We start from the raw sequence: 144,179 nt of genomic DNA on the forward strand, positions 1-144,179 counted from the left end.
CCTTCATCATCAGCAAAGCCTTGGGAAACGACTCCTACTACCTCATCGACGCGCAGAAGCCTAGGGCACGCAAGAGGGACGATTCCGACAAGGAAACAGAGCGCCCATGGAATGCAAACCTCCTTCAAAGATTTTACAGTTAATGCAGTATGTACCACGCTACCTTTTGTATTAAGAGCAAAGACATTGAGTCCCTCGAGGAGCACCCGAGGGCTACCCTTTTTATCTATATGATAAGTTTATGCCTATGAATGTGTTATTTCATTCCTTGGCCCGACACCGGATCTGACCAGTCGGCCCGGGGGCTCACCGCCTTGTCCTATACTGATGCTACCTGCAGTTGGACAAGTAGTGTGCCGACATCTAAGCCCTCTCTTGCCTTAAGCCGCAGCTCGTAGAGCGACTGTCCGGCTGGCAAGAGCTAAAGGCAGAAAACGGTGTCCACATGAAAAATGACTAAGGAAAAAAATATCAGCATAGGCCAAGCCGGCTCCTCGCCTCACCGTCCGGCTATTGAGCAGCCGGCCGGCCGGCTTCTCACTTGACTTGCTATGTTCTAAACGGCCAAAGTACTTGTCTTCCTAAAAACGACCAAGTACCCGACCCAACCACAGACCGCAGAGCGGCTGTCCGGCTGGCAGGGCGGCAACCAAAGGAAGACGGCAAAGGAAAAAGCCAAAAAGAGGAGAAAAGCAAGACAAAGTAGAACCCGACAGAGCATAGACTTATGCGAACAAATTAATTTACATAGCAATAGATCACAACCAGAATTCAACAGAGTTTGAATATACACCCCCAGCGGGTGGAATTGCGTGAATTTAACTTGTTCAAAAGGTTACAAGAATAGGAAAGATAAGATAAAGTGGCCGTCTAGGCTAAGGGAGTAGCAGGCGAATCCGACAGGTTGGCGGAGGCAGCGGCGCCGGATGGTGGAGCGATCGACTGAGGGGTCTCGGCCTGGTCGGCCCCGGCAGCAGTCGGCGCGGTAGCACGCGGTTAGCTGGTCGAGGCTTGGTCGGGCTGACGCCGGCTGTCCGCTCCGTCGTCCGATGCGTCCTCTCCGCCATCCTCGTCCTCTTAGCCCTCATCGCTGGAAGCGATCTCTTCCGCCGAGTCCTCCTCGTCCTCCGAGTTCAGCCCGAACTAGTTGGGCGGCACCTCAGCGCCCTCCTCATCCAACTTGGGGATGCAGACGGTGGTGTTGGCGTACTCCGCGATTGCTGCCGCGCATTGAGTGAGCGCAGGAGCCACTGCCGCCAGCTCCGGACCGGCCTCCTACCGGAAGGTGGCCAACTGGGCTAGATCCAGGCTTGGATACCAAGCCTTGGCGAACTCCAAGGCCGTCCGTGCACCCACCCGAGCCGCGGCGCCATTCCAGGCCTCGAAGCGTCCGACTGCTACCTCCAGCCAGTCGGCAGTCCGATTGGGGTGCGCAGAACCTGGGCGTCCGGCCAAAGGGCGGCCAGCACCTGAGACCCGGCGCGCTGCAAGCGGCAGATCATCCGATGAGCCGGCTGCAGGCGCGTCTTGACGGCCAGGAGCTGCTTGCCGAGATTCCGGGGCGCATCGAGCGCGATGTCCGCGCCCAACCTCCTTCGCTGGTCACACCACACCTTGATGGCCTGGCTGACGGCGATGGAGTAACTTGGGAAGTATTCTGTGCAAGAAGAAGACCAAGAGATTAGAAGACAGAAGCCGGCTCCTGCAGCAGTCGGCAGCCATTCGAAAGAAGAAGAAACTTACCGTTGATCATATCCTCGATTTCACCATAGCCGTCAGACAGGAACTCCTTCTCGGCCCAGTTCGAGTGTTGAGCCTCGAACTCGGCCTTGAGGGAGTCCTCGCTCTCCTTCAGCTTCTGGAGCTCCGCCTTGTGCCGCTCCACCTGGTCCGCCAACTCCTTGGCTAGGCGGTCACGCTCCTGAGCCGCCCGGCTGCGCTCCTCCTCGGTGCGAAGGTCGGTTTGGACCTCGCCCAGGCGCTGCTGCAATTCGGCGGCTGCCCCTGCAAAGACAAGAAAGAAAAGACATCAACATCAACATCAACAAAAAAGACTAGTAGTTGCCGGGATATCCGGCCCGACTGCTCAGCAGTCGGCCTGAATCTCGGGGGCTACACCCAGCGGGTGCACTGACGTGCCCCCGTGAGAGAGAAGACATAGAGCTTACTCCGACTCTAGTTCAGGTCGGTGGTCCGCTTGGTCAGCTCCTAGACCTGGGAATTGTAGGCGGCTGCACGGATGTTGTGGTAGTCCTGCAATGAAGGCAACAGAGGAAGAAACAAGTTAGCACTCGGAACTCATCCTGAAGTTCTGAGCTGCCTGCTCAACAGCCAGCCCAGAACTCGGGGGCTACACCCAGTGGGTGCGCTGGCGCGCCCCCACGGAAGATTACAAGAAACGAAAACAAAAAGTAAGAAACGTACCCAGACGTCCGTCCGCGTCGCCAGGAACTCCTGCGTGTATTGCTGGAGAGCGGCGCCTTGGGCGTTGAATCGGGCCATGACTTCCTGCGAAGCCGCGTTCAAAACACCTGTGCCGCCCCCAGATGTCTAGTCCGGGGTGGGAGCGGCGCTGGTGGCCTCGGTGTCGAGGGCCGACGAGCTAACGACCCTGATCCGCAACGGCCGTGGCGCTGAGGCAGCCCTCTTCGCACGCCGGCGCACCAGAGTACGGATCGCAGGAGTTGGACCCACCACCAACTCGGTGCCAGATGGCGGCACCGGTGGCGCCTCAGGCCGGCTTCCCCGCGCATCGGCAGTCGGCGTGTGCGGGGGCACCTCCGCCCCCAAGACAATGGGTTCGCCCCCTCCCCTCTCCAAGGCCCGCCGATCAGTGTCGGCCTCTCCTGTCGGCGCCTGGCCCGCCGGCACCGCCGGATCCACGTGCTGTGGGCCGGTGAACTTCGGAGCCCAGCTGCGGGATGCCTCCTCCGCTTGCGCCTTGGCGGCCACGTCCGCCTGCTCCTTGGCCGCCGCGTCGGCTTGGGCCTTGGCCGCGGCGTCGGTCTCCACTTGTGCTGCCTTGGCCACCTCCGCCTTCTCCCGGGCCGCGGCCTCCCGCTCTTCTAGCACCTCCCGCACGTTCTTCTCCATCGCCTCCTAGAGGTCGGCGAGGGGATCCACGCAGCGGGGGCCCGCGGAGCCGTCTGCCGCCCCGATCATCAAGCCGGACGAAGCTCACGACAAGGAAAGTGGGGCGCTGCGCACCAAAGGAAGAAGGAAATAAGAAGGAAAGCAAACGCAAAGTAGAAACGCAAGAAAAATCGAAGCACTTACGCGGACACCAGCGGGAGCCGCTTCTGGGCCTTCTGGAAGAGGGCCGCCTTTGCGGCGGCCGAGGTCTTGACTTTTTTTGGCCGGGTACCGAACAACCTGGTGCGCCGCTTGCAGCAGTCGGCATGGCCGAGGAGCCGGTGCCCATCCTGTCAGCAGTGTAGGCGCGACGCGGCTCGTCGTCGTCCTCGTCATCACCCGGCCATTCCCCGAGGCTGCCTCCTGAGGAGCCACCTGCTACCTCACCACCGCCTGTGGCGTCGTCCTCCTCTACGGCGGCCGCCCCAGCTCGGGGTCATCCACGTCACTCTCTGACCCGTCTGCCAGGTACCGATGACCTGGGGCCAGCGCGCCGTCTGCCGTCTGGCCCGGGAAGCGCTGCTTCACAGCCGAGTGGTCAGGCGGCAAGAAGAAATTTGAATTAATGAAGACAAAAGATCTAGATGACTCACCGCAGGCGGCGGGGTTGCACGGCTGTACGGCTCCTTGCCGAACCGCCACTCCGTCTCCGACAGCTTGCAGTTGGAGAAGTTCACTAGTCGGACCACCTCCACGTCTGGCAGCACCTTGGTGCACATCTGGCATGGGTGCCGGTGCCCGCTCATGTTGCTGATGATGTGAGGCTGGGCTTGGAGGGGTAGCACCTGGCACGCCACGAAGGTGGCCAACAGATCTAAGGCCTTAAGGCCCTCCAATTCCGTCATCTCCTGGAGCCAGACGAGAGCGGCGGAGGAGGCGGACGACATGTTCTTCGGCCGAAACTGCCAGTTGGTGCGGGGCTGGGCAAGTGGGCCCGCTATGTAAGGCGGCAGGTTGACGTAGTCCATTGTCGAGTGGATGTTCTTAACGTTGAAGTACGACTTCTGCCACAGCTTGGCCGACTGCAGCAAGGCGAGGGCCAGGAAGCGGACCCCGGAACCCAAACGCCGCACCGCGACGCAGGCCCCGCACTGGGACGCCTCGTCCTTGGCGGTGGTGCCGAGTTTGAGGTAGAAGAGCTCCCCCCAGAGCTCGAGGGTGGGGAGTGAGGGAGTGCTGGATTAGGGGGTCCTCGGATAGCCGGACTATATCCTTTGGCCGGACTGTTGGACTATGAAGATACAAGATTGAAGACTTCGACCCGTGTCCGGATGGGACTCTCCTTGGCGTGGAAGGCAAGCTTGGCAATACGGATATGTAGATCTCCTCCCTTGTAACCGACTCTGTGTAACCCTAGCCCCCTCCGGTGTCTATATAAACCGGAGGGTTTAGTCCGTAGGAGAACAACAATCATACCATAGGCTAGCTTCTAGTGTTTAGCCTCTACGATCTCGTGGTAGATCAACTCTTGTAATACTCATATCATCAAGATCATTCAAGCAGGAAGTAGGGTATTACCTCCATCGAGAGGGCCCGAACCTGGGTAAACATCGTGTCCCCCGCCTCCTGTTACCATCCGCCTTAGACGCACAGTTCGGGACCCCCTACCCGGGATCCGCCGGTTTTGACACCGACATTGGTGCTCTCATTGAGAGTTCCACTGTGTCGTCATCATAAGGCTAGATGGCTCGTCTCGTTGTCAAGGACAACATTACCTCTGGGGGAGCCTGGCTGTAGGCCAAACCCTCCGACTAGGCGGCTTCGTCATGACCGCCCGTTCGGCCGCTGCGCCGACGATGACTTCTCGGGTCATCAAAAACAGTCTCCACGTCGGCTCGGAATTTGCCGAGCAGATGGATCCAATGGAGCTCTCTTCTTTGAACGAGCTCTTGGATCGCATCGCCGCCTTGGGAGTCGCTATGGACTATGATCGGATCGGGCTTAAACCCGACCAAAGGGAGATTAACTCTCCGCCGGTCACCCATCAGATAGCGGTGGTGGAGGAGCAACGCAGCGATTCTTCCTCTATCTTGAGGACAAGCTATGTCCGGATTCCCGAGCTCTCTAAGCCGGATACCCGACTACGGGGGGACATGGCCCAAGCTCTGAACCTAGAATCAGACAGCGGGCCAGACCTATTGGGCAACAAACCGGAGCCCGAACTTTCAAGATCGGAAACTCCGCCGCTCCTGGGTCTCAGATCGGGTCAGGGTTCGGACCTAAATCTACCCACCCACCCAGATATAAGTGATCTTTCCCACATTAGACAAGAGCCCCAAGAGACAGTACATCACTATTGGGTCAGATTCTTCCTTGTAATGAGCAAGGTCAAGGACTATCGCGAGGAAGACGCAATTTCATTCTTTTGCAAAAATTGCACGGACAAGGGAATCCTCAACGCCATAAGTCACCGTGACATAGCACACTTCGCTGACTTGGCGGCCAGAGTACAGAAGTACTGTGCGATGGAAAGCGCCTGGAAAACCCCAAACAAAATTCTGGGATCCTCCGGCTCTCACTAAACCCCCTGTCCGAATTAAAAGGGTGTACCCTCATAAGTCACCCGATCCAATTACAAAGAAACAAAAGCCCACTACAGGGCGTGGAACCGTATTGGAGGGATGGCTCAATGGTCCATGCAAAATTCACAGTACAGCGGATACCATACCAATACATAGCCTTAGAGCATGCTGGGTACTCCGGCAGGTGGCCAAGAGCCGTGAGGATATCCTCATTAACAATACAGCAGAGCACCATCCCGTGGAAAACAACAATATAGTATTGACAGTCTTCGAGACCTTCGCCTCAAATAATAGGCGTAAGCGAGCACTCCGCAGCCTTGCCGAAGTCTGCCACGTAGCAGCAATAAATCCATGGAGCGATACGGCTATCACCTTCAATGCCAGTGACGAACCTAAATTCCGAACAGCCCGAGCACCAGCTGCCTTGGTCCTTAGTCCGATTGTGGACGGCTTCCGGCTTACTAAAGTGCTCATGGACGGCGGCAGCGGATTAAACCTCATCTATGAGGAGACCCTTCGAAAAATGGAAATAGACAGAAGCCGCATTGAGCAAAGCAGCACGACCTTTAGAGGAATCGTCCCTAGTCGGGAGGCATGATGTGCTGGCAAAATCACACTAGATGTGGTATTCGGCACGCCGGAGAATTATAGGTCCGAAGAAATCACATTCCAAGTGGCCCCGTTCAATAGCGGATACCACGCCCTTCTAGGGTGCGAGGCATTCATGATCTTCCAAGCTATACCCCATTACGGGTACATGAAGCTCAAAATGCCCGGGCCCAATGGAATCATCACTCTAGCTAGTGATCCGGACATAGCACTCCACGCCAAAAATAAAACAGCCGCACTGGCCCTCGAGGCGTTATCCGAAGCCCTCGCGGCCGAGGAATTAACTGCGCTGCGCTCCACAGTGGACAGGGACGACGTGATACTTGACAAAAGATCCAAGTCCACCTCTTTTAAACCAGCGGATGAAATAGTCAAATTCCAAGTCCATCCAATGGACCCTACAAAAACAGCATCCATCGGGGCACAGTTAAACCCCACAGTAGACACCGCAATACGGGAGTTCTTGCGCGAAAATTGGGACATCTTCACCTGGCATCCTTCAGACATGCCAGGAATCCCACGCAGGCTGGCCGAGCATAGCCTTAACATTCTAAAGGGGTTCAAGCCGGTCAAGCAGACTCTTCGGCGTTTCTCTGAACCTAAGCGGCAAGCCATGGGAGAAGAGCTAGCCAAGTTACTAGAGGCCGGATTCATCCGAGAAATAAAACATCCGGATTGGCTAGCAAACCTGGTGATGGTACCAAAGAAGGACAAATCCTGGCGCCTATGTGTCGACTTCAAGGACCTTAACAAGGCTTGCCCCAAGGATCCCTTCCCCCTCCCTCGCATCGATCAAATTATCGATGCTACGGTAGGACAAGACTCATTGTGTTTCCTCGACGCATACTCCGGATACCATCAAATTAAGATGGCGGAGCCCGATCAAGCCGCAACGGCATTTATCACTCCATACGGCCCCTTCTATTTTAACACCATGCCTTTCGGGCTCAAAAACGCCGGTGCAACCTATCAACGCATGATTCAAACATGCTTGGAGACACAGATTGGAAAAACAGTGGAGGCATACGTAGACGATGTGGTCATTAAAACCAGACACGTCGAATCCTTAATAGACGATTTGAGGCTCACGTTCGACAATCTCCGAACATACGACATTAAGCTCAATCCGGGAAAATGCGTCTTCGGCGTGCCCGCCGGAAAGCTCTTAGGCTTCATCGTCTCCAACAGAGGAATCGAAGCAAATCCGGCTAAAATCCGAGCTCTGTCACAGTTGGCCATCCCAACAGACCTCAAGCAAATCCAGAAACTAACTGGATGCGTGGCTGCCTTAAGACGCTTCATCTCCCGATTAGGAGAAAAGGCACTGCCTCTTTATCGCCTCCTTCGACGCACCGAACACTTCGAGTGGACGGATGCAGCCACGGCCTGATTAGAAGAAATAAAAGTCATTTTGGCCACAAACCCAATCTTGGCCGCACCTAACGTCGGCGAACCAATGCTGCTATATATAGCGGCAACACACCAAGTTGTAAGCGCAGTGCTCGTCGTCGAACGAGAGATGGATGGACATAAGTTCCCGCTTCAAAAGCCGGTATACTATGTATCCACTATCCTCACTCCATGCAAATCAAGGTACCCACATTATCAAAAGATAGCATGCGCGGTCTTCATGGCATCCCGGAAACTACGACACTACTTTCAAGAGCGTTCAATCACGGTGGCCTCTGAAGTACCACTCAACGACATAATAAACAACCGCGAGGCCACGGGCCGGATTGCTAAATGGGCTATTGAGCTCCTCCCGTTCGACATAATATACAAACCACGGCGAGCCATTAAGTCACAAGTACTGGCTGATTTCGTCGCCGAATGGACAGAAGCCAAACTCCCTAAAGAGTACGACGCGTACTCCAATTGGATTATGCACTTTGACGGCTCTAAAATGTTGGCTGGTCTGGGGGCTGGCGTCGTCCTGACATCCCCCACCAGAGATACAGTCCAATACGTACTCCAAATACTATACACAGACTCCAACAACGCAGCAGAATATGAGGCCCTGTTACATGGTCTCCGGATGGCAGTCTCCATGGGCATTCAACGCCTGGAGGTGCGTGGGGACTCGAACCTCGCAATATCTCAAATAAACGGAGACTTCGACGCCAAGGATCCAAAAATGGCGGCTTATCGCAACGCCGTCGTCAAAATGTCAGCTCGGTTCGAGGGGCTTGAATTCCACCATGTGGCCCGGGAAAACAATCAGGCGGCGGATATCCTCGCCCGCATCGGCGCTAAGCGCGACCCTGTCCCACCTAATATCTTCTTGGAAAGGCTGTTTAAGCCATCCGTGGTATGTGAAGGAGAGACCGGTAACAATAGTCCGGACCCGGCCACAACACCAGATACCGAACACGCTGACATAATCGGAGGCTCTGCCACCGAAATAACACATTCCGCCCATGTGATAATGGCTGTCATCGCCCCGTGGACAGAACCATTCCTGGCCTACCTAACTCGGCAGGAACTACCTATCGGGGATATACCCTGCGGCGTAAACCGGCCGGAGGTATAACCCGGCCGGACTTGGCGGTTTACTTCAGACCCGGCTGAGGCTTAACGATTCACTGGCGACCCGTTTGGACCTGGCGGTTTACGATTCATTGGTAATCCGTCAGGCGGGTCAGAGGAGCGACAAGACCCGGTGGCCCAACGGGCGGTTCATGAAGGCCGGTTCATACTATGGTGGGCCGGTTTAAGAGGAAAGGCATGAGGAATATTTACCTTACAAGGAGTTAAGACCAGGACTTGTATCCGGTTTGTATTAGAGATAGACTAGTCCTAATCCTAGTAGGACTCCACATGTAACCCGCCCCTTCAACTTATATAGGGAGGGGCAGGGCTCCCCAAAGAGGGACAAGAGACAAGCAACAAGAAACAATCTTAGGGCTAGACACAAAGAGCCGGTTTACCGGCGACTCCCTCGTGATCATAATGAGACCTAGCCTCAAACAGCATGTAGGGTTGTTACCGGATGATGTTTCCCGGGGCCCGAAGCTGTCTAAATCCTTGTCTTGTGTTGCGTTTCTCGATTCCGCTCAACCCCTCTCAAGCTACTACATAGATGCGTTGGCCTCACGACTAAGTCCTCACGCTAAGGACATCTGCCGTGACAAATTCACGACAGTTTTCGCCCACCGTGGGGCCTGCGCACGGTGGTGTTAAGTTCTTGGAGGGATCTTTTCCAGGGTTCGAGAAGATCGTAATTGGTCTGATGACAGAGAACAGGCGTGGAAGAAATCACATCAACTATGAGTTTCATCAGTCAAAGATTGAAGAAGGTTTCCGCAGCAGTAGATACAAGATTGAGATCGAGAAAGATTTAGGGTTGCATCTATGCATCGCCATGTCCAACAGCCGGTCGAAAGTTGGCAGGAGATGTTTTTGGTTGTGCACCGTCCGCACCGTCGAACCGCTGAAGACCGGCAAGGAATCAGTTTCGCCAAGATAAACCGCCACTTTATGGTAATCTGCAAGTCGCCGTGGCTACTTCAAATATAAACCGGATTCGAGTTGATTGGAGACAGCGATCACGTGTCACGCACAGCGGCGGTTTACGGCCTCACGCGGTCTCCCGAATCGATCAACCTAGCAAACGTGTATGATGAATCAAGTGTCCTTAGTGCTGATCGGGGTCACGCACGTATAAATTAAATATCCATAGCGCCTGATGGATGCCCATCCACGTGAAGATCCCATGTGCAACCGCAGTACTTGCGTGGGTTCCAGGAAGAGATTTATAAAAAAAGGAGAGAAGGAGAAGCCAAGATCTGGAGGGTATGGGCATGGACTTGGGGGTCAACCGCCCTAGTTCGTTTTCGCCAAGTCGATGGAGAGTCACCCCCGGCCTCGATTCAGACGCCTCTGCCGTGGCCTCGCGCTGAGCCGTCGCCTCTGTCAGCACGAACTCGTGCCTTGACCCGCCCTGGGCCGTCTGCGTCCATCATTCGGCCGTCATGGCCACGGCCTCGCTCCGCCGAAAGCCGCCACGCCGGTCCGAGTCGCTATGCCACCGTTCTGCCTGGAGCCGCCGTGCCGCTTCTAAACCGCCCGGGCTCGCGACCCTGAGTCGTCTCGCCCGTCTCCATGGTCGGACCGCCGGCGCCCCTGCCCCGTCACCGTAAACCGGCGCCGCCTGTCACCTCCCGCTGCTCCCGCATCGCAGAGCCACCGTGGGCGCCTCTGCCCTGGCCGCGAGGCCGCCCTCTATGAATTGCCCTGTCGTCGAGAGTCGCCGGTGTCCGCCATGGTTCTTCTTGCTGCTGATTCACCAGTTTGTCTCGCTGTACGGGCTCGTGGCGTGCTAAACCGCCTTGCCTGAACCGCCGCGGTGCCCTGCCGTTTCAAATCGCCATCAGGTCGAGCAACCCGCTCTCGTTCTGCCTGTGCTTCAAACCGCCACCGCCGAGTTGCCACTGGCGCCAGAGTTGACCTGCCTCACCTCGCGCTTCTAAGCACTGAGACTCAAGAAGTGTGAGCGAGTCTTCTTACTGCTATATAGGGAGGTACTGTTAGTACTGTCTCTTTACGACAGGAAAGCAAACAAAAGGGATCAAGTCCCTAGGCTAATAAGGGCTAAAGGGAACGCACATCATCAGATCAGCTGAGCATCTGCTATCTTTTTCATCCGACAAAAAAATTCCAGGTGATACCCATTTCAGTCTATTTTATTAGCGCATATTGTTTTCTTCAAAGAACAATTACTCTGTCCTGTAATATTTTTACACAGGACAATTTTTATGCCATTCACGGACACGCGTATCATGGGCCGGTTTACATCAACGCGACGGCCGACTCGCCCGTCCGCACCACCTTACAACACCATGGACGACTCGCCCATCCGCCCTGGCCGCCGGTTCATGCGTCCGAGCTGCCTCTGATGCACAGGCCGCCTGTAGCCCCCAATTGCCGCGGCCGACTCATCTGTCTGAGCCGCCTCTGATGCTGCGGTCGTCTTTGTTGTCTGTTTCTCGCGGCCTGGTCTACATCAACATACCGGGCCGCACCTATCTGCATGAGCTGTTTATTGAATATAAAGCAAGTCACAGCTTGGGTAGCCCGGTTTTCTTTCAAATTGGAGGCAAAGTATCATCAACCGCCGTCTGCACTGGATGGATAATGGGCAGGCACGCAAGTCGCCGCCACTACAGTTTGGTTAATTTCAAATAGCCAGTTGGAAGGAACCATTGGCCGAGTTGTTGACACGGCTTATACAGATCATTCATAACCCGCCGCAGTCACCTCAACCTTCTGTGGATTCACATCGTGTATCAACACCAATGATATACAACTTATGCCGGTTTATACCACGGTCAAATATGGAGTCTCAAGCCAACTCCTCGAGTCACCTTGAGACTCGGGGGCTACGATGACATGACTCAGCAAATCTTGCCAGTTTCAGCAAATTTAAGAATCCCAGGACGATGGAGGGAAAGATAACCAGGTCTCGGAGGCTACTGTTATTTGAAGGCCGTCGGAAAATTTCCGGCTTAGAAAGTATATGACAGTTACAAAATCCTGGCTCAATGAAGAAGTTATGGATCATCAGAAAGGATTCCGGTTTAAAATCCGGCTCAAGGGAAGTCAGTCTCACTGAAGCTCTCAAATATCCAGTTTACAATCCGGTTCAAGGGAAATTTGTTCTCCCACAAAGCTCTGAAGCTCTCAAATCCGGTTTGAAAATGTCCGGTTCAAAAAGGAATTAACTTCTCGCAAATTCGAGTTTAAAGGCCGTCAGAAAATTTCCGGCTGAAAATGAAGATTCCGGTTTAATGTCCGGTTCAAGGGAAAGATATCGCCCACAAAGCTTTGAAGCTCTCAATATCCAGTTCAAAATCCCGGTTCAAGAAGGATTTATCTCTTGCAAAAAGTTAAAGGGTGCCAAAGAGGACCTGCTGCCATGATGCGCGGTTCAAACATGGGTATCATGCCTTATTGGCTTATCATATTATTGATCACTTGGGGGCTTGGTCGTATCCGAACCATAGCTACACCTCTTGATCGGTGCAATGCCACAGCATCACTTGGGGGCTTGGTCGAACCCGAACCATAGCTACACCTCTTGATCGGCGCAATGCCACAGCATCACTTGGGGGCTTGGTCGTATCCAAACCACAGTCACACCTCTTGATCGGCGTAATGCCACAGCATCACTTGGGAGCTTGGTCGAACCCGAACCATAGCTACGCCTCTTGATCGGCGTAATGCCACATCATCACTTTGGGGCTTGGTCAAACCCGAACCATAGCAACACCTCTTGATCAGCGTAATGCCACAGCATCACTTGGGGTCTTGGTCGAACCCGAACCATAGCAACACCTCTTGATCGGCATAATACCACAGCATCACTTGGGGGCTTGGTCGAACTCGACCATAGCAACACCTCTTGATCAAGTTTGGGGCCTGGCAGCCCGTGAAAAGCCTCGACTACAACGGTTTTATTTGCCTTTTGTTAAGTTTCTTTTTATTTTGATAAGATTTGTGATGTTTTTAAACCGGTGTTCATTAGCCCGGCTTGATTTTCAATTACAAGTTGAAAATACATGATCAATTATAATCCGGTGTTATTAACCCGGTCTGGTTTCAACTACAAGTCGCTAGCATCGAATATGGATAATCCGGTGTTTATGACAACCCGTACGGTTTTATCATAAACCGGCACAATATGGAAGGAGTAATCAGTACTCAAGATTGGGGTTATCACCCTTACTACAAAAAGTTGGTAAACCAACGATGTGATTCAATGTCACAGGTATGATATATTTCATATTTGATTATTCTTAAGAGCAGGCTTGGTTATAAACCCGGGTTATATGTTGGGCATTATGACCCGTCCGGCGGTAAACCGCCAGGACACTTTAAACTTGTTGTATGCAGAAACAGGTTGAATAAAGCATGATGATAAATTATCCGGTGTTTATTAAACCGGCCTGGCATTAAGACAATAAGTCACCAGTATATGATGAGATATTATCCGGTGTTTATTAAACCGGCCTGGCTATGGACTATAAGTCGCCAGTATACATTTGGATTGCGCCATTAGAATTATGCGCTTATAAATCATTGGGTTATATTATTCAAATAGCCAAACTTGGCTGAATTTTCATTATGATATTGAATGAATAAGGTTTTCATACCGGATTATATTATCTTGAATAGCCAACATGGCTGGATTTTATTATGGTTATTAATAACCGGTATTATTGAGGTTTTCAAAGTCGCTTTAGCGCAATGGCTATTATTTTATCAAAGGATATGATTTACTCTACAATGGAAGGAATAGTCCCGAGTCGCTGCAGGCTTACGACCCGGCACTTGGGGGCTACATTATTCAAATTGAGATTACATGCAAGTCTCATGTCGCTGCAAGCATGCACCATGACACTTGGGGGCTAATGCAAAGTAAGTTTTTATTGGCCTTATTGAAGACCTGACTCATCACATCATAATGAGCCGGCCCTTGGGGGCTACCAATTGCTCCTGTCAACAATTCAAGGTACACAAGTCATAAAACCATTATATTGAAAGGTCCATTTCTCAGTTGGTAAAGCACAAAGCTCTTAACCTTGTGGACATGGGTTCAAGCCCCATGGTGGGGGTTACATTATATGATGTTCTTTTCAAAGAAGTATATATAAATTACCAGCTCAATATTATCTTACTGAGCCGGCCCTTGGGGGCTACACCTTATTGTTCAAATCTACATGATCATATTTATAAAGTCCTGCTCATTATTGCATAATGACCCGGCACTTGGGGGCTACATATATGGAGTATTCAGTTTTTAATAGTGGCTGAGATGAACAACATGGATTTCTTCAAAGTGGCAGTAATTATATGGAAACAAGTCTTAAGCCATCATTTTGTTCTTCTCAATACTTGGGGGATACATGTGATATGGATATAAGGGAGAAAAATCTTCAAATTCTCAGTTCTGAGCAAACAAATTTGACCCGGTGTCTGCAATAATTATGACCCGGCGTCGGTAACAATTATGACTCGGTGCCATCCATATTTACAAACCGGTAATTTTGGTAATATTAAACTGGCAAGTTTTACATCTTCAAACCGGCTGAATATCAGATGAGTATTTCAAGACCCATATTTCTTAAACCGGCGCTTTGGAAGCCGACTCAAGTGGATTATTCTTCACAATATTTCTCTGTGAGAAACCAATGTCAGCAAATTGAGTATGAAGCTGGCTTGTTGACCCAGATTTTCTAGAAGGAGGAAATGACAAGGACTTAAGGATGATCAGATGCCGGTTTACAAGAATTCTTAACCCGGAACATAATCTGTCAAATTTGTTCTTGTGTTTGTTTTACAGGATCAGTTTAACATGGATAAATCCAAATTAAACTGGGGGCTAATGTCGGGGATATACCCCGCGGCGTAAACCGGCCAGAGGTATAACCCGGCCGGACTTGGCGGTTTACTTCAGACCCGGCTGAGACTTGACGATTCACTAGCGACCCGTTTGGACCTGGCGGTTTACGATTCATTGGTAATCCGGCAGGCGGGTCAGAGGAGCGACAAGACCCGGTGGCCCAACGGGCGGTTCATGAAGGCCGGTTCATACTATGGTGGGCCGGTTTACGAGGACAGGCATGAGGAATATTTGCCTTACAAGGAGTTAAGACCAGGACTTGTATCCGGTTTGTATTAGAGATAAACTAGTCCTAATCCTAGTTGGACTCCACATGTAACCCGCCCCTTCAACTTATATAGGGAGGGGCAGGGCTCCTCAAAGAGGGACAAGAGACAAGCAACAAGAAACAATCTTAGGGCTAGACACAAAGAGCCGGTTTACCGGCGACTCCCTCGTGATCATAATGAGACCTAGCCTCAAACAGCATGCAGGGTTGTTACCGGATGATGTTTCCCGGGGCCCGAAGCTGTCTAAATCCTCGTCTTGTGTTGCGTCTCTCGATTCCGCTCAACCCCTCTCAAGCTACTACATAGATGCGTTGGCCTCACGACTAAGTCCTCACCCTAAGGACATCTGCCGTGACAAATTCACAACCGAGGACCCAAACGAGGCGTGCTGCATTGTGCGGCAGTCTAAAGCCTACAAGGTCCACGAGGGAGAGCTTTATAAGAAAAACGCTATCGGAGTCCTTCAAAGGTGCATCTCCGAAGAGGAAGGACGACAACTTTTGGCAGAAATTCATGCTGGACTTGGCGGCGACCACGCCGCAGCTCGGGCCCTTGTAAGAAAGGCCTTCCGTACAGGTTTCTACTGGCCGACGGCCCGAGCAGACGCATAGGACCTCGTCCAACGTTGCGTCGGTTGCCAGCTTTTTGCAAACCAAAGCCATATGCCGCCTACCGCTCTCCAAACAATCCCCATTACTTGGCCCTTTGCGGTCTGGGGGCTTGATATGGTCGGACCCCTCAAAGGGGGAAGCCATAAGAAAAAATACGTATTGGTCATGGTGGATAAATTCACCAAATGGATAGAAGCCAAACCAGTTAAAATGGCCGAATCCGGACCAGTGATAAACTTCATATCCGGGGTTTTACACCGTTATGGCATCCCCCACAGCATCATCACCGATAACGGCTCAAACTTTATAGCCGACGAGGTAAAACTTTGGTGCAGCAACATGGGCATCAAGCTCGATTATGCTTCCGTCTATCACCCGCAAACTAACGGTCAAGTCGAGCGAGCAAATGGTCTTATCATGAGCGGCATTAAACCCAGATTACTGCGATCCTTGAAGGAATCCGATACGCACTGGGTAGAGGAGCTGGACTCCGTACTATGGGGGCCGCAGACCACGCCGAATCGCACTACCGGATACACACCGTTTTTATGGTGTACGGCGCAGAGGTGGTACTGCCCTGCGACATAATTCATGACTCACCTCGAGTGCGCATGTATGAAGAGAAAGAAGCCGAGCTTGATCAGCAGGACAGTTTGGACGCCCTGGAGGAGGAGTGTGACGTGGCAAAATCCCGTTCCGCATTCTATCAGCAACAGGCTCGAAGGTCTCAAAGCAGAGATGTACGGGCCAAAACTTATAACGTTGGCGAACTCGTTCTACGCCTACCGGAGAAGAAAAAGAACAAGCTCAAGCCCAAATGGGAAGGTCCCTTCGTTATTGACCAAGTTCTGACCGGTGGAGCGTACTGTCTGTGGGATGCATCGGACAATCGACTCGAGCCAAACCCATGGAACGCAGCCAGACTCCGAAGGTTCTACGCCTAGTGCCGGACTCTATGTTCGTCTCCTTACCTCCGTCAATTTTTTATATATCCATTATCTATCTTTTATTTCTTTCTTTTTTCCCTTTTTCTTCAAGGCCTTGAAAGGCTAAAATGTGTCTTGACTACACAATCTGGACGCGCTAACCGCGCACATTATACCTGGGGGCTTCTTATACAGAAGCTTAATATAACTATTTTCCGGGCTCTATGCCCCACACATGTGTTATCCTTCCACATGTACCTTTTTCGCCATTATATGCATCGATATGACTTAAGTTTTGGCCAAGCTGGGTTGCCTGGCTCTTGTGTTTATGCCCTACGTTCCCGTTAATTCGGCTAGGGCATAAGGGGAGCACCTCTGCGATTGTTACTGCCGGGTCAGCCGGATGTGTACCTCAGACTGGGTGAAGCCGAAAGCTAGCGTTCTTAAGGGAATACTCGGTCGGTGAACAAAAGATGACTTTTATTTATTGTAATACATGCCCCCAGATGTTTATATCCTGCGTCTCTTTTCACAGTTCGTACATGCACATTAACGCATGCGTACCCGGGGAAAGGAACCCTTAACGGAACTATTCTCCACGGAAGATGTTTCTTACTAACCATGTAATATAACATAGCCAGTTGGGTACTTGTCTGTTCAAGCACTTATGACCCCTACGCCTGGTTTCCGTGCGTACCCCGGTTTTTACATAACTGAGCAGGTATTCGGATGCACTCCGGACTGTCGGGTCCGGAGGTCGAAGCGAAAAGGTCCGCCATGACAAATGATTTACAATCCGGCTAGGGACAATACATGTCACTTGAAGTACACAGTCACTTAGACTGACTAAATTCTTCTTCTATACCATCCAACAGGCTGTCTAGCCTACAATCCTATTGGGAATACTTTGTGGCTAATTCTACCTGGTCATACACCAAACTGACGGGGATCTCTTTCCCATCAGACCCACAGGTCCGACCTCGGCCATGTGGTTCGGGTCAGCCTTGGTATATCGCGTCTTCACCATGGCCTAGGCTTCCCTTGCACCTTGTCGGCAGGCTGATATCTTCCATAATCGGAAGCGCCGCCGGGCACCCTTGAGCTTCTCTACAAGCTCCCCCATGCCTCCTGGCAGGGAGGCGGATGGCCACAAGGCTTGGGCAATGCCCTGCATCACCTGCCGAACTTGTTCGTGCAGTTGTGAGAGCTCTGGCAGAAGATCACCTGCAGACCCGGGCATTTCCTCTACGGGATGACCAGTCAGCATACCTACAGATATAACTCTGTTAGCCGGTTTATTCCCTGAACTCAATAAAAAGTTCGTTCAAGCACTTACTAAAAATGCCACGTCGAAGCCTCTTATTCTCCTTTACGGAGTCAGCAAGTTGGGCCCGAACATCTTTCAGTTCAACACTCAGCCGGATATTGGCATCTTGGAGATCGTTTTTCTCCCGCCTAACCTACTTAAGCATGCGCTCGCTACCCTTTAACTGTTGTTGAGCATGTTGCTCATCCCCTTGCACTATCTCCGGATTAACCCCGGGATCATCTGCAGAATCTATTGTTAGATTTGCATGCATGTCGCATACTAATCGGTACATGTCATTCTTTTTGATAGAGAAAAGTGTTACCAGAGGGGGCCTTCTCGGACTCCTTCATTGCGGCAACTGCGGCCCGTAGCTAGGCTTTGCACTCTTCTAGCTCTTGAGACAATTGGGTATTCTTCTCCGTAAGAACCTGCACAAATAATGATCCTTAAATCAGTTGTGTCAACTGTTTCAAGTCTCACGGGCTACTGATATACATAATTATCAGATTTTCTTACCCGTATATCCTTCACATACTGGTCCGTGGCTCTGGCAAGACCATTTTGAGCAGCTCGGATGTACGCGTCTCCTAAGTTGAAGGCATCGAACGCCTCTTGGGAGAAACAAGTGTCGCGGAGTATGGCCCGGCGACGCCAGTGATTCATGGCACTCTCCACTTGGGAATTCGTAGCGGATAGCCTATCCGCATCCTCTGTGGGAGGAACATCCGGCGTTCGCCCCATGTTAGCATCCGCCTCTATGTCCGGCTCTGGTGCCCGACTGGTGGAGGCGTGACCGGCAAACTCTCCAGATATAGTCCCGCGAGCGTTTTTCCTACTAGGAAACATGGACGTTATTATATTTTAAAAGACGGCAACCACGGAGCGGGGTTCTGTTTCATACCTCTGCGACGGCGTCTCAGTCTTGACCGCCTTCCTTTTAAGCCTACCCAGCTTCGGTACCCCTTGTTGGTGAGTTACTGCGGGTTCGGCATGGCGTCCCGAGGGCCTTCCCTGTAAGACACCATATCTGTGCGGTAGGTGAAGTGCAGAAAAAGGGATCCTTCTCGGAAGTTGGGACTCCGGTTTTACTTACATGCGATGCAGGGAGTAGTCCAGGATAATCGACTATGATGGCCACCATGGCGTCGTCGCAGCTCAATTGATAGAACATCCTGTCAATCAGCTCCACAAATGTGTCCGGATCCTCTTCGAGTCCGGGGTCGAGGGCCCGGTCAGGGTCCTCTGGTTGTGGAGGCGGGCTGTGGACCTCCCTCACAGCTTTTCGCAGCTCCTGCTATGAAATAGCAAGGTAAATATTTATGACAAAGAATGCGGGAAGGTTCGAAGTAAAAGTAGCAGCTCACCCAGTTTGGGGGGTTTTACATGGAGAATCCATCCCGTGGCTTGATACGGATGAACTCCTCTTCCTCTCCTTTGTATAAATCGGACAGCATTTTCGCTAGAGTAGCGACGGAGTCCGGGCCCTTACGACTGCAGCGGGTGGCATCGTCTTCTCCATTGAAGTGCCACATGGGTTGTCCCCGATTTTGAAGTGGCTGCACGCCCCGCATTATACATATTGACATAACCTCGATTATTGTCAATCCTGATTGGGCCAGCGTCCTTATCCGGCCCATCAGGTAAAGGACTTCTTTGTTATCTTCCTCCTGGGGGCTCCGAGGGCGCCAGCTGCGGCGTTTCTTCAAGGGAGCGTTGTCGAACTCAGGAAGGCCCATCCGAATAGGTTCCGGAAGGGGGACGTCCTCCATATAAAACCACTCCGAAGGCCAGTCTTTGGATGTCTTCTTCGGAGTACCGGGCAGGTATCCTTTCCCGGCGATGCGCCATATCTCGGCTCCGCCCACTTGATATATTGACCCCTCCTGTGTACGGGGAACGAGGCAGAATAGCCTCTTCCATAGCTCGAAATGAGCTTCGCAGCCCAGAAACAGCTCGCAAAGGGCAACATAGCCAGCGATGTGTAATATGGAGGCGGGAGTGAAATTATGCAGCTGGAGGCCGTAGAACTCCAGGAGCCCGCGGAGGAACGGATGAATTGGAAATCCAATCCCTCTTAATAAGTAAGGGACAAGGCATACCCGCTCCCCCATGGATGGGTTGGGAAAGCTCTCCGCTTTCTCCCCGCCATTGTAGGTGGCGAGCCCGGCTTGAACGGGGACCATATACGCTGGAGGGAGAAATCCCTGGGTCTGTAACTCTACTAATTGGTTGTGGGGGATGGAACACTTCTTCCAACTACCGGGCTTAGGGCTACGGGAGCGAGAGGAGGAGCTACGATGGCCGGCCATGTTGGAATGGATTTTTTCTGGGCGCGCTCCGATGGATACTCGCTGTGGGAGAATGGTGTGATCTGGATCTGAGAATCCCCATCTCTTTAATAGACGATTTACTCACATGGCTTGGGTGGCAAATGTAAAAATGCCCTGGCTTCTCGCATTCGCTCGACACGTGGAAGATAGCCATTATTAGGCGCGAAAGCCAAGGAGTGCAACATTTACGGGAAGCCGGACACTACTCAACAGGTACTCGGAATTTGGAGAAGAACCCGCCTTGCAATGCCGAAGACAATCTGCGCGCCGGACTCATCGCCATTGAAGCCTGGTTCGGGGGCTACTGAGGGAGTCCTGGATTAGGGGGTCCTCGGACAGCCGGACTATATCCTTTGGCCGGACTGTTGGACTATGAAGATACAAGATTGAAGACTTCGACCCGTGTCCGGATGGGACTCTCCTTGGCGTGGAAGGCAAGCTTGGCAATACGGATATGTAGATCTCCTCCCTTGTAACCGACTCTGTGTAACCCTAGCCCCCTCCGGTGTCTATATAAACCGGAGGGTTTATTCTGCAGGACAACAACAATCATACCATAGGCTAGCTTCTAGGGTTTAGCCTCTACGATCTCGTGGTAGATCAACTCTTGTAATACTCATATCATCAAGATCAATCAAGCAGGAAGTAGGGTATTACCTCCATCAAGAGGGCCCGAACCTGGGTAAACATCTTGTCCCCCGCCTCCTGTTACCATCCACCTTAGACGCACAGTTCGGGAGCCCCTACCCGAGATCCGCCGGTTTTGACACCGACAGGGAGCACGCCGAGATAGCCGTCGCAGAGGGTGGCGAAGGTGGAGAGCAGCACCACCGTATTCGGCGTGAGATGGTGGGGCTGAACCTTGTAGAAGGTGAGGAACGAGCGGAGGAAGCTGCTCACCGGCAGGCCGAAGCCGCGGAGGAAGTGCGGCCGGAAGACGATGCATTCACCGTCCGCCAGCGAGATATCCGCCTCGGGAGGAACGCGCACCTTTACGTGCGTCGCGCGGGGCAGCCGCCACGTCTGGCGAAGGAATGCGAGGTGATCCTCGTGGATGTTGGAACAATCCCAATCGCCGGAGTGCCCGTTGGGCGCCATGGATGCTGCTGCTCGACGGTAGCGTGTCGCGGTGGTGAGTGAGCGAAGTCGCGGTGGGTCAGAAAGACCTTGCAACGGCGGCTGCGGAGGAGCTCCAGCGGCGGACAGGGGCGCGACAGCAACGAGAAGAAGCAGAGGAAGGAGAAGGCAAAGGGCGAGGGGGCGCGCGTGCGTTCTGCCGCCCCCTCCTCCCCTACTTATAGCCCCTCGGCGGTGGAGCTGAGGGGGCGAGACGTGGGGGGCGTAGGATTAACTGCGCCCACTCCCCCATGACCCCGCGTTTCCCGCGCCATAATAGCGTGTCTTAAGCGCGCCTGGAAGCGCAACTGCCCACCTCGGCCGCAGCGGATCCATGCGCGTGCCGAGGCCCTGTAGTGGCGGGACCGGGCTTGCGGCGATGTCCTATCGCACGCGTGGGCTGACAGGCCGGCCTGGTCTGCTAGCGCCGCATGGCGAGCGTGCAACGGATGTCAAACCTACCAGCCGGCCGACTTGACAGCCGGCCTCACCCGCGGTGATTCGAATTCACCAGGCGGCCGGCCCAGGCCGGCTCCTGGCAGTCTGCATCTCCAAGAAGACGGATGAGACAGAACTACCAAGACACTCAGAGTAGGAAGCTGCTGAGGCTCCTCGATTTCGGCCGTGGCGCCCCACGAGCTTCGGGGACTACTGTCGGAGTAAATGACCACGGGTAGCCTCATGGGCCGCCAAAGATATTTCAATACATCGGGGCTAGCTGCACCCCTCACACCTCCTGGACGAACGGCCGGCTTTATGGGCCGGCTAGTCTGGGAGGCCGACTGCTATAAGGGGGCAAGACGCCAGAAGCCGGCCACGAGGAGGCCGACTCCTAGCAGGAGGCACCTCGTCCCCTCAAAGTTTGCACCCACATAACCACGACGGGACGGGGCGTGGCAACGGTGCGACCTGCCACCCCTGAATCCAGGGCGGAGCGTGGCCACAGTGCGGTGTACCAAGCGGACACCCCTCGCCCGGTGTGGCATTGCGGCCACGCAGCCCATGACATCACCTACGTCAGGAGGAGCCATGCTCCCACGACGGCCAGACGGTATGGCCCGCAGGCAGCGGGCCGGCCCTACCTGCCGGCGAGCTCCAGAAGGCGGCAAATCCCCAGCAGGCAGCAACGGGAATGGGCCGCCTCCCAGCAGGCGGCCCCCTCCTCCCTCAGAGTCTGAGCGCCATTAATCAGATGAGACGAGGTGTGGCTACAGTGAGCATCCGTGAGATGGCGGGACTATAGCCACGCCCCCCCCCCGACAAAGCCTCCGTCATCAGGAGCAAGGCTACAGTATAAAGCGGCCGGCATGGCCCGCAGGCGGCGGGCCCTACCTGTCGGCCACGTCCTCGGCAGCCGGCGGGACCCACCAAGCTGCGGGCCCCAGCAGCCGGCGGAGAAGCCGGCGCCCAGAGACACTGATGGCCGGGTCCTACACCCGGCCAGATTACCATTGTACCCCCGGGGGGTAGGCCTATATAAACACCCCCAGGCCACCCCATGCAAGGGGTTCAGAACCTTGTTCACAACTCTAGAGATTACACACACACATAGAGAGAGCGGAGTAGAGCTAGCATTGCCCTTCTTCCTCCTCTAGCTAAACAGCTCAAGGAGCAAGCTTGTAGCTACCTTGTTGATCATAGTCATCATGTGGAGACCCTACAGAGCAGGACTAGGGGTGTTATCTCCACGGAGAGCCCCGAACTGGGTAAGATTCGCAGGCGTACGCGGTCTCGCTCACTCCCGCTTCTAGAGCCCGGCGGCGTACTTTTGTCCCCATCCATGATAAGCCACCCCCTGGCATATGTCGCATGATATGCCCGACATGTACCTTCTCCCGAATTGGAAAGTAGTTCATCACAAAAATCAGTTCCAGTGATTCCTACACCAATCAGTGAGGAAGCTAATGATGATGATCATGAAACTTCAGATCAAGTTACTACCAAACCTCGTAGGTCAACCAGACTACGTTCTGCACCAGAGGGTATGGCAATCATGTTCTAGAAGTCATGTTACTAGACCATGACGAACCTACGAACTATGAGGAAGCGATGATGAGCCCAGATTCCGATAAATGGCTTGAGGCCATGAAATCTGAGATAGGATCCATGTATGAGAATGAAGTATTGTTGGGGATCGTTGTAGAAATTAAAAAATTTCTACGCATCACCAAGATCAATCTATGGAGTTTACTAGCAACGAAAGGGGAGTGCATCTTCATACCTTTGAAGATCGCGAGTCGGAAGCGTTGCAAGAACGCGGATGAGGGAGTCGTACTCGTAGCGATTCAGATCGCGGTGGATTCCGATCCTAGCGCCGAACAACGGCACCTCCGCGTTCAACACACGTGCAGCCCGGTGACGTCTCCCGCACCTTGATCCAGCAAGGAGGAGGGAGAGGTTGAGGAAGAAGGCTCCAACAGCAGCACGACGGCGTGGTGGTGATGGAGTGGCAGTTCTCCGGCAGGGCTTCGCCAAGCTCACGCGGAGGAGGAGAGGTGTTGGGGAGGGGAGGGGCTGCGCCTTAGATGTGGTGGTGCAGCCCTCCCTCCACCCCTCTATTTATAGGAGGAAGGGGGAAGGGGGCCGTCCCCTCTAGATGAGATCTAGAGGGGGGCGGCGGCCAAGGGGGAGGGGGCTTGCCCCCCAAGCAAGGGGGGCGCCCCCTTTAGGGTTCCCCCCCCCCAACCCTAGGCGCATGGGGCCCTAGGGGGGATGGCGCCCAGCCCACTTAGGGGCTGGTTCCCTTCCACCTACAGCCCATAAGGCCCTCCGGGGCAGGTGGACCCTCCCGGTGGACCCCCGGAACCCCTCCGGTGGTCCCGGTATATCCCCAAATATTTCCGGTGACCGTATGATGACTTCCCATATATAAATCTTCACCTCCGGACCATTCCGGAACTCCTCGTGACGTCCGGGATCTCAGCCGGGACTCCGATAAACATTCGGTAACCACATACAAATCTTCCTTATAACCCTAGCGTCATCGAACCTTAAGTGTGTAGACCCTACGGGTTCGGGAATCATGCAGACATGACCGAGACCGCTCTCTAGCCAATTACCAACAGCGGGATCTGGATACCCATGTTGGCTTCCACATGTTCCACGATGATCTCATTGGATGAACCACGATGTCGAGGATTCAAGCAATCCTGTATACAATTCCCTTCGTCAATCGGTACGTTACTTGCCCGAGATTCGATCGTCGGTATCCCAATACCTCGTTCAATCTCATTACCGGCAAGTCACTTTACTCGTTCCGTAATGCATGATCCCGTGACTAACTACTTAGTCACATATTGAGCTCATTATGATGATGCATTATCGAGTGGGCCCAGAGATACCTCTCCGTCATACGGAGTGACAAATCCCAGTCTCGATCCGTGCCAACCCAACAGACACTTTCGGAGATACCTGTAGTGCACCTTTATAGCCACCCAGTTACGGTGTGACGTTTGGTACACCCAAAGCATTCCTACGGTATCTGGGAGTTGCACGATCTCATGGTCTAAGGAAATGATACTTGACATTAGCAAACGAACTACACGATCTAGTGCTATGCTTAGGATTGGGTCTTGTCCATCACATCATTCTCCTAATGATGTGATCCCGTTATCAATGACATCCAATGTCCATGGTCAGGAAAACGTAACCATATATTGATCAACGAGCTAGTCAACTAGAGGCTCACTAGGGACATGTTATGGTCTATGTGTTCACACATGTATTACGATTTCCGGATAACACAATTATAGCATGAACAATAGACAATTATCATGAACAAGGAAATATAATAATAACCATTTTATTATTGCCTCTATGGCATATTTCCAATAGTCTCCCACTTGCACTAGAGTCAATAATCTAGTTACATTGTGATGAATCGTACACCCATAGAGTTCTGGTGTTGATCATGTTTCGCCTGTGGAAGAGGTTTAGTCAATGGATCTGCGACATTCAAATCCGTATGCACTTTAAAAATATCTATGTCTCCATTTTGAACATTTTCACGAATGGAGTTGAAGCGACGCTTGATGTGCCTGGTCTTCTTGTGAAACCTAGGCTCCTTGGCAAGGGCAATAGCTCCAGTGTTGTCACAGAAGAGATTCATCGGCCCCGATGCATTGGGAATAACTCCTAGCTCGGCAATGAACTCCTTCATCCAGATTGCTTCATGTGCTGCCTCCGAGGCTGCCATGTACTCCGCTTCACATGTAGATCCCGCCACGAAGCTTTGCTTGCAACTGCACCAACTGACTGCCCCACCATTCAAAATATACACGTATCCGGTTTGTGACTTAGAGTCATCCAGATCTGTGTCGAAGCTAGCATCAACGTAACCCTTTACGATGAGCTCTTCGTCACCTCCATAAACGAGAAACATATCCTTAGTCCTTTTCAGGTACTTCAGGATGTTCTTGACCGCTGTCCAGTGTTCCATGCCGGGATTACTTTGGTACCTTCCTACCAAACTTACGGCAAGGTTTACATCAGGTCTGGTACACAGCATGGCATACATAATAGACCCTATGGCCGAGGCATAGGGGATGACACTCATCTTTTCTCTATCTTCTGCCGTGGTCGGGCATTGAGCCGTGCTCAATCTCACACCTTGCAATACAGGCAAGAACCCCTTCTTGGACTGATCCATATTGAACTTCCTCAATATCTTGTCTAGGTATGTGCTTTGTGAAAGACCTATGAGGCGTCTCGATCTATCTCTATAGATCTTGATGCCTAATATGTAAGCAGCTTCTCCAAGGTCCTTCATTGAAAAACACTTATTCAAGTAGGCCTTTATGCTTTCCAAGAATTCTATATCATTTCCCATCAATAGTATGTCATCAACATATCATATGAGAAATGCTACGGAGCTCCCACTCACTTTCTTGTAAACACAGGCTTCTCCATAAGTCTGTGTAAACCCAAACGCTTTGATCATCTCATCAAAGCGAATGTTCCAACTCCGAGATGCCTGCACCAGCCCATAGTTTGAGCACTGGAGCTTGCATACCTTGTCAGCATTCTTAGGATCGACAAAACCTTCCGGCTGCATCATATACAATTCTTCCTTAAGGAAGCCGTTAAGGAATGCCGTTTTGACGTCCATTTGCCATATTTCATAATCGTAGAATGCGGCAATTGCTAACATGATTCGGACGGACTTCAGCTTCGCTACGGGTGAGAAGGTCTCATCGTAGTCAACTCCTTGAACTTGTCGATAACCCTTAGTGACAAGTCGAGCTTTATAGATGGTCACATTACCATCCGCGTCCGTCTTCTTCTTAAAGATCCATTTGTTTTCTATGGCTCGCCGATCATCGGGCAAGTCAGTCAAAGTCCATACTTCGTTTTCATACATGGATCCTATCTCGGATTGCATGGCTTCAAGCCATTTGTTGGAATCTGGTCCCGCCATTGCTTCTTCATAGTTCGAAGGTTCACCGTTGTCCAACAACATGATTTCCAGGACAGGGTTGCCGTACCACTCTGGTGCAGAACGTGTCCTTGTGGACCTACGAAGTTTAGTGGTAACTTGATCATGATCGTCATCATTAACTTCCTCTCTAGTCGGTGCAGGCACCACAGAAACATTTTCTTGTGTTGCGCTACTTTCTGGTTCGAGAGGGGCCATCTCATCAAGTTCCACTTTCCTCCCACTTACTTCTTTTGAGAGAAACTCTTTCTCCAGAAAGGACCCGTTCTTGGCAACGAAGATCTTGCCTTCGGATCTGAGGTAGAAGGTATACCCAATGGTTTCCTTAGGGTATCCTATGAAGACGCATTTTTCCGACTTGGGTTCGAGCTTTTCACGTTGAAGTTTCTTGACATAAGCATCGCATCCCCAAACTTTAAGAAACGACATCTTAGGTTTCTTTCCAAAACATAATTCATACGGTGTCGTCTCAACGGATTTCGACGGAGCCCTATTTAAAGTCAATGTGGCAGTCTCTAAAGCATAACCCCAAAATGATAGCGGTAGATCGGTAAGAGACATCATAGATCGCACCATATCCAATAGAGTGCGATTACGACGTTCGGACACACCATTATGCTGAGGTGTTCCAGGCGGCGTGAGTTGTGAAACAATTCCACATTTCCTTAAGTGTGTGCCAAATTCGTGACTCAAATATTCCCCTCCACGATCTGATCGTAAGAACTTTATTTTCCTGTCACGTTGATTCTCAACCTCACTATGAAATTCCTTGAACTTTTCAAAGGTCTCAGACTTGTGTTTCATTAAGTAGACATACCCATATCTACTTAAGTCATCAGTGAGGGTGAGAACATAATGATAGCCACCGCGAGCCTCAATGCTCATTGGACCACACACATCAGTATGTATGATTTCCAATAAGTTGGTTGCTCGCTCCATTGTTCCGGAGAACGGAGTCTTGGTCATTTTGCCCATGAGGCATGGTTCGCACGTGTCAAATGATTCATAATCAATAGACTCCAAAAGTCCATATGCATGGAGTTTCTTCATGCGTTTGACACCAATGTGACCAAGGCGGCAGTGCCACAAGTATGTGGGACTAGCATTATCAACCTTACATTTCTTGGCATTCACACTATGAATATGTGTAACATCACGTTCGAGATTCATTAACAATAAACCATTGACCAGCGGGGCATGACCATAAAACATATCTGTCATATAAATAGAACAACCATTATTCTCGGATTTAAATGAGTAGCCATCTCGCATCAAACGAGATCCAGATACAATGTTCATGCTCAAAGCTGGCACTAAATAACAATTATTGAGGTTTAAAACTAATCCCGTAGGTAAATGTAGAGGTAGCGTGCCGACGGCGATCACATCGACCTTGGAACCATTCCCGACGCGCATCGTCACCTCGTCCTTCGCCAGTCTTCGCTTATTCCGCAGCTCCTGTTTTGAGTTACAAATATGAGCAACCGCACCGGTATCAAATACCCAGGAGCTACTACGAGTACTGGTAAGGTACACATCAATAACATGTATATCACATATACCTTTGGTGTTGCCGGCCTTCTTGTCCGCTAAGTACTTGGGCCAGTTCCGCTTCCAGTGACCGTTTCCCTTGCAATAAAAGCACTCAGTCTCAGGCTTGGGTCCATTCTTTGTCTTCTTCCCGGCAGCTTGCTTACCGGGCGCGGCAACTCCCTTGCCGTCTTTCTTGAAGCTCTTTTTACCCTTGCCTTTCTTGAACTTAGTGGTCTTATTCACCATCAACACTTGATGTTCCTTTTTTATCTCCACCTCCGCTGATTTCAGCATCGAATATACCTCAGGAATGGTTTTCTCCATCCCCTGCATATTGAAGTTCATCACAAAGCTCTTGTAGCTAGGTGGAAGCGACTGAAGGATTCTGTCAACGACCGCGTCATCCGGGAGATTAACTCCCAACTGAGACAAGCGGTTGTGCAACCCAGACATTTTGAGTATGTGTTCGCTGACGGAACTATTCTCCTCCATCTTACAACTGTAGAATTTGTCGGAGACTTCATATCTCTCGACCCGGACATGAGCTTGGAAAACCATTTTCAGCTCTTGGAACATCTCTTATGCTCCGTGCTGCTCGGAACGCTTTTGGAGCCCCGGTTCTAAGCTGTAAAGCATGCCGCACTGAACCAGGGAGTAATCATCAACACATGTTTGCCAGGTGTTCATAACGTATTGGTTTGCTGGGACGGGTGCTTCACCTAGCGGTGCTTCAAGGACATATGCTTTCTTGGCAGCTATGAGGATGATCCTCAAGTTCCGGACCCAGTCCGTATAGTTGCTACCATCGTCTTTCAGCTTGGTTTTCTCTAGGAATGCGTTGAAGTTGAGGTTGACATTAGCATGGGCCATTTGATCTACAAGACATATTGTAAAGATTTTAGACTAAGTTCATGATAATTAAGTTCATCTAATCAAATTATTAATGAACTCCCACTCAGACAGACATCCCTCTAGTCATTTAAGTGATACATGATCCGAGTCAACTAGGCCGTGTCCGATCATCACGTGAGACAGACTAGTCATCATCGGTGAACATCTTCATGTTGATCGTATCTGCTATACGACTCATGTTCGACCTTTCGGTCTCTTGTGTTCCGAGGCCATGTCTGTACATGCTAGGCTCGTCAAGTCAACCTAAGTGTATTGCGTGTGTAAATCTGGCTTACACCCGTTGTATGCGAACGTTAGAACCTATCACACCTGATCATCACGTGGTGCTTCGGAACAACGAACCTTCGCAATGGTGCACAGTTAGGGGGAACACTTTCTTGAAATTTTAGCAAGGGATCATCTTATTTATGCTACCGTCGTTCTAAGTAAATAAGATGTAAAACATGATAAACATCACATGCAATCAAATAGTGACATGATATGGCCAATATCATTTTGCTCCTTTTGATCTCCATCTTCGGGGCGCCATGATCATCATCGTCACCGGCATGACAACATGATCTCCATCATCATGATCTCCATCATCGTGTCTTCATGAAGTTGTCTCGCCAACTATTAATTCTACTACTATGGCTAACGGTTAGCAATAAAGTAAAATAATTACATGACGTTTCAGTTGACACGCAGGTCATAAATAAATTAAGACAACTCCTATGGCTCCTGCCGGTTGTCATACTCATCGACATGCAAGTCGTGATTCCTATTACAAGAACATGATCAATCTCATACATCACATATATCATTCATCACATTCTTCTGGCCATATCACATCACATGACACATGCTGCAAAAACAAGTTAGACGTCCTCTAATTGTTGTTGCAAATTTTTATGTGGCTGCTATAGGTTTCTAGCAAGAACGTTTCTTACCTACGCCAAAACCACAACGTGATATGCCAATTTCTATTTACCCTTCATAAGGACCCTTTTCATCAAATCCGATCCGACTAAAGTGGGAGAGACAGACACCCACTAGCCACCTTATGCAACTAGTGCATGTCAGTCGGTGGAACCTGTCTCACGTAAGCGTACGTGTAAGGTCGGTCCGGGCCGCTTCATCCCACGATGCCGCCGAATCAAGATAAGACTAGTAATGGCAAGTAAATTGACAAAATCGACGCCCACAACAACTTGTGTTCTACTCGTGCATAGAAACTACGCAGAGACCTAGCTCATGATGCCACTGTTGGGGATCGTTGCAGAAATTAAAAAAATTATACGCATCACCAAGATCAATCTATGGAGTTTACTAGCAACGAGAGGGGAGTGCATCTTCATACCTTTGAAGATCGCGAGTCGGAAGCGTTGCAATAACGCGGATGAGGGAGTCGTACTCGTAGCGATTCAGATCGCGGTGGATTCCGATCCTAGCGCCGAACGACGGCACCTCTACGTTCAACACACGTGCAGCCCGGTGACGTCTCCCACGCCTTGATCCAGCAAGGAGGAGGGAGAGGTTAAGGAAGAAGGCTCCAACAGCAGCACAACGGCGTGGTGGTGATGGAGTGGCAGTTCTCTGGCAGGGCTTCGCCAAGCTCACGCGGAGGAGGAGAGGTGTTGGGGAGGGGAGGGGCTGCGCCTTAGATGTGGTGGTGCAGCCCTCCCTCCACCCCTCTATTTATAGGCAGAAGGGGGAAGGGGGCCGGCCCCTCTAGATGAGATCTAGAGGGGGGCGGTGGCCAAGGGGGAGGGGGCTTGCCCCCCAAGCAAGGGGCGCCCCCTTTAGGGTTCCCCCCAACCCTAGGCGCATGGGCCCTAGGGAGGATGGCGCCCAGCCCACTTAGGGGCTGGTTCCCTGCCACCTACAGCCCATAAGGCCCTCCGGGGCAGGTGGACCATCCCGGTGGACCCCCGGAACCCCTCCCGTGGTCCCGGTACAATACCGGTATACCCCCGAATATTTTCGGTGACCGTATGATGACTTCCCATATATAAATCTTCACCTCCGGACCATTCCGGAACTCCTCGTGACGTCCGGGATCTCATCCGGGACTCCGAACAACATTTGGTAACCACATACAAATCTTCCTTATAACCCTAGCGTCATCGAACCTTAAGTGTGTAGACCCTACGGGTTCGGGAATCATGCAGACATGACCGAGACCGCTCTCTAGCCAATAACCAATAGCGGGATCTGGATACCCATGTTGGCTCCCACATGTTCCATGTTGATCTCATCGGATGAACCACGATGTCGAGGATTCAAGCAATCCCGTATACAATTCCCTTCGTCAATCGGTACGTTACTTGCCCGAGATTCGATCGTCGGTATCCCAATACCTCATTCAATCTCGTTACCGGCAAGTCACTTTACTCGTTCCGTAATACATGATCCCGTGACTAACTACTTAGTCACATATTGAGCTCATTATGATGATGCATTACCGAGTGGGCCCAGAGATACCTCTCCGTCATACGGAGTGAAAAATCCAGTCTCGATCCGTGCCAACCCAACAGACACTTTTGGAGATACCTGTAGTGCACCTTTATAGTCACCCAGTTACGTTGTGATGTTTGGTACACCCAAAGCATTCCTACGGTATCTGGGAGTTGCACGATCTCATGGTCTAAGGAAATGATACTTGACATTAGCAAACGAACTACACTATCTAGTGCTATGCTTAGGATTGGGTCTTGTCCATCACATCATTCTCCTAATGATGTGATCCCGTTATCAATGACATCTAATGTCCATGGTCAGGAAAACGTAACCATCTATTGATCAACGAGCTAGTCAACTAGAGGCTCACTAGGGACATGTTATGGTCTATGTGTTCACACATGTATTACGATTTCCGGATAACACAATTATAGCATGAACAATAGACAATTATCATGAACAAGGAAATATAATAATGACCATTTTATTATTGCCTCTAGGGCATATTTCCAACAAGTATGGACTTTAGTGGATTTGCCCGATGATCGGCAAGCCATTGAGAATAAATGGATCTTCAAGAGGAAGAGAGACACTGATGGTAGTGTTATTATCTACAAAGCTCAACTTGTCGCAAAATGTTTTCAACAAGTTCAAAGTGTTGACTACGATGAGATTATCTCACTCGTAGCGATGCTTAAGTCTGTCCGAATCATGTTAGCAATTGCCGCATTTTATGAAATCTGACAAATGGATGTCAAACCTGAATTCCTTAATGGATTTATTAAAGAAGTGTTGTATATGATGCAACCAGAAGGTTTTTTTGTCGATCCTAAAGGTTCTAACAAAATGTGCAAGCTCCAGCAATCCATCTATTGACTGGTGCAAGCATCTCGGAGTTGGAATATACGCTTTGATGAGTTGATCAAAGCATATTGTTTTGTACAGACTTGCGGTGAAACCTGTATTTACAAGAAAGTGAGTGGGAGCACTACAACCTTTCTGATAAGTATATGTGTATGACCTATTATTGATCGGAAATGATGTAGAATTTTCTGGAAAGCATAAAGGAGTGTTTGAAATGAGTTTTTCAAAGAAAGACCTCGGTGAAGCTGCTTACATATTGAGCATCAAGATCTATAGAGATAGATCAAGACGCTTGATAAGATTTTTTCAACGAGTATATACCTTGAAAAAAATTTGATGTAGTTCAAAATGGAACAGTCAAAGAAGGAGTTCTTGCCTGTGTTGCAAGGTGTGAAGTTGAGTAAGACTTAAAACCCGACCACGGCAGAAAATAGAAAGAGAATGAAAGTCATTCCCTATGCCTCAGTCATAGGTTCTATGAAGTATGCTATGCTGTGTACCAGACCTATTGTGTACCTTGCCATGAGTTTGGCAAGGGGGGGATATCTGGTGCATCGGTGCTTGTTGTGCTACCGGTGCACCGAACTCATGTTGCACATTTAAAATATTCAATAATTCAGAAAATAAATTAGCACATTCACAGAACTTCAATGTAGGTTGCCACAAAATTTCAGATCAAAATTAAAAATTTAGCACAAAAAACGAAAATGACAAATTCAACACTGAATGGTACATAACATAAGTTGGGCTTTTGATTTGGCCCATTATCATGATGATGTCAAATTTGTCATTTTTGTATCTCAAAAAGTATTTCAAATTTTCATACGAATTTTTGTGACAATATACATTATGTTGTGCCAATGTGCTAGGCTTTTTTCAGATTTTTTTAATGTTCTATCACATCTGGTGCACCGGTAGCACTAGAAGTGTGGGTGCACCAGATATGTTCCCTGGCAAGTGGGTACGATAGTAATCCAGGAGTGCATCACTAGACAACGGTCAAAGTTATCCTTCGTTACCTAAGAGGACTAAGGAAATATTTCTCGGTTATGGAGGTGATAAAGAGTTACGTCGATGCAAGCTTTTACATCAATCCAGATGACTCTAAGTCTCAATCTGGATACATATTGAAAGTGGGAGCAATTAGCTAGAGTAGCTCCATGCAGAGCATTGTAAACATAGAAAAATTTGCGAAATACATACGGCTCTGAATGTGGCAGACCCGTTGACTAAACTTCTCTCACAAGCAAAACATGATCACACCTTAGTACTCTTTGGGTGTTAATCACATGGCGATGTGAACTAGATTGTTGACTCTAGTAAACCCATTTGGTGATAAATCACATGGCAATGTGAATTAGATTATTGACTCTAGTGCAAGTGGGAAACTGAAGAAAATATGCCCTAGAGGCAATAATAAAGTTGTTTTTTTATATTTCCTTATATCATGATAAATGTTTATTATTCATGCTAGAATTTTATTAACCGGAAACTTGATACATGTGTGAATACATAGACAAAACAAAGTGTCCCTAGTATGCCTCTACTTGACTAGCTCGTTAATCAAAGATGGTTAAGTTTCCTAACCATAGACAAGTGTTGTCATTTGATCAACGGGATCACATCATTAGGAGAATGATGTGATGGACAAGACCCATCCGTTAGCTTAGCATAATGATCATTAAGTTTTATTGCTATTGCTTTCTTCATGACATACATATTCCTCTGACTATGAGATTATGCAACTCTCGAATATCGGAGGAGCACCTTGTGTGCTATCAAACATCACAACGTAACTGGGTGATTATAAAGATGCTCTACAGGTGTCTCTGAAGGTGTTTGTTGGGTTGGCATAGATCGAGATTAGGATTTGTCACTCCGAGTATCGAAGAGGTATCTCTGGGCCCTCTCGGTTATGCACATCACTATAAGCCTTGCAAGGAATGTGACTAATGAGTTAGTTGCAGGACGTTGCATTACGGAACGAGTAAAGAGACTTGCTGATAACGAGTTGAACTAGATATGATGATACCGACGATCGAATCTCGGGCAAGTAACATACCGATGACAAAGGGAATAACGTATGTTGTTATGCTGTTTGACCGATAAAGATCTCCGTAGAATATGTAGGAGCCAATATGAGCATCCAGGTTCCTCTATTGGTTATTGACCGGATATGTCTCGGACATGTCTACATAGTTCTCGAACCCATAGGGTCCGCACGCTTAACGTTCGATGACGATTTGTATTATGAGTTATGTGATTTGATGACCGAAGTTTTTTCGGAGTCCCAGATGAGATCACGGACATGATGAGGAGTCTCGAAATGGTCGAGACGTAAAGATTGATATATTGGAAGGTTATATACAGACATCATAATGGTTCCGATAAGGTTCGGGAATTTATCGGAGTACCGGGAGGCTATCAGAACCCCCCGAGAAAGTTATTGGGCCTAATGGGCCATAGTGGAGGAGAGGAAGCAGGCCACAGGAAGTGGGGCGCGCCCCCCTGCCCCAATCCGAATTGGACAAGGCGAGGGGGCGCGGCCCCCCTTTTTCCTTCTCCCTCTCCCTCCTTTCCCCTTTCCCCCTCTCCGTTGGAAGGAGAGGGGGGCGAATCCTGCTAGGTTTGGAGTCCTAGTAGGACTCCCCCCCCCCTTGGCGCGCCTCCCCCTTCGCCGGCCTCCTCCTCCCCCCTCCTTTATATACGTGGGCAGGGGGGCACCCCAAAGAACAACAGACAATCTCTTAGCCGTGTGCGGTGCCCCCTCCACAGTTTAACACCTCAGTCATATCGTCGTAGTACTTAGGTGAAGCCCTGCGCCGGTAACTTTATCATCACCGTCGCCACGCCGTCGTGCTGACGGAATTCTCCCTCGTCCTCAACTGGATCAAGAGCTCGATGGACGTCATCGTGCTGAACATGTGCTGAACACGGAGGTGCCGTACGTTCGGTACTTGGATCGTTGGATCGTGAAGACGTTCGACTTCATCAACCGCGTTACTAAACGCTTCCGCTTTCGGTCTACGAGGGTACGTGGACACACTCTCCCCTCTCGTTGCTATGCATCTCCTAGATAGATCTTGCGTGATCGTAGGAATTTTTTTTAATTACTACGTTCCCCAACACCAAACAGGCTACTCAAGAGAAAAGAAAAACAACACCCATGGCCCACAAGCCAGTCAAAGCGGATCCTGGGATGTGCTCATCGTTAGCATATGCAACCACACATAAACTTGGAGAAGATATGATCAGTTTTAGCCCCATTGAGGTGAACTAAAGGTGTGGAGACCCGCTTACACAAAGGTATAAAACAAAATGACATGTATTTAACTTTGCGCTTTGTTTTCGATACTTACTTGAGTCATTTAGGAATACCACCCTATTAAAATGGGTCACACAAGGTGTGAGGAGGATTCATGAGCCAAATACGTCCCAAACAACCACTCATACAACTCGAAAAAGTTCCAAGGTACCTCAATTCATATAATCTTGTTACTGAGGTTTTTAGTCGGGAACCAGACCTAATCCTGCATTCTCTCCCGATTTCGCATAGTCTATCCTGTTAAGCCCTTCAGAGTAGTAGTTTGGGCCTACGGCGGCGCATTGAGGGGATGACCCATAGCTGCCAGTAGAAATCTTACACTTTCTCATTAACATCCTCTTTGAGCCGCTAAGGTGCTACACGAATCCTGAACGGTACAAATTGCTCCAGATGGCTTATGAGAATATCTCCATCTATCGTCTCGCTTAGGTTCCTTGTGAGGTTGGGTCGTAGACCTGAATCCTCCATTATCATGAGCACGGAGCACTGTCAAATCCCCATGAAATACAGTAGGCTTGGAAATCTCTTTGGAAATGTAAGTGGAAGCCTCCCGTGGTCTCCATGATAAATAGAGGCTGATCAGGTCGGATCAACCCAAGTTTTACTAAAATCCAGGAACTCTAAGCATGTGAACCCAGTGTCAAACAAGTGGTGGGCATTGTGGCGACGGCGGATTTTGAGCCCTGAAGGCTCCCCACGACCCATCGACGTTGGAATGGCAGAGACCGCCTCCATCTCCTCCCACTCGATCACATGATCCGATGTGATTGGCCCAGACGAATACATCTGCATCCTCTCCTCTTCTGTTCCGGTGTGGATCGTGTGAGGCAGGGATGCTTGAACTTGGTGTTGTAACTTGTAACCGAATGTTGTGTCCTCTGTGTGCATGACTCTGTGATCTATACGCATCCAACAAAAAGATGTTGTAACTGGAAGCTTGAACTTGGTGATGTAAATTGTAACTGCATGTAGTAGGAAGATGTCTCGTGCAATTTTTTAGAAAGCAAAATATTGTTTCTTTCCGATTGCTTTCCGGCAGGCGTTTCTTTCCTATTTTGAAACGAACACGAACACTCTTCGATTCTGCTGCTTGGAGCGGGTTTCGGATTGGACGCGAGTCGATAAAAGGCGGGGCAATTCTCATCTTGCTCCATCTCCACCTCCACCTAGAAGCTCCATCGCGCCGTTGGCCGATCGATAAACCCCGCCACGGTAGACGACGGCGCTGATCCATCGATGGACGAGATGGTTTCGTTGATGATGAAGCAGCCCGGCGACTCCACCGGCACGGCTGTCGGGCCTCAAGGCTGCGTTCTCGCGCTCCCATCGCCTTCGGTTTTTGCGGGAGACAAGGAGGAAGAAGAGCCGGTTCTTGGGGACGGAGATCAGGCCGACGACGGCGAGGAGGACGAGGTGTCTTACGACAGCGATGACAGCTACTACGAGGAGGACGGCAAGTCCTACGACAGCGATGACGGCTATGAACAAGAGGAGAGCGACGGTGAGGTAGAGGTGCCGCTCAAGATCGACCCACGCGTAGCGGCCGGGGCGAGCGGCGTCAGGGGCGGGCCGCCGCTACTCCGGAGGCAGTACGCACCCGAAGGCCGGTTCCTTGGGCCGGCGCCGCGGTTCGCCTCCTCAGGGAACACGGCCGGCTTCTTGGGCGTCGCCGTCGTGGTGCCGCCGCCGGCTGATCGCCCGGTCGCCAGCCAAGAACAAGGAGGAGGCAAGGAGATCTTGGTGCTTTACCGCTACACCGAATTTGTGGCGGCGCCCGGCGGCGTGCATGTGTCCAAGAAAACGATGCTGCACTATCTCCGTTTCGCCGTCCCGCCGGCCGGCAACGCGGCGGGCTCGCTCCAGTGGGCTGGGTCGTCGCTGGCGCCGCTGATATACCCCGCCCGCCACAGCAGCGAGCTCCAGGAACTCTGGTCCAGGCTGGTCTCGAACGTGGCCGTGGCCATCCCGCCGGAGACCACGCGTCTCAAGGTGATCGCAGACGTCGGCATCCTCCGGCTCGAGGACTACACTCGGGGGCGCATGGATGTGGTGATTGACGTGCTGCAGGGCATGATAGCGGAGCCATGGCCCGGGTACCACGTCGGCATGGAGCTGCGCCTGCCAGAGCCGGTGCACGTGCAGTGCGCGGACGAAGCTGAAGCTGCCCACGGCGACTGCGAGCGGCCGGCGAAGCGGAGGAAGGTGGTCGCCGGGCAGGAGTGCTCCGTCTGCTTCGAGCTGCTGCAAAGCGACGTCGCCGTGTGGCCCGGGTGCTCCATGCCCCACGTCTTCCATGGCGCATGCCTGGCGGACACCCTCAAAGGGAGCGAGATGTGCCCTCTCTGCAGGCGCCAGCTGTCGGCTCCGGACGAGCAAGTCTAGTCTAGGGACCTCCTGTATCTGCATGCAACCTGAACTCCTGAAGTCTGGAGCATTATTCTTTCTGAAGGGCAGAATTATTCAGATACATGAAGGGATTCTGCTGGTTCTGGAATGAAATTCTTGAGTTAAATCAATGGAGAAGTGTATGTTGGACTATTCATTTATGAATCAACTTTTTACTACTTTTTGTGATGTGATGATGATGAATTGATGATGCATGGAGCACTGCAGTTTTAAGTTTTACACGCAAGTGAAAAACAAGCAGCTAGCTCTGTGGATGAATAAACCCTAAGTTCAGTAATCAACCATGCATCATGTCCAGAGCTTCCAACATACATACACAAACCAATTTGCATCCCTGGCCTTGCTTAAATGGAGCAATGTAAATATTCACAGACCCCTCTTAATCCGTCACAAACCAATTTGCTAGAAGAAGCGGTCAGGGTTTCACATCTAAAGCTCCAGAACTCGCTTGACAGTAGGCCACAATCTTACTATATCCTAGAGTGCTACAGGTTTATGCAATATTTGAACATGAGGAGCATTAGAGCGGCAAAACTGATAGTACTGACGAGGCTGACTCCATCTTGGCTTCCTGCTCTGTTCGTGTAGCTTTTTTCCTCGCTCGCTTCACTGCTAGATTAGAAAAAACCGTCTATCATATTTATTTATTTTTGCAAATTTTCATTTAATAAAAGATGTTCACATAACTTTTAAAAATATTCATGAATTTTAAAAAATATTCACAAATATTAAAAAAAAAGTTTGCAAATTCTAAGAATGATGTTCATGAATTAAAAAAATTGTTTATAGATTTTAAAAGTGCAGACATGAACACTTGAGAAGACGCGTTGTGTCGGTGTTTCTTTAAAGTGATTTGATATACGGAGGGCCCTTGACGATGTCGTGACAAATTCCATTCAATCTCGTTTAACTTGTCAGAAAAGATAAGTCGGATGCACACAACGCATAATATAAGTCTTTAGCCGGTTGGTTTCATATGCCTCCATAGTATAGTGGTACTACCATACTACTATATTTTATCCCGTTCAGAGTTTGACCGCTGCAGTCCCACGATCTCCTACTATTGACCAATAGGGTCCATGTGCCCACCTGAGCCCCAATGCGGAATAACGATATAATTCCTGCGAGCTTTAGTATTTTTTTTGGCAAACCCTGCGAGTGTTAGTATCTTTACTAAGTAGATGTTTTAAATGCAGCTTCCTTACAGCATGCTCTGGAAACCTACTGCCAGAGTTCGGGCCAGTTGGTAAGTTTGTCAAAGTCAAGTGTTTTCTTCAGTCCTAACACTTCTATGGTGGTAAGGGCTGAAATATGCCAGGAATTACATATTGATACTGAAGCATTGTCTGATAAATATCTTGGGCTACCAGCAATGGTGGGGGCGGACAGAAGTGACTGCCTCAAACATTTTGTTGAAAGAATTAAAGAAAGACTGAAAGGATGGATGGAGAAGGTATTATCTATTGGTGGCAAAGAGATTCTCATAAAAGTGGTAGCGCAGGCTATCCCAGTCTTTGCCATGTCTGTTTTCAGTATACTGAAAGGTGTTTGTAAGGATATCACATATTTAATTTCCCAGTATTGGTGGGGTGATGATGAGGAATATAAGAAAATGCATTGGTTTTTTTGATGGAAATTATGCTACCCTAAGAGTGAAGGGGGCGTGGGGTTTAGAGATTTATACTCCTTCAACTTGGCAATGCTATCAAAACAGTGCTGGAGGTTGATCACATGTCCTGAATCTTTGTGTGCTAGAGTGTTCAAAGCAAAATATTTCCCAAATGGGAGTCTACTCCAAGCTAGCTTAAAAAATGGAGCATCGTTTACTTGGCAAAGTATCATGAAAGGATTAGAGACCTTCAAGCTGGGATACATATGGAGAATTGGGACAGGAGAGCATGTGAACATTTGGAGGGGCCCGTGGATCCCAGCTAGCCCGGACAGGAAGGTGATATCATTGAGAGGCCACTCTATTCTTTCCACTGTTCAAGAGCTCATCGACCCCAACACCGGTTCATGGGATGAAGACTTGCTTCGGTCGATCCTAAATCTGGTAGATGTTAACAGGATCTTACAAATCACGTTAAACTACAATTCCTTTGATGACTTTATAGCATGGCACCCTGATCGGAAAGGGATGTCCGCACAGCATACCGTATTCAGTGGATTCGAACTTTTGGGGCTCAAGCAACTGCACCGACACATCCAAACAGATCGAATACACCGGCAGTGTGGAGTGTACTCTGGAAACTTTACGTCCCACGTAAAATCCAATTTTTTGCTGGAGAGTGCTGCACGGGATATTGCCGCTTAAATCCATCCTTACTAACAGACATGTAGGTACAAATGGTGCATGCCCAATCTGTCACCACGGTGCGGAGGATATTAAGCATTTGTTATTTGATTGTATACACGCAAGGGAACTCTGGAGCAGATTAGGCATCTCGGAAACAATTGCCGAAGCCCGGGCGGTGAATCGTTCGGGTTCTATCATACTGGAACATTTACTCATCGGTGGACCTAGCCCGGCTCCTCTGAAACCTAATTTGGATGTTAAGCAAGTCATAGTGGTGGGAAGCTAGTATCTATGGTGGATCCGTCGGCAATTCACTCACAATGGATCGCCTCCTCCTACTTTTAAATGGCCGATGTCCGTATTGGCGATAGCAAATAATTACCATCAGGCTAATGAGAAGATGATGAATACTACTGTAGAAAAATGGAGGATACCAGAGCCCGGGTTTGTCAAACTAAATGTTGATGCTGCCTTTTATGTTGATGAAGGTTTAGGTGCTACAGCAGCTGTGATTAGGGATGAGAAGGGAACATTCCTAGCGGCGCAGTGCAAATTTATACCCCATGCAGCTAATGTAGTTACCACCGAGGCCCTTGCGATGAGAGATGGATTGGCTTTTGCAAATTCACTTGGTTTCCCCCGGATTGAAGCAGAATCGGACTCCACGATGGTGATAGAATCATGTGATGGCCAAGCTAGATGGTGGGATGAAGCAGCAGCTATTTTTGCCGAGTGTGTGGATCTCTCTTCATTGATCGGGAAGGTCAAATTTCAGTACTGCCCACGTTCTTGTAACCAAGCGGCGCATGTGCTAGCTAACTACAGTTATTGTAATAAGATTTCTCTTAGTTGGACGGATGAGCCTCCGAGCTTTCTCGTTTCGAAACTTGTGGACGATGTAATCCCTATTTTCAATCAATAAAGCTAGCCATGATGGCCTTCCCTAAAAAAAAGGATATCAGGTTTGGGGTCCATTGGTTTCGAGGGCCCGGACGGCACGAGGGCCGAGCCTGAGCACACCTCACACATATTGTATATTTTTCATATATATCTGGAATGTTTTTTAATACACATTTAACATTTCAAATACATATTATTTTTTCTGAAATGTATGTTCCAATGTCTACTTTTTCTGATACATGTTGTTCATTTTTGTATATGTCAGAATCATTATTTTTATACACATTTCAAAATTTTAAACACATCATTAACATTTATGTAAATATATGTTTTGATGTCTACATTTTTCATATACATTGTATGTTTTTTTCTATACATAAGGAAGATATTTTTATACACGCTTAGCATTTTCTGTATACACATTTTGATACAAGTCTAAAAAAATTTAAATACATCATTAACAGTTTTTTCAAATACGTGTTTTTGAACATTTCTCAAATACAAGTTGTTTAAAAAAATCTGAATGTTACGAAACATTTTTCTTGAACTACAAAAACATTTTTTTACATTTTCTAATATTTAAAATTATCACCTACATTTTCTTCAAATGTGTGAAGTCCCAATTTTTTTTGAAAACTATCAACATTTTTCAAAAATTAGGTTAACAAAAATTTACACCGCATTATCATTTTTCAAATGCACGTGAATATTGTTCTTACTTTTTTGGTATTAATATTCCACAAATATAAAAAAAAGTAAGAAAAGAAAAAGAAAAAATGAACGATTTTACATGGATGAAAGAAATCAACAGGCAACCTACTACCAGCCCGGCCAATTTAGAGGGTGCGTAGAGGTGATGCTCGCTTCTACTCCCTTCGTACCAAATTATAACTCGTTTTTCCTGTTCAAATTGAACGCAAAACATGTCTTATAATTTGGTACAAATGTAGTGCCTCGTTAGAAGCGAGGTATATTCGTGCTCAGTAGAGAATACATCGTACATACAGTATACTCCAACGAGAGGGATGTCATAATGCCCAGTTTACTCAAAAAGTGCAAGTAATAGAGCTCTATAGTTTCTTTTGAGAGAAAAATATTTTTTCACTTCTCAAAATAATTTGATAAAAGCATACATGTACACATATATTTGTAGTATACAAGTTTATGAACATATATAAATATTCATATGTGATGTACACAAATAAGATAAATAAGTAGGATAATATGGGTTTTTTCTTTATTGTATTTGGGCCAGATATTTGTCTTATTTGGGTAGCATGCTAATAATAAAATGACTCGATGAAATTTTGTACATAGTTAAAGAATATGCATATGCATCTGTACATAAAAATTGTCATTTTTTGAAACTTTTAAATACTTTTTTACTTTTTTAAGCGAGCTCCATGGAGCTTGGTCTTTGCAACGCCGCGCTCTTGGTTTGCTGCATTAGACTATGGTTCATGTAAATCGTGCCGCGTGATTTTTTTTAAACACCTCCCCATTTATTAATTATTTAAAAATGTCATTACAATCGTTCATTACAGCCAGGCACCACGCAGGGCGGGAAACTATTAAAAAGAAAACCATCTGATCTATTATTAAACTAAATTTAGCAATCTCATGCGCCCCTTGATTGGCATTTCTATTTATTCTGGACAACTTGAATTTTCTCAGAAGCCTAATTGTGTCAAGTGCTTCTTTCTTGAGGTCAACTGGCGGGGATTTGTCAAAAACTTTTAGGTGGAAGGAAAGTAGACACAAATACACCATCAGTTTCCAAAATAATAGGCACGTTTAAGGAAATACCGATAAAGAGCCCAGCAAGGCATGCCCGAAGCTTCGCTTAATCCACACTAGAAAAATGTCGCGTGTTTATGGCTATGTGCATCATGTGATGCAGAGGCCGGGGTACAACCCTTCTCAAAGAAATATGTGACCTTTGTTGCTTTTTTTTACGTGGATTAGAAATGAACCAATCACACGGATGAATATTGAATTGTCGGAGTAGACATATGATGTTGCACTATCACGGTTCATCATGTTGGTACACAGCTCACGGAAAATGGTACTGTAGTAGATGTCTGAATTCTGAAAAGGAATAAAGAAAATGCGGGTGTGGTCAAGGGCTGAAAGTTGCAACCCAGCAAGCAAGACCAGGACTTTCAGATCACCTATAGATTCTCTAGGTAAAGAACTCCTTTTGCTCTAGCCTCTAGACAGACAAACCATCAGACTTTTGTTGTTAGGCTAGTCTAGTGGGAGTAACTTAGCGAGTAACATAGCGCACTTCAAGAAATTTTTACTTATGTGACAAGTAGTTAATGAGAAGTAGTAAGATAGCGCTTCTCAATACAAGATAGTCTACAAGCTAATAAATGAAGCCATCTATGATACTACTACTATGTTATTTTGCACTATGAAAATACTACCTCTCTTTCAGTTTACAGGGCGTGCGCGTATCCCTAGGTCGTCAATTTGACCATCCTAATACAAGTCATATTTTACAAAAAATATACCAATATAAACTTCAGATGATTTTCAAACCATATAATTTTCGTGTTACATAGTTTATATTAGGATATAAAATTGACAACCTAGGTATTTGCATAGGACTTGTAAACTGAAACGGAGGTAGTAGTAACTTAGACTATGACACTGGTATAAGTTACTCCCCACTATGACCAGCCTTAGCGACCATGCATGCAGGATGGCTTGTGTTGTTGTGTAAAACTACTGCTGCCCATGCAGCGGCCAGCATCGCGTCTGCATGCATGCAGCGAGGAGCCGCGAGGTTAGAGGGACAGCAAGGTAGCCCTAAATTTTTGGCTCATCGCGTGCGGCCAGGGCATAAGTAAGGCTAACTTCACCGCGCGACCCTAAACAGACGTCCGCTTTATCCGGATTCTGTCTTTTTGGGTAGGGCAATGGGGTCGTGTCTGGGCGTGTTCTGGGATGCGGTGGCCGTGCGTCCAACGCGCGGCCGCATCCGTTTGCCCCATCCTGTCCGTCAAGACAAAAAATGCCCATATTTTCATCAAAACTAGTTTTACAACCCAAATATTTGTCTGAAAATTAAAATAGTTTTACAACCCAATTGAAATTGTCTTTAATAAATAGTTTTACAACCAAATCGAAATTGTCTTGACTGAACATAAAATGAACCAATACATCTATTGGTTGCCAATATGATCCCACACGTGCTCAACCAAGTCATTTTGAAGATTCAAATGAGTGTGCCAATCACGCATCTCACGGTGGAATTGGACAAACTGTTCAAATGTGGCCGGGTCTTGGTGCAGGGGCTCAATATTTTCACCTCGATAATCAAATCCTTCGTCGAAGATACTCTCATCACGCTCGTCCTCGACGATCATGTTGTGCATGATCACACAAGCAGTCATCACCTCCCAAAGATTCCTTTCATCCCATGACAGTGCAGGGTTTCGAACGATACCCCACCGGGATTGAAGCACACCAAAAGCACGTTCCACATCCTTTCTAGAACTCTCTTGCATTTGGGCAAATCTCTTTCTCTTCTCACCTTGGGGTTTCGAGATTGTCTTCACAAAAGTTGACCACTGAGGATATATACCATCAGCTAGATAGTATCCCTTGTTGTACTGGTGGCCGTTGATCTCAAAGGTGACAGGTGGGGAGTGGTCTTCTGCAAGCCTCGCGAAGACTGGAGAACGCTGCAGCACGTTGATATCATTGTGAGAACCTGCCATGCCGAAGAAAGAATGCCATATCCAAAGATCCTGCGATGCCACCGCTTCTAATATGACAGTGCACCCGTTGACATGCCCCTTGTACTGGCCCTGCCAAGCAAATGGATAGTTCTTCCACTTCCAGTGCATACGATCTATGCTGCCAAGCATGCCTGGAAAGCCTCTACCTGCGTTGGTCGCCAACAATCTCTCTGTATCAGCGGCAGTTGGCTGCCTCAAGTACTCTGGGCCAAACACGTCGATCACAGCCTGGCAAAACTTGTACATTGACATCAGACATGTTGTCTCACTCATACGCACATACTCATTCACCAGATCGCCTGGAATTCCATATGTAAGCATGCGGATGGCCGCGGTGCATTTCTGCTAAGAGGAGAATCCAAGCTTGCCAAGGGCATCCATCTTGCACTCGAAGTATGGGTCATGAGCAACCACTCCCTCTCGAATACGATCGAACACATGCCTTGCCATACGAAAACGGCGACGAAATTTATCCGGCTTGAAAAGTGGGGTGTTCGCAAAGTAATCGGCATAGAGCAGGGCGTGGCCTCTCTCCCTGTTGCGGTTCAGGTTGGGAGCACGGCCAGGGACAGACCCCCTGTACTGAGGAAGCTGCCGTTGAATGTGGTCGTGAATGACTAGTACAGCCACCACAAGATCTTCATCATCCGACGACGAATCGCCTAATGAACAAAGGAAGTGATGGAAGAAAAACTCGTCTCCACTGTCCATACCTTTATGGGCAAAATGTCGAACACCTCGCGGTCGTGGTGGCGAAGAGGCCGCGATGATCACCTCGACGCAGTAGGGGTGGTCGCCGGCCGGCTACTGGCCGCTCTGGAGCTCTCTTGGAAGCTGCCGCGGCCGCCGTGGTACGTCGCCGGCGGTCGTGTCCCCTCTGCCACCGGCAAAGACGGCTACGGCAAAACCTCCTCCGATCGACGGCCAAAATTACGCGAAAGCGCGGGCGTGGTGGCGGCCATGTCGAGACGTGGTTTGGTATGGACGGTGGGGGGCTGCGCGGTGAGGAGGCGGCCGGAGAATAGCGGCGGCGCCGGCGGCGGGGCGGGGCGGGAGAGAGAGGGTGGAAGCGTTGGGAGCGGAGGGACTGCTAGAGTCCCCGACAGGCGGGCCACGGGGGGACAATGGCGTGCGTCGAGGCCATCCGCGCGCATCCGTTTCACCCTAAACCGAGCGCAAGTTTGGGCGGGGATGGGTCGAAAACGGAGGGAATCCGGACATTTGTCCGTTTGAGGCCGCGCATCGGGCCGCTCTATTCGTACGTTTTACCTTAAACGGACGCACCGGATAAGATGGGGTCGCGGGATGGGGTTGGCCTAACCTATCCCTACTTGAATAAACGAGCGGCTCCTTTTGCCATGAAGTTTCTCCATCGATCAATCACGTCTTTCCTCCGCTTGAATTCAGACCGGTCTCCTTAATTACCGCGCATGTCCATGTTCATGCACGCCAGGTGAATGCACTACGTCAGCTTTCAAAAGAAGACTAGTCTCAATTCAAAATAAAAGAGGAAGAGTAGTCTCCTTAATCACCGGCTCACCCGGCAGCGCTCTGGCCGCGCCCAGTTCCTGGTGGCCGTTCCTGGCATGCATGCTCTGCCTCTGTACACTGTTTTGCACCCTGTTCCTGGACTGCCCAATGATCTGCGCCCAATTCCTGGTGGCCGCTCCTGGTCTGCACACTGTTTTGCGCCCAGTTCCTGCTACGCACGGTCTGCACAATGACCTGCGCCTGCATGGCCTGCAAAATATTTTTGTAGTGGTACGCAGCCTTCCAGCTGGGCTCCCATATGCTTCCTTTGCAATCGGACGTAGGGCACCTTTCTCCCTTCACAGTTTGTAGCAGTGCACGTTGGCATAGCTAGCTCCTCGTCTTGTTTGAAATCTGGAATGGTTTGCCTATGCATGCATGCAAGCATGCAGTAGTCTCTCTCTCTCTCTCCCCTCTTCCCAAATCCCTATAGAGGAGAGGTCTTTACATTTGACTAGCCAGCTGATTTGACGCAAAGGTTCCTCTGCAGCTAGTCTGTATTCCCTCTCTACCTAGTCTGACGCTCTATCTAGCTAGTGCTCTCCTCCACCCCCGCAAAGGTGTGCATTGGCGTAGCATTGGATTGAGGCCGTTCCTATATTCGTTTCACAAGCTGGTCACAATGGGCAGGAACATAAACTAGTAACCTATACAGTTTTCTAGACTATGTTACTACCTTCATAGTGGGTAGGAACATGTATGTACTGTCATGCAGCGATGTATTTATTAGGATATAGACTCATTGTTTCTTCGAGTGTGTGATGTTCCAGTAACTTAGCTAGTTACCACAAGCACCTCTCTCTTCATTAAATATGTGCCACATAAGCAAACTTGTATTGGAGTGTGTGATATTACTCCTAAGTTCCTGCCCATTGTGACCAGCCTCAGAGTGGTTAATGGTATAGGCCATAGGGCATTTGAAAAGACGAGATATAGAGTGTTTAATGATATAGCTCTTTTCCCTGCCATGTCGAAAAGTGGCAGAAATGACAAATCTAACCTATGGACGAAACTATTTCATAAACTGAACTGTGTTTGAAAAAATTTCATCTAGCTGAACTTTTTGTGTAGCGCCCAACATCTAGACGTCACACTACACTGTGCAGCGCCTAGCTCTCAGGCGCTACACGCCTAGCCAGTGTCGCACCCCAGGCTGCCTTAAAAATACTAAATCAGCGTGCAACGCCTGAGAGCTAGGCGCTACACTGTACAATGTAGCGCCTAGTGTGTAGATCATTGTTCTTCATGAAAAGTACTCGTTGTTCTTTACTTTAACTCTGTCGATCACATGCGATGTCGAAGAGAGTTAATAGGTGACAAAATGGTTTTCAGGCGTATAGGCTGTCCCGCAAAAGGTCACATGAAATACTAGCTAGGACACAATTTTGAAACAACAACAAAAATAATATGTTTGCTGTGTACATGAAGTGCATAGCGTGTGCATGCATGCAATCTATGAAATGATAAGTTTTTTTTAGGCAAATCTATGAAATGATAAGTGACTGGCTTTGTTTATGGCCATGGAATCTTTTATCTAGAATAAGGTAGGCCCAAAAGGTAGGGTGGAGGTACTGCTTGGGTGAGGTCCATGGATGCATGCTGACCAAATGATAGGAAACAGTACGCCCAAGGAGAATATCGCAGTGCTGTGCTACTGTGATAGTAAGACTGAGCACTGATGGACCAGGCATTGTGGCCAATAGAAAATTGTACTAGCAGTACACTGCAGCCATGGAGGTCGTCGGTCTTGTAGAGTATAGCCTCCATGCCATTGACCTGACGTGTAAAAGTACACGTACAGTGCACTAGCCATGCATGCCCTTGTCATGACCCGTACACACTTGTACACGTACGTACATTGCACTCCCTATATTCCAGATACTCTTGTCTCTTGGCATGACATGAACACACCAGGCTAGATATGTAGTCACACTACACTAGATATGTAGTGCACTGCCAAGGCAAGCATGACGCCCTACCCAGTGCGCTACAGCACAGCTAGAGCCGAAACGTCTATATAAACGAGGCGGAGGGTGAGCTCCTTCTCAGCGAAGACACCGTCTCTCGGATTCCACCATTGTTTCCACAGTCCACACTCCCGAGCCAGAGCCTGCCAACCGGATGCCATGGCTTCCCTCCGCAACCACTGCAGGTTCGCCATCTTCACGGCCATCGGCTGCGCCCAGTGGCGTAGCCAGGCCTAGGGCTGCCCTGGCCGTGGCCCTGGGCGTGGAGATGAATTCCTTTGGGGAACTGTGGCAAGGAGGCTGGCCTGGGGCGTTGAGATTTTCTGCCTACGCCACTGGCTGCGCCCACATCCTGAAGCAGGCTTTCGACTTCCTCGCCGGCGGCAGTGGTGGAGTTGCCACCGCCCGTAGCTACTTCATCGACGCCGCCATCATCCTGCTGGTGCAACACATCCCACTGGTAGAAAAAGAGGCTTCCATACGCCCCCATTAGTCCCCAAAACAATCGAACCGCGACCAAAGGGGTCTTTAGTCGCGGTTCGGGAGAAGACCCGCGACCAACTATCTGGGCCCAGCGCGCTCGGTCGACAGCTGGCGGACGGGAGGGGCTTTAGTCCCGGTTGGCCTCCCCGAAGGCCTTTAGTCGCGGTTGGCCAGGCCAACCGGGACTAAAGGCCCATCCAGCTGGCGGACGGGAGGGGCTTTAGTCCCGGTTGGCCTGGCCAACCGCGACTAAAGGCCCATCCCTATATATAGGACTCAGCTCACTTCACTTCACTCAGCTCACTTCACAATTTTCAGAAGGGGGTGGTGGGTTTGCTTTTGGTTTCTCCTATGCACACAAGGTGTTTGATGAAATGCCCGAGAGCCTGAAACAAACATGATATGAAGTGTCCGAGCCACACTTGAGCTTTCTCATTTATTTTTCCTCCGCGATCGCGGTTAGCAACTTGAACCTTTCATGTGTCATTGATAAAATATGCATGTGTGTAGTTCATTGTTTAATTTGTATTATTTCTAGCTAGTTAGTTTAACAAATGCATGATGGTTAATTATATACTTTATATAATAATAATGCAGATGAATCGACAATGGATGTACGGTCCCCGACTCTCCGGCGAGTTCACTACGGGTTTGAAAGATTTCCTCGTAGTGGCAAATGCGAACAAGCAGCAAGGTTTTATTATCTGTCCATGTGCTGTCTGTAAGAATCAGAAGGGTTACTCCTCCTCAAGAGACGTTCACATGCACCTGCTTCGGCACGGTTTCATGCGAAGCTATAATTGTTGGACCAAGCATGGAGAAAGAGGGGTTAGAATGGAAGAAGATGAAGAAGGGGATGATATCGATGACAACTATCATGATCATTTCGGTGATACTTTCATGGAGGATGATGCTGAAGGTGGGGAAGGGTTAGGTGAAGGTGAAGAAGAGGCACATGATGAGCCCGCTGATGATCTTGGTCGGACCATTGCTGATGCACGGAGACGCTGCGAAACTGACAAGGATAGGGAGAATTTGGATCGCATGTTAGAGGATCACAAAAAGTCGTTGTATCCAGGATGCGATAATAGTCTGAAAAAGCTGGGCTGCACACTGGATTTGCTAAAATGGAAGGCACAGGAAGGTGTAGGTGACTCATCATTTGAAAATTTGCTGAAAATGTTGAAGAATATGTTCCCGAAGAATAACGAGTTGCCCGCCAGTACGTACGAAGCAAAGAAGGCTGTCTGCCCTCTAGGTTTAGAGGTTCTGAAGATACATGCATGCATTAACGACTGCATCCTCTACCGCGGTGAATACGAGAATTTGAATGAATGCCCTGTATGCACTGCATTGCGTTATAAGATCAGAGGCGATGACCCTGGTGACGATGTTGAGGGCGAGAAACCCAGGAAGAGGGTTCCCGCCAAGGTGATGTGGTATGCTCCTATAATACCACGGTTGAAACGTCTGTTCATGAACAAAAAGCATGCCAAGTCGTTGCGATGGCACAAAGAGGACCGTAAGTCCGACGGGGAGTTGAGACACACCGCTGATGGAACGCAATGGAGAAAGATCGACAGAGTGTTCAAAGATTTTGCAGCTGACGCAAGGAACATAAGATTTGGTCTAAATACTGATGGCATTAATCCTTTTGGCGAGCAGAGCTCCAGCCATAGCACCTGGCCCGTGACTCTATGCATCTACAACCTTCCTCCTTGGTTGTGCATGAAGCGGAAGTTCATTATGATGCCAATTCTCATCCAAGGCCCTAAGCAACCCGGCAACGACATCGATGTGTACCTAAGGCCATTAGTTGAAGAACTTTTACAGTTGTGGGCCAGACCTGGTGTACGTGTCTGGGATGAGCACAAAGGAGAGGAATTTGACCTACGAGCGTTGCTTTTTGTAACCATCAACGATTGGCCTGCTCTCAGTAACCTTTCGGGACAGACAAATAAGGGATACAATGCATGCACGCACTGCTTACATGAGACTGAAAGTGTACGTTTGGTTAATTGTAAGAAGAACGTGTACCTGGGTCATCGTCGATTTCTTCCCCGAAATCATAACGTAAGAAAGAAAGGCAAGCATTTCAACGGCAAGGCAGATCACCGGCCGAAGCCTGCGGAACGTACTGGTGCTGAGATATTTGATATGGTCAAGGATTTGAAAGTCATCTTTGGAAAGGGTCCTGGCGGACAATCAGTTCCGCGGGGAGTTGACGGGCACGCACCCATGTGGAAGAAGAAATCTATATTTTGGGAGCTAGAATATTGGAAAGTCCTAGATGTCCGCTCTGCAATCGACGTGATGCATGTTACGAAGAATATTTGCGTGAACCTGCTAAGCTTCTTGGGCGTGTATGGGAAGACAAATGATACAAAGGAAGCACGGCAGGACCAGCAACTTTTGAAAGACCCAGATGACCGGCATCCGGAATGGTTTCAAGGTCGTGCCAGCTACGCTCTTACCAAAGAAGAGAAGGTCATTTTTTTTGAATGCCTGAGCAGTATGAAGGTCCCGTCTGGCTTCTCGTCGAATATAAAGGGAATAATAAACATGGCGGAGAAAAAGTTCCAAAACCTGAAGTCTCACGACTGCCACGTGATTATGACGCAATTGCTTCCGATTGCTTTGAGGGGGCTCCTACCGGAAAATGTTCGAGTAGCCATTGTGAAGCTATGTGCATTCCTCAATGCAATCTCTCAGAAGGTAATCAATCCAGAAGATCTACCACGGTTACAGAACGATGTGGTCCAATGCCTTGTCAGTTTCGAGTTGGTGTTCCCACCATCCTTCTTCGATATTATGACGCACCTCCTGGTCCACCTAGTCGAAGAGATTTCCATTCTCGGTCCTGTATTTCTACACAATATGTTCCCCTTTGAGAGGTTCATGGGAGTATTAAAGAAATATGTTCGTAACCGTGCTAGGCCAGAAGGAAGCATCGTCAAGGGCTATGGAAATGAGGAGGTAATTGAGTTCTGTATTGACTATGTTCCTGACCTTAAGCCGATTGGTATTCCTCAATCGCGGCACGAGGGGAGACTAAGTGGAAAAGGCAAGATCGGAAGGGAATCCACGATATGTATGGACGGTCATTCTATGACTGAAGCACACCACACAGTTCTGCAAAATTCCAGCTTGGTGGCTCCGTACTTCGAGCAACACAAGAATATTTTACGCTCGGACAACCCGGGGAAGCCTGAATCCTGGATTAGAAAGGCCCACATGGAGACTTTCGGCAGTTGGTTGCGAAAACATTTAATGAATGACAATGATGTTGGAGATCAGCTGTACATGTTGGCCAAGAAACCATCTTCGACTATAACGACTTTCCAAGGGTACGAGATAAATGGGAATACATTTTACACCATCGCCCAAGATAAAAAGAGCACCAACCAAAACAGTGGTGTCCGCTTTGATGCAGCAACCAAGAATGGGCAAAAGGTCACATATTATGGTTACATAGAGGAGATATGGGAACTTGACTATGGACCCTCCTTTAAGGTCCCTTTGTTCCGGTGCAAATGGTTCAAGCTAACAGGAGGTGGGGTAAAGGTGGACGAGCAATACGGAATGACAATGGTGGATTTCAGTTTTGTCGACAAGAGAACGAAAAAGGATTGCTGGAGAAAGCTTATGGAACATTTCATTCTACCTCCGAAATACAACAAAGTCGATGAATTCGGTAACGAGGTTCCGGGTGGACGTGAGAGGAGGAGGCTAGTTAAAGAGTTCGCTCTTCAGAAGATGGGCGAAGCATTCCGGAACTTCAAGAAAAATTTAACCCGTGACTATGTCAACAAGGGCAAGACTCCGGATTTCAATGGACAACATGAGAAACTGAAAGATGATTGGCCAGAATTTGTGAGGCAAAAGCAATCGGAGCATTTCAAGGAAATATCGAAAAAAATAAGGATAATGCGAGTAAGAAAAAGTTCCATCATATTATGGGGCCAGGAGGATACCGCCTTTCGGAGCCTAGGTGGCAGAAGATGGAGGAGGACCTGAGGGTGCGAGGAATCCCTCTAGGTACAGAGGGATGGGACCCAAGGGCCAAAAGCTGGTGGTACGGGCATGGGGGATCGCTAGACCCGGAGACAGGGGTGTGTGTTCACCGGCAGAGACAGTTTGCTCCCACCCAAGCCCTTATTGACGCAATGACCCAAGCTCAAGAGGGCTTGATCAAGTTCAACAGAGAGAAAGACACACTGACAACAGCCCTCGGGAATGATGACCCGTACTGTTACAGAAGCAAAGGCAAAGTTCCGTGGAAAGTAGGGTTTTCCCAGGACAATGACCCGTACTGTTACAGAAGCCGTAAGAGAAAGACGGACCGGGATGCAGATCTTATGACGAAGTTTGCATCGGAACTCCATGAGTTGAAGCAAACCGTGCATGAACTAGTGAAAGAAAAATCGGCTGCAGGGCCGCATGAAGATCATGAAGCGGATCGCGGAAGCCAGCAGCGGAGAAGCAGCGTGGCTTCCACGGATGCCCCGCCTGGTGCTAGTGCACCGATGATCGAGATTCGTGCACCGGAGCCTCACTACCCCGTGGATGATGTAAAGGAGATGAAAGAATGTGATCTGCATTATCCCGTGGGGAACGTTTCCACGAAGGTAGCTAGCGGCAGTGCTTTACCCTGTACACCTGGAGCACTCCACCACAACAACCCCATTGCATATGGCTATGCTCGTGTCACGGTGGAAGACATAGTCCAAGGGTTTGAGGACCTAGAGATTGACAAACCTACACCCGAAGGGGAGAGAAGACTTGGAGATGTCAAGCGCCAGTTCATTCTATGGAAAAAGAAGTACATAGTGTTTCCAAGCGAGGCGCCAAGGCTAGCAAGTCCACCCCCCTCCGATGGTGGTGGTGGTGGTGGCGGTGGTGGCGGTGGTGGTGGTCGTGGTGGTTCACCTACACCTCCTTCACGCCATTCGACGCCGTCCCCCGATCCACAACCTCCGGCGGGTACGACGCCCCCCAATCCTCCTCCGGCGGGTACGACGCCCCCTAATCCACCTCCGGCGAGGAAGCAGAAGCAGGCGGACAGCAAGGAAACCCGCTCCTGGACTATTAACCCGGACCCTTATGTACCTAAGACCACAAGGGTACCGGAGCCATCACTGAAGCCTCTCCTCCCAAGGCCTGGGGAACTTAGTGAAGCTGAAACCAAATTGGCCGCGTCTGCTGATTATGAGAAATGGAAGGCGGATATGAAGGCGAAAAAAGAGCCTGAGCCCAAGCAAGTATTCACTGAGAAGCAAAAGAAGTGGGCTAAGGATTTTTTGACGACACCGTCCCAAGCCGAGCTGAATATGCCTGACGACTATGGACATGAACTTCGTAGGCAAGCAAAAATATTGAAGGAGGAGAAAGAAGAAAGTAAAAAAAGCGGGAAACAAGTTGACCAGCTCGGGATGCAGAAGAAACAATCGATCCCCCCGCTCATAGTGAAAGCCGGTCCGGAAGAGGACCCCGAGATCATAGCAGCCGCGGCAGCACTTGGATTGACTGTAGCGGGTGCCATGAAACAAGCGTCCGAGATGGGTTTGACTCTTCGTGCCTTCTTAGGCCTTGAGGATGCGCCAGTATGTGAGATAGCATTACAATATGTGCGGAATGGGCCTCTCGTCGAGCCTGCGCGGGAAAAGAGTCTACCACCACAAATGCGAAATCTGCTACGTTGGTACAAGCAATTCATAACATGGGCTGACAAAGAATATGTTTATGCGGATGTTACAGATGAGCATCACACCAAACGGTACTCTGTAGAAGTTCATATGAGTGAATTGTTCCAGCTGTTCAATCTGCGCGACCTCGACAAATCTATGCTGAGTTGCTACGTTCTGTAAGTGATTTATTCCTACCTCATCTCGTTCTTCATTGCCTGCACTATATATATATATTGTCCTAACTATATTGTTGCGTACGCTATTATGCAGATTGAAGATTTGGGAATGCAAAATAAGAAACATCCATGATGTTGGGTTCATTGACCCACATATCGTTAATGGACATGTGTTACAACATCACCCCGAAGACGTGGAGAAAGACCTGTACAAGTTTCTTAGAAAGCATCAACTCAAAAGTCATATTCTATTTCCTTACCATTTTGGGTGAGTGTTTCTCTCTTGTGCCCATTCTCTTTTGTTTACTCCATGCATGGTATGTCTAATCGATGAGTTATGCATGACTGTGCATGTAACGTGTCCGCAGGTTCCACTGGATTCTGCTAAATATTGAACTTCACACCTCCAGAGTTCTAATCATGGACTCTATGGATTCGGATCCAAAGCGTTGGGCCGACATGAGAAAAATGCTGCAAAAGTAATTATTTTCAATCATTTGAGCTCTATATCGATCGGTCTCTTTCGTTCATTTCCTAATATCAAGTAACTAATAACTCCCTTATTCATTTAATTTTCTTTGCCCTGTAGGGTTTGGAGACGGTTCTCAGAAGAAATTGTCGGTGAATTCAAACATGAGCTAGATTTCAGAAGGTTAGTTAATGTGGATAAGCAGCCACTGGGGACCAATCTATGTGGATACTATGTTTGTGAGAACATCCGGAGACACACCACTGAGCGGAAGGCATCAGATAGCGTGCGGAACGCGACGGATAACTTGTGGAGGAGGCTTAGTCCAGAAGCTCGCTTCCGGCCAATTCAAGAAGAATTAGCAGGATTTTTCATGAGGGAAGTCATCAATCCTAAAGGAGAACACTATACCGAGGACGAAGAAATTTATATGCATACCCGATTGAAACTTGTACGAAGTTGTATATGGTCATCCATCCTAATTGTGTATGGAAACTTGTTCGAAGTTGTATATGGTCACCCGAGATTGAATATATATTATATATTCCTCTTGAATTCTTCTTGTTTGAAATTTCATATGCATGTATATAGTAGCGTAAAATATGTGTACTGAAACTTTATCAAAATTAAAATAAAACACAAAATATAATATAAAAGAAATAAAACACTCCAAACTAAAAAGAAACCAGGTTTAGGGGGGCTAAAACCCTAAACCTGCGGAGGAGCCCTTTAGTCCCGGTTGGCCACGAGAACCGGGACTAAAGGTCCTCCGCCCCGACGGACCACGGGCGCCCACGTGGACGGGCCTTTAGTCCCGGTCAGCCACAAGAACCGGGACTAAAGCTTTTAGTCGCGGTCCGTAAGAGGCGCGACTAAAGGGGGGTCTTTAGTCGCGCATATTTAGTCCCGGTTGCACAGCCGGGACTAAAGGCTGTTGCGAACCGGGACTAAAGGGCTTTTTTCTACCAGTGTCCTGGTCACCTACCTCGCCGGCGTCACCCTCGTGCACCTCTTCTGCACGGCCCCGCCGTCGGCCACGCGCTTGTCCAACGAGGATTCCAGGCGGCTCGCGGCTCTGGCTGTCTGGCTTGGCTTTATCTTGGTTGTGCTCAGTGCATTGCCTCTCGTGCTGTTCCTGTTCGTCAATGCCAGTAAGTGAGCAGCAAAGTACTACTACCAGTAACCATTACCATTAGCGTGCCGTGGTAGAGGTTGAGTGGTGGTGGGCTCGCCGTCTCGGCGGTACTCAGTCGTAGTAGTAGTCAATGAATGCAAGAATCCTAGTTTATTTTACCAGTACGAGATTGGAGCATGCTCCGTGGAGGCTGGAATTACACTGTTCTAAGTTAGAGTAGCTACCGTGTCTCCTACCCGAAGACCGGAGCAGCTTGTTCTGACAGATGGGAGCGAATGCCGGGCTGCTATGGCTATATGCAGCCAACCGCCCTATCCATGCATGGATAATGTTCCATCAAGGCATCAATCATGTGCTCTCGGTTACCTTTTGTACTATTTCAACCGGTGTTCTTCATTATCGCATGCATGTGTAAGCTTTATCATGCAGCTGAATTTTACTAGCGTGTAGTACTAGTATTTGTGGTTGTATGGAAGCATATGTAAGCGATTCTCGTGATGATGGATGTTACTAGCATGTAGTTGAATGGAAGCATATATGTATGCATGTAAGCGCTATCAAGCAGATGGAGTAGCTTGGAGCTGAGTGGAACTATTCTGGTTATGATTCAGTTTCTTGGAACGTATGCATGCATGAGGTTCTTTGGCAAAAATGAAATAAAGACACGGTATGGCGTTCCAACTTCCACCCAAACCGTCCTTGTACGTCCGACATGTGATCTCACCCTGGCATCCTTGAGATGTTAAAGTGTGGTTAGCTTGGCACATGATTGATAATGCCATTGTTTAACGTGCGTACAGAGACAGAGTACGTGTAGTTGGCTAAGTTAGCACGTACTACTTGATTCACCTATCTTAAACGGAGTATGGTTTGGTCAGTGCCAAGCTAGGGCTCCACACGTGCTTCCTCACATCAAAGGAAGTAGCGCCCCTGCGTACCTCACTTCCATCGTTGACGTTGCACCAGCACGCTTGCCCACCATCTCTCTCTCTCTCTCTCCCCCATTTTTACCCGGCAGCCTCTTTCTTCCTTTCTTTTGACCAAGGTTTTTAATTTCGTAAACAAAATAATTTCGAAGCTCCTGAAATATGCGAAATTTTGGAATTTTTGCATATTTCAGAAATTATTTCGGATTTTGCGATTTCAAATTTCACTTAATTTGAATAAATTTTAGCATAATTTTATTTTATTTTCAAATCAATATGAATCTGAATCAAAATTTCGGGGTTAAAAATATTTTAGACCCCACTGAAATATGCGAAATTTCGTTAAATTTTTTAACCCTGCTTCTGACACCCTGCGCCCTGAATGCCAGCAAGAGCCATCCAATTTGTAGGCGCTTTGGTCTTGTCCGGCTCTCCGAGCGGGAGAAACAAAGGCAACTCGCCGTGGTGGGGCGGCATCAAAAGGCCAAGAACAACCTTCTTCACAAAGACCCTTTTACACAAAAGAACAGAAGCGCCTTGGCTCATAGATATTGCTTTTACAGCGGCCGGAGATCACATCAATCTTCTTTTCTCGCTCCTTTTACCCGTTTTTACTGTGCTTTTGGCCGAAGCACTGTGCAGCCTAATAATTTAATTAGTCTAATTCTGAAAAGGCAATCTCGAGGATTCTTTCTCACCCTCTGTCAACGGAGCTTGTAGTAGTAGACACCAATTAATAATCTACTAACGAAACTCGCCCTATAAGATGCGCGCAAGGTAAAAATGAACAAAGCAAAAACAGCGAGGGCAAAGAAAGAGAGGGAGGTGGAATCACTCGGCTCTCGTAATGTTCGCACACATGAACGTTTTCCCGGCAAGTAAAAAGGAGAGAAGGGGTTTCCATCTTCCCCGGATACGCCAACTTGAAACTCAGATACGAACAACGGTGCGTCGTTCTCATCTTCCCAGGTCCTGCACACGGCAGTGTACATGAACACTTGAAATGCATGTCAGCATCTGTTGCGAACCCGTCAAGAGTAGGCATGCGCAATACTGGGCATGCGAGCACAAGTTCAACTGTTCAAGTAGTACTCGGACTACATTGAAAGTCATAGGATAATAGCAGAACATGCTTAATTAACTAGGCGGACCATTGATTAGTTTATTGATTCCCCTGGTCACAAAGACAAAGGGCTCTGCTTCTTCTCCCGAAGCAGGATCTTTCCACTGCACCAAGGACAGTATTTTATCTGTTTGGGATTAGTTCCACGATAAAGCAAATCTTCACATCGGGGTTCAAATAGTGCGCATGGCCAAAAGCACAAGAACTTTCCCCCAGAAGGAGCTCCTGAATCTGAAAAGAATACAATGGAAGGAAATGCACGGCTCGGCTCAGGTAAGAGAAAATGGAGAAGGAGAAATCTGAACCGCATTTTTAACTGAATGTAACTAGTAGCAGTAACAACAGATTACAGCCAGCAGGAATTACAACAAGCCGAGTTGGAAAATGGCCTCGAAGAACTAGCTAATCAGCCATGGACTTTGCCGACGTGATGCAGTGCTCCACCTGTCGTGGTCCACCGGTCCCTCACCGGAGCTGAACTAGTTACGGCCGACTAGTACATCACCTGGGATCTTGACGGGGCCACCTGCAGTCGCACACCTGAAAGTCTTGTCTGCTCCACCGGCGGCGGCCGGCCACTAGCCATGGCCCAGAGCACCGATATTGGCTTCCATGGCGTCACATGCTATTTTGGCTAAACGCCTAAATCTACTAGTAGTACTACTTTACTTTTTTACTTGTCATGTCTGGGGGATTGAGCTGGGATTTAGCTCAGCATGTGCAGCTGAACCCCGGCGCAATCCCTCGCTTACCGGTGCGCGAGGAAGTAGAAGGCGACGGCGAGGAGAAGCCATGCGGAGACGAAGGCGAGGACCAGAACGGCGAACCGCGCAAGATCCTTGCAGGGCGTCGTGGCGGTGAGGTGGAGGTAGGCGAGGACGATGGCGGCGAAGTGGTCGAGGATGACGCCGGTGAGGTAGGCCGTCGTGAGGACCACAAGGAGGGACATGGCCGCCTCGTCGCCCAGGAAACGGAGGAGCGGCGCCATGATCTTGGAGCAGCCTTTGGCGAGGCCGAGCACCAGCGTCGCCTCCTCCCGGACGGAATCCATCGGCCGTGCGAGGTCAGCCGTTGGCCGGTCGATGCAGCAGCCGGCGCTGGGAGTGGTGGAAGAACAGGGGAGAATGTAGTACGTAGTACTACTGGAGTACTAGCAAGGACCAAGGTGAATGTTTTGGAGAGGGGGGCGGAAGCAGGAAGCTAGCAGCACAGCGACGGGATGAGGGAGGCGAATGATTGAGCGATGGAGGTAAACCATTTGTCTCGATCAGAACCACCGGGGGTCCTTTTTTATACAGCGATCGAGGCATCATTGCTTCCGCAAACCTCGACCTAGTGAGGAATCGTATGTCTAACCTCGACCTAGAAGAGTACTTGTAATATTGTTAGTATCATTGCAAAAATTATTTGGGTTTGTACCGTGTGGCCATTTAGTTTCAACCTCGAGGACACGGATGCAACAGTCACAGTACATTCTCCTTTCTTTTTTCTTTTCTTTTAATCGGAAGAGCACACTCTGGTCCTTTCACTGGCACCAGAGGCAGTATTACTGTACAGGAGGTAATATCACCGGGAGTCATAGAACTTGCGCTTGAAGTTCAGTTTAGTGCTAAAACTTTAAAAATACGAAATTATGGTCATTCAACTTGCGTTCTCGTGCAAATACGGTCGCTCTGCTCGTATTCGGACGTACCCCGAGCTTATGTGCCACCCAGCGTGGCTATGGCCCACTGTCAGTGTTTGAAAAAGCTCGGGCGACACGCGCGTGTCCTTTTTTTTGCTGAAGCAAACTACATTCTGTATTTATACCAACAGTTAACACGTGTGGGCACTAGCTGCTGTGGGAAATGAGAAAATAAAAAAAGTCAGTGAGGTATTCGATCTGTCAACCTCGTACACAGGCATGAACTAGCCAACGAACGGACAATCCACATATTTATACCAACAAGGAGATATACACATAGCTTTATATTGGACGCAGTTTTTTTTATATTCCTGTTTTTCTCGGGTTCAGCAAGAAAACCAGTTTCCGAAAAATATTGGCTATTTTCGCCCAAAAAATCAAATGAAATTCAAATTAAAAAATCGCGTCAAAATGTATAATATTTAAACCATAACGTACAAAACATTTCTCGAGCGAGATTTTTATAATTTCCTTTTTAAAAAGAGGGGGCTTCCTATTACAGTAGTCAGCTTGACTCCTCTCTTATAGAAGGTTGCAAATTCAATTCATTGTTGAAGCGCCGAGACCATTTTTTTAATGAGCATGATCAATGTCAAAAAGTATATTTCACAATACAGGGAATAGAACCACATACCCTACCACTAAGCTAACTACGTCGTTCTGATATTGTCTGCGAACAGAAGATATTATATTGGACATAGCCTCTGTAGTTTAAATTCAAAATTTTTGGGTGATAACAAATTTTCTGGGGACCACCAAAATTTCTAGAAACAGATCGGTTATTTGAAATTCGGCCCGGAAAAAAAACCTGAATATGAGTAGCTTCCGAATATAAAACTAGTGTTTCTATTTATAGACACTAACTTGTGGCTGGTGCAGCGGTTACCTCGTGCAAAATTATTCCTGTGCCCGGGTTGGTTAGGAACTTAAAATTATTCATGCGCCCGGGTTACTAACTTTTGGTTGATGCACTGATAGGTGGGCCATGTGTAGATCAGCGTAATTACCTGGTTAGCCTAATTCCTTGTTAGTATCCCACTGATTGACCGGGACAGGTTTTTGCGTGTAATTAAATAAATTTTAGTTGTGCACGTTCAGTATGAACCGGCACTACTGCCTACTGGGATGGATGTAGGGGGTGTTTGGTTCCAGGGACTTTTTTGTGTTGGGACTAAAAAGAGTCCCTAAAAGTATCTAGCAAACCAAATATGGGGGGTCTTTTTTGGGACTTTTTGCTAAAAGTCCTTAGAAGCACTTTCTTAAGAGTCTTTTTCAAAAAGTCCTAGGGACTAGAAAAAGTCTTAGGACTAGAGAACCAAACACCACCGTACATCCGAGTGTTTAATTAATTAACGGGTCATGTGTTGGAACCCCATCTGCCGAAGCTATTTTTCATTATATTTGAGGGTTTTTGTGCGTAGTTAAATAAATTGCGATGGAATTTTCTAAAAAACAGCGTGCTAGTGCCACCCAACACCTTCTGCACTCCCAATGCACTCCCACCCACTGATAGGTGGGCCTCCCAGGCTGGCATACCACGTGAGCAGGCCATACATTTGTATACTAGTGAAGTGACTGTATTTGCACCAGAACGCAAGTTGGATAACCACAAATCCGCATTTTTAAAGTTTTATCACCAAACTGAACATTGAACGCAAGTTCTATGACTTCCGGTGATATTACCTCAGTGTATAATAGGTTAACATACAATACTTTTTTTTAGGGTTACTACCAGATTAATGTACTTGAGTTCCCGAAAGAGAAAAACGTACTTGAGTTGTCACGAACTTCTGTGGATGAAGTGGAAGGAGTGATCAAAGCCATGCCCCCAGGCGAACCAACATGTGGTTGGATGGTTAGAGGGACTGTGGTATTGTCGGTGTAACCGGCGGATCTCGGGTAGGGGGTCCCGAACTGTGCGTCTAAGGTCGATGGTAACAGGAGACGGGGGACACAATGTTTACCCAGGTTCGGGCCCTCTCTATGGAAGTAATACCCTACTTCCTGCTTGATTGATCTTGATGAATATGAGTATTACAAGAGTTGATCTACCACGAGATCGTAATGGCTAAAACCCTAGAAGTCTAGCCTGTATGACTGTGTCCATTTCCGGACTAAGCCCTCCGGTTTATATAGACACCGGAGGGGACTAGGGTTGTACAAAGTCAGTTACAGAGAAAGGAATCTTCATATTTGGTTGCCAAGCTTGCCTTCCACGCCAAGGAGAGTCCTATCCAGACACGGGAGAGAGTCTTCGGTCTTGTATCTTCACAGCCCATTAGTCCGGCCCATGTCCAACAGGCCGGACGCCCGAGGACCCCTTAGTCCAGGACTCCCTCAGTAGCCCCTGAACCAGGCTTCAATGACGTGGTGTCCGGCGCGCAGATTGTCTTCGGCATTGCAAGGCGGGTTCCCCTTCCCGAATACTCCAAGATAGTCTTCGGACGCAACGAACATGTCCGGATATGCAACACAAGTACCACACACACAGCCGTAGAGAGTATAATATTTCACGAGTCCCATCCGTTGACAAATTTTTGCAAGATGACATCACATCTGCCTGGTCATTATTTCGAACCGTTCTTGTCTGCCGTTCCGCGTTTCGAGATGCGGTTTCCATTGGAACGTCTTGTCAAAGCAGAGACCGTGTCCCCTTATCGTGGGATTCTGATCAATACGAGCGTGGGTAATCCAACCGTGCCGTTTGCACGGCCCTTGGGAATAGGCGAGTGGGGAGACGTTCGATATTCACTGCCTTTATAAGGGGATAAGGATTCTCCTTCTTCACCCACACCTTCTTTCTTCCTCTACCCTTCCATTCTCGAGCTCCAGCACCCAAGTTCTCGTTTCTTCCACCCCGAGCAAGCTCTCAACCATGTCCGGCTCTAGAGGGCAAGGCAAGTGGATGGCCTCCTCCGTCAAGGAGAAGGACATCGTCGAGCTTCGGGAGGCCGGGTATCTGGCGAAGGAGATCGCACACCGGCTTCTGGCCAAGGGACAAGTCGTCCCCACACCAAAACCCAACGAGAGGGTGGTATTCCTCCCTCATTTCGTCCGCGGGCTAGGGTTTCCGCTCCACCTATTCGTCCGTGGACTTATGTTCTATTATGGGCTAGATTTCCATGATCTAGCCCCAAACTCTTTCCACAACATCTCGGCATTCATTGTCGTGTGTGAGGCTTTCCTCCGCATCCAGCCCCACTTCGGACTGTGGCTCAAGATCTTCAACGTGAAGCCAAAGGTGGTGGACGGCCAACACGCGGAGTGCGGAGGAGCCATGGTGAGCAAGATGCCCAACGTCACATGGCCCAAAGGCACGTTTGTGGAGACTATCAAGGAGTGGCAGAAGCTGCTGTTCTATATCACAGAGCCCCGCGACGCCATCTGGGCCATGGCCTCCGAATTCAAGTCCGGAGCTCCAATGCGGCTGACCTCCTGGATGGAGAAGGGCCCAAATTGGTCTTCGTCGGATGAGCTGATGGCGCTGCAAACGCGCATCCAAAGCATGGTGGACAGAAACATCAAGCTTGTCGACGTGATCCAGGTTATGCTAGTTCGCCAGATCCTCCCCTGCCAAAGCCGAACCTCCCCTCTATGGGAATTCGATCCGGAGAAGCACCAGACCTTGGTGAGGCTCTTCGGAACCACTCACGAAGATGCCTGGAAGCTGCTCTTCAAGGGCGACGAGAAGCCGCCGGCCGTAGACTCGGACCGTGGGCACGATCTTGCCCACCCCGCCAATGAGGTAAGTCCTGCACATCTCAAGGCATATCCTCTACTTGCTTGTCCAAGGAGGGTAACTAAACTTTGCTAATTTATCCTTTCAGGTATGGACGGAGAAAGCGGAGCGGATTCAATGTTCAGCTCCGCTGTCCGAAGAGCCAGTCATCCCGCTCCTGGTGAAGATGTTAGTCCCGGCGCCCTATCAGCCGCCGGAGAAGAAGGCCAAGAAGAAGGCCAAGGGGGGCCGGGGTGGCCCCCACCGCAAGGGCGCTTCGGACGCGATGTCCGAAGACAAGACTCGCTCCTCTGCCGCTGAAGATGACGACGACGAGGAGGAGGAAAGCAACCCTCCCCCTGATGGGGGGAGGAAGAAGAGGGCGGCCTCCACAAATCTGGAGGCGGAGGCGCCCAAGAAGGGGAAAGGCCCCCTTGCGGATAACACCGCATGGGACATCGACAGCAGTCCGGAGCGACGTCCCCCAGAGCAAGCCCCTGGCTGCATCGTAAGTACTCACAAACTCGTATTCGTCCGTGTATCCGGCCTCTCCTCTTTATTGTATTAACATGGTTAATTGTGCTATTGCAGTCCGGCCCACGACAGCTCCCAGCGATCCTCATCAAGAGGTTCATTGGATTGAAAGGCGATGGCCAGTGAGTCACCGCCGGTCGCCTACTCTCCCACAACCAAGGGCGACGCCGAGGTGCTATCACGAAGGACTTTCCCCTCTACTAGGAAAAGGCCTGCTAGTGGCGCACCAGTTTTGCCTACTAATGGCGCACTACTGGTGCGCCACTAGCACCACGCCATTAGAATTAAATACTAATGGCGCACCCTGGTGCGCCATTAGTATCTGGTATACTAATGGCACACCACGCAGTGGGCCATTAGTATAGCCCACCGTGCGCCATTAGTATGCCTCCCAGGGGCCATATTTACCCATGTGCCTTGGCATACTAATGGCGCACTAGGAGGTGATGCGCCATTAGTGTCCTTTCTGCAGGGCGCCATTAGTGTGCTGAGTGGTGCGCCATTACTATGAATATTAGGGATTTTTTTTCTTTTCTGATATTTGCACAGGTTACAAAACATATTACTGCACATAATATAGAGAGCACAACATATAAACATCAGATTTATCGAATACAATAGAAGATTAGTCTTCGAATACAATTCATCTTATTAGTCTCCGAATTTCAAATACCGAACAAAGTTATAACATTACAAGTCTCGAAACCGCGAGTAGCGAGTTTGTCTTCACATTACAAGTCGATATCGATCATCTAAACTACCATCACATAGAAGAGAGCTGCTGTCATCACGATTAGCATCATCACGATGAAACTGGTCTTCATCCGGTTCCTCCTCTCTCCCGCTAGATAGCGCGCGTATCTAACTTCCGCCTCCGCCCTAGTGGTGTACCCTTTGTAACTGTTACCGCTGAAACGGTGAACCTGTCTCCGACACTCCTCCCAGTCGTCGTAGACTCCGGGAACCTTACCCTTGTACACGACATACGACGGCATCTCTATATATGCACTAGCCAAACAAAACGTTAGTAGCAATTCACAGACAATACATAAGCAATATATAAGTATGCAACAAAAGGATCGGAAGAGAAAAGCAACACATTAATAGCATGATTCATGGTCCTACTAATAAATAGCATCGATTACATATAAGTTGAACGACTGTCCAAACCAAAGAGACATACAAGTTCATTAAAGTTTAATATTACAACATGAGCCAATCGACATTTCAGAACTACATAGCATCACTACTTTCGACTCGACTCAGGGACCGGAGCATGGATGAAGCCGCCGTCTTTCGTGATGGTCATGAAATCGCGGGCGTTGTCAGCCTGCATTTGTAGCGTTGTTTCTATCTCACTGTTGGACGGTTGATGTCTGAGATAGAACTGCCCCGAGGTACGAAGGACATCTTGATGGATGATTTCCGCAAACTCCGACTGGATGCGAAAGAATTCTTGTCTGATGTCCGCGTCCTGGATTGCCGACAAGCGTGCGGCCCAATCTTTGAGATTATTTGGTAGCAGAAGGTGATTATGGTCCCGTACGATCGCCCGCATGTGATGGAGGGCGTAGTAGGCATCCTTCTGACCGCCAGGCGGCTGCTTGACGCAGGAGAACGTCGTATTGTGGCTGAAGATGTGCTTGCCGTACTTACGAACTGGCCTGCTGAAGGTGCCTCCAGATCTGGCATAGCCGGGGAGAACATCATCAAGAACTTTCTTGATATTTGTGTAGTCTATCTTCGACTGACGGTCCGGGTCGAAATACGTGGCCATGGAATATTTCGGGCTTAAGAGGATGAGTGTGCAATGTGTGTCACTGCACAAAACACGGAATGTTAGAAAAAAAAGAACGATCGAAATCTAAGAAATCATATGTTACAGGGCGGTGAGGGGATGACTTACTCGGGAAAGTAAGGCACGAGGAAGTTATCCTTATCTGGGTTTGCCAGAATGATGCCTTCGAGGTATGAACTCGCGACTTGCCGGCCCCCAGCGCTGCCCAAGATCTTGGCACACATGTAGAAGGGGTCGACTATCACGATGTCCGGGGTCTTGTCTCTAATGATCCGCATCTCCATACTCAGCGAAAATAGCCGAACGAAGGTGTAGTGCAGCGGATGAAGGTTAAACATAGCGAAGATGTCATCAAACCGCAGGACGATCGTACCCCCGATGGCGCTATCCACAAAGCCCTTGCCCTCTGGCACCTTGGCCACGAAAACCGGGTATGCCACATCATTCTTGGAGAGACGCCGCTTCTCCAAAGAAAGAACACTGTCATGCAGACTCCGCATAGCACCGGTTGCAGCATTGAGCAGATTAGTCGGTAGCATCGGCCTACCCGCCACATGCACCCTCCTCGAGATATCCTTAGGTGAAGGTGGCCCGTCCTGAGCACGGATCGTACTCGGTGCCGGCTGGCTCGCACCGCCCTTGTTATTCTTTCGTTTCCGTCCCTTCTTCCTCATCTCCTGTAATGGGATCGAGTTCTGCTCAGAGACCGCCTTCTTGAGTGTGTTGGGGCTGATAATATTCTGCACCTCGGCTATCTGAGGCTCGGTGAAGGCGGCAGCTGGAGGCGTCTCCTGAGAACTGAACGCCAGACGACGCCTGTTGCAATTGGGTTTCTCCGCGGTACCAGCTCGATCGCGGTCGTCTTTTTCAGGGTTGGGTTCTTGAGAAGGAGGCCCGAAGAATTCGTCACCGTACCCATGTTCGGCAAAGTACTTATCGACGTTGGTAAATGTACCGTCGTCGTTGTCGTCGTCGTCCGGATCCTGTGCCATATGCATGTCCGGATCCTGTGCCATAGGGATGTCCGGCATGTCCGGTAGCGTTGCAGCGGTCTTGCCATGGCTTGGCGCCGGCACGACTGGCGGTGTTGTCTGTGGGGTGGTGTCCCCCGCCCCCAAACGAATCTGGCTCTTCGGCCAAAGCAGGGGCCAGCTTACGCAGGCGCTGAGGGTCATCACATCATCTTCGTCGGCCCCAGCGGGTCGAATCGGAGGTAACAACTCGTCGCAGCCTGGCAGCACCCGAACCAGTTCAACCCTATACACGGTGGGTGGCATCGGATTACCGTGGAACACGGGGTTGCCCGGTTGAACGATTCTGCCCTTGGCGACATCGATCAACTCGCCGCCCACGAAGTGCAGGAGAGTGCATGGAACGTCGGCGGCGCCCTGCGAAAACATGTAGGGCGTCAGGGATGCCCAGTCAAAGGCAAGGAGATGAAGTCATCGGCCGAGAGGCTTAGTTACCGTGATGGCGTCGAGCTTGGCTAATGTCGAGGCACCGCCAACGGCGGGCGTGCAACTGACAGAGGGGCCGCTTGCTGCCGAGGTGCCGGCCGGCGTACACCCGGGTGCATTAAGCTCCAATGCCCGTGCCAGTGCCGGAGACACCAATGGCGCCGCCTGCGCGTTGTGCGAGTTGCTGGCCGTGAAGCTGGGAACCGGGGGCGGCCCCTCTTGGCCGCCCGCAATCCACGCCTGCAGCCCCTCAATCAAGCTAGGCACAATGGCGGTGAGCGTCGTTCCCAGTTGTTGTTGCACTTGCTCTTGGACAATCTCCGGAATCCTCGCCACTTGTGCCTTGCGTTCTTGAACCTCGCGCGACTGGCTTTCCGAGCTGGTCTTTTTCTCCTTTCGCTCACCAGCTTTATAGTATGACGACCATTTTGTGGACAAGCCTTTGCCGGCCACACGATCAGCTGACGACGGCTTACTGAGCTTATCCTTGTTTTTCATTATGTTCAACGCCCTATTTAGAGTGCTGTCCCAAGCTGGGGAGCTCTGAGACGACCCCGCGCTACTGCTTTCAGTCTCCTGCGGAAGGAATGTGAACCATTTAGAAATTTGGCTTCATTAACTAGAATGCAACCATATATGTAGCTAATTACGCGGGGGTGTATTCCTTACCAGAACTTTCTCAAGCACCTTGGTCTTCGGATCCGTGGTAAGCTCCTTTGTTACTGGGTCCTCCTTGTACCGGGCCCTGACATAGTTCCTGGTCTGCTTCTCACGGTATTTCTCGAAGCGGGGCGGTAGGCCTTGCTCGGCACGCTCCGCGTCCTCCTTGTCCCATATAGGTTCCGCCACTCTGTAACCGCCGGGACCGAGTTTGTGGACCCCTAAGTTCAAGTCCCACATCTCTTTCCCCCACTGACTTGATTCCTCGGATGCGCCGCTCTCGCACTTGATCTTGAACTCCTTGTAGTCATCTTCGCTGATCGAAGGATTTTTCGCCTTGATCTTCTCATAACTATCACCTTTGTTAATCATTCTCTTCACCGCGCTTCTCCCAGTAGACAGGGCCGTGCTCATCTTCGTGAGGGCGGCACTGTTCACTTTATTCCCTGAGAGGCGTGTGTTTGCAAACTCAGCGGGGAACTTGTATCGTTCGTGCAGCTTCGTGAAGAGGAGGTTGCGCAAATTCCCTCGGTCCATATGCCTTAGGTTCTCGGTGTTGATCGAGACGGTGCTCCGGAGAATGCACCCGAGCTGAACCGAGTACCCCTTGACTAATTCTTTGGGCGCCGTTGGATCCCCGTCGCAGTTCACTTCAGTAAATTCCTCCTTGACGGTGCCGAGCATGTTCGGGCGCCGGTCCTTCCGTTGCCTCTTCGGTTGGCTGCCATCTGTGCGTGCGCTGCCATCATCAGTGGTGGCATCCTCGGCGGCACCATCAGTGGTGTCATCCCCGACGCCACTAGGGGTTGTGTAGTCAGGATCGGTGTCTTCCGCGGCGTCCTCATAACGGTGAGGTTCTTCCTCCATCTCCTGGGACAGCTCCCAGAATGCCTTGCGGCCCGAACTGCCGGCCTCATCGTTGTGGGCCATGTTTTTGCTCTAAATAGGAAAAAAGTTTGGTCAAAAAGTTGGTTATTGTCAAGGAACAAGATCATGGTCTCATCATTTAGGGTTTGTCGACACCGAGGCATCCTAAAAGCTAAGCTTTTATCATTTAGGGTTTGTCGACGCCGAGGCACCCTAAAAGCCTAAGCTTTCATCATGTAGGTTTTTATCGACACCGAGGCACCCTAAAAGCCAAGGTTTTATAATTTAGGGTTTGTCGACTCTAAGTTGGGCCTAATCACTTGGCTCTATTGCCACCTATGGTTTAATGCAGCAAGAATAAAGGGGCAGTTGATCCTACTTAATTAAGTACTAAGATACCCCGGCCCATGCATTAGTCGCAAGTACCCCATATGTCCTATTTTTAGCAAAGTCATGCTAAAATTCACGGAAAATTTCAGCATGACCTTTGCTGAAAATAGGACATATGGAGTACCCGAATTTGCCGGAACGGAAGTTAATCGACATTCCGGCAAACTCAAGGGCCTCTCGGGGTACCTGCAAAATCATCTCTTCCTTTCTTTCTTCAGTTTGAAATAGTAGTGGCCATGGTGATGGACACAGAGGGCCAAATTGCCAGCCAGATTTGCCTTAAAGATATTGCTGAATCATTGTGTGGCATATGCTTCTCAATTCTCATCTGCTTTTCCTCAGAAGAGAAAATCTCATCTGCTGGACCATGACCAAAGCTTGACTTGACTAGATGGTACTTATACTACAGTGCACACTGAATTCATTCAGTTCACTCACACTTGCTTTGTGTACTCATCAGTAAAGTGAAGAAAGAAGAAATTTACAGCTAGAAAGAACAGTACAGGTACACCAAAAGCAGTGTTTTTGTCCCAACCAGTACAGGTTGTACTACTAGAAAACAGAAGAAATTTACAGCTATCCTAATAAAAACTTACAACCTGCAAGGAAACTAGAGATGCACACAAGTAATGGCTTAGTAAGGTGGATGCTTCATGAGGGGCACCGTTTTATAGGATCTCAACCACAGGGGAATTCTTTTTTAAAAGAAGGGTACAGTATCATGCTTATTAATTGATAGTCATGGTAAGTGAACTACTCGAATGTTACATTTCAAGATATTCTTCAGTGCTATCCATCATGTGACAGAACAGTATGTAAGATTACTGAAAGTTCAGTGTGATAAGCCCACACAAATGCTGGGTAACCAACTTACAGCTGACATGGTCAAATTTCAGTTAAGATACATACAGTAAAATCAAAACAAAAATGGACAGTAAACTGATAATGACAGTAAACTGTAATTTGTTACACAGATTTTCCTACTGAAAATATAACTGAATGGACAGAAAAAAGGGTGAAAAGATAACTGAATGCTAGGCTAAAATGGACAGTAAACTGTAATTTGTTAACAGTTTACTGTGATTATCAGGTGTCATAATCTACTGAGTAGTCATGTCCCAGTCATGCATCCATGCATCCAGTGGCAACATCTTGCATACATGATCAGGAGTACATCAAAATCTATTGAGTAGTTCTTGTGCTCATCCAGTAGCAACATCTTTCATACATGATCAGTAGTCATGTACCAAATTTTTATTTAAACTGAATTTGCAAATCACCAAGAGCTCTACTAGTTTCAGACTAGATTTACACTAAATACACTAGAGTATTTGACCAGTAGTCATGTGAACTCTTTGAATTTGTAAACACTTCCAGACTTGAGCATTGAGAGTTCACAATTGCAAAAAATGTCCCTTGTTCCTGAACTTGTATTGTACTCCCCAATATTTCAATCTGATATTCTACAGTTTTATACAAAAAACACAGTCCATGGGAAGGCTACAATCATTTGATCAAACACAGAATGTTTATGCAGAATGTTTATGCAGTACAGAGAAGTGTTGAAAATTCAGTTACCACTGTTGCCTTGTTGATCTGCTGTACTTCTTTGATCTATTGTTGCTATTTCCCCTGCTGTTAATCTGCTTCTTCACTCTCTAGTTGCTGTAGTTCTTGATCTGCTGCGGAGGAACACAGGCAGGGCAGTGAGAGGAGCAACACAGGCAGAGGAACAAGGTACTGGATCCAACTCAGGAAGAGGAGCAACACAGGCAGGGCAGTGGGAAGGCCGGCGTCGCCACGGTCGAGGGGGGAGGGAGGGAATGGGGAGGAAGGGTGGAGAGGGAGGAAGGAGGAAGGAGGAGAGGTACATGGGCGGGCGCGGCCGGTCGCCGGAGGGGTCGGGGTCGGCGGCGGCGGGATGGTTGCGGGTCGGCGACAGTCATCATCCTGCACCCCGTGCGGTCGTCGGCGGTGGGATGGTTGCGGGTCGGCGGCGGGATGGTTGGGGGCCGCGGCGGCTTGCTGTCCGGTGGGCGGCGGAGGAGCTGCAGTGGTGGGGGGCGCGGGGGCGGCGGCGCACGTAGGGGCGGCGGCGTCGTGGGTCGGGGCAGCAGGGGGGGAAGTGGATCTGGCGAGGGAGGGACGAAGGGATCGGGCGAATTAGCTAGCTAGGGGGGAAGATTACTAATGGCGCACCCCCTAGCGGTGCGCCATTAGTATGTTTTTTTGATAGCAATGGCGCACCCCCGAGCGGTGCGCCATTAGAAATCTTTTTTTAGATAGCAATGGCGCACCACCCAGCGGTGCGCCATAAGTAACCTTTTTTGTGCACAGCAATGGCGCACCAGCCAGCGGTGCGTCATAAGTAATTTTTTAATTATTTTTTGTTGCATCTAATATTTTTTAGAAAATGAAAATGAATATGAAACAGTAATATTTTTTGTAAAAACAGTAATAATTATTTAAAAAATATCATCAAATTTGTTATTTGAAAATATTTATGAATATGAAAAAATATCATCAAATTTGTTATTTGAAAATATAATCAATTTTTTTTGGATTTTTAGTTGCATTCATTTGTGAATTGGTAAAACATTACTGGGGAGGGTGCGGGGGGTCGTCGGCGGCGGTGGAGCGGGGGAGGGTGCGGGGGGTGCTCGGCGGCGGTGGAGCGGGCCGGGGAGGGTGCGGGGGGTGCTCGGCGGCGGTGGAGCGGGCCGGGGAGGGTGCGGGGGGTCGTCGGCGGCGGTGGAGCGGGGGAGGGTGCGGTGGGTCGGCGGCGGCGGTGGAGCGGGGGAGGGTACGGGGGGGGTCGAGATCAAGATGGAGGGGGATAGCGATCGAGATGGAGGGGGATCGAGATCTGGATGGAGGGGGATCGAGATCGAGTGTCCTCATGAATATTCAATATTTTTTCATATTGAATATGAAAAATATCATAAAATTTGAAAAAATATTCATGAATTCAAAAAGTGCCCATGAAATTTAAAAATATTCATGAGTTCAAAAAGTGCCCATGAAATACAATCGAGAAATGAAGGCTACAATTTAAATACAATCGATCTTAGCTAGCTATCTGTTCACAATCTTCTTGCCCTTATTTTTCGTAAATGGAGTTCTTCTCTTGAACGGACGTCCTTTAGGTAGGGTGGTCCTGCTTCTTCTTGTGGTGTATGCTGGTACTTCATCGTCGTCGTCATGTTCCATCTTCGGGTCACCGTACTTGTCGAAGTCTTGCTCATTGGCGACTCCATCCATTCCGATGATCTTCCTTTTGCCTCTCCTCACGACAACACGACTGGGCTTTGACGGGTCGGTAATGAAGAAGCATTGGTCCACTTGGGAAGCCAGTACCCATGGCTCATTTTTCGCGGTGACGTTTGCGCCCGCGGTCTTGGATTTGGCTTCGGGTATAACCATGGTGGTGAAATACCGGTCTTCTTTTAGGACGCTCTTGGCCCATCTGACACGGAACATCGGGACCTTCTCTCCAGCGTAGCTCAGCTCCCAGATCTCCTCGATCCTTCCGTAGTATCTGTCCTTGTCGTTACCGGTGTAGGATTCCATCGTTACCCCGGAGTTCTGATAACCATCGCTCTTCATGTCCTTTCCCTCGGTGTAGAATGTGTAGCCGTTGATATCGTACGCCTCATACGTCATCAGGTTGTGCTCGGCGCCCTGTGACAAGGCGAATATGAGTTGTTCTTCCGCGGAAGAATCCTCATGTAAAGGGTACGACAGAAGCTTCTGCTTGAACCAACGCGTGAAACATGAGTTGTGCTCTTTGATTATATCTCCGTCCGTCCTCTGTTGGCCTCGGTCATTGTACGTCTTCTCAATAAAGGTTTTGTGCTCTACCACCCAAGGATCGACCACGTCTATGTGTTGTAGCGCGACTAGGTTTGCTCTTTCAAAGTCGGCGAGTCGACCCTCGAAGTCGACATGCATTTCGCGGCGACCCTCACGGTGACCCCATCCAGCGAGCCTGCCGAGGTGCCTGTTGACGGGCAGACCAACGGGGTTCTCGATGCCTAGATAATTCATGCGGTAGGAGATGCACTCTTCGGTCAGAAAGCCCCTGGCTATGCTTCCCTCTGGACGTGACATGTTGCGAACGTATCCTTTGATGACACCATTCATCCTTTCGAACGACATCATGCTGTGCAGGAACGTCGGCCCGAGTTGGATGACATCCTCCACGATATGGACCAGTAGATGCACCATAACGTCGAAGAATGCGGGCGGGAAGTACATCTCAAGCTCGGATAGTATCACCACGATCTCTTCCTGTAGCCTTCTGAGTTGCCTCACGCCAACCGACTTCCGAGAGATAACGTCGAAAAAGTTGCATAGGCCAAATAGCGTTTCACGGACGTGCGCCTCGATGATCCCACGGATTGCAACTGGAAGTATCTGCGTCATCAGCACATGACAGTCGTGAGACTTCATCCCGCTGAACTTCTGCTTCGCTGAGTCTAGGTATCTGCTTATCTTCCCCGCGTAACCGTAAGGAAGTTTTACTCCTACGAGACAGGTGAAAAACTGATTGATCTCCTCCTGACTTAGAGTGAAGCACGCGGGAGGGAAGTCATTTCCGGTCTTCTTGGCCTTTTTGCCTTTGCGACGACTTTCCGTGTCCTGCAGCGCCTCATCATCATCATCATTAGCGTGAAGCTCCTCCCTGATGCCCATTGATTTCAAGTCTGCCCTTGCTTTCGGCCCATCTTTGGTCCTCTCCGGCATGTTGAGCAGGGTACCAAGCAGACTCTCGCACACGTTCTTCGTGATATGCATGACATCAAGGCTGTGAGGCACACGGTGGATCTTCCAGTACGGCATGTCCCAAAAAACAGACCTCGTTTTCCATACCTTCAGCAGCGGCTCTTGCGCCTTTCGTTTCCTTCCTGGCTCTGGCGCCTTTTGCTTCTTTCCCGGCAGTGGGCAATCTTTCCAAGTTCTCAACAGCTCGTCTATTTCCTCGCCGCTCCTCGTACGCGGGCGTCTTCGGGGTTCGGTTTCACCATCGAATAGATCCTTGCGTTTTCTCCATGGGTCATCGTCGTGAAGCCACCTTTCATGTCCCCTGAACACGGTTTTCGAAGACCCGGGATCTCTATCTAGCTGGCGATACGTTGTGTCATCCATGCACCTGACGCATCCAGAAAATCCATGGACCACCTGCCCCGTGAGATATCCGTAACCGAGATAGTCGTGCACCGTCATGAGCAGTGCGGCTCTCATAGGGAAATATTCTTTCTCTGCGGCGTCCCACGTATTGGCTGGCGTTTTCCACAGCGTGTCTAGCTCCTCTTTCAGCAGCCCCAGATACAGATTGATGTCGTTCCCTGGTTGTTTCGGCCCTTCAATTAGCATACTCATGTGAATGTACTTCCTCTTCATGCACAACCAGGGGGGAAGGTTGTACATCCACACAAACACAGGCCAGGTGCTATGTGTGCTTCTCTGGCTGCCAAACGGATTGACTTCATCGGTGCTCGCGCCCAGCATGATGTTCCTTGGACCGTTCCCAAATTCTGGGTGTTCGAATTTCAACGCTTGCCACTGGCTCCCATCCTTAGGGTGACTCAGCATCTTGTCTTTTTTATTTATCTCCGGATCATTTGCGTCATCTTCTCGCTTCTTCTGCTCCCTATCCGCGTGCCCACGCAAGAGCTTTGCTACCTTAGGGTCCGCAAAATACCGCTGCAGACGAGGACTGTTCGGAAAGTACCACACCACTTTTCAAGGAGCTTTCTTCCTCTTCTTGTATCGAGTGATGCCGCACACCGGACATATGGTAGACTCCGCGTGCTCTTCCCGATAAATGATGAAATTGTTCATGCACACATGGTATTTCACGTGCGGTAAATCCAGAGGACACACGATTTTCTTCGCCTCCTCGAAACTGGTCGGGCACTTGTTCCCCTTGGGAAGATGTTCGTGCCAGAATGACATGTTCTCGTCGAAGCATGCGTCGGCCATTTTTTGTTTTACCTTCATCTCCAGAGCCATGAGCGTTACTTTCAGGCGGGTATCCTCGGGCCTGCATGTGACGCCCGGATAATCAAGCTACAGTAATCCCACGTTAATGTTGCCAAGTCACCTCGATTTCTGTTGCTAGTCTCGCGTTAGTTCGAAACCGGTTCGAATTCGAATTCAAACTCAAGCAAACAATAAAATATTTTCAAATATTAAAACTAAAATGTTGGGGTGTTGCCGAATAATTAATGAGTAATAATGGTGGAGAAACCAACATTACTTATAATATTTAAATTCACTAAAATAACCAAAGCTTAGGGCAAAACAATTAATTTAATGCCTCTTATAAAGTTATAATAATATAACTAAATTAGTAGTGTGCCAAAATAATTATGGCAGTGGCCTAATTAGTAATACTAATTTAGGTGCTAACTTGGTATTTTATAAAACTAAAATAATAGAAACTATAAATGAAAACAGTAAAGAAATAAAAGAAAAATAAGAAAAAGTAAAACAAAACCAAAGGAGAAAACCTCCCCTCCTGTTGGGCCTCGGCCCAGCTGGCCGACTGGCCGGCCCAGCCGCCCCCATCTTTGGCCTACAAGGCCACTACCCCCCAGAAACCCTAACCCATTGCCCCCGTCGCCCCACTTCGCCCCCACCGTTCCCCTCGTCCCCTCACCCGCGCCGCCACACACACGCACGTATGCGTAGTGGAGCGGGCGCCCGACACCCGAGCCGCCACTCCCCTGAGGCCGCCGCCCGCCGGCGCCGAGCACCGCCATCCCCGACCCCCTGCCGCAACATTGCCGTCTCCCCTCGCTTCGGCGAGCCGTGAAGCCATCGCCTCCGCCCAGCGACTCCTCCCTCCGTCCTTCGGCGCTTGTCCCCGCCGTCCCGAACCTCTCCTGCAACTCGGTCGCCCCTACGCATGATCGTCGGCCTCCCCGAACCCGCTGCCAATGCCCTACAGTAGTAACGTGAGGCCCTCTGTCGATTCCCCCTCCCCCTACGTACTCCTTCGCCGTAGGGTGCCAGTGCCGACGCGCCTGAGCTCTTGCCTCCTCCCGCATCGATGCTGCCTCTGCCCCGCCGTCGTAGCTACTTCTGCTCGCCACTGCTCGTCGTGCCCGCTGCCCCGCTGGACGCGCCGCACGCCCTCCACCGCGGCCTCTCGCACGCCAGGCCGTCGCCGGAGTTGTGCTCCCGAGCACCTCCGCCACCTCTGTGGCTCGCCGGCGTGCACGACGCACGCATCCGTGCTTAAACCAACGGGCTGGCTCACTGGCGTGTGGGCCCGTCCAAATTAATTAGGACCTAAATGCTAATTAGCACTAACCGGCACCCTAATAGCCACTAACATGTGGGGCCACTTAGCTAATTATTTAGTTTGGTTAAATAAAACTCTCTTAAAAAAATGACCCACTGACGGACGGGCCCCACCTGCTAATTACTTTATTAGATCGACCTAACCTTCTGTTAGCTATTTGAGTCAGTGACTGCTGGGTCCCATTGGGCCCTGTTGACCAAGTCAACTGCTGACTGGGATGCCCAGTCAATGACATGTGGGCCCACTTGATCCTGTTGACCAGTCAACTTTGACTGGTCTGCTGACTGTACCTGCTGACTGTACCCCTCTGGCCCCACTGTCAGCCACACTGCCATGTTGCTGTGTACACTTCTGTGTGCACTTCACATTTATTTATTTATTTTGAAATTAAATAAATTCCAGGATTTTTAGGAATTGAATAAAACTTTGAAAATTAAAATAAAATAATAATAAATAATAATAAAGATAATAATAAATTAATTAATAAAAATTAATAAATAAATAAAATAAAATAAAAATAAAATTAATTAATTAACTAAACTAATTAAGTTAATTAATCTTAATTAAATTAATCTAATTAGATAATTAATTTAATTAAACAGTAATTATTTAGTTAAACCCTAATTAACCGAAAAGGAGAATGACAGGTGGGTCCCACTGGACCCACATGTCAGTTTGACTAAGTCAACCCGAGTTGACTGCTGATGTCAAAATGACATCATGCTGATGTCATAAATCCATTTTCGAATTAATTTAAATAATTAATTAAATTCCAGAAATTAATAAAATCTTTAGAAAATCATATCTTTTAATCCGTAACTCGGATTAAAATATTTTCAACATGAAAGTTGCTCAGAACGACGAGACGAATCCGGATAAGCAGTCCGTTCGTCAACCACACGTCCCTAGCATAGTGAACCTGCAACATTTCACCTCCGGTTCATCTGTCCGAAAACGTGAAACACCGGGGATATTTTCCCGGATGTTTCCCCCCTTCACCGGTATCGCTTACTACCGCGTTAGGGCATACCTAGCACCGCGTTTTGCCTCCTTATGTTTTGTGATGCTTTATTTGCTCCGTATTTACTGTTTCTTCCCCCTCTTCTCTCCGGTAGACTACGAGACCGACACTGGTGCTGCCCAGTTCGACTACGGAGTTGACGACCCCTCCTACTTGCCAGAACAACCAGGCAAGCCCCCCCCTTGATCACCAGATATCGCCTATTCTTCTCTATACTGCTTGCATTAGAGTAGTGTAGCATGTTACTGCTTTCCGTTAATCCTATCCTGATGCATAGCCTGTCATTGATGCAACAGTTGTTACCTTTACCTGCAATCCTACATGCTTAGTATAGGATGCTAGTGTTCCATCAGTGGCCCTACACTCTTGTCCGTCTGCCATGCTATACTACTGGGCCGTGATCACTTCGGGAGGTGATCACGGGTATATACTATATACATTATATACATGACACATGTGGTGACTAAAGTCGGGTCGGCTCGAGGAGTACCCGCAAGTGATTCTGATGAGGGGGCTGAAAGGACAGGTGGCTCCATCCTGGTAGAGGTGGGCCTGGGTTCCTGACGGCCCCCGACTGTTACTTTGTGGCAGAGCGACAGGGCAGGTTGAGACCACCTAGGAGAGAGGTGGGCCTGGCCCTGGTCGGCGTTCGCGGATACTTAACACGCTTAACGAGATCTTGGTATTTGATCTGAGTCTGGCCATTTGGTCTATACGCACTAGCCATCTACGCGGGAGTAGTTATGGGTATCCCGGCGTCGTGGTATCAGCCGAAGCCTTCGTGACGTCAGCGACTGAGTGGCGCGCGCCGTGTTGGACCGCTTTGACGTAACCACCGTGATCGTGTGGGTTGCTAGGTCTGCTCGCGGCCGCGTTCGCAACGTGCAGGTGTGCATAGGGCGATGGGCCCAGACCCCTGCGCGCTTAGGATTAGACCGGCGTGCTGACCTCTCTGTTGGGCCTAGGTGGGGCGGCGACGTGTTGATCTTACGAGGCCGGGCATGACCCAGAAAAGTGTGTCCGGCCAAATGGGATCGAGCGTGTTGGGTTATGTGGTGCACCCCTGCAGGGAAGTTTATCTATTCGAATAGCCGTGTCCCTCGGTAAAAGGACGACCCGGAGTTGTACCTTGACCTTATGACAACTAGAACTGGATAATGAATAAAATACACCCTTCCAAGTGCCAGATAGAACCCGGTGATCGCTCTCTAACAGGGCGACGAGGAGGGGATCGCCGGGTAGGATTATGCTATGCGATGCTACTTGGAGGACTTCAATCTACTCTCTTCTACATGCTGCAAGATGGAGATGACCAGAATCGTAGTCTTCAACAGGACTAGCTATCCCCCTCTTATTCTGGCATTCTGCAGTTCAGTCCACTGATATGCCCCTTTACACATATACCCATTGCATATGTAGTGTAGCTCCTTGCTTGCGAGTACTTTGGATGAGTACTCACGGTTGCTTTTCTCCCTCTTTTCCCCTTTCTATACCTGATTGACGCAACCAGATGCTGGAGTCCAGGAGCTAGAGATCCCGAGGATGATTCTACATGGAGTTCGGCTTCGAGGAGTAGTTAGGAGGTCCCAGGCAGGAGGCCTTGCCTTTTCGATCGTTGCTACTTTTCTGCTAGCCTTCTTAAGGTAAACTTGTTTAACTTATGTCTGTACTCAGATATTGTTGCTTCCGCTGACTCGTCTATGATCGAGCACTGTTATTCGAGCCCTCGAGGCCCCTAGCTTGTATTATGATGGTTGTATGACTTATTTATGTTGTAGAGTTGTGTTGTGATATCTTCCCGTGAGTCCCTGATCTTGATCGTACACATTTGCGTGCATGATTATTTTACGGTCAAATCGGGGGCGTCACAAGTTGGTATCAGAGCCAACTGCCTGTAGGAACCCCCTCTCCACACTCCTTGGCCGAAGTCGAGTCTAGTCAGTGAAAACTGTTTTACTAACATGGCTGTGTGGCTTATGGGCCCACGTCGCCATTGGGTGGTATTAGGATCTTTTACTCCTTGCCTATACTCTGGGACTCTGATCTCTCTTCTATTCGGGTTAAGTGAATTTTACTAAATCTAACATTAGGATCTCGTTATCACTTTCACCCGGAGAGCCCCTTATTACTGATGATCGTCTGCTGCACGTGAAGACCCTGAAGATATTCTCTGCTGATAACCCGAGGACTTGTGTTCATCGCTTTTGCAATTCCCTTTCATCGATAAACTCCTATAGATAACCACGTATACTCGCCATTCATACAATGTTTCCCAGTTGATCTTGTTATTACAAGATACCCCGAAATTCTCTCTGTTGTTCCGAGAATCCTTTGAGCTTACTGCCTTGCTGTTCTATGTCACCTGAATACCCCTACGGACAATTCTCGCACTTACCGAGTATCCGGTCATCCCCAGTTGATTCAAGTATTCCACAATAGTCTTCAAAATACTATTCGATCTTCCGAAAATCCTCCGGAGCCTATTGCTCTTGAAATTCTTGTTTGCTTGCATTATGGTTAATCCCATAAGTCTCGTAATCTTATTGGCATCTCTTGTCATTATCATTTTGAGTCCGTTGATTCAATTTGTTGCGAATGCTCGCAATCCTCAATCATATCCTAGAATTCATTCTTCCGTCTCAGACGTCATTTTAAACATGAGCTGGATCTCGACCTATCAAATTGCCATCGATCATGCCCCTAAGCCTACTCAACTTATCCATCCTTGATGAGAGCAATGGTTCTGACCCCCTGATTTGGAAATCATAATTCTTTTGCATTTGAACTTTGAGTTAGTCAGTTGTTTCTATAATCAGATCTCCTTGCATTCTTCTTCCTTTGATAGAGTACCGATACTCACATCCACTCCGTTGTAAACCACCGGACCTCTTGTTGGATTATTATCCGACAGTGTCCTTCGTATTCAAATAACCTTGTGATTTCCACGGATATATAATGCCTGTGGTAAATTGTATCCTCTGCTTTGTGAACCATGCTCTACATTCGAGCTTGTGTTAATTACTCCAAAAAAATAAAAAAAATTGTGGTATATGTTCCTAAGATGCCTCGATGGGTTGAACCAATGCCTTACCTAATCTATGTGAGCCCGAAAGATTTCACGGGCCATACTCATCTGGTATTTCACCAGGTAAAACTTTCAACACTAATGCCTTTACCGAATGCGAGAAGTGAATGAAAGGTTATGCATTGGAGAAGTGGGAGTCGACCTTGAACTTTATGTTCATGCCCATGGGCACGATGTAGATCCTACCATGGAAGCTTCTCTTATAATAATTACCCCCTTGTAATAAGTTCATCTGGTATCCGTGGACGTGGTTCCGACCATGTTTCTCCTTGATTCCGTTTCTCGTGCTAGTTTGAGCACTTGTCTTCTGCAGGGCAATACCCTAGTCCAACCTTTACCTTGATCTGTCGTCGAGTATTACCCCCTGGTATCTCGAGATTATCATGGAACTGCATAACTTCTTATGAGTTTTTCATCAAGTGCTACATTCTCACTGATTCCAATTTTCCACGGGCTCTGAGTTATTAGTCACTCGAGAACACCGATAAGCGAATCGATTCCGCACTCCGATTCAATAACTCTAAGTAATTCTTGTTGCTTACGAGTGTACTAATCCTTCAAGTCATTCCTAGCCTTATCGGCTATATCATTATCGTGCAAACTTTTAACTGTGCTACCCGATCCTTCCCGGAACACAACTTTCGGTGATGAGCTAAGCTTACGTCGATCTTCATCGTCATATTAGTTCGCCTTGAACAACAAGCTTGATTTCAAGTTTGTGCCTTCCCCTTGGTTCCATTAACCTATCGCTTCATCATTCCTCTGACTTGATGTCATCGCCGATAGATTACATCTACATGAAATCTCTCGACAAATGTGTCGTGATCAGCACCAACATTTTGAGCTCTTCCAGGATATCAGTCGAAATTCAGGATGAGAAATACCATCCTTGCCCCTCGATGATTTGTGTTATCATCGGCAACGTTATTGCCCCCCCTCGAATTCAGACTTGATCATGTTATGGAGCTCTTTCCTATCTAGCTTATGTTATGTTCTACATTGAAGTATTACTGTCCTTCATGTCAAGGATGTTGTGAGGATTGCCTCACCTCTTAAGAAATTCCTGATATAGAAATACTTCTCGCCATCTCCATTCATTTCCAGGTTCACGTGTTGATTCTAACCGGGATACCAACAGGTGAACTGTGTTGTTCGGATTCTAAAACTTCTAGCAACCCTGTTGCTTTGAAGTCAATGGTCGGTCGTTCATTCTTAGACTAATGATTATTGAATCACCATTCCGACGTTGGTCGTGCAACCCATCCCATATTTCGGGTGCACCTTTCAACCAATGTTTAATTGGGTATGTTTTCCTCGAGCATACCTCATTATATCATTCGATCTAGCTAATGTTATCTCCTTGGTCACATAGTTGTGGAAATCCATCTTTTGGAAATCTCAATGGATTGTCGCTGAGTCAATCAGCCACCTCCTCATCCTCTCATTGGTATACTGATGGACTCTTGTTTCGGAACTCGCTTCCATAGTTCGTTTCCCGAGAATCTTACAATGTCATCTCGTCAATTGGTGTTGCACCTTTTTCTTCTTAGGCATCCTAAGTCTGAGGAATCGTGACACCAATCAGATCTGAATCTCGGTCAGATATGATGGTTGGAACATATTCCCAAGAGTTATAACATTGGCCTATTTATGACCCGGTAAGGTGATGTCATGCCTAACACACCTGGCCGGAGGACCTATTGTTATAGTTTCCTTTTTGGCAAGGTTAGTCATTCTTCCGTGAGGAAATTGTAAGACTTATTCTATAGGTTGTTCCTGATGGATCCTTTTTGTTCCAAAGTCTGATCTTCACCTGTTGACCATGTCAATGCTATCCCGAAGCATGTCTATGGTACTCCGATTTTCAACAGGAACATTTGAAGCCCAAAGCTAATTGTTTCCTGCTCAATTATTCAAACACCGTTGTATGAGTAATGTCATGAAATTTCTCTCCCGTACCTAAAGAGTTTTCTACATTATATCATGTCATGGATATCATGCTCTGCTTGTCCTTGGGAAGGATATACCATTGAAATATGTGTTTAAACACATTTTCCTTTCCATTCTTCTGTTTAATCTGATAATCATATTTTCCTTTCCATTGTTTGGTTTAACCTTTCTGGTGACCTATATGATCTAAGCAGTAATATTCTCCTGCTTATGTAAACACCTCGGTGTACAACTCTGTCAGTAAGACCCTGTTACTATTGTTGGTGACATTCCGGTAGCCACCGATGGACGAGAACTTTGCCTATTGGCCCGCCTCGTTCAACGAGCAGGAAAATGGTTCTCTTCGTCCCTCGCCCTTGGTATCGATGTTGTTGCCGACATAACTGACAGGCTACCCTCTGACAGGCCTTGCTATCGTGACTGTGCAAGATGTCAGCCCCCTTTCTACTTTAAACCACATGGTGGGCCCATAACCCATAGTTCCACAGGATCGAAACCTGACTCTCCTGTACACCATGTTATCAAAGATATTCCTCGCGCTTGACTTCTTATGTAACTCACGGGCCATCTGCCAAGTGATATATTCTAGTATCAGACACAATACTTATTCCCGTTGATCTCAACCCCTTTCACACTTTGTTTCAGGCATCGAACGATTGCTTGCCCGCTTGAAACTTCCCATGATACCTCTTTATTTTTGCTCTCGATATTTTCTTAAGTTTCAATTCGAGAGTTACTTTCCGCCACCTTCCCCGATGATATCGACCAGATAGTCAACCTTGCAGAGGTCCGTTCTTCCGGAATACCCCCCTTACTCTATCGTAAGTACGATGGAGATCCTAAAGAAAGGACGCCGACTTGATCATGGTCACTTGAAGCAGAGAAATGAAGACATCAACGAAAGGGATCAACCTCTTCGAAAGGGCAGCCAAGACCGAGAAGACTCGTTAGGTTTTTTGATACCAGCACCTCCCCCCCCTTACTCCACCGCTTAAATCTCGGGACGAGATTTCTTGTAGTGGAGGAGAATTGTGACGCCCGGATAATCAAGCTACAGTAATCCCACGTTAATGTTGCCACATCACCTCGATTTCTGTTGCTAGTCTCGCGTTAGTTCGAAACCGGTTCGAATTCGAATTCAAACTCAAGCAAACAATAAAATATTTTCAAATATTAAAACTAAAATGTTGGGGTGTTGCCGAATAATTAATGAGTAATAATGGTGGAGAAACCAACATTTCTTATAATATTTAAATTCACTAAAATAACCAAAGCTTAGGGCAAAACAATTAATTTAATGCCTCTTATAAAGTTATAATAATATAACTAAATTAGTAGTGTGCCAAAATAATTATGGCAGTGGCCTAATTAGTAATACTAATTTAGGTGCTAACTTGGTATTTTATAAAACTAAAATAATAGAAACTATAAATGAAAACAGTAAAGAAATAAAAGAAAAATAAGAAAAAGTAAAACAAAACCAAAGGAGAAAACCTCCCCTCCTGTTGGGCCTCGGCCCAGCTGGCCGACTGGCCGGCCCAGCCGCCCCCATCTCTGGCCTACAAGGCCACTACCCCCCAGAAACCCTAACCCATTGCCCCCGTCGCCCCACTTCGCCCCCACCGTTCCCCTCGTCCCCTCACCCGCGCCGCCACACGCACGCACGTATGCGTAGTGGAGCGGGCGCCCGACACCCGAGCCGCCACTCCCCTGAGGCCGCCGCCCGCCGGCGCCGAGCACTGCCATCCCCGACCCCCTGCCGCAACATCGCCGTCTCCCCTCGCTTCGGCGAGCCGTGAAGCCATCGCCTCCGCCCAGCGACTCCTCCCTCCGTCCTTCGGCGCTTGTCCCCGCCGTCCCGAACCTCTCCTGCAACTCGGTCGCCCCTACGCATCATCGTCGGCCTCACGAACCCGCTGCCAATGCCCTACAGTAGTAACGTGAGGCCCTCTGTCGATTCCCCCTCCCCCTACGTACTCCTTCGCCGTAGGGTGCCAACGCCGACGCGCCCGAGCTCTTGCCTCCTCCCGCATCGATGCTGCCTCTGCCCCGCCGTCGTAGCTGCTTCTGCTTGCCACTGCTCGTCGTGCCTGCTGCCCCGCTGGACGCGCCGCACGCCCTCCACCGCGGCCTCCCGCACGCCAGGCCGTCGCCGGAGTTGTGCTCCCGAGCACCTCCGCCACCTCTGTGGCTCACCGGCGTGCACGACGCACGCATCCGTGCTTAAACCAACGGGCTGGCTCACTGACGTGTGGGCCCGTCCAAATTAATTAGGACCTAAATGCTAATTAGCACTAACCGGCACCCTAATAGCCACACACATGTGGGGCCACTTAGCTAATTATTTAGTTTGGTTAAATAAAACTCTCTTAAAAAAATGACCCACTGACGGACGGGCCCCACCTGCTAATTACTTTATTAGATCGACCTAACCTTCTGTTAGCTATTTGAGTCAGTGACTGCTGGGTCCCACTGGGCCCTGTTGACCAAGTCAACTGCTGACTGGGATGCCCCAGTCAATGACATGTGGGCTCACTTGATCCTGTTGACCAGTCAACTTTGACTGGTCTGCTGACTGTACCTGCTGACTGTACCCCTCTGGCCCCACTGTCAGCCACACTGCCATGTTCCTGTGTACACTTCTGTGTGCACTTCGCATTTATTTATTTATTTTGAAATTAAATAAATTCCAGGATTTTTAGGAATTGAATAAAACTTTGAAAATTAAAATAAAATAATAATAAATAATAATAAAGATAATAATAAATTAACTAATAAAAATTAATAAATAAATAAAATAAAAATAAAAATAAAAATAAAATTAACTAATTAACTAAACTAATTAAGTTAATTAATCTTAATTAAATTAACCTAATTAGATAATTAATTTAATTAAACAGTAATTATTTAGTTAAACCCTAATTAACCGAAAAGGAGAATGACAGGTGGGTCCCACTGGACCCACATGTCAGTTTGACTAAGTCAACCCCAGTTGGCTGCTGATGTCAACATGACATCATGCTGATGTCATAAATCCATTTTCGAATTAATTTAAATAATTAATTAAATTCCAAAAATTAATAAAATCTTTAGAAAATCATATCTTTTAATCCGTAACTCGGATTAAAATATTTTCAACATGAAAGTTGCTCAGAACGACGAGACGAATCCGGATACGCAGTCCGTTCGTCCACCACACGTCCCTAGCATAGTGAACCTGCAACATTTCACCTCCGGTTCATCTGTCCGAAAACGTGAAACACCGGGGATATTTTCCCGGATGTTTCCCCCCTTCACCGGTATCGCTTACTACCGCGTTAGGGCATACCTAGCACCGCGTTTTGCCTCCTTATGTTTTGTGATGCTTTATTTGCTCAGTATTTACTGTTTCTTCCCCCTCTTCTCCCCGTAGACTACGAGACCGACACTGGTGCTGCCCAGTTCGACTACGGAGTTGACGACCCCTCCTACTTGCCAGAACAACCAGGCAAGCCCCCCCTTGATCACCAGATATCGCCTATTCTTCTCTATACTGCTTGCATTAGAGTAGTGTAGCATGTTACTGCTTTCCGTTAATCCTATCCTGATGCATAGCCTGTCATTGATGCAACAGTTGTTACCTTTACCTGCAATCCTACATGCTTAGTATAGGATGCTAGTGTTCCATCAGTGGCCCTACACTCTTGTCCGTCTGCCATGCTATACTACTGGGCCGTGATCACTTCGGGAGGTGATCACGGGTATATACTATATACATTATATACATGACACATGTGGTGACTAAAGTCGGGTCGGCTCGAGGAGTACCCGCAAGTGATTCTGATGAGGGGGCTGAAAGGACAGGTGGCTCCATCCCGGTAGAGGTGGGCCTGGGTTCCTGACGGCCCCCGACTGTTACTTTGTGGCGGAGCGACAGGGCAGGTTGAGACCACCTAGGAGAGAGGTGGGCCTGGCCCTGGTCGGCGTTCACGGATACTTAACACGCTTAACGAGATCTTGGTATTTGATCTGAGTCTGGCCATTTGGTCTATACGCACTAGCCATCTACGCGGGAGTAGTTATGGGTATCCCGGCGTCGTGGTATCAGCCGAAGCCTTCGTGACGTCAGCGACTGAGTGGGGCGCGCCGTGTTGGACCGCTTTGATGTAACCGCCGTGATCATGTGGGTTGCTAGGTCTGCTCGCGGCCGCGTTTGCAACGTGCAGGTGTGCATAGGGCGATGGGCCCTGACCCCTGCGCGCTTAGGATTAGACCGGCGTGCTGACCTCTCTGTTGGGCCTAGGTGGGGCGGCGACGTGTTGATCTTACGAGGCCGGGCATGACCCAGAAAAGTGTGTCCGGCCAAATGGGATCGAGCGTGTTGGGTTATGTGGTGCACCCCTGCAGGGAAGTTTATCTATTCGAATAGCCGTGTGCCTCGGTAAAAGGACGACCCGGAGTTGTACCTTGACCTTATGACAACTAGAACTGGATAATGAATAAAATACACCCTTCCAAGTGCCAGATACAACCCGGTGATCGCTCTCTAACAGGGCGACGAGGAGGGGATCGCCGGGTAGGATTATGCTATGCGATGCTACTTGGAGGACTTCAATCTACTCTCTTCTACATGCTGCAAGATGGAGATGACCAGAATCGTAGTCTTCGACAGGACTAGCTATCCCCCTCTTATTCTGGCATTCTGCAGTTCAGTCCACTGATATGCCCCTTTACACATATACTCATTGCATATGTAGTGTAGCTCCTTGCTTGCGAGTACTTTGGATGAGTACTCACGGTTGCCTTTCTCCCTCTTTTCCCCTTTCTATACCTGATTGACGCAACCAGATGCTGGAGTCCAGGAGCTAGAGATCCCGAGGATGATTCTACATGGAGTTCGGCTTCGAGGAGTAGTTAGGAGGTCCCAGGCAGGAGGCCTTGCCTTTTCGATCGTTGCTACTTTTGTGCTAGCCTTCTTAAGGCAAACTTGTTTAACTTATGTCTGTACTCAGATATTGTTGCTTCCGCTGACTCGTCGATGATCGAGCACTGTTATTCGAGCCCTCGAGGCCCCTGGCTTGTATTATGATGGTTGTATGACTTATTTATGTTGTAGAGTTGTGTTGTGATATCTTCCCGTGAGTCCCTGATCTTGATCGTACACATTTGCGTGCATGATTATTGTACGGTCAAATCGGGGGCGTCACACTGCATCCTTCATACAATGGAGTAACCGTGTCTATCTCCAGTTGATCCAGCTTGGCTTTCTCTTGGGCGGCAGCTCTTGCGTTATCCGTCTGCTTGAGAAGCAGCTCTTAAATATGAGGGTCCTGCACCCAGCCCATCGATGGTCCATCGTCGTTTGCTCCAGCATCTTTATCTTCACGATCTTGCCCTTCGTCTGCTCCGGCATCTTCCTCATCATCATGTCCGACATCTTCTACATGATGACTGTGTACTGCATCTACTTCGTGATCATGTCCTGGAGATTCTTCGTCTTCTCGCCCGCCCTCGCCGCGGTTGTCTTGCTGCCCTTCCTCATTTCTTGCCGGCGGGCCCCCATGGATGACTTCATAATCATCTTCATCACCTTGCCACCGATAGCCATCCATGAAACCATGCAAGAGCAGGTGGTCCCGCACCTGTACGGAATCCGGGTCCATAAGGCTCCTCAGCTTGCATCTTCGACACGGACATCTTATCTCCGTCTCGTTATTTTGAAGCATCTCGGCCTTCGCGGAGCTCAAAAACCTATTCACGATGCCTTCGGTCATCGTGCGGACCATGGTCGCCTGCGGGGTAGAGCAAAACAATATTTTAGAACCAAGAAAAAATTTGGCATGACTTTGCCTAAAAATAGGACAAAAAAGAATGCATAGTGCCAAAATTTTAGAAACGGAAATGAATCAACATTCCGGCAAAATATTGGCAACTATCGCATTTCAAATACCGGTACCTGCAAACACAAACATATATGCAACACCACAAACATATGCAACACCACAAACATACATAGATCTAGCTAGGCCATAAAAAGTGCATGTGCACGTTGTTGGAGGGAGAAAAAAGTAGATCTACAACATAAAGAAAGCTTTCCCCTTACTTACCTATCAAAAAAAGGTAATTTAACCACTTAATTTGGATGAATCTATGGTGCAAATGAGGTGAGGAGGAGGAGGCACCCGAGATAATCTTGAAGGAGGAGGTGGAGAGAATGAAGTGGGGAAAGTGAGTGTGTAGGTGGCTGTCCAAAATATCTAGCTGGTCCCAGGTTACTAATGGCGCACCACCAACAAATGCGCCATTAGTAACCCTGGTTACTAATGGCGCACCAGCTGGCGGTGCGCCATTAGTAGTTTTGCAAAAAAACAAAAACAAAAAATGATAGTAGTGGCGCACGTGGTGACTGGTGCGCCATTAGTATTTTTGGAAAAAAGAAAAGAAAAAAAAATTGTTAGTAGTGGCGCACCATGGTTGTGGTGCGCCATTAGTGTGATAGACACTGATGGCGCACCGGCACATGGTGCGCCATTAGTATTTTTGGAAAAAAGAAAAAAAAAGTTAGTAGTGGCGCACCATAGTTGTGGTGCGCCATTAGTGTCTATCACACTAATGGCGCACCAGAAAACGGTGCGCCACTACTAGTAGTGGCGCACCGTTTTCTGGTGCGCCATTAGTGTGCATATTGTCTATAGCCGTTTTCCCAGTAGTGCCCAGGCCAGGGAGAGTCTCAGGAGGCCGTCAGGGTGGCGCCAGAGGGCGAAACCTCGGCCGCTGGACACATGGGGGAGCAGTCCCCCATGGAGACTTACGATGGGGGCCATGCTCAGTTCGGCCCCCAGTCGAATACGTTGCCGGAGACCTATACGGCTCCGGAGTTCGGCCTGCGACCTCCTTCGAAAGAAGGGGGTGTGCCTATTCCGCCGGTGTCCTTTTTTCAACCAGGGGCACCAGACAGTCTTCTGGAAGTGCTACGAGGCACTTCCATTGTGGAGGAACACCGTATCCTTATGGGTACGATGATTGAGAAGGTTCAGTCCGTCAAGAGCGGACTGACCGAAGCCTGCAGCGGCCTGCTGACAGGTTTTGAGGTAAGCGACGCAAAATAGAAAATCCCAATATGGACAGTAGCCCCTGAGACACTGTCCGGTGTTCGGAAAGCAAGGCCGGACAGAGGATCTAACTAAATGTGTCTTGTATGAATGAGCAGGCGTCGTTGCTGGCCGCGACCTCACACGCTGCCGAAGTCTCCGGACTAAAGCAGAGACTGGAGTGGGCCGAGGAGGAGCTCGGCCAAGCGAGGAATCAGCTGGAAGACCAGCAAGGTATGTAATGACTCCTCAAACTATGGTCATCACCGGGAGTGGTCCCGATTATTTTCACTTCGGGGTTGCCGGATCATAACACATAGTAGGTGACTGTAGACTTGCAAGATAGGATCAAGAACTCACATATATTCATGAAAACATAATAGGTTCAGATCTGAAATAATGGCACTCGGGCCCTAGTGACAAGCATTAAGCATAGCAAAGTCATAGCAACATCAATCTCAGAACATAGTGGATACTAGGGATCAAACCCTAACAAAACTAACTCGATTACATGAGAAATCTCATCCAATGCATCACCGTCCAGCAAGACTATGATGGAATTACTCACGCACGGCGGTGAGCATCATGAAATTGGTGATGGAGGATGGTTGATGATGATGGCGACGGATTCCCCTCTCCGGAGCCCCAAACGGATTCCAGATCAGCCCTCCTGAGAGAGTTTAGGGCTTGGCGGCGGATCCGTATCGTAAAACGCGATGAATCTTTCTCTCTGATTTTTTTCTCCCCGAACGTGAATATATAGAGTTGGAGTTGAGGTAGGTGGAGCTCCAGGGGGCCCACGAGGCAGCGGGCGCGCCCCCACCCTGGTGGACAGGGTGTGGGCCTCCTGGCGTTGATTCTTTCGCCAGTATTTTTTATTATTTCCAAAAATAATCTCCGTGAAGTTTCAGGTCATTCCGAGAACTTTTATTTCTGCACAAAAATAACACCATGGCAGTTCTGCTGAAAACAACATCAGTCCGGGTTAGTTCCATTCAAATCATGCAAGTTAGAGTCCGAAACAAGGGCAAAAGTGTTTGGAAAAGTAGATACGACGGAGACGTATCAATCGTCAAGCTAGTTTTCATCACGTTCATATGATTCGCGTTCGGTACTTTGATAATGTGATATGTGGGTGGACCGGTGCTTGGGTGCTGTCCTTACATGGACAAGCATCCCATTTATGATTAACTCCTATTGCAAGGATCCGCAACTACAAAAGAAGTATTAAGGTAAACCTAACCATAGCATGAAAAATATGGATCCAAATCAGCCCCTTACGAAGCAACACATAAACTAGGGTTTAAGCTTCTGTCGCTCTAGCAACCCATCATCTACTTATTACTTCCCAATGCCTTCCTCTAGGCCCAAACAATGGTGAAGTGTCATGTAGTCGACGTTCACATAACACCACTAGAGGAGAGACAACATACATCTCATCAAAATATCGAACGAATACCAAATTCACATGACTACTAATAGCAAGACTTCTCCCATGTCCTCAGGAACAAATGTAACTACTCACAAATCATATTCATGTTCATAATCAGAGGGGTATTAATATGCATAATGGATCTGAACATATGATCTTCCACCAAATAAACCTACTAGCAATAACTACAAGGAGTAATCAACACTACTAGCAACCCACAGGTACCAATCTGAGGTTTTGGGACAAAGATTGGATACAAGAGATGAACTAGGGTTTGAGAGGAGATGGTGCTGGTGAAGATGTTGATGGAGATTGGCCCCCTCTCGATGAGAGGAGCGTTGGTGATGACGATGGCGATGATTTCCCCCTCCTGGAGGGAAGTTTCCCCGGCAGAACAGCTCCGCCGGAGCCCTAGATTGGTTCCGCCTCGTGGCGGCGGAGTTTCTTCCCGAAAGCTTGCTTATGATTTTTTCTCGGACGAAAGACTTCATATAGTAGAAGATGGGCACCGGAGGGCCACCAGGGGGCCCACGAGACAGGGGGACATGCCCAGGGGGTAGGGCGCGCCTCGCACCCTCGTGGCCAGGGTGTGGCCCCCCTCTAGTATTTTCTTCGTCCAATATTTTTTATTAATTCCAAAAATGACTTCCGTGAAGTTTCAGGACTTTTGGTGCTGTGCAGAATAGGTCTCTAATATTTGCTCCTTTTCCAACCCAGAATTCCAGCTGCCGGCATTCTCCCTCTTCTTGTAAACCTTATAGAATAAGAGAGAATAGGCATAAGTATTGTGACATAATGTGTAATAATAGCCCATAATGCGATAAATATCGATATAAAAACATGATGCAAAATGGACGTATCAACTCCCCCAAGCTTAGACCTCACTTGTCCTCAAGCGGAAGCCGATAACAATAAATATGTCCACATGTTTAGAGGTAGAGGTGTCGATAAAATAAAATACAGACATGAGGGCATCATGATCATTCTTATAACAGCAACATATATGGATATTGTCATATGATTTCTTATGCTCAAGTAATAATCTATTGACAATGTCAAGTATGAATCAGAAACTTCATTGAGAACTAGCAAACTATAATCTCAGTCATTGAAGCAATTGCAATTTATCATAACATCGGAAAGAGTCTATGTAAGAGCTTTTCAGCAAGTCCACATACTCAACTATCATTTAGCTTTCACAATTGCTAACACTCACGCAATACTTGTGGTTACGGAGTTTTAATCGGACACAGAGAAAGATAGGGGCTTATAGTTTCGCCTCCCAACCTTTTACCTCAAGGGTAATGTCAACAATAATAGTTCATGCTAACTTACATCCAATTGGATATATATATCAGGATCTTTCCAACACAAGGTGCTTGCCAAAGGATAAAATGTAAAAAGGAAAGGTGAAGATCACCATGACTCTTGCATAAGGGTAAGAGATAAAAGTAAAAGATAGGCCCTTCACAGAGGGAAGCAGAGGTTGCCATGCGCTTTCATGGTTGGATGCATGAAATCTTAATGCAAAAGAACGTCACTTTATATTGCCACTTGTGATATGGACCTTTATTATGTTGTCCGTCGCTTTTATTTCTTCTACATCACAAGATCGTATAAAGCTTATTTTCTCCACACTAATAAATCATACATATTTAGAGAGCAATTTTTATTGCTTGCACCGATGACAACTTACTTGAAGGATCTTACTCAATCCATAGGTAGATATGGTGGACTCTCGTGGCAAAACTGGGTTTAAGGGTATTTGGAAGCACAAGTAGTATCTCTACTTGGTGCAAAGAATTGTCTAGCATGAGGGAGAAAGGCAAGCTCAACATGTTGGATGATCCATGACAATATACTTTATTTCAGATATAAGAAAACATAACCCATTACGTTGTCTTCCTTGTCCAACATCAACTCTTTAGCATGTCATATTTTAATGAGTGCTCACAATCATAAAAGATGTCCAATATAGTATATTTATATGTGAAACCTCTCTTTCTTTATTACTTCCTATTAATTGCAACGATGACCAAAGCTATGTTTGTCAACTCTCAACAACTTTTAATCATCATACTCTTTCTATGTGAAGTCATTACTCTCCATAAGATCAATATGATCTCTTTATTTCTTTTTATTCTTTCTCTTTTCTTTTATTCCCTCAAGATCAAGGCAAAATAATCAAGCCCTTGACTCAACACTAATCTTTATTATATAGCTCACGGACTCGATTACATAAAGGGACCATAAAGCAAAACTCAAAACTAGATCATACTAAATCTTTATTCTACTAGATCAAGATATTACTAAAAGGATCGAACTAAGAAAAATGGTAAAGATAGGAGTGTGATGGTGATACGATACCGGGGCACCTCCCCCAAGCTTGGCAGTTACCAAGGGGAGTGCCCATACCCATGTGATTATATCTCTTTCTTCGGAGGTGGTGATGTGATATTTTTGGCTATGATACCCCTTAGGATACGATTCTCCTCCTCGAGCTTGTTGACTTGATGCTTAAGATCCATTATTTCCTTATGGAGCTTACCCGTGACGGTTAAAGCTCCTTGCACCCATGGATGCTCCATAGCTGCGGGAGAACAAGTAACACTCCTTTTCATATTTTCATAAGAGAGAAATTTAACATTGGAGGGGATGACCGAGTTTGGGATGGCTGAGCTCTGTAGTTCCCCCATCGTGAATCCTGCCCAGAAACGAGAAGTAACTTCTTGGTCCTCCTCCATGGCATCTATTCTTTTCAAGTCAGCTTCCATCTCTTCCTCCGTTGAGGGCCCAAAGTGATAGGCATCGCTGTTTGCCCCTAGGCCTGGTGTTGGATGAGACACCCGACTCTCCCCGACTCACTCTTGAGAAGACATCTTGCTTTAATCCCTGGCAGAAACAACTCGAAACAAGAACAGAGGATAATTGCGTGATACGGTGGTCAAAACCTTTGGGAGATTATATAATGAATTTTTACCGACCGAAAGAAGTATCGTGCAAGAAAACGGAGTCCGGAGAGCGCACGAGGTGCCCACGAGGTAGGGGCGCACCCAGGGGGGTAGGGCGCGCCCTCCACCCTCGTGGAGGCCTCGTGTCCTTCCCGGACTGCTTCTTATTTTCCTATTTTCTTAAATATTCCAAAACAGAGAAAAATTGCCATTAGAACTGTTTTGGAGTCGGTTTACTTACCGTACCACATACCTATTCCTTTTCGGAGTCTGAAAGGTTCTGGAAAGTGTCTCTTATGTATTCCTCCGGTGTTACGGTTTCAATAACATTAGTTTCAACATTTATAGGATTACCTGAGATATAATGTTTGATTCCTTGACCATTCACCACCTTTGGATTTGTGCCTTCGAAGTTGTTGATTTTTATGGCACAGGAACGATAGACCTCCTCGATAACGTAAGGACCTTCCCATTTAGAGAGAAGTTTTCCTGCAAAAAATCTTAAACGAGAGTTGTATAGCAATACATAATCACCTACATTAAACTCACACTTTTGTATCCTTTTGTCATGCCATCTTTTGACTTTCTCTTTAAACAACTTGGCATTCTCATAGGCTTGGGTTCTCCATTCATCAAGTGAGCTTATGTCAAATAGCCTCTTCTCACCGGCAAGTTTGAAATCATAGTTGAGCTCTTTAATGGCCCAATATGCCTTATGTTCTAGTTCGAGAGGTAAGTGACATGCTTTTCCATAAACCATTTTATACAGAGATATACATATCGGATTTTTATATGCAGTTCTATACACTACTGGAATCAGCTTCTTTGCGGCAAAGGCATGGATCATGGACGGCAAAGTTCTTTGCCGTCCGCCAGCAGACGGCAAACTGTTGGTCCGAACACGTGCCAGCAAAGGCCTTCTTTGCCGTCCGCTTCCTGGAAACGGACGGCAAAGGATTGTGCCGTCCGCCGTTGGTGGCGAGCAGACGACAAAGATCGTGGACGACAGTGAGGTGGGGTGAGAGCCGTTAGGGGTTAACGGTGTGCTTTGCCGTCAGCCAGCGGACGACAAAGAGGCTAAGGTCTTTGTCGTCCGCTGGCAGACGGCAAAGTGCTCAAACATGCTAGTCCCAGGAAGCACAGGTAGCTGCCACGTGACATGTTTGCCGTCAGCTAGCTGACGGCAAAGAGCCTGTACAACCCTGTTTTTAATTTAATTTATTCAATTTGACAGCAATTCACAGATATACACAACAATTCACATATATACACAACTAGCATATCCAACACACAAGTTTCATCATATATACATACATAACCAACACATATATAGTTCCATCCTTACATATTAGAAAAGTTTCACATTGTTCATCCAACACCATTATCCATCCATCCATATAACAAGTTCCAACCATGCAAGTTCATTGATAAAAAATAAAAGCACAAATGGAAAAGAAGCACCCCATCCAAGCAAGCTTCCGTGAATTAAATCAAATATGCAAAATGATAAACAAGATGTTAGAAAAAGAAGAAGAAAAAGAAGAAGAAGAAGAAGAAGAAGAAGACTATAAGAAGTAAGCATACTTAAGTAAAATGGAGCTAACCTAGAAGAAAATGAAGAAGAAGAAGAAGAATAAGAAGACTAGAAGAATACTAGAAGAAGACTAGGAGAATAAGAAGAAGAAGAAGACTATAATTAAGCTTATTATGTAAACTTGGTCATTTTGTGCTAACATAAGTAATTTTGGAGTTAACCTATAGGAAACTAAGCATATTAGAGATAACTTAGCATATTAGAGCCAACTTAGGTAAAATGGAGCCAACCTAGCTAATTATGCCATCTTTGAGTGAACTAAGAATATTAGAGCTAACTTATAGCTAACTTATGTCATTTTGGAGAAGAAGAAGAAGAAGACTATAAGCTTATTATGTAAACTTGGTCATTTTGTGCTAACATAAGTAATTTTGGAGCTAACCTATAGGAAACTAAGCATAGTAGAGATAACTTAGCATATTAGAGCTAACATATGTAACTAAGCATATTAGAGCTAACATAGGTAACTAAGCATATTAGAGTTAACTATATATAGATCATTTTTGAGATCTGACATACCTGACATAGTTCAGTTCTCATTGTTCTTCTCCTTCTCCTTCCTCAGCCTGATGCGCCAAGAGCGGTGAGGCGGTGGAGGCAGTGGGATGTAGTCTTCTACCACAATTGGCGTGGTCATGTCGCCCAGCTGTGGGATCGCCGGCGTCACCACCGGCGCGAGGTCATTGTCAGGCGCCACCACCATCGCGAGGCCATCTTCAGGAAGGACACGCACGACCATCGCTAGGTCATCCTCAGCCACCACCATCTCTTGCCCATGGTGCGCCACCACCATCTCTTGCCCTTGGTCAGCCACCACCATCGCTAGGTCATCGTCAGCCTGATGCCCACTCTGCTCCTCTTCCTCCCCACTCTAGTCCGGATCATCCTCCTTGCTGTCTTTGCTGCAGCCGGAATCGCTGCTGCTTCTGCTACAACCAGAATCGCTGTTGCTTTTGCTACAGCCAGAATCGCTGCTGCTTTGGCTATAGCCAGTGTCGCTGCTGCTGCTCCCATTGCCTGTCCAAATGCAACAATTAATGACCATTAACAATCGATGCGAGACAAAGCCAAATGTAGAGGAATAAGAAGAGGCAGAACGTACTGGCATCATCATCGTCAGCGTAGCGCATGCGACACATAGTCGCGTTGAACACCTTCAGGATGAGCATGGTGGCGTCGTCGTCGTACCTGAAGAGAAGGAAGTACCCCAGCCGCAGGTCGTAGGCACGGTAGAACTTCTCCCAGCCACGACACAGGTACATGTGGCCCTCCTTGATCACCAACTCCACGTCCCACAGCCTGCGAAGCCCGCTGCCGACCTGTCGCAGCTTCACATTATTCGGAGGATCTTCACCCCGCATGTTCATAAAAGTGTCAGGCAGCCTCTGCGGTTTGGGACAAGGAGTGATGTAGCAAACAGCAGAGTTATCATAATGAGATGGGTGAAGGGGAGATCTCTCCTTTTATATACCTGCCTCTTGGAGGAAGTCCCCAGTATGATACTGAAGAACTCGAAAGCATCCAACTCATACTCCGGTGTGGCAGAGCGGAGCCTGCGGTGACGGCCTCCCCCCATCTCTAATAAGCAGCAGAAGAGACCAATTAGTATCTAGCTAGAAGCATATCTATAAACATAGAGCCAAGTTTCTAGACATGAAAGAAAACTGAGAAAGAAAAAGCAATGCACTTGTGCTCAACAACATCAACAACACTTAGTTAATTTGGTAGGTTAGTTGGCAATGGCAATTGGCACCCTTCAAAACTAGGGATTTCTTTAGACGTGAAAGAAAACTGAAAATGTTGAAAAAACGAGCATAGTAATCTAAAAATAGGGGGAAAATACACTTCTTCTTTCTCCTCTTTATCTTCTAAAATTAGGGGAAAAAAGAGCATATGTAACAAACCTCAAATCAGAAACTATGGGTGTAGTGTCGTAAAATCAGTTTACTTTGTATGCAAACCAGAATGTATAGTTTGCCTTTCCGCAAAAAAGAAAAGGAAAAGACGGGTATAGTTTGCCTCTTATGACAGATTCGATAAGCAATATGCATGCCTTGTTGTTTTCTCAAATTAAACTAATTCGAGTGTTGTTGATTGATGAATTTGAATATATGCCAAGGAATTTGAGGAAAGCTTTTGCTCTTCTCACTATTAGTTTCATAATCTTTTATACAACCCCTTCAAGGAGTCTGTGGATAACTTTCGTTTACAGTTCACTAGATATGTGTATTACATTTTCTATTGGAAATGCATTTGAATTCATTTATCACAAATTCTAATTCTAAAGTTTAACTCTGATGATACGGTTGCCACGTACCTACCAAGACATGCCAATTTTTTTCTTGTATACAAAAGAACTCGTGCACTAATATTTACTTCACTGAAAGATTTTTCACTTTGAAGGGAAATAGTTTTTTTCTAAACAGCTCGTTAGGGGGGCCAGATTTCTCAACTCATTGGCATATAATGAATTATTATTGTTATATTATTAATAGATGATGGAACAAAAACTATTTCCCTTCAAAGTGAAAAATCTTTCAGTGAAGTAAATATTAGTGCACGAGTTCTTTTATATACAAGAAAAAAATTGGCATGTCTTCGTAGGTACGTGGCAACCGTATCATCAGAGTTAAACTTTAGAATTAGTATTTGTGATAAATGAATTCAAATGCATTTCCAATAGAAAATGTAATACACATATCTAGTGAACTGTAAACGAAAGTTATCCATAGACTCCTTGAAGGGGTTGTATAAAAGATTATGAAACTAATAGTGAGAAGAGCAAAAGCTTTCCTCAAATTCCTTTGCATATATTCAAATTCATCAATCAGCAACACTCGAATTAGTTTAATTTGAGAAAACAACAAGGCATGCATATTGCTTATGGAATCTGTCATAAGAGGCAAACTATACCCGTCTTTTCCTTTTCTTTTTTACGGAAAGGCAAACTATACATTCTGATTTGCATACAAAGTAAATTGATTTTACGACACTACACCCTTAGTTTCGGGCTGCAGCAAAGACAGCAAGGAGGATGATCCGGACTGGAGTGGGGAAGAAGAGGAGCAGAGTGGGCATCAGGCTGAGGATGACCTAGCGATGGTGGTGGCCGACCAAGGGCAGGAGATGGTGGTGGCGCACCATGGGCAAGAGATGGTGGTGGCTGAGGATGACCTAGCGATGGTCATGCCTGTCCTGCCTAAAGATGGCCTCGCGATGGTGGTGGTGCCTGACAATGACCTCGCGCCGGTGGTGGCGCCGGCAATCCCACAGCTGGGCGACATGACCACGCCAATTGTGGTAGAAGACTACATCCCACTGCCTCCACCGCCTCGCCGCTCTTGGCGCATCAGGCTGAGGAAGGAGAAGGAGAAGAACAATGAGAACTGAACTATGTCAGGTATGTCAGATCTCCAAAATGATCTATATATAGTTAGCTCTAATAGGCTTAGTTACCTATGTTAGCTCTAATATGCTTAGGTACATATGTTAGCTCTAATATGCTAAGTTATCTCTACTATGCTTAGTTTCCTATAGGTGAGCTCCAAAATTACTTATGTTAGCACCAAATGACCAAGTTTACATAAGAAGCTTATAGTCTTCTTCTTCTTCTTCCAAAATGACATAAGTTAGCTATAAGTTAGCTCTAATATGCTTAGTTCACTCAAAGATGGCATAATTAGCTAGGTTGGCTCCATTTTACCTAAGTTGGCTCTAATATGCTAAGTTATCTCTAATATGCTTAGTTTCCTATAGGTTAACTCCAAAATTACTTATGTTAGCACAGAATGACCAAGTTTACATAATAAGCCTAATTATAGTCTTCTTCTTCTTCTTCTTCTTCTTCTTCTTATTATTATTATTATTATTATTATTATTATTATTATTATTATTATTATTATTATTATTATTATTATTATTATTATTATTATTATAGTCTTCTTCTAGTATTCTTCTAGTCTTCTTATTCTTCTTCTTCTTCTTCTTCATTTTCTTCTAGGTTAGCTCCATTTTACTTAAGTATGCTTATTTCTTATAGTCTTCTTCTTCTTCTTCTTTTTCTAACATCTTGTTTATCATTTTGCAGATTTGATTTAATTCACGGAAGCTTGCATGGATGGAGTGCTTCTTTTCCATTTGTGCTTTTATTTTGTATCAATGAACTTGCATGGTTGGAACTTGTTATATGGATGGATGGATAACGGTGTAGGATGAACAATGTGAAACTTTTGTAATATGTAAGGATGGAACTATATATGTGTTGGTTATGTATGTATATATGATGAAACTTGTGTGTTGGATATTCTTGTTGTGTATATATGTGAATTGCTGTGTATATCTCTGTATATCTATAAATTGCTGTCAAATTGAATGAATTAAATTAAAAAAGAGTTGTATAGGCTCTTTGCCGTCAGCTAGCTGACGGCAAACATGCCACGTGGCAACTACCTGTGCTTCCTGGGACTGGCATGTTTGAGCACTTTGCCTATAGTGGCAGACGACAAAGGCCGGATGCTCTTTGCCGTCAGCGGCGGACGGCAAAGGCTGCCGTTAGCCGCCTAACGGACTAACAACACATTTATTGCCGTCGGCTTTCTTTGCTGTCAGTCGCTGATGGCAAAGGCCCCTATGCCATCCGCTTCAGAAAGCAGACGGCAAAGAGCTCTTTACCGCAGCCTACTTTGCCGGAGCCTTTTGCCGTCCGCGGCAGACCGCAAAGGCCTTTGCCGTCCGCCATCCTTGCCTTTGCCGTCTGCCGTGGCAGACGGCAAAGTAGCTGATTCCTGTAGCGACGTCTATAAGCAAAAGTACCAAAAGGGCAAGTAAAAGTGGTCTGCTTAATCATCAGCAGACACAGGTATTTGAGAGAAACCAGAATAACCATCTAGAAAGCAAAAATGTGTGTGTTTGGATAATCTTTCTAGCATTTGATCAATGAATAGCAAGGGGTAATGATCTTTTTTAGTAGCTTTATTTAATTTGCGGAATTCAATTACCATCCTATAACCTGTTGGGAATCGTAGCATAATTTAAAATTTTCCTACGGTCACCAAGATGCATCTATGGAGGCTACTAGCAACGAGGGGAAAGGAGTGCATCTACATACCCTTGTAGATCGCGAGCGGAAGCGTTCCAATGAACGTGGATGACGGAGTCGTACTCGCCGTGATCCAAATCACCGATGACCGAGTGCCGAACGGACGGCACCTCCGTGTTCAACACACGTACGGTGCAGCGACTCTCCTCCTTCTTGATCCAGCAAGGGGGGAGGAGAGGTTGATGGAGATCCAACAGCACGACGGCATGGTGGTGGATGTAGCGGGTCTCCGGCAGGGCTTCGCCAAGCTTCTGGGAGAGAGAGAGAGAGGTGTTGCAGGGGAGGAGGGAGGCGCCCAAGGCTGTGTGTTGCTGCCCTCCCTCCCCCCCCTTTATATAGGCCCCCTGGGGGGGCGCCGGCCCAGGGAGATGGGATCTCCAAGGGGGGCCGGCGGCCAAAGGGGGGAAAGGGGTGCCTTGCCCCCCAAGGCAAGGGGGAAGCTCCCCCCTAGGGTTCCCAACCCTAGGCGCATGGGGGGAGGCCCAAGGGGGGCGCCCCAGCCCACTAAGGGCTGGTTCCCTTCCACTTTCAGCCCACGGGGCCCTCCGGGATAGGTGGCCCCACCCGGTGGTCCCGGTACAATACCGGTAACCCCCGAAACTTTCCCGGTGGCCGAAACTTGACTTCCTATATATAATTCTTCACCTCCGGACCATTCCGGAACCTCTCGTGACATCCGGGATCTCATTCGGGACTCCGAACAACTTTTGGGTTTCCGCATACATATATCTCTACAACCCTAGCGTCACCGGTCCTTAAGTGTGTAGACCCTACGGGTTCGGGACACATGCAGACATGACCGAGACGCCTCTCCGGTCAATAACCAACAGCGGGATCTGGATACCCATGTTGGCTCCCACATGTTCCACGATGATCTCATCGGATGAACCACGGTGTCGAGGATTCAATCAATCCGTATGCAATTCCCTTTGTCAATCGGTATGTTACTTGCCCGAGATTCGATCGTCGGTATCCCAATACCTTGTTCAATCTCGTTACCGGCAAGTCTCTTTACTCGTACAGCAATGCATGATCCCGTGACTAACGCCTTAGTCACATTGAGCTCATTATGATGATGCATTACCGAGTGGGCCCAGAGATACCTCTCCGTCACACGGAGTGACAAATCCCAGTCTCGATCCGTGCCAACCCAACAGACACTTTCGGAGATACCCGTAGTGCACCTTTATAGTCACCCAGTTACGTTGTGACGTTTGGCACACCCAAAGCACTCCTACGGTATCCGGGAGTTGCACGATCTCATGGTCTAAGGAAAAGATACTTGACATTGGAAAAGCTCTAGCAAACGAAACTACACGATCTTTTATGCTATGCTTAGGATTGGGTCTTGTCCATCACATCATTCTCCTAATGATGTGATCCCGTTATCAATGACATCCAATGTCCATAGTCAGGAAACCATGACTATCTGTTGATCAACGAGCTAGTCAACTAGAGGCTTACTAGGGACAGGTTGTGGTCTATGTATTCACACATGTATTACGATTTCCGGACAATACAATTATAGCATGAATAATAGACAATTATCATGAACAAAGAAATATAATAATAACCATTTATTATTGCCTCTAGGGCATATTTCCAACAGTCTCCCACTTGCACTAGAGTCAATAATCTAGTTCACATCACCATGTGATTAACACTCACTGGTCACATCACCATGTGACCAACATCTAAAGAGTTTACTAGAGTCAACAATCTAGTTCACATCACTATGTGATTATCACTCAATGTGTTCTGGTTTGGTCATGTTATGCTTGTGAGAGAGGTTATTAGTCAACGGGTCTGAACCTTTCAGAACCGTGTGCTTTACGAATATCTATGTCATCTTGTGGATGCTACCACGCGCTATTTGGAGCCATTTCAAATAATTGCTCTACTATACGAATCCGGTTTACTACTCAGAGTCATCCGGATTAGTGTCAAAGTTCGCATCGACGTAACCCTTTACGACGAACTCCTTTCCACCTCCATAATCGAGAAAATTCCTTAATCCACTAGGTACTAAGGATAAGTTCGACCGCTGTCATGAGATCCTTTCCCGGATCACCATTGTACCCTCTTGACCAACTCATGGCAAGGCACACTACATGTGCGGTACACAGCATAGCATACTATAGAGCCTATGTCTAAAGCATAGGGGACGACCTTCGTCCTTTCTCTATCTTCTGCTGTGGTCAGGTCTTGAGTCTCACTCAATACTCACACCTTGTAACACAGCCAAGAACTCCTTCTTTGCTGATCTATTTTGAACTCTTTCAAAATCATGTCAAGGTGTGCTGTCTTTTGAAAGTATCATCAGGCGTCTTGATCTATCTCTATGGATCTTGATGCCCAATATGTAAGCAGCTTTATCCAGGTCTTCCTTTGAAAAACTCCTTTCAAACAACCCTTTATGCTTTCCAGAAATTTTACATCATTTCGGATCAACAATATGTCATTCACATATACTTATCAGAAATGTTGTAGCGCTCCCACTCACTTTATTGTAAATACAAGTTTCTAACAAACTTTGTATAAACCCAAAAACTTTGATCACTCCATCAAAGCGTATATTCTGACTCCGAGATGCTTGCTCTAATCCATGGAAGGATCGCTGGAGCTAGCATACCTTTTAGCATCCTTAGGATCGACAAAACCTTTCTGATTGTATCACATACAACCTTTCCTTACGAAAACTGGTAAGGAAACTTGTTTTGACATCCATCTGCCAGATTTCATAAATGTAGCTAATGCTAACATGATTCCGACGGACCTAAGCATCGCTACGGATGAGAAAAACTCATCGTAGTCAACTCCTTGAACTTGTGAAAATACTCTTTGCCACAAGTCGAGCTTCATAGACGGTAACATTACCGTCCATGTCCGTCTTCTTCTTAAAGATCCATTTATCTCAATGGCTTGCCGATCATCGGGCAAGTTCACCAAAGTCCATGCTTTGTTCTGATACATGGATTCTATCTCGGATTTCATGGCCTCGAGCCATTCGTCGGAATATGGGCCCACCATCGCTTCTCCATAGCTCGTAGGTTCATTGTTGTCTAGCAACATGACTTCCAAGACAGGATCACGCATTACTCTGAAGTAGTGCGCATCCTCGTCGTCCTACGAGGTTTGGTAGTGACTTGATCCGAAGTTTCATGATCACTATCATAAGCTTCCACTTCAATTGGTGTAGGTGCCACAGGAACAACTTCCTGTGCCCTGCTACACACTAGTTGAAGCGACGGTTCAATAACCTTATCAAGTCTCCACCATCCTCCCACTCAATTCTTTCGAGAGAAACTTTTCCTCGAGAAAGGACTCGTTTCTAGAAGCAATTACTTTTGCTTCCAGATCTGAAATAGGAGGTATACCCAACTGTTTTTGGGTATTCTATGAAGATGCATTTATCCGCTTTGGGTTCGAGCTTATCAGCCTGAAACTTTTTCACATAAGCATCGCAGCCCCAAACTTTTAAGAAACGACAACTTAGGTTTCTATAAACGGTGTCGTCTCAACGGAATTGCGTGGTGCCCCTTTTAAAGTGAATGCGGTTGTCTCTAATGCCTAACCCATAAACGATAGTGGTAATTTGATAAGAAACATCATGGTATGCACCATATCCAATAGGGTGCAGTTATGATGTTCGGACACACCATCACACTATGGTGTTCCAGGCGGTATTAATTGTGAAACACTTTCCACAATGTCTCAATTGTGTGCCAAACTCGTATCTCAGATACTCATCTCTATGATCATATCACAGACATTTTATCCTCTTGTCACGACGATCTTCAACTTCACTCTGAAATTACTTGAACCTTTCAATAATTCAGACTAGTGTTTCATCAAGTAAATACACTCAGCATCTACTCAAATCATCTGTGAAGTAAGAACATAACGATGTCCACTGCATGCCTCAACACTCATTGGACTGCGTACATCAAAATGTATTACTTCCAATAAGTTGCTCTCTTGTTCCATCTCATTTAAAACGAGGACTTTCAGTCATCTTGTCCATGTGGTATGATTTGCATGTCTCAAGTGATTCAAAATCAAGTGAGTCCAAACGATCCATCTGCATGGAGTTTCTTCATGCACATATACCAATAGACATGGTTCGCATGTCTCAATCTTTTCAAAAACGACTGAGTCCAAAGATCCATCTACATGGAGCTTCTTCATGCGTTCTATACCAATATGACTCAAGTGGCAGTGCCACAAGTATGTGGTACTATCATTACTATCTTATATCTTTTCGGCATGAACATGTGTATCACTACGATCGAGATTCATTTTAGGTGCAAGACCATTGAAGGTATTATTCAAATAAACAGAGTAACCATTATTCTCCTTAAATGAATAACCGTTTTGCGGTAAACATAATCCAATCATGTTCAACGCAAACACCAAATCTCGATGGTAGAGGGAGCATGCGATGCTTGATCACATCAACCTTGGAAACACTTCCAACACATATCGTCATCTCACCTTTAGCTAGTCTCCATTTATTCCGCAGCTTTTATTTCGAGTTACTAACACTTAGCAACCGAACCGGTATCTAATACCCTGGTGCTGCTAGGAGTACTAGTAAAGTACACATTCATATAACGTATATCCAATATACTTCTGTCGACCTTGCCTGCCTTCTCATCTACCAAGTATCTAGGGTAGTACTGCTTCAGTGACCGTTCCTCTCATTACAGAAGCACTTAGTCTCGGGTTTGGGTTCAACCTTGGGATTCTTCACTAGAGCAGCAAACGACTTGCTGTTTCATGAAGTATCCCTTTTGCCCTTGCCCTTCTTAAACTAGTGGTTTTACTAACCATCAACAATTGATGCTCCTTCTTGATTTCTACTCTCGCGGTGTCAAACATCGCGAATAGCTCAAGGATCATCATAACTATCCTTGATATGTTATAGTTCATCACGAAGCTCTACTAGCTTGGTGGCAGTGACTATGGAGAACTATCACTATCTCATCTGGGAGATTAACTCCCACTCGATTCAAGCGATTGTGGCACTCAGACAATCTGAGCACACGCTCAACGATTGAGCTTTTCTCCCTTAGTTTGCAGGCTTAAGAAACTTGTCAGAGGTCTCATACCTCTTGACGTGGGCACTAGTCTGAAATCCCAATTTCAGTCTTCGGAACATCTCACATGTTCTGCGACGTTTCAAAAACGTCTTTGGTGCCACAATTCTAAACCGCACTGAACTATCACGTAGTCATCAAAACGTGTATGTCAGATGTTTCGTAACATCTACAGACGACGCTGAGGTTCAGCACACCGAGCGGTGCATTAAGGACATAAGCCTTCTGTGCAGCAATGAGGACAATCCTCAGTTTACGGACCCAGTCCGCATAATTGCTACTACCAACTTTCAACTAAATTTTCTCTAGGAACATATCTTAACCAGTAGAACTAAAGCGCAAGCTATGACATAATTTGCAAATACCTATTTGACTATGTTCATGATAATGAAGTTCATCTGATTATGAACTCCCACTCAGATAGACATCCCTCTAGTCATCTAAGTGAAACATGATCCGAGTTTAACTAGGCCGTGTCCGATCATCACGTGAGACGGACTAGTCAAGATCGGTGAACATCTCCATGTTGATCGTATCTTCTATACGACTCATGCTCGACCTTTCGGTCCTCCGTGTTCCGAGGCCATGTCTGTACATGCTAGGCTCGTCAAGTCAACCTAAGTGTATTGCGTGTGTTCCGAGGCCATGTCTGTACATGCTAGGCTCGTCAACACCCGTTGTATTCGAACGTTAGAATCTATCACACCCGATCATCACGTGGTGCTTCGAAACAACGAACCTTCGCAACGGTGCACAGTTAGGGTGAACACTTTCTTGAAATTATTATAAGGGATCATCTTACTTACTACCGTCGTTCTAAGCAAATAAGATGCAAAAACATGATAAACATCACATGCAATCAAATAGTGACATGATATGGCCAATATCATCATGCTCCTTTGATCTCCATCTTCGGGGCACCATGATCATCTTCGTCACCGGCATGACACCATGATCTCCATCATTGTGTCTTCATGAAGTCGTCACGCCAACGATTACTTCTACTTCTATGGCTAACGCGTTTAGCAACAAAGTAAAGTAATTTACATGGCGTTATTCAATGACACGCAGGTCATGCAAAATAATAAAGACAACTCCTATGGCTCCTGCCGGTTGTCATACTCATCGACATGCAAGTCGTGATTCCTATTACAAGAATATGATCAATCTCATACATCACATATATCATTCATCACATCTTCTGGCCATATCACATCACATAGCACTTGCTGCAAAAACAAGTTAGACGTCCTCTAATTGTTGTTGCAAGTTTTTACGTGGTTTGTAGGTTTCTAGCAAGAACGTTTCTTACCTACGTATGACCACAACGTGATTTGCCAATTTCTATTTACCCTTCATAAGGACCCTTTTCATCGAATCCGTTTCGACTAAAGTAGGAGACACAAACACCCGCTAGCGACCTTATGCATCTAGTGCATGTCAGTCGGTGGAACCTGTCTCACGTAAGTGTACGTGTAAGGTCGGTCCGGGCCGCTTCATCCTACAATGCCGCCGAAACAAGAAAAGACTAGTAGCGGCAAGAAGAATTGGCAAACTCAACGCCCACAACTGCTTTGTGTTCTACTCGTGCATAGTAACTACGCATAGACCTGGCTCATGATGCCACTGTTGGGAATCGTAGCATAATTTAAAATTTTCCTACGCTCACCAAGATGCATCTATGGAGTCTACTAGCAACGAGGGGAAAGGAGTGCATCTACATACCCTTGTAGATCGCGAGCGGAAGCGTTCCAATGAAAGTGGATGACGGAGTCGTACTCGCCGTGATCCAAATCACCGATGACCGAGTGCCGAACGGACGGCACCTCCGCGTTCAACACACATACGGTGTAGCGACGTCTCCTCCTTCTTGATCTAGCAAGGGGGGGAGAGGTTGATGGAGATCCAACAGCACGACGGCGTGGTAGTGGATGTAGCGGGTCTCCGGCAGGGCTTCGCCAAGCTTCTGCGAGAGAGGGAGAGGTGTTGCAGGGGAGGAGGGAGGCGCCCAAGGCTGTGTGTTGCTGCCCTCCCTCCCCCCTTTATATAGGCCCCCTGGGGGGGCGCCGGCCCAGGGAGATGGGATATCCAAGGGGGGGGGGCGGCGGCCAAAGGGGGGAAAGGGGTGCCTTGCCCCCCAAGGCAAGGGGGAAGCTCCCCCTAGGGTTCCCAACCCTAGGCGCATGGGGGGAGGCCCAAGGGGGGCGCCCCAGCCCACTAAGGGCTGGTTCCCTTCCACTTTCAGCCCACGGGGCCCTCCGGGATAGGTGGCCCCACCCGGTGGACCCCCGGGACCCTTCCGGTGGTCCCGGTACAATACCGGTAACCAACGAAACTTTCCCGGTGGCCGAAACTTGACTTCCTATATATAATTCTTCACCTCCAGACCATTCCGGAACCTCTCGTGATGTCTGGGATCTCATCCGGGACTCCGAACAACTTTCGGATTTCCGCATACATATATCTCTACAACCCTAGCGTCACCGGACCTTAAGTGTGTAGACCCTACGGGTTCGGGAGACATGCAGACATGACCGAGACGCCTCTCCGGTCAATAACCAACAGCGGGATCTGGATACCCATGTTGGCTCCCACATGTTCCACGATGATCTCATCGAATGAACCACGGTGTCGAGGATTCAATCAATCCGTATGCAATTCCCTTTGTCAATCGGTATGTTACTTGCCCGAGATTCGATCGTCGGTATCCCAATACCTTGTTCAATCTCGTTACCGGCAAGTCTCTTTACTCGTACCGCAATGCATGATCCCGTGACTAACGCCTTAGTCACATTGAGCTCATTATGATGATGCATTACCGAGTGGGCCCAGAGATACCTCTCCGTCACACGGAGTGACAAATCCCAGTCTCGATCCGTGCCAACCCAACAGACACTTTCGGAGATACCCGTAGTGCACCTTTATAGTCACCCAGTTACGTTGTGACGTTTTGGCACACCCAAAGCACTCCTACGGTATCCGGGAGTTGCACGATCTCATGGTCTAAGGAAAAGATACTTGACATTGGAAAAGCTCTAGCAAACGAAACTACACGATCTTTTGTGCTATGCTTAGGATTGGGTCTTGTCCATCACATCATTCTCCTAATGATGTGATCCCATTATCAACGACATCCAATGTCCATAGTCAGGAAACCATGACTATCTGTTGATCAACAAGCTAGTCAACTAGAGGCTTACTAGGGACAGGTTGTGGTCTATGTATTCACACATGTATTACGATTTCCGGACAATACAATTATAGCATGAATAATAGACAATTATCATGAACAAAGAAATATAATAATAACCATTTATTATTGCCTCTAGGGCATATTTCCAACATAACCTGTAATAATTCTTTGCGGAATCAATTCATCTTTATCATTAGGAACGACAGTAATACCTCCCTTCTTAGGGACACAATGGACAGGACTTACCCACTGACTATCAGCAATGGGATAAGTTATACCTGCCTCAAGGAGCTTTTATATTTCTTTCTTACCACTTCTTTCATCTTAGGATTTAACCGTCGTTGATGATCAATAACTGGTTTGGCGTCTTTCTCCAAATTTATTTTGTGTTGAAATAGAGTGGGACTAATTCCCTTAAGATCATCAAGAGTATATCCAATAGCATCATGGTGCTTCTTCAGAGTTTTCAATAATTTTTCTTCCTCCTTCTCTGAAAGGTTAGCACTAATAATAACAGGATATATCTTCTTTTCATCAAGATAAGCATATTTAAGAGTATCAGGCAATGGTTTAAGCTCAAACACGGGATCACCTTTGGGTGGAGGAGGATCCCCTAGGATTTCAACAGGCAAGTTGTGTTTCAGAATAGGTCCATGTTTAAAGAATACTTCATCTATTTCCCTTCTTTCATTCATGGACATATTATTTTCATGGTCTAGCAAATATTGGTCTAAAGGATCATTAGGAGGCACAACAATAGAAGCAAGACCAATAATTTCATCCTTACTAGGCAATTCCTCTTCACGGGTTTGTCTACGAAATTTAGAAAAATTAAACTCATGAGACAAATCACCCAAACCAATAGTAACAACATCCTTTTCGCAGTCTATCTTAGCATTAATATTGTTCAAGAAGGGTCTACCAAATATAATGGGAGAAAAGCTATCTTGTGGGGAACCAAGAACAAGAAAATCAGCAAGATATTTAGTTTTTCCACACAAGACATCAACATCTCTAACAATCCCAATCGGTGAAATAGTATCTCTATTGGCAAGTTTAATTGTAACATCGATATCTTCTATCTCAGCAGGTGCAATATCATGCATAATTTCTTTGTATAAAGAAATAGGTATTGCACTAGCACTAGCACCCATATCACACAAGCCATGATAATAATGATCTCCTATTTTAACAGAAATAACAGGCATGCCTACCACAGGTCTATGTTTATCTTTAGCACCAGGTTTAGCAATTCTAGCAGTTTCCTCACAGAAATAAATGACATGCCCACCAATATTATCAGCCAAGAGATCCTTAACCATAGCAATATTAGGTTCAATTTTAACTTGCTCAGGGGGTGTATAAGTTCTAATATTACTTTTACGAACCACAGTTGAAGCTTTAGCATGATCCTTTATTCTAACAGGGAAAGGTGGTTTCTCAACATAAGCAGTAGGAACAATAGGATCATTATAAGTGATAGTCTTTTCTTCAACTTTAATAGGTTCAACTACTTTTACTTCTATGGGAGGATGATATTTAAACCACTTCTCCTTAGGGAGATCAACATGAGCAGCAAAAGATTCACAAAAAGAAGCTACTATCTGAGAGTCAAGTCCATATTTGGTGCTAAATTTACGGAAAACATCAGTATCCATAAATGATTTAACACAATCAAACTTAGGTGTTATACCTAACTCCTTACCTTCGTCGAGATCCCAATCTTCAGAGTTGCGTTTAATTCTTTCCAATAAATTCCATTTGAATTCAATAGTCTTCATCATAAAGGAACCAGTACAAGAAGTATCGAGCATGGAGCGATTGTTGTCAGAAAGCCGAGCATAAAATTTTTGAATAATCATTTCTCTTGAGAGCTCATGATTGGGGCATGAATATAACATTGACTTAAGCCTCCCCCAAGCTTGAGCGATGCTTTCTCCTTCGCGAGGCCAAAAATTATATATATAATTACGATCACGATGAACAAGATCCATAGGATAAAACTTCTGATGAAATTCCAATTTCAATCGTTTGTAGTTCCATGATCCCATATCATCACATAGCCTATACCATGTCAATGCATCTCCCTTCAAAGATAAAGGTAAGACCTTCTTCTTGATAACATCATCGGGCATACCTGCAAGCTTAAATAATCCACAAAACTCATCCACATAGATTAAGTGTAAATCGGGATGCAATGTTCCGTCTCCTGCAAAAGGATTAGCTAGCAGTTTCTCTATCATACCCGAAGGAATTTCAAAGTAAACATTTTCAGTAGGTTCAGTAGGTTGAGGGGCAACTCTTTGCTCTACTAGTCGGGGTGAAGATGCCCCGAACAAGCCCCTCAAAGGATTATTTTCCATAGTAACATGTGACAGTAAATTTCAGCACACTATATAAATTTTTCCTTACCAAATTCCACCTACCAAAGGCGCTTCACTCCCCGGCAAAGGCGCCAGAAAAGACTCTTGATGACCCACAAGTATAGGGGATCTATCGTAGTCCTTTCGATAAGTAAGAGTGTCGAACCCAACGAGGAGCAGAAGGAAATGATAAGCGGTTTTCAGCAAGGTATTCTTTGCAAGCACTGAAATTATCGGTAACAAATAGTTTTGTGATAAGGTAATTTGTAACGGGTAACAAGTAACAAGTGTAAATAAAGTGCAGCAAGATGGCCCAATCCTTTTTGTAGCAAAGGACAAGCCTGGACAAACTCTTATATAGAGAAAAGCGCTCCTGAGGACACATGGGAATTATCATTGATAACCCACAAATATAGGGGATCGCAACAGTTTTCGAGGGTAGAGTATTCAACCCAAATTTATTGATTCGACAATAGGGGAGCCAAGGAATATTCTCAAGTATTAGCAGTTGAGTTGTCAATTCAACCACACCTGGATAACTTAATATCTGCAACAAAGTATTTAGTAGCAAAGTAGTATGGAAGTAGCGGTAACGGTAGCAAAAGTAATATTTTTGGGTTTTGTAGTAATCGTAACAATAGCAACGGAAAAGTAAATAAGCGAAGAACAATATGTGGAAAGCTCGTAGGCATTGGATCGGTGATGGAGAATTATGCCGGATGCGGTTCATCATTTAACAGTCATAACATAGGGTGACACAGAACTAGCTCCAATTCATCAATGTAATGTAGGCATGTATTCCGAATATAGTCATACGTGCTTATGGAAAAGAACTTCATGACATCTTTTGTCCTACCCTCCCGTGGCAGCGGGGTCCTAATGGAAACTAAGGGATATTAAGGCCTCCTTTTAATGGAGTACTGGACCAAAGCATTAGCACATAGTGAATACATGAACTCCTCAAACTATGGTCATCACCGGGAGTGGTCCCGATTATTGTCACTTCGGGGTTGCCCGATCATAACACATAGTAGGTGACTATAGACTTGCAAGATAGGATCAAGAACTCACATATATTCATGAAAACATAATAGGTTCAGATCTGAAATCATGGCACTCGGGCCCTAGTGACAAGCATTAAGCATAGCAAAGTCATAGCAACATCAATCTCAGAACATAGTGGATACTAGGGATCAAACCCTAACAAAACTAACTCAATTACATGATAAATCTCATCCAACCCATCACCGTCCTGCCAGCCTATGATGGAATTACTCACGCACGGCGGTGAGCATCATGAAATTGGTGATGGAGGATGGTTGATGATGACGATGGCGACGGATTCCCCTCTCCGGAGCCCCGAACGGACTCCAGATCAGCCCTCCCGAGAGAGTTTAGGGCTTGGCGGCGGCTCTGTATCGTAAAACGCGATGAATCTTTCTCTCTGATTTTTTTCTCCCCGAACATGAATATATAGAGTTGGAGTTGAGGTAGGTGGAGCTCCAGGGGGCCCACGAGGCAGGGTGGCGCGTCGAGGGGGGTAGGCACGCCCCCACCCTCGTGGACAGGGTGTGGGCCCCCTGGCCTTGATTCTTTCGCCTGTATTTTCTATTATTTCCAAAAATAATCTCCGTGAAGTTTCAGGTCATTCCGAGAACTTTTATTTCTGCACAAAAATAACACCATGGCAGTTCTGGTGAAAACAGCGTCAGTCCGGGTTAGTTCCATTCAAATCATGCAAGTTAGAGTCCAAAATAAGGGCAAAAGTGTTTGGAAAAGAAGATACGACGGAGACGTATCAACTCCCCCAAGTTTAAACCTTTGCTTGTCCTCAAGCAATTCAGTTGATAAACTGAAAGTGATAAAGAAAAACTTTTACAAACTCTATTTGCTCTTGTTGTTGTAAATATGTAAAGCCAGCATCCAAGTTTTCAGCAAAGATTATGAACAAACCACATTCACAATAATACTTAGGTCTCATGTTTACTCTTATCAATGGCATAATCAATTAGCGAGAAATAATAATAAATCTCGGATGACAACACTTTCTCCAAACAATTATAATATGATATAACAAGATGATATCTCGCTAGCCCTTTCTGAGACCGCAAAACATAAATGCAGAGCACTTTTAAAGATCAAGGACTGACTAAACATTGTAATTCATGGTAAAAGAGATCCAGTCATTGTCATACTTAATATAAATTAATAGTAATGGATGCCAATGACAGCGGTGCTCTCCAACTGGTGCTTTTTAATAAGAGGGTGATGACTCAACATAAAAGTAAATAGATAGGCCCTTCGCAGAGGGAAGCAGGGATTTGTAGAGGTGCCAGAGCTTGATTTTGAAATAGAGATAAATAATATTTTGAGCGGCATACTTTCATTGTCAACATAACAACCGAGAGATCTCGATAACTTCCATGCTACACACATTATAGGATGTTCCCAAACACAATGGTAAAGTTTATACTCCCCCTCCACCAACAAACATCAATCCATGGCTTGTCCAAAACAACGGGTGCCTCCAACTAACAACAGTCCTGGGGGAGTTTTGTTTGCAATTATTTTGATTTGATTTGCTTAGAGCATGGGACTGGGCATCCCGGTGACCGGCCATTTTCTCGTGACTGAGGAGCGGAGTCCACTCCTCTTGAGAATAACCTGCCTAGCATGGAAGATACAGACAACCCTAGTTGATACATGAGCTATTTGAGCATACAAAACAGAGTTTCATTTTAAGGTTTAGAGTTTGGCACATACAAATTTACTTGGAACGGTAGGTAGATACCGCATATAGGAAGGTATGGTGGACTCATATGGAATAACTTTGGGGTTTAGGGGATTGGATGCACAAGTAGTATTCCCGCTTAGTACAAGTGAAGGCTAGCAAAAGACTGGGAAGCGACCAACTAGAGAGCGACAACAGTCATGAACATGCATTAAAATTAATAAACATTGAGTGCAAGCATGAGTAGGATATAATGTTGGGGAACGTAGTAATTTCAAAAAAATTCCTACGCACACGCAAGATCATGGTGATGCATAGCAACGAGAGGGGAGAGTGTTGTCCACGTACCCTCGTAGACCGACAGCGGAAGCGTTATCACAACGCGGTTGATGTAGTCGTACGTCTTCACGATCCGACCGATCAAGTACCGAACGTACGGCACCTCCGAGTTCTACACACGTTCAGCTCGATGACGTCCCTCGAACTCCGATCCAGCCGAGTGTTGAGGGAGAGTTTTGTCAGCACGACGGTGTGGTGACGATGATGATGTTCCACCGACGTAGGGCTTCGCCTAAGCTCCGCAACGGTATTATCGAGGTGTAATATGGTGGAGGGGGGCACCGCACATGGCTAAGAGATCTCAAGGATCAATTGTTCTGTCTCTGGGGTGCCCCCTTGCCCCCGTATATAAAGGAGCAAGGGAGGAGGAGGCCGGCCCTAGGAGGGGGCGCACCAAGTGTGGAGTCCTACTAGGACTCCCTAGTCCTAGTAGGATTCCACCTCCCATAAGGAATAGGAAAAGAGGAAGGGAAAAAGAGAAGGAAGGAAGGGGGCGCCCCCCTTCCCTAGTCCAATTCGGACCAGACCAAGGGGAGGGGTGCGGCCACCCTTGAGGCCCTTTTCCTTCTTTCCCGTATGGCCCAATAAGGCCCAATACGTATTCCCGTAACTCTCCGGTACTCCGAAAAATACCCGAATCACTCGGAACCTTTCCGAAGTCCGAATATAGTCGTCCAATATATCGATCTTTACGTCTCGACCATTTCGAGACTCCTCGTCATGTCCCCGATCTCATCCGGTACTCCGAACTCCTTCGGTACATCAACATACATAAACTCATAATAAAACCGTCATCGTAACTTTAAGCGTGCGGACCCTACGGGTTCGAGAACTATGTAGACATGACCGAGACACGTCTCCGGTCAATAACCAATAGCGGGACCTGGATGCCCATATTGGCTCCCACATATTCTACAAAGATCTTTATCGGTCAGACCGCATAACAACATACGTTGTTCCCTTTGTCATCGGTATGTTACTTGCCCGAGATTTGATCGTCGGTATCTCGATACCTAGTTCAATCTCGTTACCGGCAAGTCTATTTACTCGCTCCATAACACATCATCCCGCAACTAACTCATTAGTCACAATGCTTGCAAGGCTTATAGTGATGTGCATTACCGAGTGGGCCCAGAGATACCTCTCCGACAATTGGAGTGACAAATCCTAATCTCGAAATACGCCAACCCAACAAGTACCTTTGGAGACACCTGTAGAGCACCTTTATAATCACCCATTTACGTTGTGACGTTTGGTAGCACACAAAGTGTTCCTCCGGTAAATGGGAGTTGCATAATCTCATAGTCATAGGAACATGTATAAGTCATGAAGAAAGCAATAGCAACATACTAAACGATCGAGTGCTAAGCTAACGGAATGGGTCAAGTCAATCACGTCATTCTCCTAATGAGGTGATCTCGTTAATCAAATGACAACTTATGTCTATGGCTAGGAAACATAACCATCTTTGATTAACGAGCTAGTCAAGTAGAGGCATACTAGTGACACTCTGTTTGTCTATGTATTCACACATGTATTATGTTTCCGGTTAATACAATTCTAGCATGAATAATAAACATTTATCATGATATAAGGAAATATATAATACTTTATTATTGCCTCTAGGGCATATTTCCTTCAGTCTCCCACTTGCACTAGAGTCAATAATCTAGTTCACATCGCCATGTGATTTAACATCAACAATTTACATCACCATGTGATTAACACCCATAGTTCACATCTCTATGTGACCAACACTCAAAGGGTTTACTAGAGTCAATAATCTAGTTCACATCGCTATGTGATTAACACCCAAAGAGTACTAAGGTGTGATCATGTTTTGATTGTGAGATAATTTTAGTCAACGGGTCTGTCACATTCAGATCCGTAAGTATTTTGCAAATTTCTATGTCTACAATGCTCTGCACGGAGCTACTCTAGCTAATTGCTCCCACTTTCAATATGTATCTAGACCGAGACTTAGAGTCATCTAGATTAGTGTCAAAACTTGCATTGACGTAACCCTTTACGACGAACCTTTTGTCACTTCCATAATCGAGAAACATATCCTTATTCTACTAAGGGTAATTTTGACCGCTGTCCAGTGATCTACTCCTAGATCACTATTGTACTCCCTTGCCAAAATCAGTGTAGGGTATACAATAGATCTGGTACACAGCATGGCATACTTTATAGAACCTATGGCCAAGGCATAGGGAATGACTTTCATTCTATTTCTATCTTCTGCCGTGGTTGGGTTTTTGAGTCTTACTCAATTTCACACCTTGTAACACAGGCAAGAAACTCTTTCTTTGACTTGATCCATTTTGAACTTCTTCAAAACTTTGTCAAGGTATGTGCTTTGTGAAAGTCCAATTAAGCGTCTTGATCTATCTCTATAGATCTTGATGCCCAATATATACGCAGCTTCACCGAGGTCTTTCATTGAAAAACTCATTTCAAAACACTCCTTTATGCTTTGCAGGATAATTCTACATTATTTCCGATCAACAATATGTCATTCACATATACTTATCAGAAATGCTGTAGTGCTCCCACTCACTTTCTTGAAAATACAGGCTTCACCGCAAGTCTGTATAAAACTATATCCTTTGATCAACTTATCGAAGCGTATATTCCAACTCCGAGATGCTAGCACCAGTCCATAGATGGATCCCTGGAGATTGCATATTTTGGTAGCACCTTTAGGATTGACAAAACCTCCTGGTTGCATCATATACAACTCTTCTTTAATAAATCCATTAAGGAATGCAGTTTTGTTTATCCATTTTCCATATTTCATAAAATGCGGCAATTGCTAACATGATTCAGACAGACCTAAGCATAGATACGAGTGAGAAACTCTCATCGTAGTCAACATCTTGAACTTGTCAAAAACCTTTTTGCGACAATTCTAGCTTTGTAGATAGTAACACTACTATCAGCGTCCGTCTTCCTCTTGAAGATCCATTTATTCTCAATTGCTTGCCGATCATCGGGCAAGTCAACCAAAGTCCACACTTTGTTCTCATACATGGATCTCATCTCAGATTTCATGGCCTCAAGCCATTTTGCGGAATCTGGGCTCACCATCGCTTCTTCATAGTTCGTAGGTTCGTCATGGTCTAGTAACATAACCTCCAGAACAGGATTACCGTACCACTCTGGTGCGGTTCTTACTCTGGTTTACCTACGAGGTTTGGTAGTAACTTGATCTGAAGTTACATGATCATCATCATTAACTTCCTCACTAATTGGTGTAGGAGTCACAGGAACAGATTTCTGTGATGAACTACTTTCCAATAAGGGAGCAGGTACATTTACCTCATCAAGTTCTACTTTCCTCCCACTCACATCTTTCGAGAGAAACTCCTTCTCTAGAAAGGATCCATACTTAGCAACGAATGTCTTGCCTTCGGATCTGTGATAGAAGGTGTACCCAACTGTCTCCTTTGGGTATCCTATGAAGACACATTTCTCCGATTTGGGGAGCTTATCAGGATGAAATTTTTTCACATAAGCATCGCAACCCCAAAATTTTAAGAAACAACAACTTTGGTTTCTTGCCAAACCACAGTTCATAAGGCGTCGTCTCAACGGATTTTGATGGTGCCCTATTTAACGTGAATGTAGCTGTCTCTAATGCATAACCCCAAAAAACGATTAGTGGTAAATTGGTAAGAGACATCATAGATTGCACTATATCCAATAAAGTACGGTTATGACGTTCGGACACACCGTTATGCTGTGGTGTTCCAGGTGGCGTGAGTAGTGAAACTATTTCACATTGTTTTAACTGAAGGCCAAACTCGTAACTCAAATATTTTACCTCTGCGATCATATCGTAGAAACTTTTATTTTCTTGTTACGATGATTCTCCACTTCACTCTGAAATTATATGAACTTTTCAAATGTTTCAGACTCTTGTTTCATTAAGTAGATATACCCATATCTTCTCAAATCATCTGTGAAGGTCAGAAAATAATGATACCTGCTACGAGCCTCAATATTCATCGGACCACATACATCTGTATGTATGATTTCCAACAAATCTGTTGCTCTCTCCATCGTTCCGGAGAACGGCGTTTTAGTCATCTTGCCCATGAGCCACGGTTCGCAAGCATCAAGTGATTCATAATCAAGTGATTCCAAAATCCCATCAGTATGGAGTTTCTTCATGCGCTTTACACCAATATGACCTAAACGGCAGTGCCACAAATAAGTTGCAGTATCATTATTAACTATGCATCTTTTGGCTTCAATATTATGAATATGTGTATCACTACGATCGAGATCCAACAAACCATTTTCGTTGGTGTGGATGACCATAGAAGGTTTTATTCATGTAAACAGAACAACAATTGTTCTCTAATTTAAATGAATAACCGTATTGCAATAAACATGATCAAATCATATTCATGCTCAACGCAAACACCAAATAACACTTATTTAGTTTCAACACTAATCCCGAAAGTACAGGGAGTGTGCGATGATGATCATATCAATCTTGGAACTACTTCCAACACACATCGTTACCTCGACTTTTACTAGTCTCTGTTTATTTTGCAACTCCCGTTTTCGAGTTACTACTCTTTAGCAACTGAACCAGTATCAATTACCGAGGGGTTGCTATAAACACTAGTAAAGTACACATCAATAATCTGTATATCAAATATACCTTTGTTCACTTTGCCATCCTTCTTATCCACCAAATAGTTGGGGTAGTTCCGTTTCCAGTGACCAGTCCCTTTGCAGTAGAAGCACTTAGTCTCAGGCTTAGGACCAGACTTAGGTTTTTTCACTTGAGCAGCAACTTGCTTGCCGTTCTTTTTGAAGTTCCCCTTTTTCCCTTTGCCCTTTTCTTGAAACTAGCGGTCTCGTCAACCATCAACACTTGAAGTGGTCTCGTCAACCATCAACACTTGATGTTTTTCTTGATTTCTACCTTCGCCGATTTCAGCATCACGAAGAGCTCGGGAATTACTTTCGTCATCCCTTGCATACTATAGTTCATCACGAAGTTCTACTAACTTGGTGATGGTGACTAGAGAATTCTGTCAATCACTATTTTATCTGGAAGATTAACTCCCACTTGATTCAAGCGATTGTAGTACCCAGACAATCTGAGCACATGCTCACTAGTTGAGCGATTCTCCTCCATCTTTTAGCTATAGAACTTGTTGGAGACTTCATATCTCTCAACTCGGGTATTTGCTTGAAATATTAACTTCAACTCCTGGAACATCTCATATGGTCCATGACGTTCAAAACGTCTTTGAAGTCCCGATTCTAAGCCATTAAGCATGGTGCACTAAACTATCAAGTAGTCATCATATTGAGCTAGCCAAACGTTCATAACGTCTGCATCTGCTCCTGCAATAGGTCTGTCACCTAGCGGTGCATCAAGGACATAATTTTTCTGTGCAGCAATGAGGATAATCCTCAGATCACGGATCCAATCCGCATCTTTGCTACTAACATCTTTCAACATAATTTTCTCTAGGAACATATCAAAAATAAAACAGGGAAGCAACAACGCGAGCTATTGATCTACAACATAATTTGCAAAATACTATCAGGACTAAGTTCATGATAAATTTAAGTTCAATTAATCATATTACTTAAGAACTCCCACTTAGATAGACATCCCTCTCATCATCTAAGTGATTACATGATCCAAAGCAACTAAACCATGTCCGATTAACACGTGAGATGGAGTAGTTTCAATGGTGAACATCACTATGTTGATCATATCTACTATATGATTCACGCTCGACCTTTCGGTCTCTGTGTTCCGAGGCCATATCTGTATATGCTAGGCTCGTCAAGTTTAACCTGAGTATTCCGCGTGTGCAACTGTTTTGCACCCGTTGTATTTGAACGTAGAGCCTATCACACCCGATTAACACGTGGTGTCTCAGCACGAAGAACTTTTGCAACGGTGCATACTCAGGGAGAACACTTTTATCTTGAAATTTTAGTGAGAGATCATCTTATAATGCTACCGTCAATCAAAGCAAGATAAGATGCATAAAGGATTAACATCACATGCAATCAATATAAGTGATATGATATGGCCATCATCATCTTGTGCTTGTGATCTCCATCTCCGAAGCACCGTGCTTGTGATCTCCATCTCCGAAGCACCGTCATGATCACCATCGTCACCGGTGCGACACCTTGATCTCCATCGTAGCATCGTTGTCGTCTCGCCAACTTATTGCTTTTACGACTATCGCTACCGCTTAGTGATAAAGTAAAACTATTACATGGCGATTGCATCTCATACAATAAAGCGACAACCATATGGCTCCTGCCAGTTGCCGATAACTCGGTTACAAAACATGATCATCTCATACAACACATTATATCACATCATGTCTTGACCATATCACATCACAACATGCCCTGCAAAAACAAGTTAGACGTCCTCTACTTTGTTGTTGCATATTTTACGTGGCTGCTACGGGCTTAGCAAGAACCGTTCTTACCTACGCATCAAAACCACAACGATAGTTTGTCAAGTTGGTGCTGTTTTAACCTTCGCAAGGACCGGGCGTAGCCACACTCGGTTCAACTAAAGTGAGAGAGACAGACACCCGCCGGTCACCTTTAAGCAACGAGTGCTCGCAACGGTGAAACCAGTCTCGCGTAAGCGTACGCGTAATGTCGGTCCGGGCCGCTTCATCTCACAATACCGCTGAACCAAAGTATGACATGCTGGTAAGCAGTATGACTTATATCGCCCACAACTCACTTGTGTTCTACTCGTGCATAGCATCAACGCATAAAACCTGGCTCTGATACCACTGTTGGGGAACGTAGTAATTTCAAAAAAATTCCTACGCACACGCAAGATCATGGTGATGCATAGCAACGAGAGGGGAGAGTCTTGTCCACGTACCCTCATAGACCGACAGCGGAAGCGTTATCACAATGTGCTTGATGTAGTCGTACGTCTTCACGATCCGACCGATCAAGTACCGAACGTACGGCACCTCCGAGTTCTACACACGTTTAGCTCGATGACGTCCCTCGAACTCCGATCCAGCGGAGTGTTGAGGGAGAGTTTTGTCAGCACGACGGCGTGGTGACGATGATGATGTTCCACCGACGCAGGACTTCGCCTAAGCTCCGCAACAGTATTATCGAGGTGTAATATGGTGGAGGGGGGCACCGCACATGGCTAAGAGATCTCAAGGATCAATTGTTCTGTCTCTGGGGTGCCCCCTTGCCCCCGTATATAAAGGAGCAAGGGAGGAGGAGGCCGGCCCTAGGAGGGGGCGCACCAAGTGTGGAGTCCTACTAGCACTCCCTAGTCCTAGTAGGATTCCACCTCCCATAAGGAATAGGAAAAGAGGAAGGGAAAAAGAGAAGGAAGGAAGGGGGCGCCCCCCTTCCCTAGTCCAATTCGGACCAGACCAAGGGGAGGGGTGTGGCCACCCTTGAGGCCCTTTTCCTTCTTTCCCGTATGGCCCAATAAGGCCCAATACGTATTCCCGTAACTCTCCGGTACTCCGAAAAATACCCGAATCACTCGGAACCTTTCCGAAGTCCGAATATAGTCGTCCAATATATCGATCTTTACGTCTCGACCATTTCGAAACTCCTCGTCATGCCCCCGATCTCATCCGGGACACCGAACTCCTTCGGTACATCAACATACATAAACTCATAATAAAACTGTCATCGTAACTTTAAGCGTGCGGACCCTACGGGTTCGAGAACTATGTAGACATGACCGAGACACGTCTCCGGTCAATAACCAATAGCGGGACCTGGATGCCCATATTGGCTCCCACATATTCTACGAAGATCTTTATCGGTCAGACCGCATAACAACATACGTTGTTCCCTTTGTCACCGGTATGTTACTTGCCCGAGATTTGATCGTCGGTATCTCGATACCTAGTTCAATCTCGTTACCGGCAAGTCTCTTTACTCGTTCCGTAACACATCATCCCGCAACTAACTCATTAGTCACAATGCTTGCAAGGCTTATAGTGATGTGCATTACCGAGTGGGCCCAGAAATACCTCTCCGACAATTGGAGTGAGAAATCCTAATCTCGAAATACGCCAACCCAACAAGTACCTTTGGAGACACCTGTAGAGCACCTTGATAATCACCCATTTACGTTGTGACGTTTGGTAGCACACAAAGTGTTCCTCCGGTAAACGGGAGTTGCATAATCTCATAGTCATAGGAACATGTATAAGTCATGAAGAAAGCAATAGCAACATACTAAACGATCGAGTGCTAAGCTAACGGAATGGGTCAAATCAATCACGTCATTCTCCTAATGAGGTGATCTCGTTAATCAAATGACAACTTATGTCTATGGCTAGGAAACATAACCATCTTTGATTAACGAGCTAGGCAAGTAGAGGCATACTAGTGACACTCTTGTTTGTCTATGTATTCACACATGTATTATGTTTCCGGTTAATACAATTCTAGCATGAATAATAAACATTTATCATGATATAAGGAAATATATAATACTTTATTATTGCCTCTAGGACATATTTCCTTCATATAATCCACCATGAACATAAATATCGTGGAGGCTATGTTGATTTTGTTTCAACTACATACGTAAACATGTGCCAAGTCAAGCCACTTGAATCATTCAAAGGAGGATACCACCCTAATATACCACATCACAACCATTTTAATAGCATGTTGGCACGCAAGGTAAACCATTATAAGCTCCTAGCTAATTAAGCATGACATAAGCAACTATAATCTCTAATTGTCATTGCAAATATGTTTATTCATAATAGGCTGAATCGGGAACGATGAACTAATCATATTTAGAAAAACAAGAGAGGTCGAGTTCATACCACCTTTTCTCATCTCAATCAGTCCATCATATATCGTCATTATTGCCTTTCACTTGCACGACCGAACGATGTGGATAATAATAATAATGCAAGTGCATTGGACTAAGCTGGAATCTGCAGGCATTCGATACAAAGGAGAAGACGATAGGGGCTCTTGGTTAAATCAAAAATAATGCATATAAGAGCCACTTCAATATTTTCATTATGGTCTTCCCCTCTCGACCCCCAAAGAACAAGAAAAGAAATAAAACTATTTACACGGGAAAGCTCCCAACAAGCAAAAGAAGAACGGGAAAATACTTTTGGGTTTTCTTTTTAATTATTACTACTACAACAAGAAAGTAAACTAGCTAAAAGCTACAACTAAATTTTTTTTGGTTTTCTTAAGGTTTTTCAAACACACAAGAAGAAAGCAAGAAAAAGAAAATAAACTAGCATGGATATTACCGTGAAAGAGTATGAGCACCGACATCTAGCAATGAGTGTGTAAACATGAATGTAATGTCGGTGAGAGATACGTACTCACCCAAGCTTAGGCTTTTGGCCTAAGTTGGTCTATTGCCACGGCTGGCCTGGCGGATATCCAAAGTTATAGTTGGGGTCGTACTGAGATGCAGTGGCTATTGCATCGTGGGCTGCAGCTTGGAGGCGAGCTGCCCTCGTCCTCCTCTCGTACTCATTTGCCTCCTCCCTGGTTATGACATATCTCCCCTTTGTCTGAAAATCAAAGAGACTAGGCGCAGGGAGAACAATATTGACGGTGTGACGGCTGTCAAAGATTAGTCGGTACTGGAGAGGCGGTTCATTCCTCTCAACAAACTGATGGTGAACCATGGCATTAAAATCTAGATAAGAAGGAGGCAATTCCATATCATACTCACGTATGGGTATATCAAGAAAATTAGCTAAACGGGTTGCATAAATTCCACCAAAGAAATCTCCATTAAATCTATTATTATGCAACCTATGTGCAACAATGGCTCCCAAATTATAATGTTTATCTCCTAATACAGCACTCCTGAGGACACTAAGGTCAGGGACACACATGTGACATGCTTCATCCTTACCATTTATGCACCTACCTATGAAAAGAGCAAAATAATGTATAGCAGGAAAATGAATGCTCCCTATGGTAGCTTGTGTTATATCTCTAGACTCTCCCACAGTTATACTAGCAAGAAAATCTCTAAACTCAGATTTGCGAGGCTCACTAGTGCTACCCCATTGTGGAAGTTTGCAAGCAGTATTAAAATCCTCTAAGTCCATAGTATAAGAATTTTCATAAAGATCAAACAGGACAGTTTGAGAATTGCGTGAAGATGAAAATTCAAACGTCCTCACAAAGGAATCAGTGAGAGAGTGGTACTGACGACACTTATCTGCCTCGAAGCTCACAAGATCAGCGTTACGCACGTATGCGTTAAACACTTCCTTGATAACCCACAAGTATAGGGGATCGCAACAGTTTTCGAGGGTAAAGTATTCAACCCAAATTTATTGATTCGACACAAGGGGAGCCAAAGAATATTCTCAAGTATTAGCAGTTGAGTTGTTAATTCAACCACACCTGGATAACTTAATATCTGCAGCAAAGTATTTAGTAGAAAAGTAGTATGGAAGTAGCGGTAACGGTAGCAAAAGTAATATTTTTGGGTTTTGTAGTAATTGTAACAATAGCAACGGAAAAGTAAATAAGCGAAGAACAATATGTGGAAAGCTCGTAGGCATTGGATCGGTGATGGAGAATTATGCCGGATGCGGTTCATCATGTAACAGTCATAACATAGGGTGACACAAAACTAGCTCCAATTCATCAATGTAATGTAGGCATGTAGTCCGAATATAGTCATACGTGCTTATGGAAAAGAACTTGCATGACATATTTTGTCCTACCCTCCCGTGGTAGTGGGGTCCTAATGGAAACTAAGGGATATTAAGGCCTCCTTTTAATAGAGTACCGGACCAAAGCATTAGCACATAGTGAATACATGAACTCCTCAAACTATGGTCATCACTGGGAGTGGTCCCGATTATTGTCACTTCGGGGTTGCCGGATCATAACACATAGTAGGTGACTATAGACTTGCAAGATAGGATCAAGAACTCACATATATTCATGAAAACATAATAGGTTCAGATCTGAAATCATGGAACTCGGGCCCTAGTGACAAGCATTAAGCATAACAAAGTCATAGCAACATCAATCTCAGAACATAGTGGATACTAGGGATCAAACCCTAACAAAACTAACTCGATTACATGATAAATCTCATCCAACCCATCACCGTCCAGCAAGCCTACGATGGAATTACTCACGCACGGCGGTGAGCATCATGAAATTGGTGATGGAGGATGGTTGATGATGACGATGGCGACGGATTCCCCTCTCCGGAGCCCCGAACGGACTCCAGATCAGCCCTCCCGAGAGAGTTTAGGGCTTGGCGGCTGCTCCGTATCGTAAACCATGATGAATCTTTCTCTCTGATTTTTTTCTCCCCGAACGTGAATATACAGATTTGGAGTTGATGTCAGTGGAGCTCTAGGGGGCCCACGAGGCAGGGGGCACGCCCAGGGGGGTAGGTGCGCCCCCACCCTCGTGGACAGGGTGTGGGCCCCCTGGCCTTGATTCTTTCGCCAGTACTTTTTATTATTTCTCCATGAAGTTTCAGGTCATTCCGAGAACTTTTATTTCTGCACAAAAATAACACCATGGCAGTTCTGCTGAAAACAACGTCAGTCCGGGTTAGTTCCATTCAAATCATGCAAGTTAGAGTCCAAAACAAGGGCAAAAGTGTTTGGAAAAGTAGATACGACGGAGACGTATCAATCGTCAAGCTAGTTTTCATGAAACATATTGCAAGCATCCGCAACTACAAAACAAGTATTAAGGTAAACCTAACAATAGCATGAAACATATGGATCCAAATCAGCCCCTTATGAAGCAACGCATAAACTAGGGTTTAAGCTTCTGTCACTCTAGCAACCCATCGTCTACTTATTACTTGCGAATGCCTTCCTCTAGGCCCAAACAATGGTGAAGTGTCATGTAGTCGACATTCACATAACACCACTAGAGGAGAGACAACATACATCTCATCAAAATATCGAACGAATACCAAATTCACATGACTACTAATAGCAAGACTTCTCCCATGTCCTCAGGAACAAACGTAACTACTCACAAATCATATTCATGTTCATAATCGGAGGGGTATTAATATGCATAATGGATCTGAGCATATGATCTTCTACCAAATAAACCAACTAGCATCAACTACAAGGAGTAATCGACACTACTAGCAACCCACAGGTACCAATCTGAGGCTTTGGGACAAAGATTGGATACAAGAGATGAACTAGGGTTTGGGAGGAGATGGTGCTGGTGAAGATGTTGATGGAGATTGGCCCCCTCCCGATGAGAGGAGCGTTGGTGATGACGATGGCGATGATTTCCCCCTCCCGGAGGGAAGTTTCCCCGGCATAACAGCTCCGCCGGAGCCCTAGATTGGTTCCGCCAAGGTTCCGCCTCATGGCGGCGGAGTTTCTTCCCGAAAGCTTGCTTATGATTTTTTCTCGGACGAAAAGCTTCTATAGCAGAAGATGGGCACCGGAGGGCCACTAGGGGGCCCACAAGGCAGGGGCGCACCCAGGGGGGTAGCGCGCGCCTCCCACCCTCGTGGCCAGGGTGTGGCCCCCTCTGGTATTTTCTTCGTCCAGTATTTATTAATTCCAAAAATGACTTCCGTGAAGTTTCAGGACTTTTGGAGCTGTGCAGAATAGGTCTCTAATATTTGCTCCTTTTCCAGCCCAGAATTCCAGCTGCCGGCATTCTCCCTCTTCATGTAAACCTTATAAAATAACAGAGAATATGCATAAGTACTGTGACATAATATGTAATAACAGCCCATAATGCGATAAATATCGATATAAAAGCATGATGCCAAATGGGCGTATCATGAAGCGGCTGGTGAACGCATGTCCTCGGCTGGACGTCATCAAGCGGTCGGTCTGCATCGAGGGCGCGCGGATGGCCTTCGCCCGCGTCAAGGTCTGGTGCGCGAAGATGGACGCCGTCAAGCTTGTGACCGAAGGGCCGCCTGAGGGCAAGGAGCACCGCATGCCCGAGCGATATTTTGAAGATGTCCTGGAGGGGTCTCGCGTTGTGGCGACGCAATGTGCGAAAGACATTATCTTTGAATGAATACATTCATGTTGTCTCTGCCTTGTATGATGAAACAAAGTTGTTATGTAATATAATTTTTGTTATTTTTAAAAAATTTACCTCCTGTGCGGCCGTGTTGTATGAAATCTGAGAGTTGGCCAGTCGTCGGCTTCTGCCCCCACGTAGGTAGTACGGGGGTGTTCGGATGGAATCTAAACACTCTTGATCCAATTGTGTGATCCTTGAAGGAGGTGTTTAGCGCAACGAACCAGGCATTCAGACTATGCGGCTTTAGCACTCTCACTTAGCCATAGGAGTTTGACAATAAAAATGTGGGCGCAACCCCTAGTATCCGAACTAGAATGCTATAAGCACCTGATCGGGTAAGTACCGATCCTTCGCGTAATGCGGAAAAAATCTCTAACGATTTGAAACCTCCGAAGACCTGACCGGCTCTCGCCGCATCATGACAGTCAGTTTTCGGCTTTCTCTACTGAGGTGCTCCTTCGGGTAAACCAGGGCACAATCGCAGTAGTGCTCCCTTTACTACCTTAGCCGATATAGCGGAACGTAAGGTAGCAAGCACATGAGCCGGGCAACCCAACTATTGACAGAAGACATGATTCGGAGCCAATGCATATAGTGCTAAATTCGGGGTGCCGAACTATACTGTAAAAGTGTTCGGACTTTGTTGCCATAGTGTGGGGCGCTATGAAGCCCCTGGCAAATTGAAACGTACCATAGTGTACGGGTGCTATCTGATAAGCGTATTAATAATAAAAAAGAAAAACAGAAAAGGAGCAAAGGCAATAAGCAGGGGCCCTAAAATTTGGGCCGCAAACTGTTTCCATTATAATTTGAGTAATACGTCAAAGCGCATTGAAACAAATAGTGCGATAAGCAACAGGCTATTTCACATGCCACAACCAAGGGAGAGCTGCGTGTGGGCCCTGGAAACTGGTAGAGTGGTCGTTAAAGAAACCACCTAGAAATTCCCCTCTACGTCCAAGCTGACTGTCGGCTTGGTGTATTTGTCCTTTGAAAGGACCTGCGATCAAGCCATCAGGGAAGGCCTTTGGAGAAGAAACCTGAAAAGTAGAAAAGGAACAGTGAAAGTATTGTTGGGGATCGTAGTAATTTCAAAAAAATTCCTACGCACACGCAGGATCATGGTGATGCATAGCAACGAGAGGGGAGAGTGTGTCCACGTACCCTCGTAGACCGAAAGCGGAAGCGTTATGAAAACGCGGTTGATGTAGTCGTACGTCTTCACGATCTGACCGATCCATGTACCGAACGCACGGCACCTCCGATTTCAGCACACGTTCAGCTCGATGACGTCCCACGAACTCCGATTCAGCAGAGCTTCAAGGGAGAGTTCCGTCAGCACGACGGCGTGATGACGGTGGTGATGAAGCTACCGACGTAGGGCTTCGCCTAAGCACCGCTACGATATGACCGAGGTAGATTATGGTGGAGGGGGCACCGCACACGGTTGGGAGAGATTCAGATCAACTTGTGTGTCCTAGGGTGCCCCCTGCCCCCGTATATAAAGGGGCAAGGGGGAGGCCGGTCGGCCCCTATAGGGCACGCCAGGAGGAGGAGTCCTCCTCCTAGTAGGAGTAGGACTCCCCTTTCCTACTCCTACTAGGAGGAGGAAAGGAAGGAGGAGAGGGAGAAGGAAGGAGAGGGAGGAAAAGGAGGAAAGGGGGACCGGCCCCCTAGTCCAATTCGGTTTGGGCTAGGGGGGCCACGCGCCCTGCCTCCTCTCTTCCACCACTTGGCCCATGAGGCCCATTACTTCTTCCTCGTATTCCCGTAACTCCCCGGTACCCCGAAAAATACCTGAATCACTCGGAACCTTTCTGATGTCCGAATATAGTCGTCCAATATATCGATCTTTACGTCTCGACCATTTTGAGACTCCTCGTCATGTCCCCGATCTCATCTGGGACTCCGAACTACCTTCGATACATCAAATCACATAAACTCATAATACCGATCATCACAGAACTTTAAGCGTGCGGACCATACGGGTTTGAGAACTATGTAGACATGACCGAGACACGTCTCCAGTCAATAACCAATAGCGGAACCTGGATGCTCATATTGGCTCCCACATATTCTACGAAGATCTTTATCGGTCAAACCGCATAACAGCATACGTTGTTTCCTTTGTCATCGGTATGTTATTTGCCCGAGATTCGATCGTCGGTATCTCAATACCTAGTTCAATCTCGTTACTGGCAAGTCTCTACTCGTTCTGTAATGCATCATCCCGGAACTAACTCATTAGTTACAATGCTTGCAAGGCTTATAGTGATGTGCATTACCGAGAGGGCCCAGAGATACCTCTCCGACAATCGGAGTGACAAATCCTAATCTTGATCTATGTGAACTCAACAAGTACCATCGGAGACACCTGTAGAGCACCTTTATAATCACCCAGTTACATTGTGACGTTTGGCAGCACACAAAGTGTTCCTTCGGTATTCGGGAGTTGCATAATCTCATAGTCATAGGAACATGTATAAGTCATGAAGAAAGCAATAGCGACATACTAAACGATCAAGTGCTAACCTAACGGAATGGGTCAACTCAATCACATCATTCTCTAATGATGTGATCCCGTTAATCAAATGACAACTCATGTCTATGGCTAGGAAACTTAACCATCTTTGATTCAACGAGCTAGTCAAGTAGAGGCATACTAGTGAAACTTTATTTGTCTATGTATTCACACATGTATCAAGTTTCCGGTTAATACAATTCTAGCATGAATAATAAACATCTATGATGAAATAAGGAAATAAATAATAACTTTATTATTGCCTCTAGGGCATATTTCCTTCAAGTATATGTGTCCGGGAGCGGTCAAGCCGTACTGTGGATCACCAGCTAGTTATGCCTCCGTCTGTGCCCATGGTATTTTGAGTGTGTAGTTATGTACGCGCGGTGCGAATGCCGCCACTTCATCGGGACTGGGACGGAGGCCAAATTGCTAGTCGAGCTCTTGACGAGCCGAGCTGTCCTGCTGCAGAATAGTCCGGACCCTCTTGATAGTGTCCGGGGGCTCGTCTGCCGAATTAAGGTTCTGCTTGAAAAGGCCGCTCTGTACTTCTGCTGCTAAGGCATCGGTGTGCTCCTCGGTACGGAGGGAGTGTTCCGTGTTTCCATTAACTGTTATGACGCCGTGTGGTCCGGGCATCTTGAGCTTGAGGTAAGCATAATGAGGCACCATATTGGATCGAGCGAATGCGGTTCGTCCGAGCAGTGCGTGATAGCCGCTGCAAAAAGGGACGATATCAAAGATTAACTCCTCGCTTCGGAAGTTGTCCGGAGATCCGAAGACAACCTCTAGCATAATTCAGCCCGTACAGCGGGCCTCTACACCTGGTATGACTCCTTTAAAGGCAATCTTTGTGGGCTTGATCTGTGATGGGTTAATGCCCATTTTGCGCACTGTATCCTGATAGAGCAGATTGAGGCTGCTGCCACCGTCCATGAGGACTCGCGTTAGGTGGAATCCATCAATAATTGGGTCGAGGACCAGTGCGGCTGAACCGCCGTGACGGATACTAGTCGGGTGATCCCGGCGATCAAAGGTGATCGGACATGACGACCAGGGGTTGAATTCTGGGGCAACTAGCTCTATCGCATAGACGTCCCTAAGCGCGCGCTTGCGCTCCCTCTTAGGGATGTGTGATGTCTACTACACAACCTTCTTCTTGTAGACATTGTTGGGCCTCCAAGTGCAGAGGTTTGTAGGACAGTAGCAAATTTCCCTCAAGTGGATGACCTAAGGTTTATCAATCCGTGGGAGGCGTAGGTTGAAGATGGTCTCTCTCAAACAACCCTGCAACCAAATAACAAAGAGTCTCTTGTGTCCCCAACACACACACAAAAATGGTAAGTTGTATAGGTGCACTACTTCGGCGAAGAGATATTGATATAAGTGCAATATGGATGGTAGATATAGGTTTTTGTAATCTGAAAATATAAAAACAGCAAGGTAACTAATGATAAAAGTGAGCACAAAAGGTATTGCAATGCTAGGAAACAAGGCCTAGGGTTCATACTTTCACTAGTGCAAGTTCTCCCAACAATAATAACATAATTGGATCATATAACTATCCCTCAACATGCAACAAAGAGTCACTGCGAAGTCACTAATAGCGGAGAACAAACGAAGAAATATTGTAGGGTACGAAACCACCTCAAAGCTATTCTTTCGGATCGATCTATCATAGAGTTCGTACTAGAATAACACCTTAAGAAACAAATCAACCAAAACCCTAATGTCACCTAGATACTCCAATGTCACCTCAAGTATCCGTGGGTATGATTATACGTTATGCATCAAACAATCCCAGATTCATCTATTCAACCAACACATAGAACTTCAAAGAATGCCCTAAAGTTTCTACGGGAGAGTCAAGACAAAAACGTGTGCCAACCCCTATGCATAAGTTCACGAGGTCACGGAACCCGCAAGTTGATCACCAAAACATACATCAAGTGAATCACGTGATATCCCATTGTCACCACAGATACGCACATGCAAGACATACATCAAGTGTTCTCAAATCCTTAAAGACTCAATCCGAGAAGATAACTTCAAAGGGAAAACTCAATCCATTACAAGAGAGTAGAGGGGGAGAAACATCATAAGATCCAACTATAATAGCAAAGCTCGCGATACATCAAGATCGTACCACCTCAAGAACACGAGAGAGAGAGAGAGAGAGATCAAACACATAGCTACTGGTACATACCCTCAGCCCCGAGGGTGAACTACTCCCTCCTCGTCATGGAGAGCGCCGGGATGATGAAGATGGCCACCTGTGAGGGTTCCCCCCTCCGGCAAGGTGTCGGAACAGGGTCCCGATTGGTTTTTGGTGGCTACAGAGGCTTGCGGTGGCGGAACTCCCGATCTATTTTGTTCCCCGATGTTTTTAAGGTATATGGACATATATAGGCGAAAGAAGTCGGTCAGGGGAGCCACGAGGGGCCCACGAGCGTGGGGGCACGGCCAGGGGGGAGGCGCGCCTCCCTGCCTCATGGCCACCTCGAAGCTTCCCTGACGTCTACTCCAAGTCTACTGGATTGCTTCCGTTCCAAAAATAACTCTCCTGAAGGTTTCATTCCGTTTGGACTCTGTTTAATATTCCTTTTCTTCAAAAGACTGAAATAGGCAAGAAAACAGAAATTTGGGCTGGGCCTCCGGTTAATAGGTTAGTCCCAAAAATAATATAAAAGTGTTTAATAAAGCCCATAAACATCCAAAAGAGATAATATAATAGGATGGAACAATAAAAAATTATAGATACGTTGGAGACGTATCAATGTGTGTGGCATATATCATGTTCAGTGTTTTGACCTGAGGGGGAAACTTCTTTTGTCCCCCTGTGTTCGGTTGTCGGGGCTCCTCGTCATCGTCCTCGCTTTGCGATCCCTTTTCCTTGTTCTCAGCATTTAACTTACCGGCCTGTTTAAAAACCCAACAATCTTTGTTGGTATGATTGGCTGGTTTCTCTAGGGTGCCATGGATCTGGCACGGACGATCGAGTATGCGGTCCAGGCTGGATGGTCCCTGATTGTTTCTTTTATATGGCTTCTTCCGCTGACCAGACTTGGAGCCACTAAATCCGGCGTTGACTGTCATGTCATCGGTGTTGTCACCATTGCTTCGGCATTTGTGTCTGTTGCGTCGGAGCTTGCCGTTGCTATTTTTGACCTCTGAGGTGCCCATTTCACTTGCTGCATTTTTGCTACGGGCCAGCCAAATATCCTCACCCGCACGAAAGCGGGTCATGAGTGCCGTGAGGGCTGCCATGGACTTCGGCTTTTCCTGGCCGCGGTGGCGGGCCTGCCATTCGTCACGGATGCTATGTTTAAAGGCCGCTAGGTCCTCGGCATCCGGACAGTCAACGATCTGGTTCTTTTTAGTTAGGAACCTAGTACAGAATTTCCTGGCTGACTCTCCACGCTGTTGAACTATGTGACTTAAGTCATCGGCATCTGATGGCCGGACATATGTACCTTGGAAGTTGTCAAGGAAGGCTTCTTCCAAATCCTCCCAGCTGCCAATAGAATTTTCAGGCAGACTGTTTAACTAGTGCCAAGCTGGCCTTTTGAGTTTTATTGGGAGGTATTTGATGGCGTGAAGATCATCTCCGCCGGCCATATGGATGTGGAGAATAAAATCCTTGATCCATACCGCGGGATCGGTTGTTCAATCGTATGATTCGATATTTACGGGTTTAAACCCTTCTGGAAATTCATGATCCATTACTTCGTCGGTGAAGCAAAGAGGGTGTGCGGCGCCTCTACATCGGGCCGCATCGCGACGTAGCTCCAATGGAGTCCGTCTGCGGTTTTCGGCCCGGGCGTGACTAGGTTTGTCACGTCCGAATAGGTAGCCGTCGTCGCGTGTCCAGGCACGTCCTCGCGATCCATAGATTGATCTTGTATGTCCTGCTCTACTATCCAGTTCCTTCCGAAGGTCATATGTGTAACCCCGAGCTGTTTTAACCCTGCCTTTATGGTGAGGTGGGGCGGTCTGTTGTTCGGCTTGAGTTGCCGCTTTATCCCGACCACGTGGTGGTCGGTCAGCCGCATTGCGTGATGATGGTACGGGCTCCAGCGCCTCGTCACCGAACTGAGGTAGCAATTTGCACTTCGAGTAACTTTTGGCTGGGCATTTAAGACCGTATTCTTCGGCTGCCAGGACATCGGTCCATCTATCGTTGAGCAGATCTTGATCAGCTTGAAGCTGTTGCTGCTTCTTTTTCAGGCTCCTTGCAGTGGCTATTAGCTGGCACTTAAAGCATTCTTGCTCGAGAGGTTCCTCAGGCACGATAAAATCCTCATTGTCAAGGCGCACCTCATCCTTGGAGGGTGGAAGATAAGTGCTGCCTCCGAGTCGTCGTCTATGGCCTGTTCGTCAGGGCTAACTTGCCCATCTTCCCGATCGTCCTGTTCGGCCGTTCGTTCGTCGGGATCTTCTCTGTCTTCGGCACAGTCCGGAGTGTGATTGTCTCCTGTTCTGGTGTTGCTGTCCTTGCTGCGGCGGGATTTAGAGTGGCGCCGTTGTGTCTTAGGAGGCTCATCCTCAACTGGATTTTCCTTGTCCTCGCCGTTATTCTCTTTGGGTGTATCCACCATGTATACGTCGTACGAATAAGTGGTCGTCCAGCGTCCGGTAAACGGCGGGTTTTGGCCATGCTCCTCCTCCGCAACGTCGTCCATACCGTCGATGTCTTCGGAGCCGTAATTGAGCATGTGGGTTAAGTCCTCGACAGTGGCTATGTAGTGGGTGGCGGGTGGGAAGCGAAATTCCCCGTCATCAGCCTCCAGTTCGAACTGGATATTGTTCGGCTGTGAGTCCCCCACTAAGGATGGATTTTTTTAATGAGTTTAAAACATCACCTAAAGGCGAGTGCCGGAAGATGTCCGCGGTGCTGAATTCGACGATCGATGACTGATCCAGCTCGACATGCGCGGTCCCACATGGTTCGGAACTTATGGCCGGAAAGGAGTCCGAGGTTCCGGAGACACAGATATCTCCCGGAGTTCGGTCTATGTGCGGCTCCGACGCCGCAGAGTCTGCGGCTTCTGTGGCGGGGTTGAGCTTCCCGTCCTCGGATGTCGCGATCTGCTCCGGATCTAAGGCCGGAGTAGTTACAGGTGCAATTTCCTGAGTATGGACCGATGACAGACTTAAGTCATGTTCATCGTAGGGACTGGGAGCGGCTGCCGTGGTCTCAACGCCGTTGAAGATCAAGTCTCCACGGATATCCATGACGTAGTTCAAGCTCCCAAATCTGACCTGATGGCCAGGGGCGTAGCTGTCGATCTGCTCCAGATGGCCAAGCGAGTTGGCCCGCAGTGCGAAGCCGCCGAACACGAAGATTTCTCCGGGAAGGAAGGTTTCCCCTTGGACAGCATCGTTGTTGATGATTGAAGGAGCCATCGAACCTTTTGGAGACGGCACAGTGGAACTCTCAATGAAAGCACCAATGTCGGTGTCAAAACCGGCGGATCTCGGGTAGGGGGTCCCGAATTGTGCGTCTAAGGTCGATGGTAACAGGAGATGGGGGACACAATGTTTACCCAGTTTCGGGTCCTCTCTATGGCGGTAATACCCTACTTCCTGCTTGATTGATCTTGATGAATATGAGTATTACAAGAGTTGACCTACCACGAGATCGTAATGGCTAAAACCCTAGAAGTCTAGCCTGTATGACAGTGTCCGTTTCTGGACTAAGCCCTCCGGATTATATAGACACCGGGGGGACTAGGGTTGTACAAAGTCGGTTACAGAGAAAGGAATCTTCATATTTGGTCGCCAAGCTTGCCTTCCACGCCAAGGAGAGTCCTATCCGGACATGGGAGAGAGTCTTCGGTCTTGTATCTTCACAGCCCATTAGTCCGACCCATGTCCAACAGGCCGGACGCCCGAGGATCCCTTAGTCCAGGACTCCCTCAGGTATCCCCAGCCCACCAGGGTTCAAATCCTGGTGCTCGCATTTATTTTCGAATTTATTTCAGAATTTCCGGCGATGCGCATTCAGTGGGAGGAGACGTTCCCGTCGACGACGAGGCGCTTACGGTGACTTCATAAATCTCAAGATGATATGCCGGCTCAGTCTGTCGGAGGTGCTCATAGGGGTAGGGTGTGCGTGTGTGCGTTCATAGGGGTGAGTGTATGCGCGCGTATATGAGCGCTTGTGTCTGTACTGATGTTCAAAAAAAAGCCATGCCCCTCAAAAGGCCCCGGGACCGGATGGGTTCACGGGCAGGTATTATGCAACTTGTTGGAACATTATCAAAGATGATTTCATGGCAGCCTTGTTTTGCTTCTACAACGGGGATATGAGGGTCATGGCGGCTATCAATAAATCCGTTGTCACTCTACTACCAAAGAAGGAGGGAGCCTTGGATGTTGGGGACTTTCGGCCTATAAACCTTGTGCATGGGGCCATAAAAATCTTTGAGAAGGTTCTGGCGTGCAGGCTTGTGGTGGACTTACCGAGGCTACTTGGCAACCATCAGAGTGCTTTGTGGAAGGGAGATCGTTGCATGACAACTTTATGTTGGTGCAATGCACGACTAGATGTCTCAACGCCCTAAGAAACTGTTCGGTCTTGCTAAAGCTTGATATATCAAGGGCCTTTGATTCGGTGAGGTGGCCTTTCCTCCTCGAAATTCTGCAGCACTTGGGCTTCGGGCCACAGTGGAGATCATGGATTTGTGGTATCCTTGCTACCTCTTCTACCAAGATCATGGTCAATGGGGAGCCCGGTGATACAATTCTCAACCGCAAGGGTTTACGTCAAGGCGATCCCATCTCGCCAATGTTGTTCATTCTAACTATGGATCCCCTATAGAGATTGTTTGAGTTTGCCGTGGATAGACAACTTCTCTCGCCATTGGCATAGGTGGGCATAAGGAAGATATTGTCCATTTTTGCGGACGATGTGGCCCTATTTGTGAAGCCTTTTCGGTGGATCTTGCGGATTGCCAGTGCATCTTTGACGTGTTCGGAGAAGCGTCGGGCCTACGAATCAATATGAACAAGTCAGTCGCTTTGTCGATTTGATGTACTGAGGATGAAATAAACATGGGATGCGCACAGCTCGGGTGCCCCTTGGGATCGTTTCCTGTCAAGTACCTTGGACTGCCTTTGTCACTACGGAAGCAAACCGCGGCTCAACTGCAATACTTGGTGGACCAGATGGCTAACAAACTGCCCAAGTGGAAAGCTGGCCTAATGCCGATGAGTGGGAGGCTGACTTTGGTGCAGTCCGTGCTTTGTGCCATGCCAATTCATGCGATGATTGATGAAGCTATGTACCTAGGGTAGTGTCATAGGCCTGACCTAGACACCCTCCCCTAGGACATCACCCTAAAATCAGAAGTATTCAAAGGATAACAGTATCCACTCGACCTAAAGCATTCCACTCGGAATACTAGATGTCACTCGACCGTAACAGAAACCACTCGACGGACAGAAGACCCAAAGTCACTCCGCACGGCAACGGTCAGGCGTTACTCATAGACTTAATGATCATTTATGTCACTTTATTATGGATGTTACCTGTAATGCTCCTTCTTTATGTACATTGAGCTCCTTGTAACATGGGCTGGCTGGGGTCCTGGCGCACTCTATATAAGCCACCCCCCTCCACTGGCACAAGGGTTCGCACCCCCTCTAACACACACACACACGCATAATCCAGTCGACCGCCTCCGGGCACCGAGACGTAGGGCTATTACTTCCTCTGCGAAGGGCCTGAACTCGTAAAACTCGTGTGTACAACTTCACCATAGCTAGGATCTTGCCTCCTCATACCTACCCCCATTCTACTGTCAGTCTTATATCCACGACAGTTGGCGCCCACCGTGGGGCAGGTGTCTTAGCGACTTGTTGGTGAAGTTGCAATTTTTTCCGATTCCCATTGTCATGGTTTCCGGCGGAGGAATGGCTGAGGGCCGCGAGATCCGTCTCGGCGCGCTTGTTTTCGTCGCCGACAACTCCGCCTGGCTTCAAGAGGCTCCACTCGACGTCGAGGCGCTCCCCGTCCGCGGGACGACGCACTTTCGCGCGGCGTCCGCGGTGTCCTTCTTCGGCAGCCGTCGACTCAGTATCGGTCGGCTCCTGTGGTGTCCTCGCTCCCTGCTGTTCACCGGCGCAAGCATTCCGGTCGGTCGCGGCTCCGGCGGTGGGTGAGGCACACAGTGGCCGGCCAGTCGGCCACCCCCCAAATCGCGGCAATCGAGCCCGACGAAACTCTCTACGGCCTGTTCGACTGGATCCGTTGAGACCGCATCCGAGTGCGACAGCAGTGACCACGCGGTGGAAGTTTTGATGGTCAATGGACCACACAGTCCTCCTGGCTTCCCCCGCAACGATGGTGGTGATGGCGGTGGCGATCCGTCGCACGCTCACGAGGAGTACCGCCCCGAGCCTCTTTCTTCGCAGCAGAGGGAAGAGCTCCGCCGCCGCAATATGGATGCACTTCACACTCCTATCGTTGGAGAAACCCCCGAGGCTCGGGCCTTGGAGGAGGTGCGCCTGGCCAACTTGGATGAGCGCAATCGACTGGAGAACCTCCAGCACGCACTCGACGAGCATGCTCGGCAGCGGATTCCTGAGTCCAGTCGACGACATCTTTTTCCGCCTCCAACTCAGGTATACCGAACTCCGATTCAGAATCTCACAGCTGCAGCCCGAATAGCAGAGTCGATTCAGCCTTCCCAGTCGGAAGCTGGCAGAGGTTTGATGCAGATCCGGGCTTTACTCCGGGCAGCGGGAGAGCAGAACACAGCAGTATCTTAGTCGTGGAATAGGATTCATAGCAGATCTGTGATGGCAGACACAGTTCAGTCGGCTCACAGCCCAAGCTCGCCCCCACGGCGTGAGGGACGTGGAGACCAGCGAGATCAGTATAGAAACCGTGATCAGTATGATCACCGACTCGACCACAATGACCATCGTCGAGTGAACACGCCTCCCCCGAGGAGTGGGTCATATGTGCCTCGGCAGCACGATGACAGACGCCCTCACAATGGTGGGCGAAGAATTCCAGTCGACCCTAGAGAGCCGGGCTTTGATGCGAGATCTATTCTCGTTCAAGGTCTGGTTGACAGGAACAGAGCACACAGAGAAGGCCATGACAGAGAGTATCCGACTGGCAGCAGAGTGCACGTTTCAGGTCCAGAGTGTTTCAGCAGAGCCATCAGGGCTGCAGTGATTCCTCCCAACTTCAGGTTGGCGACTGGAGTCAGTAAGTTCACTGGTGAGTCCAAGCCTGACACTTGGCTTGAGGACTACTGAGTGACTGTACAGATCGGTGGCGGCAATGATGAATTGGCCATGAAGCACCTTCCTCTGATGTTGGAAGGCTCGGCCAGAGCATGGTTGAATCAGTTAGCACCTGGCAGCATATATAGTTGGGAGGAACTTGCCCGAGTGTTTGCTAGAACCTTTGAAGGTACATGCAAATGACCAGCAGGGTTAACAGAATTACAGTCCTGCGTGCAAAAACCGAATGAGACATTGAGAGATTATATCCAGAGATGGATCACATTGCACCATACAGTGGAGAATGTGTCAGATCACCAAGCAGTTTGTGCCTTCAAGGAGGGTGTTAAGTATCAAGAGTTGAATCTGAAATTTGGTCGGATAGGGGATATGTCCCTGACTCGGATGATGGAGATTGCCACCAAGTACGCTAATGGTGAAGAGGAAGACCGACTCCGGAGTGGCAAACACAAAACGGTCGCCCAAGAAACCGGAGGAGGGAATTAAAGTCGGAAACAGAAACGCAAGGCCAAACCAGCGGGTCCTGGTGAAGCTTTAGTTGTGGCTCAAGGAAAGTTCAAGGGGAAGCCCAAAGGGCCGTGGATCCCCAAGAAAGTGAAAGATCAAGATGGAAATGATGTGTTGGATTTACCATGCCACATATACACCAAAAAAGATGAAGAGGGTAATCTCATTTACCCTAAACACACCACTCGACAGCGTCGGCTCCTGATCCAGCAGTTCCGAGAGAAACAACACAAGGAGAAGGAAAAGGAGTCGGACAAGGGTGAGGATAGGGAAGAACATGATGATGGTTTTCCCAACGTCAATTCCACTCTGATGATTTTTGCTGATGTTGAAAGCAAAAGTCGACTGAAAGTTATCAACAGAGAGGTGAACATGGTTGCTCCGGCAACACCAAGTTATTTGAAGTGGTCCCAGACTGCCATCATATTCAACCAGTCTGACCATCCAGCAGGTATAGCCACCCCGGGGAGGCAAGCGCTGGTGGTCGACCCAGTTGTTGAAGGCACTCGACTAACTAAAGTGCTGATGGATGGTGGTAGTGGCCTGGATATCCTGTATGCTGAGACCTTGAAGGGAATGGGCATTCCGATGTCCAAGCTTAGTGAAAGCAATATGAGTTTCCATGGCGTTATACCTAGCAAGAAGGCTGAATCACTCGGCCAGATCGCCCTTGATGTGGTTTTCGGTGATTCCAAGAATTACCGCAAAGAAAAGTTGACATTTGAAGTAGTGGATTTCCAGAGTGCTTATCATGCTATTTTTGGTAGGCCTGCCTATGCATGTTTCATGGCTCGACCATGTTACGTGTACCTCAAGTTGAAAATGCCTGGTCCCAGAGGAGTGATCACTATCACTGGCAATCAGCAGAAGGCAGAAGAGTGCTTCCAGAAGGGCACAAAAATCGCCGATGCACAAATGGCAGCAGTCGAAATGCAAGAATACTGGAAGAACGCAGATCTGAGTGATTTGTTGCGCTCCAAGAAGCTTGGCACTGATTCTGCATTTCAGTCGTCCGGTGAAACCAAGCCGATTCATATTCACCCGACCGATCCTAGTGCTGCTCCTACTCATATTTCGACTTCACTCGACAGCAAATAGGAAGAAGCGCTTGATACGTCTCCAACGTATCTATAATTTTTGATTGTTCCATGCTATATGATATTCTGTTTTGGATGTTTAATGGCCTTTATTATACACTTTTATATTATTTTTGGGAATAACCAATTAACCGGAGGCCCAGCCCAGAATTGCTGTTTTTTTGCCTATTTCAGTGTTTCGCAGAAAAAGAATATCAAACGGAGTCCAAACGGAATGAAACCTTCGGGAACGTGATTTTTGGAATGAACGTGATCCACAGGACTTGGACCCTACGTCAAGAAAGCAACCAGGAAGGCACGAGGTAGGGGGGCGCGCCCTCCACCCTCGTGGGGCCCATGTTGCTCCACCGACGTACTTCTTCCTCCTATATATACCTACGTACCCCCAAACTACCACACACGGAGCCAAAAACCTAATTCCACCGCCGCAACCTTCTGTACCCCTGAGATCCCATCTTGGGGCCTTTTCCGGAGCTCCGCCGGAGGGGGCATTGATCATGGAGGGCTTCTACATCAACACCATAGCCTCTCCTATGATGTGTGAGTAGTTTACCTCAGACCTTCGGGTCCATAGTTATTAGCTAGATGGATTCTTCTCTCTCTTTGGATCTCAATACAAAGTTCTCCACGATTCTCGTGGAGATCTATTCGATGTAATCTTCTTTTGTGGTGTGTCTGTTGAGACCGATGAATTGTGGGTTTATGATCAAGTTTATCTATGAACAATATTTGAATCTTCTCTGAATTCTTTTATGTATGATTGGTTATCTTTGCAAGTCTCTTCAAATTATCAGTTTGGTTTGGCCTACTAGATTGATCTTTCTTGCAATAGGAGAAGTGCTTAGCTTTGGGTTCAATCTTGCGGTGTCCTTTCCCAGTGACAGCAGGGGCAGCAAGGCATGTATTGTATTGTTGCCATCGAGGATAACAAGATGGGGTTTACATCATATTGCATGAGTTTATCCCTCTACATCATGTCATCTTACTTAAAGCGTTACTCTGTTCTTTTGAACTTAATACTCTAGATGCATGCTGGATAGCGGTCGATGCATGGACTAATAGTAGTAGATGTAGGCAGGAGTCGGTCTACTTGTCGCGGACGTGATGCGTATATACATGATCATACCTAGATATTCTCATAACTATGCTCAATTCTGTCAATTACTCAACAGTAATTTGTTCACCCACCGTAATACTTATGCTCTCGAGAGAAGCCACTAGTGAAACCTATGGCCCCCGGGTCTATTTTACATCATATTAATCTTGCAACACTTAGCTATTTTTATTGCCTTTTATTTTACTTTGCATCTTTATTATAAAAATACCAAAAATATTATCTTATCATATATATCAGATCTCACTTTCGTAAGTGGCCGTGAAGGGATTGAGAACCCCTTTTTTGCCTTGGTTGCGAGGATCTTATTTGTTTGTGTAGGTGCGAGGGACTCGTGCGTGGCCTCCTACTGGATTGATACCTTGGTTCTCAAAAACTGAGGGAAATACTTACGCTGCTTTACTGCATCATCCTTTCTTCTTCAAGGGAAAACCAACGGAGTGCTCAAGAGGTAGCAAGAAGTATTTCTGGCGCCGTTGCCGGGGAGTCTACGCAAAAGTCAACATACCAAGTACCCATCACAAACCCTTATCTCCCGCATTACATTATTTGTCATTTGCCTCTCCTTTTCCTCTCCCCCACTTCACCCTTGCCGTTTTATTCGCCCTCTCTTTTACATTCGCCTCTTTCTCGCTTGCTTGTCGTTATGGCTAGTCCTCTATCTTCTCCGTTGTCTCTCGAGAATGAAGTTCTCAATTTTAAGCAAAGGGAGGGAGAAAATCTAAAAGATGCTTGGTATAGAATTTGCAATGCTCAAAATAGATCTACCCGGAAGCAATCTACTTCCGTTCTTCTCCGCAATTTTTATGTAGGCGCTACTCCTTGGTACAGATATATCCTTGACAGCATTACCAGAGGGAATTTCTTGGGTAGCCATACTTTTGATTCTTATAATGCTATGATAGATTTCTTTGGCTCACCACCTCTTTTGGTTAATGGAACTATGTTAACTTTGGAGCATGTATTGCAAAGACATGAAATTATTGAAAATAAAGTTGCCACCGTAGAGTTAATTGAAAATTTGGATAAAAAGATCCACAACCAAATTACCCAATATGGATGTAAAGTAGGAGTCACTTTGAAAAATATTAAAGAGAAGGAACCCATAGTTAATGAAAGAATAAATCAGGATTCCACTAGAATCGATAAACGTGAGGGTATCATTACCAACTTGGGGACCGCTTTTTCCTCCGTAAAGAATGCTCCAAGTCCTCCAACTAAAATTGCTAAGCTTATGTATGTTCCTAAAAATAAGGGTGAATCCTCTAGTAAGGAAACTGCGGATCTCAAATCTATAAGTATTCATCCCAATCTTTTTGCTATCATTAAGGAACCATTTGCTACAAATGGTTTTTTCAATTTTGTGCCTAGAAGTTTGATAATTAATAAAGAAAAAGAAACTCCTCAGGGTAATAGGTGTCCTATTGAAGAATTACCTACCAAAGATGGCAATACCTAGATCTATCTTTGCTATTATGCCTAGCTAGGGGCGTTAAACGATAGCGCTTGTTGGGAGGCAACCCAATTTTATTTTTAATTTTTTCTTTTTTGCTTCTGTTTAGGAATAAATATTTGATCTAGCCTCTGGTCAGATGTGTTTTTATGTTTTAATTAGTGTTTGTGCCAAGTTTAACCTATAGGATCTTCTTGGATGATAGTTATTTGATCTTTACTGAAAATTCCAGAAACTTTCTGTTC

This window comes from Triticum aestivum, chromosome 7D, assembly GCF_018294505.1.
Source record: "Triticum aestivum cultivar Chinese Spring chromosome 7D, IWGSC CS RefSeq v2.1, whole genome shotgun sequence".
Taxonomy (NCBI): Eukaryota; Viridiplantae; Streptophyta; class Magnoliopsida; order Poales; family Poaceae; genus Triticum; species Triticum aestivum.